The sequence below is a fragment of the Melanostigma gelatinosum genome (genome assembly GCF_949748355.1).
Source record: "Melanostigma gelatinosum genome assembly, chromosome: 3".
NCBI lineage: Eukaryota > Metazoa > Chordata > Actinopteri > Perciformes > Zoarcidae > Melanostigma > Melanostigma gelatinosum.
In genome coordinates this window covers 10,130,463-10,274,641 of record NC_136636.1, presented here as the reverse complement: position 1 = coordinate 10,274,641, position 144,179 = coordinate 10,130,463, and the positions used below count along the sequence as shown (strand labels likewise).

At 43.4% G+C, this 144,179-nt stretch overlaps 7 protein-coding genes across 12 annotated transcripts; 6 read left to right on the top strand and 1 right to left on the bottom strand.

Moving 5' to 3' along the window:
- Positions 1-16,407: 16,407 nt before the first annotated feature.
- Positions 16,408-34,114, top strand: dlgap4b (discs, large homolog-associated protein 4b; the record flags this gene model as incomplete). The annotated part of the gene is made up of 12 exons (XM_079266453.1): positions 16,408-17,613; positions 17,774-17,991; positions 19,005-19,106; positions 19,906-20,056; positions 21,489-21,744; positions 22,115-22,267; positions 27,207-27,637; positions 28,165-28,253; positions 29,130-29,617; positions 30,630-30,721; positions 32,823-32,993; positions 33,872-34,114. The coding sequence occupies 12 exons, from the start codon at positions 16,408-16,410 to the stop codon at positions 34,112-34,114; spliced, it is 3,600 nt and encodes a 1,199-aa protein (XP_079122579.1).
- Positions 34,115-39,159: 5,045 nt separating this feature from the next.
- On the top strand, positions 39,160-43,771 carry tgif2 (TGFB-induced factor homeobox 2; the record flags this gene model as incomplete). The annotated part of the gene is made up of 4 exons (XM_079266052.1): positions 39,160-39,263; positions 41,178-41,419; positions 42,378-43,265; positions 43,421-43,771. Exons 1-4 carry the CDS (start codon positions 39,245-39,247, stop codon positions 43,769-43,771), a joined length of 1,500 nt encoding a protein of 499 aa, XP_079122178.1. The 5' UTR covers positions 39,160-39,244.
- Positions 43,772-45,617: 1,846 nt separating this feature from the next.
- On the bottom strand, positions 45,618-51,459 carry myl9b (myosin, light chain 9b, regulatory). The gene is made up of 4 exons (XM_079265748.1): positions 51,356-51,459; positions 48,500-48,703; positions 47,788-47,949; positions 45,618-47,689 (listed from the first exon to the last, which is right to left on the bottom strand). Exons 2-4 carry the CDS (start codon positions 48,681-48,683, stop codon positions 47,514-47,516), a joined length of 522 nt encoding a protein of 173 aa, XP_079121874.1. The 5' UTR covers positions 48,684-48,703; positions 51,356-51,459; the 3' UTR covers positions 45,618-47,513.
- A 2,943-nt stretch (positions 51,460-54,402) lies between these two features.
- LOC306775429 (phosphatidate phosphatase LPIN2) lies at positions 54,403-67,349 on the top strand. Of its 3 annotated transcripts, none has more exons than XM_079265858.1 (20): positions 54,403-54,444; positions 58,648-58,848; positions 58,948-59,043; positions 59,153-59,412; positions 59,513-59,623; positions 59,778-59,889; positions 60,090-60,801; positions 60,885-60,978; positions 61,215-61,402; positions 61,513-61,606; positions 61,774-61,843; positions 62,072-62,164; positions 62,296-62,354; positions 63,154-63,304; positions 63,413-63,561; positions 63,733-63,819; positions 64,319-64,471; positions 64,736-64,850; positions 65,288-65,391; positions 65,963-67,349. In XM_079265858.1, the coding sequence occupies exons 2-20, from the start codon at positions 58,657-58,659 to the stop codon at positions 66,111-66,113; spliced, it is 2,991 nt and encodes a 996-aa protein (XP_079121984.1). In that variant the 5' UTR covers positions 54,403-54,444; positions 58,648-58,656; the 3' UTR covers positions 66,114-67,349. The 3 variants fall into 3 exon arrangements, with proteins under 3 accessions (XP_079121984.1, XP_079121985.1, XP_079121986.1); XM_079265859.1 differs by lacking the exon at positions 54,403-54,444 and adding an exon at positions 54,676-55,057; XM_079265860.1 differs by lacking the exon at positions 54,403-54,444 and having other exon boundaries at positions 58,728-58,822.
- Positions 67,350-67,577: 228 nt separating this feature from the next.
- trim107 (tripartite motif containing 107) lies at positions 67,578-70,864 on the top strand. Its single transcript, XM_079297043.1, has 2 exons — positions 67,578-67,679; positions 68,970-70,864. Exon 2 carries the CDS (start codon positions 68,981-68,983, stop codon positions 70,553-70,555), a length of 1,575 nt encoding a protein of 524 aa, XP_079153169.1. The 5' UTR covers positions 67,578-67,679; positions 68,970-68,980; the 3' UTR covers positions 70,556-70,864.
- A 377-nt stretch (positions 70,865-71,241) lies between these two features.
- tpra1 (transmembrane protein, adipocyte asscociated 1) lies at positions 71,242-76,806 on the top strand. The gene is made up of 11 exons (XM_079266259.1): positions 71,242-71,377; positions 72,142-72,325; positions 72,451-72,583; positions 72,890-72,976; positions 73,158-73,230; positions 73,420-73,499; positions 73,589-73,699; positions 73,781-73,841; positions 74,034-74,136; positions 74,574-74,654; positions 74,752-76,806. The coding sequence occupies exons 2-11, from the start codon at positions 72,153-72,155 to the stop codon at positions 75,020-75,022; spliced, it is 1,173 nt and encodes a 390-aa protein (XP_079122385.1). The 5' UTR covers positions 71,242-71,377; positions 72,142-72,152; the 3' UTR covers positions 75,023-76,806.
- Positions 76,807-77,103: 297 nt separating this feature from the next.
- On the top strand, positions 77,104-125,939 carry chchd6b (coiled-coil-helix-coiled-coil-helix domain containing 6b). Of its 4 annotated transcripts, XM_079265238.1 has the most exons (10): positions 77,104-77,316; positions 77,888-77,998; positions 78,096-78,162; positions 78,429-78,483; positions 79,446-79,602; positions 92,445-92,465; positions 94,929-95,012; positions 101,044-101,114; positions 109,952-110,087; positions 125,638-125,939. In XM_079265238.1, the coding sequence occupies exons 1-10, from the start codon at positions 77,233-77,235 to the stop codon at positions 125,659-125,661; spliced, it is 810 nt and encodes a 269-aa protein (XP_079121364.1). In that variant the 5' UTR covers positions 77,104-77,232; the 3' UTR covers positions 125,662-125,939. The 4 variants fall into 4 exon arrangements, with proteins under 4 accessions (XP_079121364.1, XP_079121366.1, XP_079121365.1 ...); XM_079265240.1 differs by lacking the exon at positions 77,888-77,998; XM_079265239.1 differs by lacking the exon at positions 92,445-92,465.
- The last annotated feature ends 18,240 nt before the right edge of the window (positions 125,940-144,179 follow it).

Sequence of the window (144,179 nt, the reverse complement as noted above, 5' to 3'; positions counted from 1 at the left end):
TTTGAACATTGCGCTGCTACATGATCCAACATAGCAGGTGCGCTTGGAGATGCCCCCACAGTCAGGGCAACCTACTGCTACATGCACTTGTAGTTGCACTGTTAAAATAGGGCCCAAAGGGTAAATGAGATTGTGTTTAATGGTGATATTCTGACATTCAGAGCATTCGTATAGCAGCAAACAACTATTTACTATGTAAAGATATAGTGGAGTACTGTCTACCCGGGCAGAGAATGAAGGCTACTGGCGAGCTAATCGGCGCCGCTCTGCACACCGCGGTTATACAGCGGGTACTGTCGATAACGCTGTCCTGACCCATGGCGTCGCCGTGGCCCTTTCTAAAGCTGCCTCACTGGTTGCAAACCAATGTTGCTAAAACTGTCTTTATTTCAAGATCAAAGGGATTGATACATATTATTATTTTAATTATTTATGACATTAATAATTGAACATAATGTTGCCATTATTTTGTTTTTATATACCCTCACACCTCTCGCTCTCACACACACGCACTCACTCTCCACTTCCATTATTGCAGTGACCACATTGACATGTAATCCAGTTGCCATATCCGCTGCCAGCTTCTGAGTCATTAGCATAATTATAACATGCAGAGATATTTGGAATGAGCTTGTGATTCTTTCCAAAAGCGTTGTCACACTGCCTCACTCAATATGACGTCTTCAACATTTATGTAACTGTGTGCACGATTTACTTCTGGCAGTTAGATCCCTTGAATGATCAATGTTTTGCTTGATGATGCACCTGTACACTGACCTTTTGGTCCTGCAGTAATTGGATTTCATGGCTGAGAAGTGACGATGAAGGATTTGTTTGATTTAGAGCCTATTACTTCCACAACTTTGGCTCTCATCCCTGCATTTTGGAAAATGTCCAGAACAGATATTACAATGATACTTTGAGGAATGTTACATAAGTATCATGTTGTGTGGGCAGAATAGCCCAAACCTGCTTAATTTACATTTTTATTTTATAAGAAGTACAAGTAGAAGGAAAGCTAGTCATTACTTATTGAGTAAGAGTATTGTACCTAGTGAAAGGTTTACTTAGGAACTTAAGCCAAGCAGGTTGGGGGGGTTCAGGTGTAACCCAACATACGTATATATCAGGACGGTGCGCCTCAGACAATGTGTTCGTTTTGATCAACCACACAATGATAACCTGGTCGCTCACGGTGCCCAAGTTTAGTGTCCAATCAACTGCAGACCAAGATTTGAAAAGACAAATGACTGAGAGAAACTCGATAACACTTCCATCTTCCAGACTGTTACGCTGACAAACACTTAACCAGATGTGTTTCACAAGATCAGTAACACATTGAAAACGTGAATCGGTGGTGCTGCGATTTAAACACTTTCAGATCGTTTCACCGGTGAATAGACCTGGGAGTGATCGACTTGGACACAGGATAGTTCAAAACTTTGGCACACTCTTCATACATATATTTCATATATCGGACTGTGTACAAGCAATAACAAGCACATGAGAGAAATGAGGAGTTGCTCAATATGTTGATGTGATATCCAGGCCTCAATCTTGAGTCTACAGTCTTGATTGGATGTGGTCAACTTATACCGGAGAGCCAAAAGCAGTACACCTTCAGGTTCTTTAACGTTTGAGAATAAAACCAATGGGGCATGCTCTGAACAGAATATTGAATTACAAGAATAAAAATAAAGTATTAAAAAGACTTCGCTTGCTATGTGCTTGAGTATACTGCTTAAAATGACTCTTACAGGTAAAGGCAAAAGGTTAAATGGACTGCATTAAATACATGGATCCTAGTAAAGGTAACTTGTTACAGCGTAACTCTGGTAACATTTTTTATCTTATCTAACAAACCACCGCTATGAAATATTCTTCAACCACTGCAAATCTGAACAGATCTCCCTGGTATAACAGCATCACAGCATCCCTGCACAGAGCATATTGACCTCAAAGAGCTCTCAATAAGTAATACATAGCATATAATTAGCAGCTTAGCAATGTGAAAATAAGAATTCCCATAATATGTATCCCCAATCTTTATTGAAGTTTGAAATATAATGCTGCAGAACTGTTTTCTGTTGTTGCTTTTTTAATTTTAAACTATGTTTGTCTGAGGGTTGTCTGCTGCGAGACATCTGCTGTCATAAAACATAATCCTCAATTTAGCCGCAAAATCCGAACCATCTAATCTTATGTAATTGTTTCTCAGTTGAGGCCAATTTCCATGAGTGAGCGCGATTTTCCCGAGCAACTGAATAGACATTTATGATGCATTCCCAAAATGAAGAGCCCAAAATCAGCAGATCCCTCTGGCCCGATGCCTCAATCTGTTTCCCAATCTCATTTCTAATTCATCTCACTCTGCCCGAACAAACCCCGGTGCCGTGACGTGCAGTTTGACGTTAATCCTTCGAATCTGCAGTGGGCGATGAAGCGATAGAAGAAGGGTTTGGCATGAATCCCATTCCCAGTTCAATCCCCAGAACTGTATAAAGTGCCCTTCATTTGTCTTCAAATCAACGTCATCTGTGTTTTGTGAATGAATCTAAAAGTGTGCCAAAGTAATCAATGTGATTCACACTTAAGTGTGAATCACTTAACTACACTTAAGAGGTGTGTTTGCGTGCAGTTTTTTCATTTTAGTGCAAAAGGTTACAGCACTCTTGAGTTTTGTGTGTGTTGATTCTGTCCCGAAAACCAAAGCTAACCATGGTGGTTGAACTGTTGGTTGTGAATGTTCAGGCTGTGGTGTGTCAAGGCCATTCTGAATGGTCTGCCTGAAGAACATGACATGCTGCACTGCTTTCCCCTCTGAATCTGGTTGAAAGGCATCATGTATTTTTAAGCCAACCAGAGGGACAGCTTGACATTATCAAGCCATCACACTCTCCCGGTTTCATTTTAGGTTCATCTTGCCTTTCTGTGTTCCATGTTCTTAGTCAGTCTGGTTAAACTTAGTTCATGTTTTTCCTTCATGTTTTTTCCTTTTGCCTTAATGGCTGCTCTTTTCAACCGTCCCATCAGCAATTCAAAACCTGGTAACGAGGATGGAACGTCGAGGGGCACCACTAACATCTTATGACAAGTCAAGACTTTTGAGTTACAGCAATGTAGCTGGCTCAGTTCATCGTGGAGAAATGTGTATCCAAACATTTGACGATATCACAGATTACCTGTGCACATGTGAATAGTGAAGATAAAGACACCAAAAGGATGTTCTTATAAATCCTCCTCTCAAAACCACAGTTCTGAATGTTCGAGGCTGTACACACAAAAACTGATGGTGTTGATCCTTTGTTCAAACAGTTAAAACAAACAGATTTCAGTGAACAATGACTGTTCTCACTCAGATTCAAATGTGGAAGTAGTGCAATGCTGCAACACCACAAGACTTCTGAGGGAGGAAGTAAGGCTGGAGGATTGAGTCAAAAACAGTGTGACTTGGAAAGCTCTTTGCATCTTCTCTTCTATCAAATACCAATTTCTGTTTGATGATGATCTTTCCTATCCGAACACTTGAATGTTCGGGTCAAGCCCTACCAAATAAAAGATGCTATGTTTTTCTTTGACACTAAGTCATCCATGCAGGCATTTCACTAGTGTACTGTGACCTAACTGTCCCCAACCCCCCCCTCCCCCCCCCCACTAATCCCGCCACCCCCTGGTGATCTGATCGCCTATCGACAATTACGAGTCACCCAATTTGACAATATGAAAGGACAAACAATTGCCCAATTCTAAATGTGTGTTTTTAATATGCCATCTACTCTCCTCAGTATGTTTGTATGTTTGCCACCATCAAAGATTACAACTAGATGAATGACCAAAGAGAATATCCAACGGTCTTCATGCTGTGAGTTGGATATGTGCAAAGGAATAAACCAGTGGCATGAAACACTGAACGCAGCAGTATTTCAATATTAACATCAAGGTTATACCCTTCTACACACTGTATATCTGAGGGCTTGCAAGACTGATGAACAAAGGTGTGTTCTTACAGAATTTTCAAGGAAGAGAGGAATCCATAATGCAAAATAAGAGCGCTGGGATGCAGTTTGATGTCGGACCTCAGAGGGTCTTTCTCCTGCAGAATTAAGATGGCACCTGTCAAAGTATGAGCCTTTTGTCGTTGGTGCTGAGAATCTTGAAGTCATTCTTTGGCGCTGGAAATGATAAAAAGAAAATAGAGACAGCGTTTATGTGTTGACAAGGATGTGATGCACACTTAACACAGGCATCAAGAAATGAATATAATAAACTCAAGCACACACACACACGTACCGTAGATGTCCAAAGGCACACCACCACACACACAATCTTGAGTCTGAGCACTGATTTAACTCTGAGCACTGGTTTACTAAACTATAGTGGAATCAGACAGGATGCACGGAGAGTGTACTCCTGCAGAGAAGAGCCCTGGTCCAACATTGTCATAGCTTCTGCAACGCTGCAGGCGTTATGAAAGCGACTGGAATATGGATGAGTGGGAGAGTGCCGTGATTGAAATGTGCTAAAGCGAGTCGGCGCCTCTGTACTACCCTCCAAGGCGTGGGAGAGGAGGAAGAGAGAGAGAGAGAGAGAGAAAGTAGGGCAGAAAAAGAGTAGAGTAAGGTGGAGCTGCTCGCTGATACTTTGCTGGCCTAAAGCTGAACCCAAGTTGCCCTCGAGCACTGGTTCTCAATCAGATGATTTTAACCCAATTCGCAATACTGCATGGCAAAGCCTCAGGTGTGTGTGTGTGTGTGTGTGTGTGTGTGTCTGTAGCAAAAGATGCTTAGGTTGTGTTGTCGGTTAACAGGTAAAGCATGACGCGGTTGCATGGGTTCATAACACACATAAACACTGACACAGTTTTCCTCGTATCTCTTTCAGGAAACCTCCTCCTGCTCAGATCGAGGCTTCTGAGAAATGAGCTGCCAATGTAAGTCCGTTGCCTGACCTCAGCACTCAACTGGTAATGCTGCTTTTAAATCAATTAAGCCGACTGAAAATTCAAATTGAGTACACAAACACTCGCGCATGCACAGCCGTAGCCTCGGACCCCTAACCTTTTAACTCCCTGCTCCTCGCTAAACATCAGGAACAGCGTTTACCACCGAGTCCATTTAGAAGCTAATTGCTATTCCCTGCAAACACACTGATGGGACATCAAAGGATGACTCACTGCAGGACAAGCTAGTGAAATTCAAATTTCAAACACAACCCTTGCTTAATTCTATGAAGTTGCCACTTCTGGTTTTAGTTTGTCAGCCGTAGCACAACGAAGGCTTGAGGCGCTAACGGACGAGGATGTGAGACCTTTCCAGCGAGTTTACAAACTCCACTATCAGGTGGCATTCAGTGGGATTATTAGACCTTTTATATTCCAGTGCAGAAAGAATATTTCGGCTTTTTTTAATGTGAATGCTTCCTTGTTTCAGGTATTTTCTAATCAAGTTAAATTTTTCTTTATGCTTGTGCATCAACCTGCCTCTCGTATCTACAAAAACTCTTGAAACAAGTTGTTTTGTACAGTATAGGAAACAGGTTTCAATACTCTTCCGTCACTGGCGTCACTTATTTCAAGAAAATAAGATTCAGGACTCAATTATCACAGAGATACCTTGAGATTGTGAAGCTTTGTAGTCCTGCTCTGGTGTAATTGTGCATTGCAATGCAGTAATTACAATGTGAAAGTAGGGGGAACGTGACTGTAATATTTCACAGATCGTTGCACATTGTGTCTGCAGGATTGTGCTGTTTGTTATGGAAGGAGTTTTTTTTTAGGGTCTCGCTAAATATCATTGAGCACAAGTTGCACAAATCCCACAAATTCCTTGAGTGGGCTTACACATGGCTTCTTCTCCATTTGGTCATCTGAATGAAAATGTGAAACAGTGTTCATGCAACTGCAGCACATTCAATTTAAAGCCACAAACATGACCACTTCTCACATATCCAATGTCATGCCCTTCATCCCTTCACACAGCTACACACACGTCGTCGTGTCTTTGTAGTTTCTCTCAGATATTTACATCGGCATCATACATCACACGCACACAGGCATTTTCATTGAAATTTCGTCCTTGACATTCACACACACACACACACACACACACACACACACACAGGCAGATGTACACGTGTGCACACACATTGCCAGTTTTCTGCAGAAACAGGGGTCCTGCCAGCTGTGTTGCTGTGGTTAGGAGATAACAGGATGCTCCAATCAAAGGCCTCCTCTCAATCCTGCCCATAAGGCCCCTGATGGAAGTCTCCCTCAGGTGGAGGATGAGAAGGTGTTGCTGACATCACACTTACAATAGGCCATGCTAGAGGTGTTAGAATTGGATCCGGAGGGTGCATTTGACACTGGATTTTGTACAGTAAACGTGCACAGAAGGTGCACCGGTCCGTGGCTTGATAACAAATAAATCGTACTTTTCCCGAAGGCGGTTTAATTTCTGCTTTCCTTTTTAGGTCAAAGTGAGCGCACATAGCATTTGCCAGGGGATAATCAGATCAACGATAGCTTCTCAGCGGAAAAAGTGAAAGGATGCAACCACAATATTGAAACACTGATCAAAGCTGAGCGCACTCTGTGAATGAGAATGCAAGTATGAGAGCAGTGGCTGCAAAGGACGGCTGTGATTGATGCATTACTCTTTCCTGGCTGTCTGCACACATAGAGAGGGAGACTGTTGCAATTTCCCTGAATTACAGTGTACAACTACTTTTGTCTCTTGACTCTTTCCCTCCTCTCTCGTCTCTTTACGCACTTGCATTATAAAGTGCTCATCCTGTGCTATGAAAAGGCCTCTCATGTGTGCAGGCAGTAAGTAAGACACTTTTTAGTCTGACTGATTTTTCTACCTTTTTTGTTATTGATGATGCCTAAAAATCAAAGATGAATCATTTTCGTTCCCATAGATGAGATGTCACCTCTGAATTCGGTGTATTTCTAGATGGGTCACAGCCGTGAAAACATTAATTTAATGGATATGTTCCAATACACCGGGGCAAAACTCACAGCCCACTCACACACTGTGGATAGAACGTGTCAAAAGAAATACATTTCACTCTGTTACTATGTCAAGGTAAAAATCTCCTCTGGCTCAGAAGTCCTATCAGTGAAGAAAATCCACATTACCGGTTTCAGTGCCGTTTAAAAGGGTAATGAGTCTCAGCGGTGATATTCAACCCTCAGTGGGAAGGAAACCTCGTGGGAGCCAGATGATTAAGAAGACTTATAATGTGGTGAAACAGACTCCAATTTATGAATCACACCTTGGAACAACACAACAGAACAATGTCAATTGATGTAATTAATAACAGCTGGTATATACAGTACATCAACATCAAGTTTTAGTCTAAAATCCATTTATTGTTGAGTTGGGTAAAATCTCAGCCCTTGGGCATTGTGTTAAATCAGCAATTCCAGCATAAAATAAGGATTTCTTTACATAATGGGAGAAGACATTTTTCTGGTTCTTTGTGAGCTGAAAGTATGATTTTGAGACACCATGCAATGAATGTGAATATAGACACAGACTCGGAATCCAGGTTTACAACCAATGGTGCTACAAGTCAGATTTAACAATCAGGTGCTCTGCTTCATTTCAAAGAAACATTCAAATAAAGCAAGCATTCACGGGGATTAAGTCACAAATAACTCTAAAGCTCATTTAATATTATATACATAACATAGATGCTGAGGAGAAGATATTTATAGGCTTGAAACTACCGGTATATAAATGGTCCTGAACCAAATAACATCAAACACAGTATTTGATGTCATCTGAAGGCTGTTTGGAGAACGCTCAGCTCCAGCCACAACAATACTGCTGCTGAACCACAGACTCTGGATTCTTATTGTGCCAAAATCCACAAAGGCAACTTTATCCTTATATTTCTGTTTTGCACTTGTTTATCTGTTAACCTTAAACATAACTGTACATTTGAGGGCTGTAGTTCACATCTCCTAAATGTCAGAGCTCTGTGTGGAATAAAACCGCACATACGCTCCATCTCTGCTGGTCCTGCTGGCTTTATCAGCATTGTCATGGCAACGGCTCATCCTTGTGCCATTGATAGGCTGACAGACGGCCATTAGGGTGTTATTGTGACATCAAGTGGGGATTGTGAAAAATGGATTCAGGGGTTGACCCACTTGGCATCCAGCGGCGACCCCTGTCTCCCCCCCCCCATCACACGATCACTCCTCACATCTCGACAGGAAGTGACTTTTCACCTTTTCCTTTCACAGCAGGAAGGCTCATTGCGCTGCTGCTTCCTCTGTAAAGGGTGGGTGGGGGAGGTTTAAGGCTTACCCTGGTGGGATTTAAAGCTGTGCTGTGGTTGTACTGGCTGTGGGTGACTACTCATAGCTCATACGCATGCAATGCAGCAGCTCACTGACAGCACAGGACGTCACTGAGCTGAAGCTTATCGGAGTAAGATTTGAGTTTTCATTAAAGCGTTCAGGAATTATCAAAGTATCAAAACTCATCTTAGTAATCAAATAGTAATGCTCCTTGATGTTATCTATGTTGTTTGACATGGCAAACACTAATTAGAGAGAGACTGTTCTAGATAGGAACAGCTGAGGTTTATGGTTAAAGCTTTACAGCAGGAGGTGCCTTCAGTATATCAGGATCTTCGAGTCTTTGAAGTGGATCTTTACTGTGCGTGGGTTATGGTGTTTGTCTCTGCGTGAGAGCGTTGTGTGTTTTGAATGGTGTCTGTGAAAGCATAAAAAGATGCTAATGTCTGGGGTGCGTGCGTGCATTTGTGCACATCTCTACGTCTGTTTGCATTAGTCCTCGTGATTCGCCCTGAGTCTAGAGACAGAGGCCACAGCTGCAGCCCACAACCCTCTCCTCCCACTGTGCTTCACTGTGTGCAGGACCCAGCGAGAGACACCCATCTCTGTGTCATTCCTAAATATAAAAATACACCTCGAATGAAGTAGTGCCAGGCCGTGTCTGGTCACCATGTCCCCAGCTTGAAATTGGGCACTAGTTATATTATGAGGTTCGTATTTGAGCCTTTCCAACGGGGTGCTAATTCAAGAAGCTAACCCCACTGCTTGTGCTTCCTGCAGATTAAATACTGAAATAAAGTTGCACACTGTTTATTCAACTCAAGTCAATCCCGATACAATACTAACATGCCCATATGCACATGGGAAGAGTTATTAATTGCTGGATTCAATCCTCCTGTTCATACCAACCTTGAACATTTTCAAGGTAAAATATCAAATCCACATTCTTCATTTTGTGCAAAAATGCACGACCGCTGAATGCCAATGTGAGGTTTCAAGGGTCTGAATTTGCCAAATGATGTATTCAAGTCTTTTTAGTATGACATTCCCGCTTTGTGTCACTACCTCTTGTCTGTCTCACAGTCCGTGGGGAAACACAAAGAGGGAACTTCGTGCTCCACAGACATTGACTTTGTAAGATACCCACTTCATTTGTCTGTCAACGGCTGATCAAGCCTCGTGTTAGCTTCTACTGAAATGTATTTTCGGATTTTGTCTCCCATCTCTAACATTGGACTCACACTGTTAAGGAGTCATTTTATGGCCAGTATGAAAAGAAGAAAATAAGAAAAATGCGTTGAGTCTACAGAAGTGTATTTGAGTCTTGTATTAACATATGTTCATTAGTATGTAAATCTTTCTTTTAAAGTTCTACTGCTTTTAAAATGACTGAATAAGCTCATTTAAAATGGCAGCTATTGAATAGCCATGACTGAAGTCGTTGAATAGCATCGTATTCTCAAGTACATCTAAATTAGTTTGAACTCTGCCCGGTGATATAAGTGGTGGTGTTGACACACAGTTGCCTTCACACCTCCAGGTAGACCGACCCAACAGATCTACAGAGGCACATCGACAGGATAGCAATTATAAAACGGTGCTTACAATTCAGTGCTTTAGACGTCGTCAGAGACGAAAGATGCTTGTCAATATACAGCCTTGAAGTCTCTTTGACTGCGAACATATTGTGAAAAATCAGGACCGGAAATTCATAAATACTCTGTAAACTGCAAGGAAGAGCTGCTTTCTTTATTTTAAAGCACTCGCGAGATCTACCAGGCGGCACGTTCAGCTTCTAAATGTATGCAGTGCTTTTTCATACTCTGCTTTCCTCATCTTGGAAAAACTCCATACTCTGTTTAATGCACAAACAGGAATAGTTTTGAACATGGAGAGTTCCATCGCCATCCTAATCAGTGAAGTGGTGCCGCTGTCTCTCACTGACTTCCTTTCTGGCTCACAGTCTTCAGAGATGGGCTAAAATGAGTGGGTCATCTATCACAGCAGAGGGGAGAGAGTGGTAAATTTATAGCTGTGGAAATGGGTCAGAGCACAGCGCTGATGGAATAGATGGAGTGTAATTAGGACAAGGTTAGCCTGCCTCACACACAGGCACGCGTGCGCACGCATGCACACGATTTATTATCAATTGCGTGACACACATACATTCAAGGGAGCGTTTGTGTGTCTTCGCTCGCAAACGCTCAGAGGCCTTCGGTCAGTGGCAAATGATTGAATCGCCTCTCCTCTTTCATAACTTAAAAACAAAGCGAAGAGAAAATTCAAATCTCTCAAGCAGTCGCGGTCAATTATTATATTGCACATGCATATGCCTGACATATTCACACTCATTCACACCCTTTCTGGGATAAACACATGCATTGAAGACTCTGCTAGCCGACACACATCTCCTCCTCCAGTATCGTCTGATTACCGCTCTTCAGCTGAAAGCTTCCAGTACATGCAAAAAAAGAAAGCTGAACGCTCTTGACATTAACCGCTCTCGCTCTTCCTCCTTCATGCTGTTTCTCCCCACTTTGCTGAATTTCTGTCTCTCGTCTTTATATTTCTTCACCTTCTCCCCAATGAACAGTTTACAACTCATACTCATTTTCACACCGTCTCAGTGCTTTCATTTCCACTTCCGTCAAAACCCCACAGCTTTCTCCCCCTCATCTTTCTGTCCATCCCTCCTCACCAGCAGCCTGCAAGCATTCGACCCTCTTGTTCCATGTAACACACACTGCCTTTAGACACAGCACACACACACACACACACACACACACACAGAGCGCTGCCCCCTGTCGTCCAGGGCAGTGCTGTAAGCCTGTGGAGCAGATGGGCTCAGGGCTGACTGACTGAGCTGTGCTCTGACAAACTGTCTCTCTGTACAGTGTTGCTCAGATGACGGGATGATGTCCTTTGCACGGGCGCTAATCTAAATCCGGCCGCCCACAGACTTGCCAATGTAGAAGCTGGCAACCGGTCGGAAAAATCTGGCATCTCATGCGCTTCAGCACAGACAACCCAGAGACGTTTTGAGACAGTATAGCCATCAGTTTCACTGTTTCCAGGATGGCAGAGCTTCTCTCTCTTAATGAAAATATTGGATGGAAGAATTCTCACCCTGTCTTGGCAGTCCATTTGTTTGGGGAACTATTTCATGGCAGGAAATGTGTTTGCTCATATTGTTGGAATTGAAAATGATGAAATCTTCATTCAGTGAGTTTTTTTTAACAGTTAAATATTAAGACAGGTCCTTTACGGAAGGCAAAAAGAGGGACGTGTGACTGTTTAAAGACTGACAGGATGATGAAGTTCTATATGTTAGATGTGACAGTCCCCATTAGAGTTCAACCAATTTTGCTTTTTGAGAATCAAAAATTGACCCCAGTACTTTATATTTCTTCTTCCTATTTAACGTCTTTTGTTTAATTCCTTTAAACCCTCCCAAACAAAGCACGTGTCCCTCTGCACCAGCACCAATTAGCAGTGGTGGACAGAAGCTATGTGCTGTATTTAAAGCTACTGCAGAGAACTCTCCTTTTGTGTTGATTTTGGAGCTCCCTGTGAACGGAGGTGGTAGTGTTTCCGAGCACCAGATTCCCTTTCCCAGCAGTAAACCTCTCATGTTACTGCAGCAGGGTCTGACAGTCTGCTCCGCTCAGTCAACCTGGTGAACCTGTATGATATAATCTGATGGCCAGTGGCACCGATGACAAGCATTAGGCAATGACGAAATAGAAATAGCCAATCTATTCGCTGGTGGTCTCATTTACTTATGTAGGTCACGCAGAGTCATCAGTATTGAAATTGAGGTTTCATGACCAGTTTAAAGTTCCTCACAATAACTTTAAGTATGCACTTTACTTAATAGTTGTACTTCACTTGAGTATTTCTATTTCATGCGACTACTTTACTTCTACTCCACGTTTCAGAGGGAAATATTGTACTTTTTACTTCACTACATGTATTTGATAGCAGCAGGAAGTAGTTACTTTTCCAATTAGGACTTTGCATTAAATATATATGTACACAATAGGCTTATGCAATACAATAAAGCTAAGTGTATTTTTCATTCATGTGACAAAAAATCACATTTAGGAAAAATCTCAGGCTGGAAATATGTTGTCACTCTCTGATTCATGAGCATCATGAAGAACAAAATTGGCAACATAGTTTCAGGTATGGTTCTGGGAAACATTACTTGACATCCAGACAGACCTTTTCATCACATCTCCAACGCTTCCTGTCAGACTCTGGGACTGACAAATAAATCCTCGCAACATCCCCACACGCTGTGTGAAAACGTCAGAGAGCGATGCAACGCTTGTATTGCGTGTTATCGCCCTCTTCTGGTCAGCAGCGTGAACTGCCTATGGTCTCTGAGGTAGAGGCGGCTGAGAGAACGAGTAAGGTCATGAATTGGAGACGGTGCCAAACACCCCTTTTTCCCACTTGAAGAGCAGATGGCAGCTCCCCCAGTGCACAAGGCAGGGAGATGCTACCACCAGACGCTCTAAGCAGGGTGTAAAACACACCCAAACACAGACACATTAACATCCTTCTTTGCACTGTTCTCTATGAGCACTGTACACACAGGCTGAGATTGTCTCTCCAGGCTAATGAATGCAGAGGCTTGACCTGAATTACTTGAAGCTTCACGTATGGGTCAAAATATCTCTTGACCTCTGTTATTAAAACTTTGCAGTGATACTGTGGTAGGTTGGTGTCAAATCTAGTCAAATTAGTGGTGATAAAAGACCCATAAATATATGCTGGCAGGCATAATGAAAACTGTATTACCTGCAACAACTGGGACCACACCCATCTTTGAACTTGGCCTTCATTTTGAGCTCAACTACACAGCTGGAAAGTTTAACTGCATCTTGCACGGTTGGGATGCTATCACGGTGAACAAATCAGTCCACTGACAGACAGACATCAACACCTGGCAAAGTACTCAAAACCACCTCTGTGGTGGTTCCCGCTGCGGTAGGTTTCTCCAGGACCACATTTTGTATGTTCAATGATAACCTCGCTGAGTGTGCCGTTAATGACCTATGGCTAAGCATCTTAATGAGCTCATAATCAGTGCTTTATTAAAGCCTATGCACTGGAAAGGTCAACCACTTAATCATATAGAAAATGTCAACTATAAGACAAGTCTGCTATATATTTTTCTGCTACAAATCTGTAATTAGAGGGATTGAGATCCAGGCCATTTCTAGGTCATGGTCTTCAATATACAAAACAGACATATTTCTCATTTCTCTTTTACTTGTATCTTACTTGTGTTTAGTGTAGTTACCTACAATTATTGAGCATTTACCAAAAAACCCTAATATTTTGTGAATGTGCTAAAGTGTTCAAAACTTTTGACTGGCAGCGTGCAGTTTACAATCCCGCCTGCATTAATAATGCATCTATCACTGTCATTTCGAGGCGTGCTGGTTGACACATTGAGGAGGGTACGCTGAGCTCAGCTGAGTGGCGTGTCGCAGCGGGATATGAGGCAGTTAGTTAATGTGGCGTAAAAGGATTTAGAGGATTTGACCCTATCAGCAGAGATGGCACTCAGAGAGGCTCTGTTAATGACACTAAATGAGTCTGTGCCTGCAGCATGCTAATAATGGTGGCATGAAAGCCAGGCTTATAATTTATATGGAGGTTTTTTTTTTTTTTTTTGCTCGAAGAGTTTTAAAGTAATGTGTGTGCACATTAGGGGTGTAATACTACGCGTATTCGTATTGAACCGTTCGGTACGAGGCTCCCGGTTCGGTACGCATGACGAACCGAATAAGTTTGAAAAAAAAAAAAATTTTAAAACCTTTATTTAACCAGGTAGTCCCATTGCGATTAAAAATCTCTTTTGCAAGATGTAAGTAACAATACAAGATGTAAGCAAGATGTAAGTAAAAATACTGCATAACATTCAGGAGCAGTTTTTGTTTTTTATGCTTATGTGTTGCTAAGAACACACCCCAGAATATGGGTCACTCAGGTATAGTTCCATCATTGTTCAAAGTCAAAGAATAACTTTATGATGTTAGTTGTAATGAATAAATATGTTTTAAAATAAAGTATGTTTCTCTGGCATTTATAGTTTTCTACTGTACCGAAACGTACCGAACCGTGGCTCCACTGTATCGTACTGAACCCAACCGTGCATTTTGTGAACCGTTACACCCCTAGTGCACATACAGTATTATGTAAAGGCAAGGTAACACAATTCATTTCAGTGCCTTCACTGAAACAATCACAACAACTCACATTGTGCTTTTAATCTTTCTGGTATTGTTGCAATAAGAGTCCATACAATAAGAGCACTTGGCCAGCGTCAAGGCGGTGAAGTCGTGGTTCGACTGCCGGCCGACGGGACACCTCACGGCAAACGGTGCAAGTCTGCAGTTGTGCGAAGCAGCTGAAAAATGATTGAATTCAAGATGTCGTTGGCCAGCCTGGGTGACTTCCTCGAGATAAATTAAGAATAAATGTACCGTGCTGAGGATGAAATTGAGTTTTGAACCACTCTATTAGTTTTCTTCACGTTTGCTGGAACTCTGCAGGGGCTCTAATGACGAGATGCATCGTTCATCTTTCAATCTAAATCTAACATCCTCCATGCTATGTCGCTATACACACTATAAACTACTATTTATCGATCTTGGAGCGGAATTTGATGGGATGGCAAGGAATGATTTGAATATTCGATATTTTGAGTTATAAGGGCTGATTGAGGCATTCAGCTGCAGCTGCCAATACTAAATGACAAATGGATTTGGGAAAGTCTTGGTTTTTCAAACCTGTAGACCCGAAGCAGAACAATAATCTTTTATGAACTGCATTCACTGAACTACACCAACAGAGATACGAAAGGAGCATCCATCCTGTTTTCAATAATGGTATCTGCCTCGACATGCAGGGCTCCTTTAGTCCAGAATGATTTCAAAAAAATATTGCTATACTTCATTTATTCATATTAAGGAATAGTGATATTTTTGCTCAAAATGTAAGTATAAGACCAACTCTGTTTGAATGCTCCCCGACATTAGTTTTTCTGTTGGTGATTATTCCACACTGGATAAGGAGCCACTCATAAATATACCTGTCAATGCATGAACACCATAATAATCTCTATCACATTCGCTTTCGTTTTCAATGCATGACGGACCATCATTGCCGCCTTGCCAGGCAGGGCATTGGCACGGCTTGACTGATGGGACAAAGAGGTGCAGCTGCCAACTCCTGCAACTCAAATCCTCTTTACTGGTTTCACTATGACAGTCTGCCCCGCTGTCTGCATTGGCATTGGCCAGTCTGCATTGGCTCGCCATGCAAAGATAGGACGGGAGCTCAGTGACCAGTGCCAGGGATACCCACTAGAGGTGGGAGGAAGAGAGAGATAAACAGATGGAATAATGGGCAGGGAAAGAGCTACACGCTGAAAGAAAGGGTTCTCCCAGAGATTAGGTTGTTCTGTATCACAGCTAACCTGTAGGATGTGCTGAGCGGCAGCAGGTCTGGTATTGAGGCTTTCTTAAAGGGCAAACGGTTCAATATCCAATGCTAGACCAACACAACGTTTCATTTTTGATTCATCTACATGAATGGAAATGTTTGTGCTGTGTGGATTCTTTTTCTGAATGTGATTAGACCGAAAAGAGCAGATATTTGTTTACTGACTGCTGGCATACACTGTAGCCCTACATAGCTGCGGAGGTGTCTGGAGTTGCAGATGACTGCCAGCAATTGTTCTTTTTCTCATAATGTATGCCCTAGCCCACTGGCTATTGCTCGTTATTGTTCCACACGTTGTTTTTCCATTCACTTCCAGCATTTTAGCAGTGCTGTTCTCTGTGGGAGGCAATGGAAAGCTGGCTCATTCGCTGCACAGTATTTCCCTTACAGCTAGCACATACGTGGGCGTGTTTGTGAGTCTGAATCTGAATGTCTGTGTCCTGTATTACCCAGCTCTACATTAAACCTCTTCCGTCTCTCGTGTGTCTTTCTGCCCTCTAGGAATCGCCTTCAAGGTAATCAGTCATCTCTATTTGGCCTGGGGGTCTTCTAGAAGGTCGGACCTCCTCGCCACCATGAAAGGGTTGGGTACCAACCGTAACAGACATCTGTCTGAGTCCTGTGAACCTTCCTCCGGCCGTCCAGAGGCCCTCTACTCTCAGAAGACCAGCACGCTCCCACGCAGCCAATACCTGCTGAGCACGACAATGGACCCCTATGGCACCATGGACCCCCATCTCTATCCTTCAGCCCACCCAGGCTCCCTTCCACCAGACTGCATGCTGCCCCTCAACAACCAGCTGTCCAACAGCAGCACCTTCCCCAGGATTCACTACAACTCCTACGACCAGTCTGACTTCGCCCCACCTGGAGACAGCATCGGGGGGATAAGTACAGGGACCATGGGAACGTCCATGTCCATGGGCATGGGCATGGGAACAGGTATGGGCATGGGCATGGCAGGGCATGGCAGGGCACCTATGATTACGAGTGGCTCAGCAACTATATCACATCATATGACCAAGAACCAGGCACCATCCAGTCTGCTGGAGTTTGATAAGCAGCTACCTGGAGGCCGTGACGGGTTCAGCACGTTGCAGTTTCATCGAACGTCTGCTGTTGCTGCTGTAAAGCAGCACACAGACAGTCCTGGCCGGATCCGTTACATGCTGCATTCAGTGCAGAAACTCTTTGCAAAGTCCCAGTCACTGGAAAGCCAAAACATGAAGGGAAACTTCAATGGACGCTCCACTGGCAGTGGTGGAGGCTCGTCTGGCACTGAAGATGGAGGAAAGCAGAAACGCAGATCCAAAAGTAAAGATCGGGGTACAAAATCAGAGACGACTGCCAAGCGACGACCACGCTCCAACATGTCAGGCTATTGGAGCTCAGACGATTTGGACAGCAGCGATTTGAGTAGCTACCATAACACCATGGCCATGATGACTCTGGGGCATCCAACTGGCCATGACAGTCAGGGGGCGCAGACCAGATACATCCAAAGTGGCTACAACACTATCAGCTCCTCCAAAAGCAGCAATGACATGAAGTATCAGGCACTTACTGGGCCTGTGGGTGGAGGAGGTCGTGGACTAGGTGTAGCGGGAAGAATGGTGATAAATGATAATGACTATATGAAAGGAGGGTCCTGGTCCACACTGACCATGGGCCAGCCGAGACCGGTGATCCAGAAGAGCTCAGCTACTCTGGACAGATCCATGCTCAAGTCCAAATCCTGCCAGCCCGAACTAACTTGCAACTACCTGCAGGTTGGACGAAGGGTGAGTAGGCCTAAAGTGAATGTAGTGCTTGATAAAAGTTGAATTTACGTGTAGGTTGACAAATATCAAACGATGCAAACTATCAAGAGCTATAATACAGTGATAAAGGGCTGACATTGATTGTTAAAGACACATTTTATCCACTCGATGCTGTCTGTAGGGTGATGATTGGAGTAGCACATTAGACCGCAGCGGAGGTGCCAATGAAATCCCATGTCGGCGGATGCGCAGTGGTAGCTACGTGAAGGCCATGGGAGACATGGAAGACAGCGACGACTCGGAGGGAAGCCCCAAACCCTCGCCAAAATCCGCCGCTCGTCGCCAGAGCTACCTCAGGGCTACGCAGCAGTCTCTGAGCGACCAGCTACCCCCACGCAAGTAAGACAACAGGCCGAGACACAGAGCTGTGCTTTATTAATGCAGTACATATTCAAATTCAAAACACCAGATTGGAACCCGCTATCAGCAGGGTACATGTCTGTTAAGAAAAAAGACGAACATGAGACAGTCGTGAATCGGACCTGTTCATGTTATCTGATGCCATTAAAAGTCTTTTTACCGTACTCAATTTTGAAATAAAAACTTTAAATATGCAAATGCTTAATTGTTTGATGTATATCTTAAAGGCCTTATATCTTGTTTGAGATGTACTGTGGAGGAACAATCACGACGCCCTGAAGTTACACAAAGGTTTTGTCAGCAGTTCCATCTGCTGTCGAATAGAAATTGTTTCTATTTGAAATAACTGTCTGCAGGGGTTTGCTGAAGACATTTAAGGAATGTTTATCAAGATAAGATGTAAAATAAAACCTTTTTAAAACGTATTATTCAATACATTGTTGTCTAGTGCCATAGATTGTCATGCTTTGGCATACTCAACAATATTCTGGATATGTTTTTAGATTTATTTCTTGTATAGTCGGCATAAGTGAATTGAGGTATGCTTTCAATTTTTATCAGCACTCCAGAGATTGAAAACTTCAAGACAATATCTTTGTGACAATACCTTCTAGAAAGCAGCTCTTGCTTTTGTTTTCAGTGTGGTCCTCAAGTTTGGAGGTTGCAGTGTCAAAATATCAGTGCCGCACTATATGCAAACACTTTAACAGCGGGCGCATTTCTGGTTGGATCAGAGGAGTATTGATGTAAGATTTCATTCACCCCAAACAAGAAGGCATCATCCTGAGAAACCCAGCCACAGGCCGACCTGACATCCTCACCTCCACTTACATAAAAGGAGTTCAAGTCCGTTTAAAGTCTATGTTTAGAGAATGAAGAATTTATTCTTCCCTAAAGCGTGCTTGAATGACTAACCCTACTCCCCCTGCCGATCCCTGACCACCCAACCCCCACTCTCTTTCGCTCTGCTCCACCCTGATTGGCTTGAGCAGCAGAACCCTGGATTACACCTCTTTGCAGGGGGAGCTGGATGCCCTGTGGTCTCCCCTCCACAGTGTGTCCTCTCTGCACCAGCTGGGCAGGTCAATGAGCAGGTCAGTGATAGGTCTGTAAGCCACGTCTCAGGAGCGTGGTGCAAAACGCTTTTGTCTCATTGGATCATTTACAACCAATGGCTTTGCACTGCCCCCCTCAGATGGCTGTAAAGTCAGTGGCAACTCCAAATGCCAATTCATGCCCTGCTGCTAACAACTGCCAACCTCCCTTAAGCTTGTAAATACCATCTGCCCGGTGCTTTTAGCAGAAAAGTAGCTGAGTGTGACTCTATTCCAATGGGGGAATGAGGGGACATCAGTGTCCATGCACCATGTCATGGCAGCTTACTGTCACGTTACTATCACTGTGTGCCAACAAGGAATATGAAAATAAAGTGACTTTAGAGCTGCAGTTTGATTCAACTTAAAACCTGTTCTTTGTCTTTGGCACCATGATGGCACAGAGGGCTGTACACATACGTCGCCTGAAAATCCCTGGCTTTGCATGCCCAGAGGCTACAATGACGGATGCCAAAATGAGATGAAATTGAAACAGATTTAGGATTTGGATTCACGATGACTCATAAATGAAAGTGGGAATGAAAGGGGGTAACTTGAATGACAACCTTATCCTCCTTTTATCTCTCTTTCAACTTTTGGTTTTGCTGATCATTCATTTTCTCCCCCGATCCGTGTTTCCCTTCTGCCTCCCTGTCACCGTATATTAACAACAACTGTCTTTTCCCTGAACGTGTCCTCATGCACTCCTGACATCGCGTTTCATTTTCCTCCTAATGTTTCAAATCCGTAACGCATCTCCTTTGTCTTGTCTTACCTCTCACCTTACCCCTCTTCCTAGCTGTCTTCCACCCCTAAGAGAGCTCTCCAATAATCGCAGCCTGGACAACCTAGACTGCATCGAGGGTACCGTCTCATCTTCGCCACACTGGGATGACGATGACTTCAGCCAGGCCTGCAGCACCTTGGGCAGACGTAGCTGCTTGGGACAGGTCAGTGCTTGCCTGGACAGGACAGACAGGGGTTGCATTAGATGTGAGCTGTCAAGAGGCTAAATACTGAATCTGTTTCTCTCTGTCTGTTTGTGCCTCTCTTTTACTCTCATTAGTTCAGCAGATATGTTTCTAATGAGTTGAGAATAGATTTGTACTTGCTCGAAATGTGCATGTCTTGGCTCCAAGCAAACTCTCTACTTTCAAATCAACAGTCAGTTTCAAAGACCCCTTTGTCTGCCTTGAGCTACGAACACGTATTTCCGTATTATAATTTGCATTTTCACAGATAAAACTTGAATGACAGTAATCAAATGGGCTTCCTCTGAACACAGAATCCCTATTTTCCAAATATATCTCATACAAATTAATGAAATTGGTTGTTTTAAGTCTAATTTATCCACTCGCATCAGAGCTATTAGCCTCCCACTGACAAGGTCACTAAGATGATGAACAACTACGCGGAGTGGCTCTGATATTTTTCAATGAACTAGTCAAATCAGGCAGTGCAGGCTATTAGTGTGGGATTTACATCCAATCTCTTGAAAGGCCACCACATTACAACAAATGTGTCCAATATAGGAATGCATTGTTTGGATTTGCATGCACAGCAGCATGCCGAAACAATTTAATATGCATGATAATTTAGATTGGTTGAGGTCAAGTTGTATAAATTGGAACGTTTTCCAAAACAACACTGAATTCAGAACAGGGAGCTAAATCGGAACAAGTGGAAATCACCCAAACCCAAAATGTAACATCACTCCAAAATGTGTGTACCGTATGTGTATTTTCTCTGCTTCATTTTCTTTTGCGCTGCCTCTCCTTCACCCTTATATGCCTCTGTTACCAGTCAGTGAACCATCATAATAACTTTGCTTTTAACTCCTACTCGGGCTCTTTCTGTCAATAAACAGAATATGAAACCCATCATCTGCAGGGCTGGTTCTTACTCTTCAAAAGAAGTCTCAGAAAGAGCATGCAGTTGAATAACACTTTTCAAAGTGATGCCTCTGCCTTGGCATTTCTTTTGTATTCTGTAAATTGACAGGTCTTACACAGCTGGCCATGCAAGAAATGTCAAAGAAATGAAAATGCATTTCACAGATGAAATGACTGCTCATCCAGAAACCCAGCATGTGGAGGAGTAACACTCGTTTCACAGGGGTTGAACTGCACTGTCCTCTGCACTACCACTAATTGTACCTCATTGTACCACACACTTAAACTTTCACTCTTGGCTCCATTTCATTTCATCCCATCAGATGCGTCTCACAAATGAAGAATGCCCTTTACAGAAACAGTCAGCTGGGCAGTTTGGTCACCTCCAGTGCTGGGAAATGGCTCAAAATCACCCAACTCATGCACGGCTGTTCTCCTTGCCACACTGCTGCTGCTGTCTGTGCTCATCTTGCCCTTTGCTTTCATCCAGCTACGGGACCTGGAAATGAGTCATCAGTATGAGGACCGCAGCTCCGAGTCCACATTCAGAGATTCCCGTTCCCACTCTCGGGACAACCCAGAGCCTCTAGACTTGCCCATGCCGACATGCTTCCGATCCCGCAGCCACAGCTACCTGAGAGCCATCCAGGCTGGCTGTTCCCAAGATGACGACACAGCATCCATAGACTCAGGCTGCTCACCGCCTCCTATTGACACCACTGTTCGCACCTACAGCACCAGCACTGGTGAGTCACTGGCTGAAAAAACAAATGATACATTTGCTGCAAATTTATTGATTTTAATTCATAAACCATATGAAGTGGTTTCCTGGAGTTCTTACCATGATGCAGTGATATGTGTTACCAAACTGTGATCTAAATGCCTTCTTTGTTACAATATGTATAGTGCAAATCTGTTTTGGTTATTTATTTGGTTTAAGCTTTAATGATTTTTTTTTTCAGAGGGGCACATGGGCCAAATTATTGGCTTCATTTGTATTTCCCATAACATTACTTTGACTGCTCTTCATAGCCTTGATCCTGGGTGGGACACTAGTCCTCCAACAGGCACGCCCCAGCATATTAGCTCAAATGCAGCCTCTTTTGCCCATGCTAGACGACCTTTCTACACAGTGGAAGACATGGAAAGAGCAGTTTGGCTCTTACCTGATAGCCACTGGCTTGAACAAAGCCCCAAAGGAGAAACAGCTTGCAATTTTTCTTCAGCGTTTTGGGACAGACAGACAACGCATCGTACCCCCACACACAGGTAATAAATGCTAACCAGCTCATCTGCCCTAATTCTTCTTTTTTTTAAATCAATGTACGACTTCAAGGACTACACAAGAAAAAGCAACAATTCGAACTCACTATCAAGACAAACTTCATCAATAAAGAGACGCTCGTGGAGCTTTGGTTGTCATTGAAATTGATTACAGGACTTAGCAGTACAAGAAAGCACTGTGCAATCTGATTTTGACTTTGATGTTGAATTTGCTGTAGCAAAGGAATAGTGACTGTGTCAATGCTATTAGGGGCTGGATGGCAGAAGATTGTTTACGACTCACGACGGAGGTTGTGGTTATTGCACCAGATGAAGTTGTCCCTAAGATCAAGCATAGTATTGGTCCATTCTCACATCACCCCCATACTCAGATCTCTTCACTGGCTCCCTGTAGCATGTAGGATCCACTTTAAAATGTTCACTCTGACTTACAGAGCACTACACGGTCAGACTCCTGCATATGTGGCTGAACTACTTCCCTATTTACCAGCCCGCGCTCTCAGATCAGACTTGTTACATTTTCTGTCCGTCCCACGCGCTCGCCTTAAGGCCCGGGGTGGTGACCCAGCTTTTGATGTCGTAGCACCAAAGCCGTGGAACGCTCTGCCTGCACCCCTACGGTTTGCTGATCCAGTGAATTCGTTTAAAAATCGGCTCAAGACTCACCTGTTTAGACTTGCGTTTGGGTAAAATTCATGCTCTAGGTCTGCTTTTAATCTACGTTTTTATTGTGTATTTCACTGTTTATTGTGCCTTCTTAAATACATTTCATGTTTTAAAAACGGCCCTTGGTTTTTAATTCTTGGCCCCTGTATGGTCACATTATGTTATTTATGTTTGTGACCTTTTTCTATTAATACATTTTACTTACTTACTTACTTATTACTGACTGCTCCCCATGTTCATAAAATAACGTGAATATATGAGCATCTGCTTGGTTGAGTATTACCACAGCCTCCACCACGTGGCGCTCTTCCCCATAGTCAAATAGACTTTAGAGTATATGCTGCCTTCAGGATAGTAGAACGTTTCAGTTTCCATTCTGATATTGCTGGAGATCTACAGGATAGTCTGAATTGTTGTTCTGTGTGGTGTAGTACATTTAATTATTCGTCCTGTGCAAGAATAACAGTGCATGTTGTTGGTTCTTTGTGATTCATCAAAGAGCTTAGAACCTTTTTTGCAACATATAGTGAAACTGCGTCCCCATGAAAAACAACTATACAACGTGGATACTACAGTACCTGCAGTATCCACGTTGTTATTCAATTGCCTCATCAAAAGTGCATCAAAAGCACCTTAATGTGCACCATACTCACTTTCAGGTAAAATAGTCAAACTGTTGAGCTTGAATGTCCAAGGCGGCCCTGGAGGCATCAGTAGACACGCGACCACGCCTCCCTCGGGCTCAGTGACGCAAACAAAGGCAACGAAAGCCGGCGTTTCAACTCCACCGCCTGGACAAGAGGCAGTGGATGTCAGCTCCGGTTACAGTCTCCTGGTAAATAATTAGTCTTCACTCAAGACGCCGCTGTGCTGTAAACTTGTTACTGTGCCTGATAGCAGGGTAAGTACTTTTTAACCGTTATTGTTGTAGAGTTTAACGCTAATTGTGTTGTGCACAGTGTGTTTTCCGTTACAAAACGACAACTAGACTAACTAGATGCACATTTCGACCATTAAGCAACGCTAAAAAAAACAAAGTGTGCAGGACATGAGGAGAGTCATCTATCATCAGGTTGATATCTGCAAGCTCTGAGAATAATATCTGTCTGTGCGTCTCCACCACTGCCTCCATCGTTGAAATGTTTTTATCATCTCTCATACTTCCAGTGCTGCTATATGATGCACTCTTTACTTTATTTATCATTGAGTGTCTCATGTGTTCAGTACAAAGTGCTGTGTTGCTGATGCAAGTAAAAAAGCATGTACCCACAATGTGTGCACTCTCAGCTGGGATGCTACACCATGGGAGTCAGATAAGTGGGGCGCTGTTAAAACTGTGTGAGGATGTTATAGTATTGTTGTTATTATTATTATTATTACTACAGTCGATTACTACACAAAAGCTGCTTCTTTTTGGTTGCTGAAATGGAAAATTGGTTTTCACGGGGGATTATTTGAGGGCTGCCCCACTTTGGTCCCACACCGTGTCCTGTGTTTTGCAACATGGATTAAAGTCCCATTTTGAGGTCACATTTGATATAAAGAGTGTACGGATCTATAGCTGTGTTGTTGTTGAAAGCATTTGAATGTGATAATTCATTTGGAATAATAATGGCTTCGCTCATAAGGGAGCCCGGATAGTTTCAGGCAAGGTTATCTGTGTCTTGTGACTGTTTAATTGATTAAACAATACAGATGGGTCGATTGGCGGGCAGCAGCCGGCTTTGGCAAGCAGTACTAAACCGTTAAATAGAGCATCACAAGCCACCCTTTGTCTTTTGTTGTCCCTGGTTCTTGTTCAGCTCCAACTGACCACAAAGCAGCGTCCCCTAAACCAATCGGCTTAAAATGTAGATTGTTGCTGTTGAATAGTTCACCAGGCTTTATAACATTAGAGAAAGCAAGACCAAAACTGTCATCCTGAGTCTCATCTGCCCCGCAACGTTTGAGATGTTGGACTGTATTACACAATGAAGAAGAGGGGAAGAGATTGGATCAGGGCTCGTCAGTGAAATGATGCATTCTGTAACGTGACCAATGAGGGAAAGAAGCCATTCACATGAACAAAGATAAACATTTCAGACCCAAGTTTGCTCACTGAATTATGGCTAAAAGCCCGAAATGCTTTCATTTCATCTATGTTAATAAGAACAATCTTACCACATGTTGCCACTTTGCAACATTCCTGACAATTTGCCGTAGTCATTCTGTAACAATTAGGCTAAATATTTTAAAACCTGATCTTGAATTTCAGGGTCTAAAAAGATGTTGCGCTACCAACAACGATGTCATAGCGGGCAGTGTGGTTGGTTAATGACCTTTCCACAGCAAACGTGGTACATGCTATTAACAGGGAGGAGATCACTGTGTGGGTTGTAGCTCATAGAGGGTTGACTGAAGTGTGTGAGTATTAAGCCAAGATATAATCTGTTGTTAGTGTGCAGACAGTTGGTTACACTGGTGAGAGGAAAGCAGTCCCGGGGTTGTTGGGAACAGTTTTTAGCGGCTGTAGCTTCATGCAGCGAGCCTACAGTTGTTTTCCGGCCTTTGAAAATCCCGTCTTGAACCAGGACTCGCTGTGGACAGCAAAACCACTGTCCAAATGGCATGAAGACAGCAGTGCTCAGTGCCCACTCAAGATTCCACTCCAACATTTTGGCACAAAGCATCTGCTTGTCTCTGTTGTTAAATTCCCTTCTGTACAGCAACCATTAGTTCTACTTAGCAGCTCCTGCAGACAGTGGCTCTAAGCTATGATCTCTTGGCTTCACTTTAAGTTCTGTTTGTACCTTCATTTTTTAGTTTTGGACATTATTCAATGACTATTTACTCACCAGTTTCACAGCTGAGATCTGGGATGTGGCATAGCCAGTAGAAGAAGAAACATTCCTTTATTAGTCCCACAGTGGGGAAATTATTGTCTGCATTTGACCCATCCCTGTGGCAGCAGTGCTACTGCTAATGTTTAGCATGTTCGATCTTAAGTAACATTTCCTAATTGGCATTAAACACAAAGTACAGCTGAGGATGGTTGGATTGTCTAGGTGTCTTAAGTCATACACTAAAGTATTGGTACATTTTAAACCGATGACAAAGGTATATAGGAAGTCCGGGGATAACCAAAGTTGTTACAAATGATCCTGACGGGGGCATGAATGTCTGTACCAAATCCCATGGCAATCCATTGTGGGGAAGCTACTGTATGCGATGACTACACCGTTTCCAAAATAAAGTACATCATCTGTGGCATTCCTGTACTGCAGCTGCTTGTTACTTATTGGCCGACATATGTGGCATTTGTCATGAGCTAAAGTCGGCTGAAAACATTTGCCCGGCCCATTTATTGTGTCCGGCTCTACTACTTTATCTCCTGTCTAATCTCAGAGGCAGCTGTCAGTTATGATTTTAGGGCTTGTTTTGGTGAGCCAAGCAGATTCTGTGGTATTAAGACTTAAGGGTGAATTCTGTTCAGAATGACGAAAGCGTGATGTGACACTTGGAGAACTGCAGGGCACGCACACACACACACACACACACACATCTCTGCCCTCTCACACCCAGTTAGTGAAAATGACAGACTGGGATGCAGGTGTGCCGCATCAGCAACAATCTTATTCTGCCCAACATCCATTTCTGTTAGGAGAGGAAACATGGACAGTGAAAAAAGCTGCCTCAGCAGGTTTTCCTCAGGCAAAGATGGTGGTCAGAGGCCAGTGGATAATCCATGGCTATAGGCGCATGTAGGCTACTGCTTAGCGATGGTGGATGCTAAACTGCAGGTCTCCTAAAATAGCTTTGTGAGACTGGATTTCAGCCTTTCAACAAGATGTGTTCCGATATGATGACTGCTCTGGATATCAGTAAGATGCTGTGGTTGACACATCTATTTATCTATCGTGTGGATGTCGGGGACCGCAGATCTGACTTTCAGACTGGGTTCCATCTTTAAAATGGGGAGCTGAAGGTGTGTTCCAACAATTTAAATCATCACAGTGAGCGTTGGGGCATTAGGGAGTGGTGCACATAAATGTCCTCGTCCTTTTCTTTCTCATGTCATTAAATCATTGACAGAATGGGACTAAACATCTGCATCAGACAGGTGTTTTCTCTTTCTATGTACCTACCTTTCTATTATCTCTTTTACAGCTGGAGGGTATATGTGGTCTGGCATTAGGGAGTGGTGCACATAAATGTCCTCGTCCTTTTCTTTCTCATGTCTTTTTCTTCTTGTTTCCCCTTCCCCTCTTCTCTACTTCAGTCTCCACCTGCATCACCACCTCTAAGAAGGCCGCTCCTCCGCCGGTGCCGCCCCGTACGACCTCCAAGCCCTACATCTCTGTGACGGTGCAGAGCAGCACAGAGTCGGCCCAGGACAACTACCTGGACCAGCAGGACCGCAGGTCGGAGGTCAACAGCCAGTCCAGCCACGCTCACAGCAACTCCTCTGACAGCCTTGACAGCACCCGCGCCAACAGCCTGGCCCGGGGTATCACCCGCCCTCCACACATCATCCCCACGCCCATCGCCATCCAGAGAGAGCCAATCGCACCCACCACCTCCAATGCTTCCACTGAGACGAGTGACTCAGTGGTGCAGCATGAATCCCTGAAATCAGGATTAAACAAAGTGGCAGAGGAACTCCAACTGGTACCAGTACCCAGACGGAAACTGTCCTCCATTGGCATACAGGTAGGCAATGGGACTGTTGCACTATCCAGGGCTAGGGTTTGAATCCAGGAAACACATTTTTTAGCAGTAATGTCTGTGGTGGCGCCATCTGAGTGTGTCACCTCAAGCCAAAACATGTGCTTGCAAGCTAAAAGGTCTCATTAGGGTGAACGTCCCGCTATCATTCGAGCTTGCTGTACTTTTTTACAAAATTCCTGTTTGTGATCCTCCGAAAGCACAACTCTTCTGTTCTGTATGTACTGAAATAACAGAACCTCTTCTCCATTTTTGCAGACCCTGCACATTAACAGAACTCAGGCAGGGTAACCATTGATCGTGACACTTTTTAATTGAAAACCAAGCACAAAATGATACCAATTTTCCCCAAATTGTTCTTCTGGTGATTTGGTTTGTCACCTGGAAAATGAAAAACCCGGCGCAACTGTACTTACACTAGCTGGAATTAAAGGCCTGTGAAATCATTCGTGCCAAGAATTCCGAGTCGGTGATTATGTTTTTTTAACATTCCACTCTTTACTTGTTCTCAGGTTGACTGTGTTCAGGAAGTTCCACGAGAGGAGACCCCGCCATTGGCCAAATTTCAGTCAATTGGAGTACAGGTGGAGGACGGGTGGCAGTAAGTCCTCTTCCTGTCCTTGTAACAACGTGAGGAATTTACATTATAGCCACACACACTGGTCTGACTATTCCTTCCCTCTCCAGAAGCTGTATGTGAAAACCATGTGAATGTGGTTTTATCTGTGTGTTGTATTGGCGGTGTTAAGATGGATTCCTGGCATGAGTTGTTACTGTTTAAACTTGTCTCTGCTTACTGTATATTTGAGGTGCGTTTCTAAGTTGCTGCCGTCTTGTTTGCATTCTGTGATTTTGACGATTTGAATGCCAGGAAGTTCCTCTGGCCTCCTCCTGTATTTATTGGTTTTGCATGCTGCATTTAGTGTCTGGTATCTAGCAGCTGTTCTGAGTCCTGACAGATATTGTATCAACACAACCAGCTAAACAAGAGTTCCTCTGTGATGTGTTTTTTCTTCCTTGTGCTTCTATCAATGTTGTGCACACATTTTGTTCTGTGACATTCCCTCAGCTGCTTTTCCAGTCCTCCGCTGATATTTCTTTAAAATCCTTCAGTCGGGCCCTCATACTATTTCATCTTCTGAGTTAATTGTAACTTCTCAGCATTTGCAGACAAGAAATGGAAGTAATGTTCGGCGTGTTCTTTCCTGACGAGAGATCATTGAAACCAGTCTGAGCGCGCTATTATCAAAGGCCAGCCTCTGATCGATCCTGTTTATTTATATCTGTATTGACCAGCAGAAGTCGATAATAAGTATTGTGTGTTTGTTCGTATTTCAGATATTCTTCTTGAACAATTTATTGCTTTCTTTGTCTGCCGTTTTGGATGTAACAGTGGACAAAAAACAACAACTAAATTGGCAAAAGTGTTTAAATTGAAAGGCCCGTGTGTAACAGTGGGTCTCACTCTTTGTTTCAGGCTCAGTCGCTCCAGTAGCATGGCCTCAAAACAAGAAACAGACTCAGACACACAAGACTTCCCTGTCATCTCTTATACCAATAATGCCAAACAATTTGAGAAGAAAGTCATGGTCAACAGTGCCAGCCAAGCCATGAGCTCCCCTCCCGGACATGACTATCTAGACAACGGAGACGCTGCCGGTGACATCGCTTCACCTCCGCCGCCCAGGCAGTTCCTCAATCGCTCTACCACGCGAAGTAGCTCCTCCTCCTTCTCAGAAAGTCTCGACCCGGCGCTGGACCCCTCGTCTCTACCGCCTCCGGACCCTTGGCTGGAGAGTGGGAACGGGAGTAACAGCAGCGTTCCCCAGAGCGGAGGCGGGGGAACGCTGTGTCGGAGAGACGGCCACTGGTTCCTGAAGCTGCTGCAGGCCGAGACGGGACGCATGGAAGGCTGGTGCCAGCAGATGGAGCAGGAGACCAAAGACAACCAGCTCTCAGAGGAGGGTAAGGCTGGCCGGGTACTCTTCACCAAACCCAGGTGTTTTTGTCGTACTGCCTCCACGCCAGGCGAGGGTGTACTGTGAGGCAGTGAATGAAACAAGTTGTTCTGGGTAGCTTCATTGCACTATCCAATCCTTTTTTTGTTCCCATACCAAAACATGCAATATTTAGCTGCTAGACATGCAAAACTGTTACGGGTATGATCCGTATCTAACTGATAATATTCTTGAGGTGTCCTCTTGGGCTAGCGTAATTAATGTCCATCTACTTTTTAATTTAAATAGTTATTTGGCCCAGGAACAACCCAGAACAAAGCCAAATGTACAGTCAAAGCAGTGCTGAAGTCAAACATGTGCAGGCCCTCTGGATGAACCCTGCGTCTTGAGCCTCCTTCCAGAGGTCTGCTGCTGTCTGACCTCGCCATGTGCTTTATCGGGCTCTGCCTCAGTCACAATCGCTCTATCAGACGTACTCGGCATGGAGGGGATGAGGCGGTAATACCTCGGGTTACCACACACAAACAGGCCTGTAATCCCCAGAATTACACAAATCTACTCTGGAACTGATTAAACCTCCAGATTAGATCAGTGCTCCAACATCAGCAAGTGAGCACACACACGCACAAATACACACTGTACACATGAACAAAGAAACAAACAAACCGTAGGAAGGCTTTGGATGCTCAGTTCATATCAGAAGCGTGTGTGTGTGTGTGTCCTTTTTACTGTAAAGTAGTCTGTATTAAAATATGATGCAAATCTGTGCTCCAGAGCTGCGTCCCACCACACAATCACATTGCCATAAATTTACAATCCAGTGATCAGCGGTCCTAATTTAGTCCGGGCTGGTCTTGGTGTGTGCTCCACTACAGCAGAAAAGACTGGGTTTCTCTGTCATCCACAGCTTGATGAACAGGATGCTTCTGAGATGAACAATTATTGCAATAATTGTCACACATGCATGTGTTTTGAAGTTGAAACAAATTAATTTGTGTTGCTTTCTGTTCTCTCTTCAGTGCTGGGGAAGGTTCGCAGTGCAGTCGGAAGTGCCCAGCTCCTAATGGCCCAGAAGTTCCAGCAGTTTCGGGGACTGTGTGACCAAAACGTGGTATGTCTCTAGCCTTCCTGGGACCTTCCACTCTACAGGTCTGCAGGGGCATGAAACAGAGACCCACGCTTTTTTTTTTTTTTTTAAACAAACCTAACGTCATATTTTTGTTATTCTGTCCTCTTCAAGACGTGCTTGCCACGATACACGTACAAGTGTTCTCACAAATATAAAAACTGACTAATCTGGGAACAGCCATAATCACAAGATATTAGGCATGGTGGCCCACCAGCACAAAAGACAAGGCGCTTATAATAAGCCAATAATCCATTCCCCTCTGTTGACGTGTTTTATTGGCAATGACTTCATACACCGTAGCATTTCAAATAAATAAACAATTTGTTAAATAACTGTTGGTTCATATGAAGTTCAACTTCCCAAATATTGGCCAGATGATCATGGCTGGAACATTTCTTTCATTATGTCATCGTGGTCTTCAGACGCTGCCATCATGACGAAAGACAGAAACATTTCTAAATAGATCTGCAACCATAGGTAACAGAACGACCTAATGCAGACATGTACCCTGTCAATGTGTCAGGGCTCGGCTAATTAAATGTCTTCTATTAATATTTTGCACAGGGGAAATTGGGTAGCTGTCCAGAGAAGCTGCTCGGCAGATCTTCTGCTCACAGAATCGTGAGCAATCATTTATTTTCTGTTTCCGGAACTTCACCGGTCCTTTTAACATGATAGCAACACAGCAAGTGTGTTTTGCCTAAAATGTCTGGACATCCCAGCAGTGAATGCAGCATCGTGAACATGAAGAATAGTGTGGAGCCCGCACAAGCAAAAGCCAGTCTGCCTGGAGCATTACAAACTCTAACTGTGTCAGGGGAATAGAAGTAGGAACAGGATATCCTTCATACGTTTGCCAATCTGCGCTTTGTGCAAACGATAAACAGCAGCTGTTTGTCAGCAAGCGAGGGGTTTGATCTCGTGTTACTTTTTAATCTTAATGCGACGCTGGATCATTTCTTTTTGTTGACATTATCATAAATGTAATGCCCCCTTTTTTGTATTACTCCGGCTCAACGTGTAGGCTTATTTTACTTGTCTATGTTGAAACATTTTTTTGTATTTTATCTTGCTAAAAGAGACTAAGCTCAGTTGTGATCTTTTCATTTTGTCTTGAGATCAACTTTTCAAAAGAATTTAGTTGTGAAATGGCTCCCTCTAGTGATGAATATGCAAAGAGCACCACTTGATGACGAGCGGTGTGTTTCGTGATGCAGAGGTGGAGTACAGTAGCGAGCTGCACCCTGATGGTCTGGGGATGTGACGCCCCGACCAGGAAACGCAACTTCCCTGGTTGTGTTGCATGTCGTTCTCTATCGCTCTCTCGCAACGCGTTTCCTGTCATCTAACTTCTGTCAACTACCAGATGTTTGGCCTCTCTGTCTGTAGTGGCACCTAACTCTTCATATAGCATCAGCTGCTTAAGTTGCATTAGCAGAATGGATGTGAAGATGTGTAATAACGCATCTATTATATTTTATAACCGGGACCACCATGAGCTTGGATGGGTGGTTTTGTCGATCGTGACCCCAAAAAAGCTCACCCGCAGGTACCCCACCCACAGACCAGTATTTTTAGGAGAAGAGCCTAGTTTTTACTTGCCAAATCTTCTTAAACATAGTTGAGTAGACTTTATTTTTGATATTTTTTTTGACTTGATCCATCTCTACCGCTGATCACAGTGGATGCATTGAAAGTAGACGCAGTCGTGTCTTTGTTTTGTTTGCTTCTTCAAGGCCAAACATCCATTTAAACGCTGACTTGTCAGAAGCTATAGCCTGTGAGTTTAAATGGCCTTTTCACAGCAGTTCAGTATGCACACTGAAAGAGGAGCAACATGAGGTAGCCCATAAAATAGACATGTAGTGGGGTAATGGGCTCTGACTAGTTTATTCATAGCTAAATAAAAAGGATGACTTCCAACAAATGGAAAGAGCTGACTACAACTCCATGGGCATTTTTACATTTCAGTTCCAAAGATAAGGCATCATACATTCCACCCTCCAACATTGACTGTGTCCTCCCTCCTCATCATTCATTGTTTGTGCTTTCATTTTCCCTCCCGTCTCCCTCTCTCGGTCAGAATGTGAATGCCAACCCGCGGCCCACAGCCCAGGACCTGGCAGGTTTCTGGGACCTGCTGCAGCTCTCCATCGAGGACATCAGCCTCAAGTTTGATGAGCTCTACCATCTCAAGTCCAATGACTGGCAGCCCGTGCCGTCTGCGGCTGCCCAGTCGCCCCCTGAGTGGAAGGTACTTCCCACCCCTGCTGCCCAGTGCCCTGGCTGGGGTAGGAAAGCCGCCGAAACCGGCCTCTCTCCTCCCACCACCACCACCATTTCTCCCACTCTTTTTTTTTTTCTCTTCTTTTTTCCCTGCGTGGGATGAACTCTTAACAGAGCCTCCCTGTCCAATACAAAGGGGTCAGAGGGATCCCTTTAGGCATGCATGGAAGAAAAATCATCTCAAAGAGGGCTGTCGTTGGTGTGTTTTTAAATGTAAAGCCCTGCTTTGAGCATGCATGCGTCACTTACTGCGCTGCTGGTTGCAGTGGAGCATGGCTAAGATGCCTCATGTGACAGAATGCAGTCTTGCTTTTGCTACCGCTCGGTTTAGATGTCTTTGCTTGTGTAAGCGTGTCTGTCATTGTTTCTCTCTCTCTCTCTGTCTTTCTGGTCTGTGGTTTGTCTGTATATATTTGTGTGTGTGTGTGTTTTAAGTTTATGGTTCTGTGGCTGAGGTGCTCTTGCTTTATGTTGCTTTGCAGACTGTCTTGTGATCCCTTTCTTGTCCTTTAAGTTCTTGTCCTTTAAGTTAGCTCCAATGTGGCCATCAATTCATGTTACCATTTCATGTCTACAAGAATTGTCGTATAAATGTTTGCCTGTTGTTACCAGTTGTCTACCTGTCAGTGTTTGTCTGTTTAACACCTAAAGCCACGAAATGTTGTTTCAAGCTTTAACGAATACAATCAGCATTGTCAAAATGTCTTTGTCAAAGTCCTGTCTGGCAAACCTGTCTAAAGGACCAAAACCTCCTGCAGACAGTTTCCATCGTACATTCTCTCACTGTCCTGTATCTGTCCTTTCTCCTCCTTCCTGTCTGTCATGTTTCACCGCTGCACACTACAGGACGAGGAGAAGGAGGCCGCTCCGGCTTCAAAGAAGCCCGGTAAGGGACGGCCATCGCTGGGCCGCGAGAAGAGCGCCGACTCCTCGTCCAGCTCCTCTTCGGCCTCAGCAGAGAAGCAGAGACACGAGGCTCGCAAGCGTCTACTGGCTGCTAAGAAGGCCGCCTCGTTTCGCCAGAACTCCGCCACGGAGAGCGCGGACAGCATCGAAATCTATGTCCCCGAGGCCCAGACCCGCCTCTGAGACAGTGAGAAGGAAGGAACTAGGGTCGGATCAAAGGACAGATAAGTGTCGCTGAAATACCTGGAGAAAGGAGTGGAAGTCTTTTGCAATGCAAATGAGCTACTCTGAGTAAAGATGGCTGGAAGTTGGGGGGGATCAGATTCCGTAAGATTGGGGTGGGGGGGGGGAATAGGGCATTTTTCACACACTCTTTCACATATAGTTATGGGCTGGTACTGGTGGCATCACATACTCGTCTAAAAAAATAAATTAAAAATGTTACTTTTGAGGACTCGACAGATGATGAAGCAGGAGACTCCTCATTTGAGGCTGCCATTGAAAACCTCAGCTGACGAACTTTTGTCATTTCTTGTAACTACTCTTGACATCATAAAATGAATGAAGCTTTCGTTATTATGACAAATATATCTTAAATAATCTATATGAAGACTGTTCTAAACGTTGCTCTGTCTTGGCTGTAATCTATTAAGTGGACAGAAGGCAAACATTACTGCTCTTCTGTCTCCCATCGTCCTCTCTTTCCAGATCATTGGCCATCTTGTAGCTTTACACAACACCACCCTGTGGCCATCACGCACACTGCATCCACTGCACTCACACACACATGACAAACTCACACACTATGTATGTTCCTTGTATTTATTAGTTTACTTTGCTCATCCTTTTGTTTTGTATAAATCCATTTGGATGTGGTTGTTATGGATATTTTTGGTATGATGAAGTTGGATGTCCGATTTGAAGGGGTGTTTGTATGGTTCCTAACAATGAACTCTTGTGTGTTTCCGTCCAAATGTTCTTGTGTCAAAGATTCAAACAGCGGTGAGAATCTGTAAAGTTTAGTTTCTTAAAGTTTTTTTTAATGAAAGCACATCCCGATATTAACGGAGACCGAGCATGACGATCTCCAGTTCAGTCAGAATGTCAGTGGCCACAATATTATTAGAAATGATTATTTTTCTTTCTTTTTTCCCAATCTCTCTGTCCCATTAACTTTGGTTTTCATGTATGTGCTCTAACTGCAGATTCAGGAATATTTCAGTCAGGATTTGTGTTCCATCTGTTTTAATGCTTCTTTAAGTGTTTTTAATAACCTCACTTAGCGTTCAACTCAAACAATCTCAAATGAATTTAGGGCTTTTATTGAAATAATGCAGCAGGGTAATGTGCTGTTGTTTGTGGGGACACACAATCGGACATGTGTCTTGCTGTTGTTTTTATACTAAGATTCCAAAAAGCATTTGATTTATTTTTGCCTCCCATCACTCAACAAATTCAATCTTCAATTTGTTGCCGTTATTGTTTCCCCGCATTGAACATCAGCCAAAGTACCTGCACTTTTTTTATTCAAAGAAACTAATATTTAATTAAAACATTACGTCCATTAGTCTTGTGTTTTCATCACAATGCGATTTGCCTTTTTTTAATAAATGGAAGACTGCATAAGCCAAAGATGAATTCACGTTTCACATTCAACTGACCGTATTGAAACGTCAGCAGCAGGGAGCTCAGCAGTAACGGTGCTTACTGTTGAAACAGAGTGGAGTGCAGCCACAGCACTGCATTTATTTCAGTTTTTAACATTAACATATGCACATTCCCAAAAGCTCAACTAGAAATGCCCAACACTACAACAACAGAAGTATTGCCCCTCCCCCTCCCCCTACCCAGACAGGAAACTGACATCTTGAAATGTCTCATTTCTGACTCTAGAGGACAAAAGTGGTGAATCAAATACACAGTAGGTTGTAGTAGACTGTACTGTATGCATTCACATCATGGGGCGACATTGAGCCCTGCACTGTTCTGCTAGAAGGGGACACATTGTGTGCATTACACATATTTACAGACTCTTGTTCATTTGAAGCAGTTTCCCAAAACAAAGAGGCCTCTTGGTTTTTGAGTCATTCACATCGACAAACTTCTGGATTTCACTAAGAAGTAAAACATCCGACCACAAAGTCGGAACCCACAGTTGTTTGTCATGACCTCCACTCACATTTGGTTTCTTCCAAATGCTAAGCAAACATCACTTCCCCTCCCTAATTAGTTATGTTAAACCGTGAGAATGGCACTGCTTCGGCTGCTGCTATGCCTCATTCTCACCTACTCTGACACAAAAATGCAGCCGGAGGCTTTGAATTGGAAAAGTCAGATGACAACTGTTATCACTCTATCTCGGCAAGAGCTTTCTCCTGATGGCAGGCCTTTTGTTTGCCTTGTTGTGTTTGACTCCCAGCAAGGAAAATGGCTCAGGGGTGTCAATACTCTGTTCCCTGGGTGCTGTCAATGCCCCCCCCCCCCTCTCTCTCTCTCTCTCAGTGGGGTGGAGAGCATCGTTAGGCCTTTTGTGTGACTTGAACTCAGTCGTTGGCTTGATTTGATTTGAGAGCGCCAGGAAAAAGTTGTCTGACAAGTTGTTTTTCTGAAATAAGCTGTTTTGTTACACAGTTCTCCATAAACAAATGATTGACACATTTTGATGATCTTAATGTCATGGGTATTTAATAGTCAGTCTTAGGAATTAATGTGTTGCATAGCATAGCTTGAGGGCAATATATTGCAACAACTACATTTCAAATTTCTTTCTCATATGCAAACCACTGCCAGAATATTTTTAACATTTAAAACCGTTTCATAACAACATATTTCCTTTTTTCTTCCCATTTGCCACATTTTGGGGCCCAAACCCCTGCTGTCTGTCACCCTTCTTCACACAAAACCGCAGGTCTGCCTGACATCAAACTAAATTGTGGCATCCCAAGTATAAGAGGGAGGGGAGGGCTGGAACGCAGAGAACGTTGTGCTACGATCTAACCGGCACAAACTGAAAAGCAATGCTTTTCCAGACGTTGGACATCTAAAAATGCCAAGAGGTGTCAGTGACGTACTTAAAGAGAGACAAGAGAGCTCATGCATTTAAACGAGGCTTCCCTCCAATACACGCAGATATCACTGGGACACACCTCGGTGGGGTTATCCACGATCCAAACAGCTGCGGTGTGGCGTTGCTGCTGTAAAGCCATTGATTTGAGGGTGATGACGGTCCCCCATATTGGTTTGATGGGTTGGGCCTTTTAAAGTCAAAACCTGTTTTGGTAAAGCTTCATTTTGACCAGTGAACTGGATTTTCACTGCTTCTAATCAGCTGCACTCCTTCAATCGCAATAGTGAAGTTGTTATCATTCATAAATGCAAGCAGAAAAAAAGTTTAGCAAAATTGTTTATGATGTAGCTATGCTCCAAATTGTACCCTGTCTTCTGTGATCCCAATGTATGTTTTTCCTCTAAAAATGGGTCTGACGTCACACCTTATATAAAGTTTAGCTACCCTTTGTTTTGTTTCTGCATTCCAGGACTGAGAAAATAGTTTTATCAGTACAGGCGAAGAGGGAGAGTTTAATCCCAGTGAGCGCATACCTCAACTGGGATAGCACCAGTGAATCCACTCCCATACAGTGGTCCAAAGGCCTGCTTGCAAAAAAAAAACAAGTTCATTAGCATCTGTGCTTTGTTCCTCCGAGTGGGGCATAAAACTGGGGAAGGGGTGAGGGGCAGAGCTCCTACCACAAGGGATGATATCGCAAAGAGTGTCTGTAAAAAATACAAGAAGATATATTTTATGAAGCGAGCACTTATTTTAAAGAATAGGATGTGTTCTGCATTATACTCTGTGGGCTGTATGGCAGGGTTTGTGGGGTTGAGTATAAAAGGGTTGTATAGTTTGAGACAAAGTTGTGAGTGAGAGGGTGTGTTCATAAAATGAGATTTCTTGTCACTATACTCTGGTAAAAATGTAAGGTATAAGTGCAATACTGAGTAAAAGGGTTCTTTGATATTAAAATGAAACTAATAATCTTGCATTTCTCCCCCTGTGCTTCTTAAAGTTGTCTTCTGTAAATAGACCAGACTGAAAATTGTCATATTTTACAATGCCGTAGATCTATTTATACCATTTCAAGGTTGTTCAAATGTATAACGGAGAGACGTAACATTCAATAAAATGCACACGATACTTTTCTCAAAAAGTTCATCACGGTTGTGTGTCTGTGCTTACTGTTTTGAACGGACAAGATGTTTACATTTGTGGCTGTCATTTTTCTTTTGACTATTTTTAGAGATGCAGGACTTTATATTGCCTGTTTTTAACCCTGCTAAATTTCAATTATAGCTTTAAATCTGTGTCAATATGTACTTTTTAGCTATTTCCTCTTTTCAGACTCAGTGACAGAAAGCATATTTTATCACAACACAGGTCGGTTACAACAGGTAGATTGAAGTTTTGTATTATTTCTTTTAATCTGAGCTCACTCCCGCTCCTTTGGCCTGGGGAATCAAATCACCACAACACATATTACAACTGTAAAGCTGATGTCTAACTATCAGATCTGAAATGACTCCGGGCAGTGTGAGTCCAAATAACTTTGGTTAATTGTGTTATGAGCTGGTCCAATGCGGTCACCGATCCACGCTTTCGACGTTTCTGATTTATGTAACCAGAATATTTTTGCTCAACGTTACGTAAAGCCAATGTAGCCGTCTCCCGCACACCGGGATAGAAACGACCACGGTGCTTACAAACGAGCTCTCCGGTTCTCTTCATATTCAGGCTCGTGTCAACGTAACCGTAGGATTTGAACCACGTCGAGAAAATAACATTGTTTGAATTGACTGCGCTGTACTTTGAATGAAATGGTTCTCCCCGTCAGTCACAATTACACGGAGCCCGTCTGCTGTCTGGCGGAGCGCGGTGATTGGCGGAGGAGGCGCAATGAAGGTCTGTGATTGGCTGACAGCTGTCGATGAGGCGGGATCATTTCAGCTGCGACTGTCAAGATTGGTAAAAGAAAAAAAAGCTGGCGCTGCTGCGTGCAGGTAAAAAGGAACAAGCGACACAAAACAGAAAACATTTGTCTTGGCAGAAAGCGAGGGCTGCGATGGAGACGGAGAAACATTTTCGTGCGACGGAACCCCAAAAGCGAGGCGTTTAAGTCGGTGAAAAAAGGCGCAACACCTTCGGCTTTCTTGGAAGAAAGTGCCGTTGTGTCAACCATCGCTCGGGCTCCCGGGGCACGCTTTGTACAGCGAGCAACTTGGACAGCTGCGTGTTTTCAAGCAAGCCATCAACAAAGAATGAAAGCATTCAAACGAGGTGAGCAGGCTCTCGCATCGTGTTGTTTTTTCTTCCTTCAATCACTGCCATGCACGTTTATAACCCACCAAGTATCCCGTCTGCGAGCACACTGTCTCCCCGCTGTTGGTTTTGGCTGGTATGCGGGCTTTTTTTTTGTTGCGAGCAAATGCAGCGTGTGTGTTGTGTGCTCCCGTTTGGAGGGACAGCTAGCCAGCTAGTTATCTCTGGAGGCGGGCATGGTGTCCATCTGGCGACGTGACATGCGGGAGGCTGCGCTTTCCTGCCTGCCTCCTTTGTGCGCTCCAGATGGCTAATTTACCGAGTCGCTCGCTTTATATCTTTTTATGAATGTAACATTGAGCATTATATTCCAACGGCTGTTTTTTTTTGGCGTATCTTTAGTTTCACTCTTGAGCGTGACGTTAACACGCAACGAGACAAAGCGAGCGGGTCTCCAAAGTTGATGTTTGGTGTGTAACGTTACTAACGGTCAGATTCAAATCCTCACCTCGGCAGTGTGTTGTGAAGTTTGGTTCACTGTTGAGAGCTTTGGCCTCGTTTTTATATTCATATACAGAATGCTAGCAGCACTTTCCACATGACCAACTGTGTCCGTAACGTTAGAGGAGACTATTGGTAAACAAAAAGTCGTGTTTGACTGCCTGTGAGATGTTCCATGTGGCTGTTGCTGATGTGACACAATGTACTCTAAGCTAACGTCAGTTTAAAATCGTTTGTTTTCTGAACCGAGTCTCGCATTGAATGAGTGCACATATGATACATCTGTATATGTATACCCAGTGATATAGTGGCGTGGAGGGAATGCTACTTTGTTGTGGGCCACATAGTTTCTCTCAATGTTATTATCAGTAGGTTAACGTGAGATGTCTGTCAAGCATGAATGGGAGACTCGTTTTACAGACTACAGTACTTTCATACGAAATTAACTTTAATTTAACTCAGACATTATTCAAAGTTTACTCTATTCATTCCAGAGGTTTTAAGAAAGATTTGTATTTATTTGTGTTTTTTTTTCCATGTGTATGCAAAACTCGCATGTTTAAGTGCAATGAGCAATACATCATATCGGACAAGACACTTGATAAACAAATGTTTCAGCAAGTGTCTTTTTGTGTGTAAATGATCATTAATTGAAGCTACAAAATGTCATCCCAAATGATAAATCAGTCCTTAAATCTTGAGCTCAACTAAAACATTTAAATCAACAGCTCTGGCGTATTATTTTTAGGTGCTAGGGGGAAGCTCATTTACAGAAATTGGGGGTAAATACACTGAGTTTGTATGTTGTGTTTTAAATTTGACCCCCACTAACTTGGTTGTAGCACCCTCGTTGTCGAGGAATGCCGAATTCAAAAGATTTAGTCAACTTCTCCTGCAGTACTGAGCCGAAGTGGCATGAGGTGAAAACGGCCTGCTTTGCATGGTCAATAGGCTCCTGGGCCACTGGCCACTGTGATGTTGATATGCACACAATCTTCTTTGTGAAGACAGGCGCTGCCCGGGGGTCAGGTTTCACCCCAGCCCCACAGAAAGACATTCACTGCATTTTGTGGCCCACCCCTGGGATCAGGCATGCTCCATTTTGAGGGGAGATTCTCTCCAGTGGCCAACTGGAGACCGACCAAAAAAAAAACCCACAACAAAGTCCAGACCCCGAAGCCATTGTTTGAATTTATTCAGACCACAAATCTTACTTTTTAAATTGGGTTAAATCGAGAGGTTAAAAGCAACCGATGAGGATTGTGCACTTGTTCACAAATCAGTGAAAAAAAACTCTAGAGTTTGCAAAACAGCCACTCGTACAACATGTTACGAGCTATCTGACACCTCGTTTACAACGAGGACCTGTGATGAGCAGCACCGAGGACTCTGACTCTTTTATCCCAAATTATTTCCCCTTTTTTCCCTCAGCTCTGGAAGAAGAGCTTCGCCCGGAGCAGGAGCACTCCTCGGCCGTGTCGGACAGCGATGACGGCTCCCCGCTCGACCTGTCGGGACGGGGTCTATTTGGGAAACGCCGTCGCCGCGGCAACCTGCCCAAGGAGGCGGTACAGATTCTGCGGAGCTGGCTGTACGAGCACCGCTTCAACGCCTACCCGTCGGAGCAGGAGAAGCTCAGTCTGTCCGGCCAGACCAACCTCTCTGTGCTGCAGGTGAGGATTTATTTCATCTTGTTTTTCCCCACAAGCACTCTGCACTTACCAGAGGAAATGACACTTGTGGTCTTCACCGTTTCTGCTTTCTGCTGGATTTATCCCCCTCTGAAGTAGAGCTGATTTTTACAGGTTCCACTGGATTTAAATGCGTTATGTGTGAATATTATTTTTGCGATTTGTAAGGCACATACGCAGGTGGTAAATTATTACTTGTCTTGTAGCCCAAAAGGCAGATCATGATCTGCACATCGGACGAAATTTAGTAATGTTTTATCACTATAAAGTTTGATGCCGCACTAAGAAAGGGGTTGAAACTATAGTCGTAACACCGTTTTACATGCTTCTCCCGCTTCCCTTTCTGTGATACTAAATTTTACCAACACGGTGAACACTAACAATCTCGTGGTATTTCCACACTGCTGCTGAGAATGAGCTTTTCCCAGCCCTCCCTTTTCACTTCATTACATCAGAAGAAGACATTTCCTCTTTGCCTCTCAACACTCGCAGGCATGCACGAACAGGCGGGCAGCATTAAAGACTGCATTACAGATTAGCATGAGGCAGCAGCAGCAGAGTTTCTTGTTGTGTAGTCAGTTCCCTGGAATGCCTTTGGCTGGCTTCTCTGTGGCTCAGCATATTTGAGCTCAGACCTTCATTATTGCCAGCTGTCTGAGGGCTCTCATCTTCCGTCTGTCTCCCTCTCTTTCTTCCTTCCTTGTGTGGGAGGCCGTACCACTAGAGGGGGTAAGTAAGGCCCGTGTAAAGAAAACGTGTAGGTGGTTATTAAAATCACAGGCCTCAGATCATTTTTGGACCGTGGAGGCCCCCAAAGCAAAATGTAAAAGTACATCTTTGTGACTGAAAAGCCTTTCTTTCCTGGAGACTTTCATGGAGTAAAACATGTAAGCAGCCAGTGTCAGTTATGTTTATGCAGAATTTCTTCCTCTTTTCCCAGATATGTAACTGGTTCATCAACGCACGTCGCCGCCTCCTCCCTGACCTGCTTCGCAAGGACGGCAAAGATCCCACAAAGTTCACCATTTCCCGCAAGGTCGGTGTTAAAAGTGAAGTCCACTCGGCTAATGGAGGCAGAGCCAGCTCTCCGGAAAGCAACTTCTCCACCGGCTCGTCTCAACAGCGGCCATCCGTCATCCGCTCCGCCCCTACGCTGGACCTCAGTCTTCTCGGGAACACGGCGACGGCCATTCTGACCGGAGCGGGCTACCCGGGCAAGGAAGGGTCCGTCCAGGCGCTGATGAAGCTGGACACCCAAAGTCTGCTGAGGGAAGCGGAGGAACAGGGGGCCAATATGGTTTGTCTCACCAGCACAACAATGGCAGCTAGCCCCAGCAGTGGCCTCTTCAACACGCCGCCCCCGACTCCTCCCGAGCTGTTCCCCACCCAGGACTTCAGCGACTTGAGGCTCCTGGTCGACGCGGCTCTGCAAAGGGCGGCGGAGCAGGAGAACCTGAAGAGGCTCCAAGAGAGCCAGAACGGACCCGCAGAGGCTGTAAAGACTGAACGAGTGGAGGCAAAGTGTAGCGCTTACAGCAGTGACACGGGGCCCACACCGCCGCCAGAGGACAGCCAACAAGTCATGGATCCTTCCAGGGTGCAGAGTCTGATGGAGAAGGCTATGGCTGTTCCAGTGTCAACTGTGACTTCAGGAAAGGATGCAGCGCCTCTGTCTTTAACAGCCTCTGTGCCAGTCGCAGCTCCAGTCTTGGTCTCCGCCTCGAGGCTATCTCCTCTCCTGATGGATAAAGTAATCTGGAGCCCCTTTGACAAGGACACTGCCTCCAGCCCAAACCAGCCTCTGCTCATCACAGCCCATCTGCCTACTGTAGTGCCAGTGTCTGCCTCAGTTTTAGAACAGCCGAATTCCCAGAAACCAGCCTCTGCTTCAGCCTCAAGCTCAGTTCCAGCTCCACTGCCCGTCTCTTTGCCATCGGCAGTCCTAGTCCCGGCCACAAGTCCCGCCTCTGTGACGTCTCCTAGCCAGGCTTCTTCCCAGACTGTAGCGCTTGTTCCAGCTGCTCCACCTCCAGCCGGCACCTCTTTCACAGACCCCAGAAGACTCCCGCTTTGCCTGCCGTTCCACATGTCCCCACTAATCCCAGTCAGTGTTTGGACTGGACCGCGTCTGTCACCCGCTTCGACCGCAGAGTCGTCTCCGGCCTCCGTTCACAACCCAGTCTTTGCTTCTACGCAAACTCCAACTCCTCTGTCCGCCTCAGCACAAATATCCTCCTCTACGCCAACGATGGCGCCTCTTCTGGGCCTGGCTTCCCCCCTCGCTGCTCCGCTCCAGCCTTCCTCCACTACCACCACCAGCAGCAGCATCAGTAGCAGGAGTTCAGCAGCGGTGCCCAGTGTTTGGAGCATGGTCCATGCTGACACCAGGCAACCCAGTTCTCTTCAAGGGGTAAAGACCCCCATCACCACGGTGTGGGGCCCGCAGCACAGCCTGCACTCAGTGAGTGAAGCTGTTAACTAGGAGCCGGGAGTTGGTCCCCTTTTCTTTCTTTTTTTTAATATATACATACATATATATATCTGGGAGGAGAGAAGCCAAACATTCCTGTTGGCTGGACAACACTGTATATCGGAGAATGTATCTTCATCACAAGTCCCCTTTAGTCATTAACGCCTGTGCCTGCAGAACACAGGGAATGAGATCAGCTGTATGAACTGGGACAAAGTGACGCAACAAACGAGAGGCGTTATAGAGACTTGCTGTTTCAAGCAACTTTTTATTGTTTAAATATGCTGTTCTTGACGGAGGCACCTGCTGCTGAGTCATTGTATTGTACAGTTTTTGATGCCATTTGTCTTTCCACGTTACAATTTATAAACGAGGCGGAAATATCCCATAATTGTACAAAATGTCGAACGGTGTCATTTTCAGGACCAGCAGTTTGCCTCTTCAGTAGCAGTACTGGACTTTATTGAATGTACTAAAAGACATAGATATCATTGGCTCGGCTGCCTGTCATCCATTCCCCTCCGGGATAAAAAGGACATGAATAGTCTGAATAGTCACGCTCAGCAACAACACCATAGACCTCTGAAGAATTTAGTCTGTTTTTTACTCTTTACAGTTCCCCCTTTTTTCCTCTGAAATGACCAGAAAGGGAAATTGATTGTACTGCAGCGAGCCTGATTGAATGACTCGATGCATCTGTCACCCCCCCACCCCCCTTTCCTCCTGCCTTTTTATAGCTAAGGAGCTTCATCATTGTCATCTCAACCTTTCAACGCATGCTCTCCAGCGCCACATGTTCCTTTGTTTGCCGTTTCCAATTTATAAATAGGAGCCGTGTTTTTGCTGGAGGTGAAGCGGTTCTGTCCGTTACTTTGTGCATCCTTGATTGGTTGTGTACGATTTTCAGGGATTGTTGAGGAGGAGGCGACGGGCTGTGGATGAAGGGGAGAGGGTCACATTGGATCTGTTACGGAAATCAATTTCAGTGGAGAGGCGATGACATCAAGCTCTTGCAGCTCCTGGACGGAAACGTTTCACTTGCTGTGAGACTCTGTGCCTTTTTATCTTTTGTGGCTCAAAACACTTTATTAAACATTGGATCCTCTTATTTGGGGAATAGATAAATCATCCAGGGCCTTATGATTCTGTTTAAGGTATTTCAAACCTGTCTTACGAGTGGAAAGATGAATTGATGCGTATAGAGTCTTGGCAAAGCAAATGTAGCAGATGTACTGAAATAGCTGACATTTTAAAGTTTGTTTGTTTTTCCGAGGGGGGGAGCGACAGCGTACAAGTATAATATTCCTCATTCGTGCGTTCCACCTGTGTTTAGAAATGGTTTCTTTTAGAGTTTCTACTCATTCACAGAGCTGTAGTTTCCATGAAACTGTCGTAGCATAAACCACAATATATATCGGGCATCTCTTAACTGTAGCATCATGTGGGAAAAGGTCCTGTGTGAATAATACTATAGCAGGATTGTGCATCACATCTTCAATACTGTCATGTTTACCAGCGTCATTGAGCTGTGCTCGGTTCAAACGGTCACATTTTACTTGTGCAAGGAGCTGGGGAAGACAAAAGGAGAAAGTCGGGTGTTAGGCCAGAGTGCTGCTGAGTGCTGACGCCATCAAAATCATTCTTGCTCAACTCTCTTATTCCCACTTCTGTGTTGTTTTGTATGTCCCTCCTCACTGCCGGTGATGCTCTGTGGATGTCGATGGAAATGTTTTGCTTGTTTTCTTTTGTTACAGGTACTCACTAGACTGATGTGCATTTATACCTCAATTTACACAGGTTATGTCAGGCTTGGGGCATATGTAGAAGTATTAAATTAATATTTTTATTGTTCATATACTACATCGTGCCACTGTGACAACACCTTTAATCAGTTGAGATATACTGGAAATGGCTGGCTAAAGATTAGGCAGGCAGGTTTTTTATTTTAGCGATGTTTGTATGTGATTTTTAGATTTCACTCTACTCCGATCAGACAATGTGATGATGCATGTAAATATTTTCAGTCGTGTTTTTTTTTTTCTTTTTTGTTTGTATTGGCATGGACTTTATCTCGAACTCTGTAGTTTCTTTACAGCCAAATGCATTGAAAATGGTTTTCCAGTTCATGTTGTGAATTGTGACCGACCGTTGGCAGTATGACTGGCTGCTGTGCCTTAAACCTACGACTGAGGGACCAATGTTCCTTTTTATATAAACTTCTCAATAGTCTGTGCAATATATGCCTTAAACTTTAAATGTGTTTTGTATAAGCATTTCAAAGAAATAAAAGTTAAATTTTTCATAATTGCCATTTCAGTGTTTTGCCTATTAACGCTAGAGTTTATTTCAATTTCATTTTGTGAGATGAACTATATTGCAGCATATTTGCGCAATTACGTTCTACACTAGGTTGCTGGTATGGTGCATGCTGACTCATTGTCATGGCTTACTGAGTAACTTGGGTGGAGGAGTGGCATGGTTAATTAATCAAAAATTGTTAAAGGGCAGTGCAATTAAGTTCTTACAAGTCAAAATGTCACATCTTCCAAACTTAATTTTTTTTATTTAGTAAATACTTCCATATTTCTGTATTTTCTCCTGGGATCAATTGAAAAAATAAAGGTGATGTCACATGTGCACCACTCAGGATTGATCAAATATTTGAATCTGACATTTGTTGGGTTGTTCATCCACCTTCAATCAAATGTAATCGAACTACACCAAACAGTCCTGATAAAGCAAATGTGTCGGAGTATCACTACTTGCAGTAGCGGAACATTTAATGACCAACATTGAAAAGTTAAAATTAAATTTCCAAGTTAGTGCATTCATGGTCATGTATACAGCTCAAACTAGGTTTTGTTGGTAACTGGTCGTAGTACAAAGTGCTAAAACTAAAAGCACTGAAACCGTGTGAGTAAGTAGCAGACTCACTTGAACAACATGGTACAGACACTGTTCTTCCGATCAACATGAATAAACTATTTGCCTGAGCAACGGTTCAAGCCTGAATTCCTCAACAACAAACTTTCCTGATCCTTCAAGTACACGCAACCAGCTGATGGGGAAAACAATTCAGTATAAAAGCACGACTAATTATTTTCTTAAGCAGAAGCGCTGCACTTTCAATGAACGCAATCAGTGATCAGATTTCTTTTTATCCATTTTTAACAGGAATACAAATATTACAGGTATGGAGACTTGTTGCAGTGCGGTAGCTAATTGGCAGGTAAGAGGTAAACATTGCTGGTACTGTATGTGGCACCGAATCTTACAGTCCAAAAGCACCCCGCACACACACACACACACACACGTGATGTGTTGATGCATCCAACCAGCAGTCAATGAAGCCGCAGCAGACTTGTAGCTACGAGATGCAAATACACCTCGTCATGGTAATCATCAATGATATATATATTTCTGTGGATCCCAAATGAATCCCAAGCTCCTACCTTTAATACACGTTTAAATCTAAATAACTTCAACACAATCGACACTTGATGTGTCTTTCAGTTTCTCTAAAACCTACAAGGTCCATAAAAAGGTAGGAACTAAGGGTTGATTTGTGGTACAGTATGTGTGCGGGGGGGAAGTCTGCGTCTCCCTCTACTCGTCGTCCTTGTCTTTGGCACCGTGTTTGAGGATGCGCGTGAACTCTGCGTAGTTGAAGTTGCCCTTCTTGTCAATGGGCGCCTCGCGGAACAGCTCGTCCACATCTTCGTCCGTGAAGCGGTCGCCCATGGTGGTCAGCAGCTCCCTCAGATGGTCCTCGTGGATCACACCTTGGGACACAGGTAAGACCCATTGAGCTCCAAAAACACCGACAGTGGAAAAAGTGCCGTGAACTTTTGTGACCAGTGTTGCGTTTCTGCTGACTCACCAGATCCCTCCTCGTCAAAGCAGGCGAAAGCATTGCGAATGACGTCCTCGGGGTCCGTTCCGTTGAGCCTCTCTCCAAACATGGTGAGGAACATGGTGAAGTTGATGGGCCCCGGTGCTTCGCTCATCATCCCCTCCAGGTATTCATCAGACGGGTTCTTACCTGAGGACGAACAACACGGTTACATGCATCGTCTTTATCTTGGGACTCCAAAAAAAAGGTGTTTCCTTGCGCTTCTAGAAGAACCCTGCTGCTATAAACAGTGGTCAACTTATTTAGTTGTGCAGAACTAATTAAGAACGCAATCCAGCAGTTTTAAAAAGGAACCTTTCATAGGCACATAAATTCAGTTTTTTTTTTCATTTCATCTACATGAAAATTAAGATATTGTGACCTTTAGCGCCATTAACAGTGAATCCGTACATTTCCCATAGTGCAGTTCTTTAGCATCTTTTGTTACACACCTAATAAATGCCCACGTCTTTCAAACGCCTCACTTCTGTTTTGTAATGAAGCCTTTTCTGTTAGAAATGTGTAGTTTCCAAGTGTACTGTTCACATGTTGAGTGCTACTCCTCATGACGAGCAAACTAAACCTCATATGTAAAAATTTGTGTTAGGAGTGGCCCTTTAAAAGCAGAGCAATATTTATGGTTTTAAACCTGCACTTGTAGCCATGAAAACTACAGTGTCGTGAGAAGATGCCAGTTTACCCAGAGAGGCCAGCATGTCATGCAGATCCTCCTTGTCGATGAAACCGTCTCTGTTCTGGTCGATCATGTTGAACGCCTCTTTGAACTCCTGGATCTGAGACTGGTCGAACATGGCGAAGACGTTGGAGGTGGCCCTCTGAGGACGCTTCTTGGTGGTCTTCCCCTTGGCACGCTTGCTCGACATGGTGGCGGCTGGATCTGGGCCTGTGCACGTTCAAAAAGGCACGACTCATGGATTAGATTGCAATAATGCTGCACCATCAGGAACAGCATGGCTTTAGGTATATTGCCTGTACAGCTCGACATGAATACCGATTTCAGCATCCACTTGAAAAGAAGAGTTGCATTGTGTGCATATTTTGCCCTTCTGAAAGCTGGGATGCAGCCATGTGGCTCTTTTATACGTTCTCTTCTGTTTGCCGCAAGCAGGAGAATCTTCTTCTCTGGCTTCCTCTAGAGAGAGAATCACACTCTCCCTAAATGTCAGGTACAGTGATGGGTGTGAAAATGACAGGTCTCCACTGTGCACACTGCAGCTAACTTCAGATCCTTCCGGAATTAGACCTGTCACTCATGTTCAGGTCTGCAAGGATTTGTCCTGCGTGTGTGTGTGTGTGTGTGTGTGTGTGTGTGTGTGTGTTCTGTGATTGTGTCGTACCCAGTGGGAAATAGACAGAAGACGGACGGACAGGCTGGACAGGCAGGAGGGAGCAGGTGAATGTGGCTGATTAGTCGCATACGAGGTATGACGTGATGCCTTGAGAGGCGCCGAGGTGAAGATAATTTATTCAGTGTGAGCTTGCACACACTTTCCTGAAATGCAAGGTTTTGTTTCCAGTCTTTAATATACACACCTTGAAAATTACATAATTAAGCCTGCGCTTAGACCTTTACCGGAAAGCTACGGCAATCCCCAAAGTGTGCATCATGTCACTTCCTCTCAAATATTAGGTGGCAAGAGAAAAATCCCTCAGATAAACACACACTTTGTTAAGGATAAGACAGAGGGATGTAATGTCGTAAAATAAAAATAAGTGTTGATCTTCAGTGGGCTCAGGTTATTAAAATGTGATGTTACAATAGGTAGGCTTCATTTTCAATAATTTAAATCAAACAATTGATATAACATGCCATCCAGTGTCTGTCTCAGAATAAACTAGATCACATATTTACTACAAATTCTTCTGGTTACCAAGATTTGAACACATTTCTGTATTTTAAGAGTAAAATACTTCTACATCCATGTATTTTATAGCACATTACAGTGAAGGCAACACTGTAGTGTGATCCACCACTTATAAATAGCTCTTTCCTGTCCTACATTCACCAAATCTGTCTCCAAAGTCATCATTTTTAATAGGCTGGAGTAGTCCTATACGCCTCCGTCACAGCTGTCATGATTGCACTCAGAAGTTAGTGAAGGCAGCTTTGAATATCAATTCATCTTGAATCTATCGAGACGTTTCTTTCTCAGTTGGTCTCTATACAAATGAATGCTACTGTATCACTACAGGGCAGAATTATAACGTTTATTGTCGATGCAAATTCGTGTGACCAGCCGGTTCTGTCCAGAGTTTATAATCTTGATGAATAACTGGATTGTCCACAGTAACATTTGCATGAAACACATTAAATCCAAAAATGGATCTGTGCGTTTGGCTTCTCAGTATTAAAAAGGTTACAGGAAGCAAATTCATGTACTTGCTCACAATACCAAACACACCCACAGTTTTTATCAGCGGGGATTCCACTCTCTATTGTCTCACACTTGCAGACACATGTTGGATCAGTCTCTCCTTTCATTCCACTACCGTTTGGCTCCTTGTGTGCCGTCATGTGCCAGAAAATAGAAGAAATCTGGAAGGTGTGTGCTTTTGGCCCACAGCCCTTCCATTCTCCATTTAACAGTTGTAGAGGAAGCTGGAAACAAAACAGCGTCTAGCTCCAATTTAAGGTTCCTGGGAAGAGAGGAATTCCACGGACTCATTCTTGTTTGGCTCCTCTGATACAGTCCAGTAGGGCACTGTTTCCTGCAGAGGCTGGTCGTCCTTTTCAAGCAATCAATAAGATAAGATTATTTGACTTGTGTGATTATTAAAACAACCTGATGTCCAGGTGCCGTAGCGACCGCTGAAATCGACTGCACAGAATCAACGAGGATTCTCAAAGAGGCGGAGAACAAATAGTTTTGGGACTTCAGCATTTGGCTGACATGCCTCAATTGCATTTGTTCTCTGTCCAACACAAGTCCTCTGTGAACCCTTTCATCCAGTGGGATGACAAAGCTTCTCTGTCCCTTCTCACACACACACACACACACACACACACACACACAGAGAGAGGTCACCACTACTCATGTGAAGACTGAAACGCCACCGGTCAGGAATTCCCAAAACAAACAGAGAGTACAGTGGAAGTTAATCTCTCATCGCCTATTAAAAGAAAACATCAGAGGCGCGTATGTGTGTGTGTGTGTATGAGATATACATGGGTCACCTGCATTCAGAAATTCCTCTGTCTAATGTGCCGTAATGATGAGATGGAAGTCGACGAGAGTAGATACCATGACCATTTACACTGCCTACACAAACAAATACACAGATCTAAAGGTAAATTACAAGTCTCTGTTCATGTTGATCTAAATATGAAAAAAGCAATATTGGAACTTGATCAAAGATCCTCTGTAACTGTATCCTCTCCCTCACTCTCAGCCCTGATAGCAGAGCATTGTACCACTGAGCGCTTACACATTCTGTCCTTTCCAAATAAAATACAAACACATCAAATATGAGCTTTTTAACACTTTGTATGCATGATAATGTGCAGCCCAGTGATAAAATCAGCTTTCTTTCTCACCTTGGCTTCAGGTAAGAAATGTCTGGAAGTCCCTCAATCTCCTTTAGTCTGCGTCCAACACAGCAGTGCGAAAGGGGAGCAGGCAGTCCTCCTGAAAAGTTTGTTTAAAGAATCAGACTCCCGGTGGGTCCCTCCCCTTTCGGCCCCGGCCAATGGAGAGGACGGCATGTGCCATACAAAGACATCTCAGGCCAGACCGTTTCTCCATACAAGGCAAAAGAATGCACGGGCTGCAGCTTGCTGCTGCCACAGACGCTGCTCGGGATGTTTGGGGGAAAAGGCAGAAATGACAGGAACTACGATAAGGCTGCCTTATTTAGAGAAAAGGGCCCAAACATGTGGAGACGCCTTTGTGTGCTGAAGAGTTGTGAGCAGATGCAGAGCAGTTTAGAAAGCTCAGTGTGTTTCTGTTGCAGGGCCGTGGCTCTCCTTAAATAGGCAGTTTGGCTGGCCATCGCTGGGGCCTGAACGTGAAGGGAACACCTTAAGTTGTGTCATTGAGTGAACGTACAAAGCTACAGTTGACAAGTATTCAATGTGAGAACATATGCACTGCTGCAGCTTTAGGTGTTGTCATTTTGTAATGTTAAAATGTTAAGATGTTGATGCTTACTGTCTTGATGGAATAAATTCATGTGTAAAATATGTATCTACTTAATTGGGCAGTGCATAATGTAAGCACAAGAGTAGCATATGTTTTTATTTTAATTGCAAATAATATACATGTTTTTTTTGCAACCCCATAGACATTTTTTTATTCTGTGTCCATTTTAAAGGTATAACACATCAAAAATGTGTTTTTATTTAATTGTTAAATTACCATTTAATCATTTCAGTGTTGCTTCAGTGATGGTCATGATAACGTTATTTGATACAAGTACTCAGCCTTCTGCGCATTGAAACTTTGATTTGCAATTTACAACATAGTTCTATGCTCGTGTCTTTCATCTCTCTTTCATTAGACCGAGTGTGCATTCTAAGAATATATGTATAAAATATATTCATCTTGTTTTTTTATCAATAAAGCAGAAAATCATCTGTTTTGTTTAAGCAATGCAGCATTCCCACATTTTCGTAAAAATGTAGAGATAAAGTATTGTTGTTTTATTGAGTTGAAATTATGGAAAAATAGATACAGACCATGCGTTCGGTCAAAGAAAGGAGGCGTCTGAGGCTGTGTTCAGGTGCAGTGATGCCCTCTGCTGGACCACTAGTTATCATTTCTGAAATACTGAAAACCTGTGAATGGATGATGATGAGAATTAAAATAACGTGGAAAGGCTGTGAAACTGTACACATGAAGTTGTGACGCACACATATGATGCATATGCAAATACAGTTCATTATATGCTCATACAGAAACAAATATCTCACAGCTGGTAGTGTCTCGGAAATTGGAAAAAAATAGTTTTACAGTTATCTCTTGCTGGCTGTAATTTATTCAGTTAGTTGCTGACACGTATATTGATGTCAATCCACAGTTAATGCAGTGCAACTTACATAAAGTAGCATGCTTTATGAACCATAAATCATCATGTGACAGATATTTATATACATAGCTTTACACCATGCCCATCTTTGAACCTGCATGTGTCTTCTTTTTGGCACTATTGCACCAGGAGCTCCTGTATAACAGCAGTCTTTGCCACTCGCTTAGTTTAAAGATGTCTTTAGCAGGGTGACACCTGTGGATTCACTGGCTAGAGAAGCTTCCACCCAGAGACTAAATTTAGCTCAACAACATCATCTGAATCTGCTAAGAACAGAGCAGACACTGTTGGGTCTGCTGTTTGATCAAGCTGTTGTATGGCAGCCCATAGCCTACCGTAACCGCCCATTTATTTTACTGTCCTCTGATATGTAACATACACTTAATGATGTAATGTGAAGACATGTTGAATGTAAGAGTAAATACAGATCCATGCATCTCAAATATATTATGTATTGCATCACCGGCGATGAGTCTTTCATCAAAAAGCAGAATTTGTCAGGTGACTTTCTAACTCATTTGTTTGAGGCTCTGTTTTCAGAAATAGTGCAGCCAAAATTAACATTTGCCAGATACAAGTATGTTGATGTTATTTTTATGTATTTTATAATTGTAAAACATCATTATTACTTGTTTATTTCTTATCTTATATTAGGATGACAATTTAAACACCTAAAGCAGGGGTCTCAAACTCCCGGCCCGTGGGCCGAATCCGGCCCGCCACGTCATTTTATGTGGCCCGCGAATCCGCCAGCACAAAAAAAAGAGTTTTAAGTTAGACTTGATAATAAAAATATCCCCACAGTCGAAATTATGAGATAGAAAGTCGAAGTTATGAGATAGAAAGTCATAACTATGATAGAAAGTCATAATTCCGAGATAGAAAGTCAAAACTATGATAGAAAGACATAATGATGAGATACTTAAACACAGAAGCAGCTCTTTGGCTGGTTACTGTACATTTGAAATGGAAATGTATTGCGAGTACATTGAAGACTACTTTAAACGTGTCTTTACAACACATGAAATACTTCATATCGGATTGTGCAAACGCACCCTTGAAAGGATTTTAAGCATTGAACAAAGTTATTGTAATAACTTGTTTGATATTTGTCTTTGCTATTTTCTTTAATAGTTTGATCGTTGATCGAGTAATGTGGGTTTCTTAACCCTAATTTAAAAGCATTTAAGTTATAATAACAGAAATGTGCTAAAATATATGTTTACATTTATATAACTACATGTACAATATTTTTACACTTGAATAAACAATAATCAAATGCAGAGAGAGTTATTTACCAATATGTTAGGAGGTGTTACATTTACACAGTCTTACATTTACAACCGGCCCTTTGAAGCGACCGTGATGCTGATGTGGCCCGCAGTGAAAATGAGTTTGACACCCCTGCCCTAAAGAATATGCAGGTCTGCATCTTTGAACGCATTGTTTACAAATTAACGTTAGAGGCGGGTCATGTTTCTTTTCCACTCTGCCCATTGGCTGTTGGAGGGTTTGACTTGTGTTCCGCGCATGCTCAGTAGACTAGGAAGCGTCCGAGAATGGCTGTTATTCTCTCACTCTGAAAAGCTGACCCGAAAGGTAATCTGCTCTCTCTCTCTCATCGAAAGAACAAACTGTCTGTCGCGTATTTAACAGTCGTGGAAAGATGTTAACTAGCCAGGGTTGTGTCCATTTTAAAGACTATTTTTTTAACTTGTTACACCTCGTTCAAGACAAGTCGGTTCACGATGTTTCACCACTGCGTTCCTGTCAAACAAAGCGAGTTCTCCCTGAAGTTGTGAAGGGTGAATACGTGGCTCTAGCTGGGTCGTGAAGAGGACGCGTCTCTAGTTCTTAAAACATTTTTGAATTAACGGGAGAGGACGTGTGTTTCTTTGCTGCTGTTGCTGAGTTTCAGTTGCAAACACAGGATTGCACCATACGGTGACACATAAAAGCCGTTGCGGAAGTTGTTTGTGGTTTAACGTTAGTTGTATTTTACGGTTCAAAGCTGAATATATCTGTCTTTCAAATCTTATTTCAACTTTTTGGTAAAATTGCCGTCTTTCACCGAGTTCTTCACAAGACTTCCACCAATTGAGGGACCGAGTCTTTCAGCGATGGTGACAGAAATGACGACGTATGCGGAAATGTCTTGAAGTGGAGCAGTGCGCGAGAGAAGAAGAAGGCTGATGTGATTAACCACATTGAAGTGAGGGAACCTCTGTGTGTCTGTGGGCAAAGGTCGTTAAAAGCCAAGACTGCTCTCTACACACACTTGGCTTTTTATTGACATTTGGAAATAGTGTGTGAATGAATGATGACATTTAATGTGTCAACCAGTGCTGAAATGATTTCATAGTTGGTTAAGCGTTAAAGGTATTTGATAAAGCAAAACAAAGTCATACTTTTGCTTTATCACCATTCACAACTTCATTTAGAAAATGAACATCTTTCCGTTTGTAGGTCAGACAAAACAAGACATTTGAAAATGTCCGATTTTCCCCCCACTATTTTTTGACATTTCATAGCCAAAAAGAGGAATCAGTTAATTAAAAAAGAGACTCTACACATTAATACATGGTGAAAACAATGATTGTGCAGCCCTAGTATCATCGTCATCAGTTTGGATTGTGAAGCTTTGAGTTATGCCAGGTTGCACATGAGGGATAACTCGCTCTGTGTTTAATACATTAGAGGTGACATTCTGCTGCAGATGGAAGCGTTTGATCCTTTTACATCAGTGGATAAGATAAGATAAGATAAGATAATCCTTTATTAGTCCCTCAGTGGGGAAATTGCAGGATTACAGCAGCATTGCTCACAGTAAATAAAAGATAAAAATCAAGTAATATAACTAAACTAAACAGTAAACAGTAAAACAGTAATAAAATAGGACAGTAAAGAAGAGTATTAAATATAAAATATACCAGCATATACAGAATATACAGACGGAATAAAAAATATAAGAGAATACTTAAACGTATTGGATATTGCACCAGGTGAATGAATTAAAGTGATTAAAGTGTTCAAGTGTTCAGTGTGTTAGTGGTCCACCGAGAGCAGTTTGTTGTGCAGCCTGACAGCAGCGGGGAGAAAGGACTTGCGGTACCTCTCCCTCAGACACCGGGGTGAATCAGCCGGTGACTGAAGGAGCTGTGCAGAGCTGCCAGAGTGTCCTGCATGGGGTGGGAGGCGTGGCTCATCAGGGATGAGAGCTTCGCCATCATCCTCCTGTCTCCCACCACCTCCACAGTATCCAGTGGACACCCCAGCACGCTGCTGGCCTTCCTCACCAGTTTGTCCAGTCTCCTCCTGTCAGCTGCCGCGATGCTGCTGCTCCAGAAGACCACTCCATAGAAGATGGCTGATGCCACCACGGAGTCGAAGAAGGTCTTCAGGAGTGCTCCCTGCACCCCAAAAGACCTCAGTCTCCTCAGCAGAAAGAGTCTGCTCTGTCCTTTTTTATAAAGAGCGTGAGCGTGGTCAGTCTCGTCCAGTTCATTGTTCAAGTGAACACCCAGGTACTTATACGACTTCACAACCTCAATGTCCAGTCCCTGGATGCTCACCGGTGTCGGAGGAGGGCGTTTGCCGTGGCGGAAGTCCACCACCAGCTCCTTGGTCTTGCTGGAGTTGATGTGGAGGCGGTTCTGCTGGCACCATCCTAAAAAGTCCTGGTTTAGTTCCCTGTATTCTCTGTCATCATCGGCGGAGATGGGGGAGGGGTGGATGGCTGGTCAAATCTGTTAAAAAATAAGTTCAGCTCATTCACCCACTTTTGGTCCCCCTCAGGCTGTTGGTTGGGCCCCTTGAACCCAGAAATCGCCTTGAGGCCCTTCCAGACCCCGACGGTGTTATTCTGCTGCAGCTGGTCCTCCATCTTCATCCTGTAGACATCTTTCTTTGATGACCCCCTCGTCTTTCCCCCTCTGTCATCCGTCTACTGCCCTACATTTCGTCGTCACTCACTGCCATTGTCTGCCGACGGCCTTTTGTTCCTCCTACTTTCTAATTACAGCTGACCTGGCAGTTTCAGTCAAGCTTCACAATCCAAATCGAATTTTCGGATAGAGAGGCCCGACTGGGTACAGAAAGAGGTAATTCACATCAGAAGGCCGTGATGAGCTCCACTCATATTTTACATGCAGCGATAGGCCAGAGTGTTTGCCGATGAGCTACATCAACGCCCACGACATCTCCTTTTGTTCGACATTGTTTTATAACGTAGGCCTACCCTTCTGTTGTGCCCTCCTCCACCGGCAGTGATGTCAATCACAACCTGCAAGTTATTTGCTTGCGCTCCTCCCAAGTCCTCTTCGCCGATGAAGGATTTCCCCGCGTTGGTAGAGCACGGCTGCTGGAGAGTCGCCTCGGCGTCGATGGCCCAGAGAGCTGTGGTCAAGCCCAGAAACTCTGTGGCCGATCGGTTTGTGTGTGTGCGTGCGTTTGAATAGCCTTTCAGAAAGTGCTGGTCTGGCTGTCACGTGCAGTGGGGCAAGTGGGGAAGTATGAATTCGGTGTGACAGGAGAGGGGATGTATGTGCTTGTGAAATTGCGTGAGATAGAGGAAGCATCGGTGTGTGTGACTGAATATACTTGGACTCTCTCATAGATGTGCTATATTTTGCGTCCCGAGCTCAGGACAGATATTTTCTCGACTGTACGATCTTTTGTAGCTACATCAAAGCTAACAAAATGTTAGCATTACATCTACGCACAGATGTGGGGGGGTGTTAAGCGGCCTTATCCTTGAGAGTTCAGCCGAGCATTCTGGGGGATGGAGTTGACCGGTTCCTGTGGTGGAAATGGGCGTAAAGTTTCGTGAGTTCCAGTGGTGGGGAAAGCCTTTATAGTGGTGCAGGAGTATAGAGTATGGCAGGAGGGAGGTCAAGGGAACATCTGCATCCTTCACTGTCTGTGGGTAAGACGTGAGACTGGTAATGTGGACTCTAGACGGATGATGCTGTAGACGCGCGTGTGTGTGTGTGTGTTAAGTCACTCTTTATGGTTTCTGGACTAAATTGGGTTGTTGGTTGGGTTGTTAGGAGCATATTGTGAGGCTCAGTTGAGTCTGACAGATCCTGACAAGTCTTGTCTCTTGGGATCAGTTTGCTAAACATTATAAGCGTCACAGAGGTATTTACTGCCAAGTTATGGTTAATTTTTCAACCTAACTGATAAACTAACTTTGGTAAGTTATCTAGCCTGTGTGTCCTTTTGCTCCTGGTCTGGCGTTAGTCATGTATGGTGTGTAGTGAACCCTTTTCTCATAATCCTCATGCCAGGCCAAGATAATGTCTTCTTCAGTTCCTGTTGTCTCATAGTGACAAACACCTTGGTGAGTGTCACCTTCCCTCCCGGCTGTCGACCTTTAGCCCATGAATCATGGCCGAGATCCGATTCCAAAGGTCTGTACGGTTTAGTCAAAACATTGGAAATGCCTCCTTCGCAGTCCTTCAGGTTGAACAGGTTTGAACTAAAACTCTGTTTGCTGACAGGGAAATGTCCTAAATTTAGCATTTTAACACTAAATGTAGTACATGCTGAATGTGTTGTCTTGAATGTCACCTGCTTTTTAGTTTGCTCGATTGGAAGTTATAATTCTTTTGATGGCGGCTTCTATGTTAACTATTGACGTGTGTTGTTGTCGAGTGCTGCCGACAGACGTTGTGAGAAAAGGATGAAACCGCAGACGACGGAGAACACTGAATGCAGACACTTGTGGCTCCTCTGTCACCATGACCCCTCGGCCTCTCTGTTCTCACTTCTTGGTTTTTTTTTTCTTCTTTTTCTTTCCAGTCCCAAACCATGAATATCGTGGGCCAGATTGCGGAGACGGTGTTCGTGACGGTGAAGGAGCTGTACCGGGGCCTGAACCCCGCCACTCTCACCGGAGGCATCGACGTCATTGTGGTGCGACAGCCGGAAGGATCGTTGCAGTGTTCTCCCTTTCACGTCCGCTTCGGCAAGCTGGGTGTGCTGCGCTCCAAGGAGAAAGTTGTCAGTGCTTTCTCTGTCTTCATCTCATTCCCTTTAACGACAGTTCGACTGCAGTTCTGTCTTTGACACATGCATACATATGCATGCCTGTGATTTTAGGTGGACATTGAGATAAATGGAGAATCGGTTGACCTGCACATGAAGCTGGGGGACAACGGAGAAGCTTTTTTCGTGGGGGAAATTGAAAACAAGGAGGTAAGATGACCAACATTTCCTCAATTCTTTGGCAACTTTGCATCAGTTTTGGCCGGTTTGTTTGTCTTTAACCCATCATTGTAAACTTCTCTTTCTTTATCGCCCTCAGTCCCAGGTCCCAGCCCATCTGTGCACCTCGCCGATTCCTCTCGAGAACCCCGAGGAGATCGAGGAGACCCCTGAGGGATCCTCCGTCGCCCGCAGGAAGAAACGCCGTCGCAAGCGCATGCGCTCTGATACTCACCTGAGAGAAGAGGCCAGCTCCTCGTCGGATGAGAGAGAACGAGAGAAGGAGTGGGAGAGGGAGAGCGATCCGGCCGGCCAGGAGAGTCCCGCCAAAGAAGAGTCCGTCACGGCGCTGCACATGAGGTCAGTGATCATAGAAGAGGAACGAGGGAGTCGTGGTTCAGTCTTCACACCGTCAAAGTTAACCCAGTAGCTCAACAATATCTTCTTGCTTGTGTTAAAGTAAATCGGTGTACTACTCGCTGTCCGAGGAGCCCAATGAGGTGCTGGGGGCCTCACAGACCAGAGATACTCGTCACCCTCACTCAGACGGAGAGCAGTCACCCTCGGAGAGGTGAGGAAGGTTCATATTGAAGAGGAATTCATTGATTGATGCGTTTGTTTGCATTGAGCAGCTTCACTGTGTCTGAGAAACTGCGTCAGTCGAAATCCCGATTAGTTTAGTTTATTGATCTTTTTGCTCTTTATCTTATCTTTCTCCTTCACAGCAGTGTGTTCAACAGCCGGCCATCCTCTCCGAAGAGCGACTCAGAGCTTCTGGTCAAACCCCAAGAGTCCTCTGGGCCTCAGATGCAGTGGAACTGGGGAGGGTTTCCCATGGTATGGTAACACACACACACACACACACACACATATATATATATATATATATATATATATATATATATATATATATATATATATATATATATATATATATATATATATATATGTGCTTTTACTGCCTTCCCATGCTGTGGTAATGCTGTAGTAGTTGAGATCATCGTGCTGACACACTGTCTTAAATTGCTCCCGAACAGCTGCGTCAATCTGAGAGGACACCAGTGGAGTTGCAGCACGTCTCCCGTTCCGGCGCTTCTCACTTCTGCACCATTGAGAGACAGGACTCCTTTGACATGGGCTATGAGCCTGTGATCAGCTGTGGCAGAGCGAGCAGCGTAACAGTGGTCAGGCCACAGCCCAGGACTCAGTCCCTAGGCCTATGTAGCCACACAATGCAAACCTCCCCCTTATCTGGGGAGGAAAACCCTCACATTGCACATTCCTCCCCCAGTGACCTCTCCAAGTCTTGTGCATCACCAGCGAAGACCGATGTGACAGAGGCACTAGAATCCACGTCACAGGAAGAGGAGAACAGAGACTCATCTGCTAATCTAATGAACGGCGCAATCGGTGTTGAGCACATTAGCACCGCGACTGACTGTGTGACCGAACCAGACAATGCACACATACAACTCATGAAAGAGAGCGAAGACCGCACGGTCACTGCAACAAGTAGTACAGAGTTGTCTAATCCACAACAGCAGGGCGCCTCGGCAGAACAAAGCGAACAGGGTACCACGAGCAGTGTCCCCGTCAGCGAGGGGGACAGCGGGATAGATCCCTGTGCTGAGGGAGGGGAGGAGGACGGTGGACCTGGAGGGCCCGAAGGGTCGCTGACCCACAAAACCGAGGAGTCGGCGAACTCCTCCGAGGCATCCTCCAAAGTGGAACAACAGGACAAGAAGAAAGGTGGCACATTTTTTCTGAGCTCTCTCATTTATGTTGCTCACATTTTGTTAAGTTGTTGTTGTTGTCGTGTCCTTTTGTTGCAGGCAAACGCAATCACCATCTAGGACCAACTGGTATTTACTTGGATGATCTGACCACGTTGGAACCCAAGGTGGCTGCGCTCTACTTCCCCAAGAGGTAAACAAAGAGACAGAGCAGCACAACCTTAATGATGTATGCAATCCCCATCTACAAATGAAGAAACAAAAATGTTTGCAATTATAAACATAAAAAAATCACTTACAGATCAATGAACTGAAAGGCAGTGATGACATTAATTCCCACAGCGTGAAACAACTCAGCGCAGCATGATCATTGGGTTACCATCGATGAAATGTTTCTCTTCATTGGGGTAAAATGGAGTGTCTTTGCAGTGAAGCGGAGGGAGCGTCTCCGCAAGGGGCCGAGCAGGGCTCCTGCTCCGGGAGCCTGTCGCCTCAGTCGGTGGGCAGCGGGGCCATGGACAGCGGTACGGAGTACCTGTCAGATTCCACCTCCTACAACATGGACATCAGCATGTCCCTCTGCGGACAAGAGGGGGACACCAGCCACATCACCAAAGGCAAGTGAGAGTGAGTGAGTGTGTGTGCTGGTGGTCTGTGTGCAAAGGAACGGACAGCTTCTCCGAGTGCAGTGACGTCAGTTGTCATGTTGCTTTTGTCGTCGATCCAGAAAAGTTCATGGCGCACATTGTGACGTACCAGGATTTTGCCAACAATCCAGGAATCATCGAGGATCCAAGTCTTGTGATCTGCATCAACTCAAAGTGAGATTAGATATTTATTTGTTCACTTATTACACTTTGCATTATAACATGAGTTGGCTCTGTGTTTATGTATTTATGTATGAGGATGTGTTCTTGTATGGTCATTTTTAAACAAGTTCTTGGCCGTGATTGTCCATCAGCTGCCTTTCATTCATGTCATCCCACAGCTATTATAACTGGGCGGTGGCTGCTCCAATGGTCTTGTCAATGACAACGTTCCAGAAAAGCCTCCCCAAGGTATTTCACTGTTTCTACACTGGACCGCAATCATTTTCATTGTTAAGGCTTCCTTTATTCCCAGTTACAAACATCAGTGAGCAACTTACGACTGAGTTATTACGTTGATTCTCAAGTTAACGGCACGAGACGGATAAGACCGTAGTTACCTGGTGAATATGATGACAGTAGTCGTATAAGCATTGCCTTGTGTTTGTGTGTGTTTGTGTGTGTTTGTGCGTCTTATAGGGCGCGATAGATCGGCTGGTGAAGGACAAGATGCCCAAAAAGTCTGGACGCTGGTGGTTCTCCTGGAGGAAACGAGACATGGACAATAACCAGGTACATTCTTAGGAGTTCCTGCTGATGGTCATTCATTGATCAGTGATGGTGTGTAGTAGGTCTGGACCGTTGCCACTGGACATTGTTGTTGATGAGCATGTACTTGATGCTGTTATCTCCTTGTTTTTCAGCAAAAGATCTCCAAAGAGGGACAGGAGGATTTGCTGGCAGGTGATCTCTCCGCAGTAAAGTAAGTGAGCTCACGAAGACGTTTTCCAGCACGAGTTAATAACCTTTACACATGCTGTGTTTCAGTCGCAATCTGGTCCCGCTGATCCACAGATGTTCTCTCGTGTTTGAGTGCACTTCAGGACAGGCAAACTTATTGCTGGAAGGATTAATACAATGACTGCCGGGATTTATTTGGTTTATTTGTTTGTCATAATGCACAAAATGGAACAATTCTGGAAATATGCCAAAGCCTTGGCCTAAAATAATGGCATTTATTTTGTAGCTCACTGAATTACTTAAAATGTCTAAGGATTGTCTGTGGACACAATAGAATAAAACACAAAGCAGCACAGGGAGACCAGTCACAGTTGTTGCACTCTGCAAACTTTTCATAGCTTGTATTTGCTACTTGCTTGTACTTTAGATAGATTGTATGCTCCAAAACACAAAAAGTGGTGAACTGCAGCAAACATAATTGGCATCATTAGATTTTAAAAAAAGACATATTTTGCGTATCAAGTCAAACTCATCATGTCGTTTCTTTGCACTGCCAGAGTGTGACAAAGCTGTGTCCATATGTTACATTACTCAATACATATTTTTTTTAAACAATTGCCATGACACTCTATGAGTCAGTGTTTGATCAATTTAAGTTCAACATATCTGACAACCTTGAATGATGCAGATCACAATGTTCTCTTATTTTCTTGTACAAGTCACCAAATATTTTTTTTTGTGAGTAATCAATTATCATAAGTGTAACGGAGAACTATAACTCTGATACAAGGTGTTTAATAGGATTTGTGTTGTTCCTCCAGAGCCACACTGGATGACATTGACAGCGATGAGGTGGCGGGCCTCGGCCGCAAAGCCATGATTCCTTCCAACCTTTCTACAGAGACCCTGAACGCCACTCAGTGTATCACCCAGATATACCGCAAATCACTGCGTCTGACCTCTGAACAGATAGTAAGACACACGCACACACATATGGAAGATATATCGAACTATGCTGTCTAATGCGTGGAGAGGATGTCCACTCAGCGCCGAGCTTACTCTCTCCTTTCTCTGAACCAGGAGCACTTGAACCTGCGTGAAGGAGCCAACAAAGTGGTTTTCAGTGTGACCACGCAGTACCAAGGCACCTGTCGCTGTGAGGCTGCTATCTACCTGTGGAACTGGGACGATCACGTCATCATATCGGACATCGACGGCACCATCACCAAGTAAAAGCAACTGCCTTTCCTCGCACGCTATGGTGTACAGATGGCCCAGTAGCCCATCGGACACAAAGCGATTCATAGAACCGGATCACTATGAAAGATGAACTGTAGAACATTGTTTGAAGCTACAGTGTGACATTGTTGTGAGTGCTCTTCACCGTCTGTCTCCTGCAGGTCGGATGCTCTGGGTCATATTCTACCTCAGTTTGGAAAAGACTGGACACACAAAGGCATCGCCAAACTCTACCACAAAATACACCAGTATGTGAAGTTGATCATTTGGAAAATGAAATCAGAAATCAAAGAGTAAAAAAACAACATTCTTTTCCTTTTTTAACAGTGTCTTACTGAACCTCCACAGGCATTACTCCCACCACAACGAGCAACAACAGATGAAATGTATCCGCTGATGATGATTTCATCCTGATGTCATTCTAGTTGCAGCAGAGTGTCTAATCTGCATTGCCAGATGTTTCCCCGTTTTCAGATGCCTTATGTTCGGCTTTTAAAACGATCTCAGCTGTGGAGTTAATTGAAAAAAAAGATTGAATTCTGTCTTCTCGGCTTTTGTTGCACATATCCGAGGAAACGGGATGCAGCGCAACTGTGTACTGTGAACGTATTGATGAAAGTGTTCCGGAGCTTAATGCTGTGTAGATTATCTCAATTACAAGCAGAAGTGGAAAACACTGTTTTTACTTGGGTTTATTTGGTTTTATTCAAGTAAAATGCTAACAGATGGTTGCTCCGTGCCTTGCAGAAATGGCTATAAGTTCCTGTATTGTTCGGCGCGGGCCATAGGTATGGCTGCCATCACTAAGGACTACCTTCAGTGGGTCAATGACGAAGGCATTGTCCTCCCTCAGGGCCCTGTGCTGTTGGCCCCCAGCAGCCTCTTCTCAGCACTACACAGGTAACCAATGAATCCTACTACTACTAAAAACGCTGTAGCGTCAATGAATTGAGTTAATAGGATGTAGCATATGACTGAAATGTTTCACAGCTCTCTGAGAAAATGAATGTAATTTCCTGCTGACCTCTAGTGGCCACTCCTCGACATAAGCGAGAGCGACTCTGCTCCTCTAATAAATCCACTGCATGAACGACTTAACTGTATGCAAGAAGACTTAAACAGATGTCAATGTTGACTGTGTACCGTCTCTCCCGACTTGTGCAGAGAGGTTATTGAGAAGAAGCCGGAGGTGTTTAAAATTGCCTGTCTCAGCGACATCAAGGACCTGTTCAACCCGCAGAGAAAGCCCTTCTACGCGGCATTCGGCAACAGGACTAACGTAAGCAACGCTGCAGACGGACTCTTTAAACTTCAGCAACGAGTGTATTGTCAGTCGAGGTTCTCCAGGTGCTCGCTTCCATTGTTTGGCAGTGAGAAAATAAGCCTCTGGCACAAACCTCTGTGTACATAATCACAAGAGACCATGCCTGTTATAAGGACAAACCCATGTGTTTGTAGATGTTGTTACATAATATTACTGTTAACACGCACTTCCTCTAACGTACTCTAGCAGGTAGAAATGAAGTGTGAGAGATGTGGAAGTGAAGTCTGGGGTTTGCTTGTTGCATATAAACACTGGCTAGTGATCTCTGATTATGGATGAGTGCTATAACAGCCAAGCAATCTTTTTAGTGCACGTAGATACTGCAAAGGTCAAAGTCACACTGAAGCTAGTCCGTGTAACTGTATCGGTTTGCTGCCTTTCCATTTTTGCAGGATGCTTTCGCCTATAAGCAGGTCGGGGTGCCCGATACCAGGTTATTTACCGTCAACCCGAAAGGAGAGCTCATCCAGGAGAGGACTAAAGTCAGCAAGTCCTCGTAAGTGTGCAACAGAACACGGAAAGGAAATTCCTTTCCACCTTTTTTTTTTTGGCTTTGAAAAAGTCTGAGAAAGAGACACTGTGACTTACATCAATGCATCAGAAGGAATGGGCTGACAGACACATGATGAGAGCTGGTGGAATTCTCTAAAAGCTAAGGAAAAGGTGTTCCGATGCTTCCTTTCGTATCTCCTTTACAATAGGAAACACTGCAGCATCCTTTACGAAAGGGACACGTCAACGATTACATGGCCTCGTGTTAGTGCAGTCGAATTCTCTCAGCACAGCCGTTTGCTTTTCCTAAGTCCTGATGACTTCTCCTCATGATGATTTGCATCATGAAAAGTGGTTAGGAAAAGAAATAGGACGTATTGTTTTGACTATTCGACCGCAGCCTAACCTGCACTCATTTTCACTGGGATTGCAAGCACCAAAATAATACCACAGAGTTAAAGATGATACAGTTGCATGAGAACTGTGCACATACAATATGAACATCCAGACACTTTTGAACTTCCACATGTTTATTACCAGAAGCCTGAGTCCTTTTCTCTGTGTGTGTTTTGCAGGTATAGCCACCTCAGTGAGCTGGTGGAACATTTCTTCCCCATGCTCTCTGTCGGGGGCAGCACGTCCTCTGCGTTGGACTGTCCTGACTACAGCAGCTTCTCCTACTGGAAGGAGCCTCTGCCAGAACTTGACCTGGATGCACTACTGTAGACACACACACACACACACACACACACACACACACACACACATCTACCAAAAGCCACACACACGTTTGAAAGCAAGCACATATACTCTCTTTGTTTTTTTTCCTTTTCCAGAAAGGCATTTTGAAAGGATTATTCCCACCATGCCTGAATATTGCCTTTGAATAAACTGGAAACATAAATTATGTAAATTATGTCATAATATGCATGGACTCGACATTTCAAAAATATGTGTATTAATCATGCAGTCCTTAGTCTCTGTGCTTGTTCACAGATTATGGCTGTTGACACAATATTTAGCTGACTGTAAAATCCAACATTGAACACGACACAACTGGACAAATACGTCTTTGGACAGTTTTTCGTGGTTGTGTGTACCCGTACCATGGTCATTCCACAATAATGAATTTAAACCGTATTACCACGGTCTTCATTTCAGCTCTCTACACGAACCAAAAACACATTTGAGATGCCTAAATGCTGCACATGCCAAAGCTATTGCCTGTTTTCTGTGGCTGATCTGGACATTTTCAGTTCACTCCTGGGAGCTCGTGCCCAAAGCTCAAACAGACCCGGGCACGCGCTGCTATAAAACCAACATGGGTGTGTAGTTGGAAAAGGAGCGCCGAGGGGATGATTTTTTACAGCTACATGTACCGATCAACAAATGTGGTGTGAGAGTGTATTTACATTTATTTTGATTGTTTTAGAGTTTGTAGTAAGTATGAGTAAACTGGGGTTTAGCCCAGAGCAATATTTAGCATTATTCTGTTTTTGTGTTTTCTAACTGCCTTTGAGCTATAAGTAATCAGAGCTTTGGATAGGAAGCTAGATTTTAGGTGCTAAGTGCTGAATCAATCTGAAGCATTATTCTTTTCTTAATACCTGAGGATTTCAAGTTGATCTGAGCATATGATTAATGTGAAACTACAGCATGCACATTTCACATTATCTTCCTTTCAGGTGCCTCACTACCAAGTTTAGAGACGTTCGTACATGAATGCAGAGGTGAGTCAGACTGACCATGACTTTTATTCCAGAGAAGTGTCAACAGCCCTCGGAGGGGAACATAGTGGTTTAGCCTGGCACTGTGCCTTTGCCCTTTGTACTATCATGACTGTTATATTTATTATGTTTGCATATCTCTCGTTATCCAATTGTGTGGAGATGCATTCGAGCTGAGGATTTTGCCTTTACTTTTTTCAACCAGATGTATATAAATATAAATAAATGAAAATGAAGTGAACTAATTTGCATTCATTCTTTTTGTTTTTGTCGCACTTCATTACAAGAGCTCACAGCTTCAATTTCCAATGGCTGTTTGTTTTGCATTCTTACAAATATTCAGTATATTGTGCAATGTAGAACAACAACGTGACATTTACCATATTAGACAGTAGGGGGTAAAGGTTTGGCACACCTGAAACATGCTGAAGATTGATGACCTCATTGAGCTCCAATGGGACATGGAGTGTTGCTGAAAGGCGGGTTTGACGGCTGATCACCGCGTTAGTGCGTGTTAGTGACTTCTCTGAACAGGAAGCCCCCACGCGACACGGTACAGTAATAGGTAAGCCTTTTACACTTGCTTTTTACTTTTAGCGACGAATAATCCATATTTTAGGATAGTTATTCGTTCAGAATTAGCTTGAGCGTATTAATAATTATATCGACCGAATTATTTCGTGAGGAAGCAGAGCCAAATGAATTGGAATCAAAGATATATATATATATACCCTGCAGCGGAATAAGTCAGCCAGTGTACAGTAAGTGTGATTAAACATGGAGGAGTCAAAGCTTGAGAGTGATTTTCACGCATGGAGATCCTGCTCGCAGGAAATCGAAACTAACCCAACGAGTTACTCTCGCATTGCCAGAACACCCAAAGTTAAACAGCCGACAGTGTGATCTACATTACATCTCCTTATTAAACCCCTTATGAAACATTCATGGCCAATCGACTCATTTAGACGTTCCTCGATGAAAGCTTGGTCCAGCTTGTGTCCAGGTTGGTGTGATTATACTTGCATGCGTAGACTGGGTTGCTTGTGCTGTGCTGAGTCACGCTGGGGACGCATCGGTAACTTCCTTCGTGTTTTCTTTACACTAGAAAGATAAGTTATGTTCTCAGTATTTTTTTGTGGGAATTTGTGGTTTATAGCGGTTTATATTCAGTGAAAACGTAATACTTGGTGAATACTTTATACACTCATTTATGCACATACACATATATTTTATGACTCATTTTTTTTTTTTTATATCCTTGTTTCGGTATAAAATTTACATAACAGAACTGAACAGTTGGCACAATATATATGAAAGCAAGATGATCAAATTGAATATATTTGGTGAGAGGGGGACTCATTCCTAAACTGGCTATGACCCAGATATGTTTATACTTTTTAAAATTTATTTTTTTTACCTTAAATCATTTTCAAATGGTAAATACATACTTTCTTTAAAAATGAGAAAGTAAGACATTATTGACAGTTTTTCAAATGTGAAACATAATAAGATTCTCAGAAAAAATGAATAAAACCAACAAAATAGCAAGTAGTTTCCTTCCATTAAATGTAACACTTACAGATTGACTTGCAGCTTATACATTCTCATAATTATACGGTGCAAAAATAAAAAGAATTTCAAAGTATCAGCTGTTCAGCAGGATTCTAAAAAGCACTTTCTTATCTACTGGTAATCTGAACTTCCTTCCTTTTTGAACCTTGAATCAACTTTCTACGTATCAACTCGATACGTAGAAAGTTCACACTGAAACAAAGTTAAATAATTCAGCCAAGTTCATCTTATAAACTATACTTTCTCTGAGGTCTTACTCTGAGTTATCTGTTTGTTTTTCTAGGGCCTGTCACCATGTCTGTGAGTGAGACTGATGCAACGTTTTCAAAAATGGATCATCCAGAAGCTTCAGCTTTAGAGCTCACGTGCCCCATCTGCCTGCAGCTCTTCTCTGAGCCAGCTTCTCTTCCGTGTGGTCACATCTATTGCTTTGCCTGCCTTCACACCATGGGAGAAGGCCTTGACCAACACAGCTGCCCTGAGTGCCAGGCAGAGTACCAGGGCACCAAAGCCCTTGTGAAAAGCCTCAAAATGTGCAGCATCATAGAGACATACAAAGCCACTGCTGGTAAAGTCAATTCCACTGGCAACCTTCCTGATGTGGGCCATGTAACGATCAAGAGTGCCGACAGCTCCGTGACAGAAGAGTCAAACGCAAAACATCACCAACACACAGCAACAGCTGGACCGAGCCGAGAGGAGAGCTCGTTGCGTACGGGAAAGCACGGCGGTCAAACTGGGTCTGGATCCACAGAGCAGTCCTTTTCTTTGGTTCAAGAACGAGGCAGCGGCAAAGGCAAGCTGGAAATGGATGAACCTAAATTTAGAATGGCATCTCAAGTCACAGAGTTGAGCCTCAAGTTGGAGATGGCAGAGAGTGTGCTGAGTAAGGAGAAGGAACGGGAGTTGGAGGTGACCACTGCGAACGGTCAGCTGAGAGAGAAAGCGCGCAGACTTTTAGGGCAGATAACCGAGTTGTCGCAGAGCTACACCGCGCAGGTGATGCAGCTTATTGAGGAAGAGCTCGGTCCAGGCGAGGCCAGCGTGGGCGGTCGAATCGGTCAAGCGTCTGAGCTGACAAAGCAGCTGAGGCAAGCCATGCTCAGAGCGGAGTCCCTTCTGACTGAGGACGACGAGGCTGCGTTCAGTGACGAGCTTCGGACTCTACAACCACACATCGTGGAGTTAATGGCCAGGCACGTGGGCGAAGAGGACGACCACGTCGTATCAAAAGTCAACTCTGCGCGCGCCTGTCCCAAGCTGGAGGAAATGAACGCTGCGTTCAGGGAAAGATCTGGAGAGATTCAGCGCTCCCTTCGAAACACCCTCAACCCTTCAGAGGTGACCTTTGACCCAGAAACGGCCCACCCCAACCTCGTCCTCTCAGGGGACTTGAAGACGGTGACGTTCAGCACTGCCAAACAGCCCTATCCATCCTCTCCTCAGAGGTTCACCAACTTCCTCCAGGTCCTCAGCACCCAGAGCTTCCATGAAGGCGATCATTGCTGGGATGTGGCGCTCGATGGTTCTCCGTGGATCTTTGGTGTGTGCTACAGCGGGAAGCTAGCACGCAGCGGGTTGCCCTCCGCTCTGGAAAGCAGCCGATACTCCTGGTGTCTGATGTGGTTCAACAACTTGCTGACAGCCTTCGAGCGGGGTCACGATGTGCCGCTGAAGAGGACCACCGTGTCACGCAGGCTGGAGGTCAGACTGAGTTTCAAGACCCACAGGCTGAGCTTCTACAACGTGAGCCCCAGCAGCGGAAAGACTCATGTGTACACATTTAAGGCTAACCTGACTGAACCAGTGCACCTGGCCTACAGGATGATGTCAGGGGACCCTAAAGGCCGTGTCACTGTTTATTCATAATCGTAACTGTATTTCTATGAACTATATATCATTAGCAAATGTGATGCAGACAGAGAGAAGATATTTTTGAGACTTTGTATGATCATTTAACGTCTTTCGTTGTGTCTTGATAGAAGACCCTGATCACCCACTTACTTCTGTCTATTATTTTGGATGCTTTGTGTGGTAATATATGACTGCTTCTCAAGTCTACATAGGAATAATAAACACAAATGTGACTGAATTACTTGTTGCAGTGTGCCTGAAACGTAGTTTTGAAAATGATGTGCCAGATTATTGTGTTTTCTGTTTTTCTATTTCTATCTCATAAACTCTTTACACACTGGGCATTTTTCACAGCAGACTTAAATGCATAGGTTTGCCGAAATGAAGGCAGCTAAATGGAATTCAGCCATCATTCATTTCATTATTTGCACTTGCACTTTTCCTACTGTGACATGTCCAAATGTCCTCAATAAAAAAACCCTATTCTATTCCAAGATTAATCATGTAATTCATCATATTCATATTATTACATCCGAAGCAGATGACAATCTCTAGTCAGGTGTATTTTACTTGCCTTAACTTGAAAAATAGAAGAAGAAAAAAAGCAATAAACTACGTCACAATGTGATCTCGCGAGACTTGCCCTGCTTGTTTGGTGAGAGTGTCAGCTGACCTCACTGGGGAGATTTTTGTTAAGGAAACTATCCCCAGTACAGCTATGTCCCGTATCGGTGATCAATTTATTGATCGATTGCAGCGTGTATGACTGCGTGTAACGCATCTACTGAAGTCATATTATTTCTAAAAACATTTTACAGCACTTGTACCACTGAATCGGTAAGATATTTTGTTTTTAACCAGTTGAAGCTGTCGTTACGTTGGGTCGGCGTCATCGCACTTGCACTAATCACGTTTGTTTTTATGCTAACGTTAGCCTTTATAAACAGTGATATCTTTCCACACAAGTACTGTCATCTTTACTGTATTTGTCTGTTACTGAAGCTCGGAGAGGTATTTGTTTTAATTCACAAAACAACCCATCGTCTGACAGCAGTTAGCGTTAGCAAGGTTAGCGTTAGCCAACGTCTGAAATCCCCTTCGCTAACTGAAAGTATTCTGATAAACTATACGACTTGATGGTTCGATAGGTGAGGCTATGTTATGATTAACGAGCTTAACGTAACCCGTTACCACCACAAACTAACTCCATGTTATGTTGTTTACTATAGCCAAGTTAGGTAACGTTAGTTTCATGTTAATTCTCCTATTGTTGATGCTAACAGGATTAGCAAGTTTTCTCTGTCGTTTCAAACTTTAAATGTAACACCACACATATATGGCTGACAATACAGTCGATCTAATTCACTAACTATCTACATAATGTGTGTCTTGAAGTGTAGAAAGCTGCGACAGTTGTACACCTCCCAACAATCCTAACCATATGTAACGCTAGCAGAAGCAACATACGTTTGAATTTCTCAAGTGTTTTACTAACTCTTGCTCATATTTAACTATGATATGGCCTAAGATGATTCAACATCCTTGTATGTAGCCAGAGGATCTTCCCGTAACTAAGACCTTTTTATTTGTTCCTCCTTTAGGGTCCGACACCATGCTAGCCACAGTGACTGCTGTGGTTAGGTTTGCGCTATACAATGGCAGTATTTCACCTGCACCATTGGAGAACACGTCAATATTCCCAACATGGCAACCCGATGCTGAGGCCAACATCTCAAAGCCTCACAAATGTCTACAGGTTTTGTACGAGGACGTTGGAGACTCCAGGTGAAGTTGAAACCTTTTAAAGTGTGGCATTGCAATCAATACAAAATGGACTACTGAACTTGAAACAACATTTTATTTCAGAAAGTTCTGTATTCATCCCCCTCATGTTCATCTCTCCGTCTCAGGGTGCGCTTCTGGGACATCTTACTGCTCGTGCCGAATGTGGCCTTCTTCGCGTTCCTCATGTGGAAGCTGCCCTCAGCCCGGGCAAAGATTAGACTCACCTCCAGCCCCATCTTCGTCACCTTTTACTTGCTGGTATGATACAAGCTACAGAAACACCACTTGTCATCATAGTTGTTATTTTGAGCTTGACATTGTGCCACACTGTGAACTCTATTAATAAGAGTGTTTCAGCCCATAATGTCAGGCTGCAGTGTTGAATTGATACCCCAAAAGTCTGAAGGGACAGTGCACTAGTTGATACCTTGCATTGTTGCTATAGGCTATTCTTTCCCTCTAATTCTACTCCAGGACATGTTTTTATTGGCCTGAGAAGACAGATTATTTTATATAATCTAACATATATATATATATGTATTTTTTATAAACTATATTTGTCAGGTGTTCGTTGTAGCGGCGGTTGGAATCACGCGGGCCGTCGTGTCCATGACTGTCAGTACGTCCAGTGCTGCTACCATCATCGACAAAGTAAGGAAGCAAATTAAACATAAATACAAAATGTTACAATGTGGGCAGGATGTAAACAGTACATCCTGCACTGTTGAAGAAAGACATACACATGATGTTATATTGTGACCTGACGTATGCTTCAGGTCAGCACGTGTTGCTCTGCCACAGTGGATCCTCATTATGCCTGTTGTCTCTTCAGGTGCTGTGGGAAATCACCCGCTTCTTCCTGCTGGGGATTGAGCTCAGTGTCGTCATCCTGGGACTGGCTTTCGGTTTGTTCGCGCTGCTGGTTTCAGTTCTCATTTACTGTATATTTGACCCAGTGTGGTGTTTCTGTCTCTTTTCACATGATCGATCTATTTCAAACGTTTAGTTAATAATACCCCCTTTTCAGACCTGAATCTAAATATGAATTTAACTGAATGCCTGTGTATAAGCCTGTTTCTTTATTCATTTATCAGGTCACCTGGAGAGCAATTCTAGTATAAAGCGAGTGCTGGCTATCACTGCTGTGCTGGCTCTGGGCTACTCCGTCACACAGGTAATGACGGATGATGGGAGGAGGCAGGACCTTTTTGGTAAGTTGTCATTCTGAATTCAATGGACAATAAATGCTATATATTGTTCTAGGGCACACTAGAGATCCTGTATCCAGACAGTCACCTGTCTGCTGAGGACTTCAACATCTACGGTCACGGAGGACGCCACTTCTGGTTGGCCAGCTCCTGCTTCTTCTTCCTGGTCAGTAACCTGTAACATTGTAAAATAAAACTCATAACTGATGTCTAAGTATAGATTGATGATGTAATCCTTTTTTCATAGGTATACTCTTTGATCGTGATCTTGCCTAAAACTCCAGTGAGGGAGAGGATATCTCTTCCATGTAAGTTACGCATTTCGATGCAGCAGAGATGAGAAATTAGGTTGAAAGATTTGCATCATGTAACCCATGTAAATATACGAGGATGTTCTGCACTTTTAGTAGTGATCTTTTTTACCACTGCATGATGACATCTAATTGAAAGACTTTGTCCTCTGTTGCCCATTCATCTTTTGTTTTACTCCCTTTGTCCAGCTAAGAGGAGTTTCTATGTGTACGCTGCCATCCTGTCTTTGCTGAACCTGGTGCAGGGCCTGGGCAGTGCTCTGCTATGTGCTGGAATCATAGAGGGACTCTGGTCAGTACCATCCTCTTTAGTATTCTACCAACAAATCCACATGTGGGAGTATTTTAGGAAGACAAAGATAAGTTGAATCGATGGCTATAAAGGGTGGGATTTATGCGGCATGTGCTTTTTAGAAAAATGTGGCTATGGAGCTGAGTGATTGTTTCTAAACCTTCTTATAGTTGAGTTTGTTGTCTGAGAAGTAACAGGGGGGATGATGGACTGTTTTGCTGAGTCCTGTGCGGTTCAGTGAAGTTTGGGGGGGGGGGGGGTGTATGAGAACATAACAGATGTTTTGCTTTTGGATTGAACTTTCCTTCTGACAGAAACCTTTTGGTTGAGCTTTCTGTATCTACTGAAGCTGATCGTGTCCTTATGTCTTTTAGCTTTTAATGAGCTTGTTCGCACCGTGTGAAACCCGTCTCTATTTTTGTGTCTTCCTGAAACAGCTGCGTGGATGTCACCACCTTCCTGTACTTCTCCGCCTTTGCGCCGCTCATTTATGTCACATTCCTCAAGGGCTTCTTTGGGTTTGTACAAGGAATCGTGTCGCATAACAGACTAATTCAGAGTTGACAGTTGCCCTTGTGTCTTCCTTATTTCACCACTTTCTTCCTTTTTCCACAGGTCAGAGCCCAAGATCCTGTTCTCTTACAAGTCGCAGGTGGACGAGCCGGACGAGAGTGACGTCCACCTTCCCCCGACCGTCGCCACGTCTCTTGGTCGCAAGGAGCTGACCGACCAGGGCCTGTTCTACTCCTCCACCCAGATCGACGGCTCTGGTCCCAGCAGCACCCGTATAGTCGGAGCGGACCTAGATGACATAGCCTCCGGACCCTATGGGTCCAGCAGCATTAACAGCATGGAAGCGGACCGCTGGAGACCTATCAACGCATGAAGAGGAGAACCAAGGAACAGAGGTGGTCATACAGCTGGACTCAGATGTTTGTGTAATGCAGGCTGGCCAAAAAAAAAAAAAAAATGCAGAGCAAAGTAGTCGGGACACCAAGAACGGGTAATCTTGGTCTTGCTTTAACGCCGGGATAAGTTAACGAGTGGACACTTAAAGGAGATAGCTTTTTCGAGCATATGATCTGGAGGACTGTGGTTTACTGCTTTTGTAACACTGTTGCCAGAGTGCACTGCTGCTGTAGCGCCACACTAGAGGAGTCCTGTCCCTGATTGTGGCACTGTGTGGATTCTGTTCAACGCGCCCTTGAATGTGTGGAGCTCACTGACTGCACATTTTCTGTCATTCCAGACTTCGAGCGTCGGCTGCTCAATCCCCCAATAATTAAGTTTTAACCCCATTTTAAGTACCCGAGTCTTTAAAATCTAACATTCTTTTGTTGGCAACTCAACATCTGTACATTCCAACTCGAAGCTTTGAGTAGCGGCATCTAAACTCACTTTGTCTGCTGCCTTCTGTTAGATTTGTGACTCAACTGGCTACAGCTGGTTCCTTTTGATTGGTGTACCGTCTTATGAAATAGGAAGGAAAGTGTTAAGTGTGACGTGTCACTGCAATATGATAAGATCATTAATACCCAAATACAAGCAGGGCATTGACTCATATCACAAACCATCTGTAACGCTGTCTACCAGGAATCATCTGTAATTTCTCTCTTTAATTCATTCTGGACTTTCTGCTTTCATGTCTTATACCAGATTAATAATTCCTACTACTGAAGGCACATTTGTTAGCTTCACACTCATTTAGAAGGACTTATTACATGTGTGATTTGAACAACAGACCTTAGACATGCCCTCATTCCATATCGGCAGATCTGGTTCATCTCTGCTTGCTGATACAAAGCTTTTAGTTTTATGCCAATATCTATTGCTCCTGTGGTTGTATTTTCCAGACTGTTTATTAGAAGTGCTCAAATTAGACCATAAACAATATTGATAAATTTGATGGTATCAAATGATGGTATTGATGCAGTGTAATCCTATAGATCTTAACTACATATTGAGAGAGGCTCAGGCCACCGGTATGTTTGATACGGGTCATTATAAGACGACGTCAAGAGAAAACTACTGGACTGTGGCACAACAAATTATCCACATATTGCAAATATGCTTCTTTGTTCAGCCCATTAAATAAGTTATTTCACATCTCTTGGTATTACTACAATATCATACTTTAGTCTTTATAAACCACCACACATCACATTTACTTATTCCTACCAAGGAAGTTTGATGTTTGAGTTTCCCCCTAAAAATGCTATATGTTTGTTAAGAATGGACTACTGTATTTAAGCTAGCAGTATTCATGGATAGTGGGGACCTGGATGCAGAAAACACAGATGCATTTATTTTTTTCCATCATTTTAAAAGCAGCAATGCTGTAAAGAAGTGGCGTATAACCAAGAAATTACAGTACTTGCCTTGACTCTTAGAAATATTATATATTCCAATTTGAGTGCCGGTGATTACTGCTGTGTGTAACTTAAGAGTTAGAGTTGTGTTTCGGGAATCGGTTCGCTGATTCGTGACATGAGTTGGAAAGGTGCAATTATTACAGAGGTCCTCTCTCTTGGTTGATTTTTGGTGTTTAAATCATTTTGCAAATGATCTGTAAATTTTGCCTTTTTAAGTGCATTGATTGTATAATATTCAGCCCTTATTAATGCAATGTATTGAGCATTCCGTGACCTACAGAATAAACCATGGACTCTCGTTTTGTTTGTTTGGATTGAACAAGACACCACTCACTGGCTGCTTTTTGGTAATTCAATACTTTCATTTTCAGGACTCTTGACTCCTACTGTGTGTGATTTTGTTCTGTTTCCTTGGTGGACTGTAGTTTCCTGATGTGTTTCTCTTTAAACGTCTCACATAAATCCGACTTCTTCAACTACGCTTCCCATCGACCCTTTTAAATCACGTGACTCTTGAGTCATTTGTCCGAATTATTTTATCCGACCAATGAGACAAGAGGATACTGTAGCGCCAGTTTGACCTTTATTGGTTTATTTCAACCAGCCGGTCGCTGTGGCGGCGATTCCAGCCGCTCTCGCGCTCTCACTTATGTCTCCGTCCCATCACTCGGCAAGGTTTTTATTATTTTTCATCAACCAGGTGTCAGCGGACCGCTGGTGAAAAATGGGAGGTAACGGCAGCACGTCGAGGAAAGTGTCGTTCGGACTGGACGAGAACGAGAAGGTCACAGTAATTGAAGGAGTGAAGGTAGATGTAATGGAACGTTTTCCTCTTATTGGTAAAATCCAGAGCCAAAGTTTGAGTTGGTTATGATATCGGGCATGTCGGGTAATGGCGGCTAGATAGTAACGCACGGGTAACGGTCTGAGGTCCACTGGCAGGTCCCATGTCCTCACATGAACCCGGTCATACCCTCTGTCCGTTATGCTGCGATAGCGTCACCGTTACTCACTGCTTTAGTTAGCTAAGTTACCTTTATAACAGCTTGAGTTACGACGTGTGTAGCTTGTAGTAAAATATCATTAAAGTAGACATTAACGCAGCTATGACGCAGTGCAACTTTAGCTTGCTGACATATCTTCATGAGCGTCAGCTAACGCTAGATTAGCTAATTGACGTCAACGTTCACAAGAGTAGCGTAGATTTACAGTTACGTTATTGAACTGTAACCTTACGTTACATGTAGAGATTTAAGCATAGTTTGCAATTGTATTTCGCTGGTGAACCTTCAAATTGTAACGTTACAGTAGGATTAAATGAATATTGTGTTCATCATATGTACGTTAGGCAGTTCGCTACTCGCTGTCTCATTATTCAGGAGGGTCAGAGAGAGGAGAGCCCCAGCTGGACAGAAGCACATCTGGAGCATATCAAGCAAGCAAGTGCAATTCAAGGGCATTTGAGCAGGCTAGATGGTGGACTCCTAAAGGTGTGAGCCTTTAATATGATTCTTTCAAAGACACCAAAGGGGCTTGTGTGTGGGTGTATTTATGTCTACATTTGTTAATTCTCACATTCCTGTCCAGCTCTCAGAGGATGTGCTCCGGCGGATGAGGGAGTCTCAGGGGTCTGACGGCACCAAACCACTACCAAGTAAGTCCCAGTCCAAGACCGTTACCTCTCTCACAGAGCGCCCACTGGGAGGCCCACTGTGTCAGCAAACCTCACACAGTGACTGACGAATACAGAACAGCGTCAATAAAGGTCAATTTTATGGCTGTGTGACTTCATACAGTAAACCTAAACTGTGTGATTTAGTAACTGACATATATTTAGGTATTTACACTTGGTTTCAGAGAGTCTGCGTTTGGAGCTGTCCCACTGTGTTGCTCAAACAACTGTTACCGTTTTATTTTCAGGTCTAAAACCAACAGGGCCCTCCACTACAGAAGTCCAGGAGAAAATCCGCAAAAAGTAGGTTCTCGTAATGTCACGGTCGCTGTCCCTTTTTGTTGTCCCGCCATATTTGGGGAAAGACCTGCTATAACTCTGCATGGAACTTATACATTGGTATTGGCTAACTTGGAATTAGATGCCCCCCTTCAGATGCCAATTGATTGTTGCAAACTTTTGCACAGTATTTGATCATATCCCATAATACATTTCGGGCCCTCTCTGTTGACACAGGCAGCTAAGGACCAATGGAGGTGACGGATGTGTGAAATAGCAACACTTGAAGCTAACGTACAATGTTTATGGAGAACACATGCATGCCGAGTGAGCTGTCAACAACACTGCCTGTGCTAAATGACTCTGTGTGTACAGCGGGCGTGTGGTTATGCTGCTGGAATGCTCATATACTATCCTGCACCTCTATAGATTTACTTGTTAGCAAGTCTAACAACTCTTAGCCTCTGTCACTGTAATGCTGCTTCCAATGACAGTATATTATCATATTTTGATCAGTGCTTTATGCCAAACCTCAATGATGTGATCCGTTCTTACTGATGTAGTTAAAGAAAATTAGAGAGTTCCAGAAGTGGACACTTGGTCAAGATACCGGTTGTTTCAGGTACTGTAGAAGAAGTATTTTAAGAAACCCAATACAATATCCCTACACTAGGTTTTTGTGCAGCTGGTATTTGTTCTCACGTGTATTTGTAGTGTGACTCAACACTACACTATGTTTCACGACAAACCCTTACCTAATTTGATATTAATGTTATACATTAATCCACCCAACAATTCCTGAATGCTATGATTTTATGTTTTATTGTTTTTTTTACCAAAATGTTGGTATCTGTTGATCAACAGAAGCTAATATCTCGTGCTACCTCGCTAAGTAGCTCTTTGTGTGAACAACAATATGCATGTTTAGCAGACTTTCACTGGATGAATGAAGGTTAAAAAAACTTGCTTATCTTCCCCTCACTCAGCTTCGAGCGTCAGCAAGCTCTGGTGCAGGAGCAGTTAGCCAGACTGGCCCAAAAGGAGAGAGAGACGGCAGCACCCAAGGGCCCGGACGAGCTGAACCCCGCCCTCCTCATGGAGAAAGGAAAAGCCCACGAAGAGCAAGAAAGGGCAGAGATACTGGTTAGTGCTGCTTTCTGGGTCTATAGCGTGAGTCAGCTGCACCACGTCCAAACCGCAGACCATCTGTGTGTGCCTTACCTTTATTCTATCCATTTTATCTAGACAGCTATTATTATTATTTACAAACCGCTTAGTAAAATAATGCTGCATTTTTCCGCTAAAACCGCATTGCGTCAATTTAATTTGTGTTATAGAATATTTGTATTGTTAACTTGTCTGATGCATAATTTTGTGTTTTTTGGGCTTCAGGCAGGTTGAGTCCTGAACTAAACTTAAGGCGTGAAATATGCAAATATTTATATATTTTAAATATAGAAATGTACAAACGCATATCTCAGGGTGACACTTTTAATATTCAAATTTCATAAAATATATGTATAAATACCAAATTGTGTCTGTTAAGGCAAAGACGCACTGTTTTAAATTCAGAATATGACTTAATTACACATTTATCCACAATCATTATTGAGCAGCAGCCGTACGTTTCCTCCAGAAAGCCTTTGTAGAACTCAACAGCACCCTCTACTGTTGAGACTGTTAATGGCATCTCTGGACTGAGTCACTGGTGAATTATTGAATTATGAGGATATGATTATTACTATAACCCTGGTTTCTATATTGCAGAAACAAACACATTTTTGCAAAAGCAGTCTATCAAACATTCGAGAAAAAGTGCTTTAAGTACTTTAGTTTCCGACTACCCTCGAAGAATCCCTGCACTGAAGAGGTTAATGTGTGTGGTGTGGGAGCAATATAAATAAGAGAGGTACTAGTATCTGTTTAGTTTATTTGCACAATTTAGAAAATACACAAACATAACAGAGATAAATAATACGACAGTGCAGGAAACCCACTGGGCTTATTGGAAGCCTCCACCTAAATAATGTTAAACTGTCATTATATTATAGAGAACACAAACTTAATATATGACTGTGTACTATTGATGACAAAGTATTTTAACAAAAATATAGGATATATAACAATACTTTATCATCAACAAAAACCTATACTTTCTCAGAGCAGGGACATGTGATGGGCCTTGTAGCCTGTTGGGTAAAACTATGATCATCCATTTCAACAATCTATATATTAACAATGACAGTATTCACTATAGGATGATGAACGATGACTTCTGCTATGAATGTTAACACTTATACCCGTCACAGTCACATGGTTCAGATGCATTTCTGTCATCTGATTCCCCCCCCCCCCCCCCCTCTCTGGATATTCTTCAACTCTGTCTCTCCTCTCTAATTAATTCGTCCTGCAACATCTTTTTTGTTGTGCCGGCGAGCTGCACTGAATACTGACTGAAGCCGCTGGCTTACCTCACACTGATACGGGCTCAATTTAATGATGTTTCATCATTAAACTGAAACTGAACACTCTTAACTCACAGCTTTGTTTTCTACTTTTTCCTGACTTGACAAGTCAATACATCCAGTCAGCGTGTGTGCAGATGTGTGTGTGTGTGTGTGTGTGTGGGGGGGGGGGGGTTATTGGTTGTACAGAGTAGAGAATAAGTAGTGACCCAACCCTGTCCTTGGTGATGGTTGTGTTTGACAGGTGGGAGCTAGGGCTGGGCGATATGGCCTAAAAATAAAATCTCCGATTTTTTTACAAAAAATCCGATTCACGATTTAAATCGATTTTTTCCCCCACAAATTTTTGCAGATGACAGAAGCTGTTGAAAACAATTTTTTATTTTATTTTGTGATGATTTTCCCTCGTAGGTTGATAAAAATAAAGTGCAAACAAAACCTGAACATTGTAGAAAGGTGCCTGTAGTATACAAAAAGTATTTGGTCACTCTTTTGTTTGCCTGAATCATTTAAATATAAAATTAAATTAAAGATAACATTAAATGGCATTAAATAGTAGCCTTCCATTGTAAACAACTGTGCAAATGTAACTTTTGACAGTAAGCTTTTCTAACTGAATACACTGATACAAACACAGCATGAAATAAAATGTATGTGACCCTTTACCATTCACATTTTCAAAAGTCCAACATCTGATCTAACATCAACATAACATATTGTGCACAGTAAATAAGTGCATGTAAACAAAATCAAGTGCATTCACAACATAACCAACAGTATTAAACAGTAGTGCATGTTTTTTCTAAATATTTTTTGCCAGGAAGACAGCGTCGCTTGTGCTCCCGCGGTCCTGCTCCCTCCTCAGGGCGCAACACTTCTCCCACTCGGCGGCATGCCTCTGTTTGAGGCTGTTTGTTCTGTGTCAGATGACACGAACCCGAACCATTTCCAGACCACCGAAGACACATTCTTCCCTCTCTTAAGAACGAGAGCTTCACTGCTGGCCGCCATTGTTTTCGTTTGTAAACAATGCGCGCGCACTCAACTACGGGAACCCAACGGGGGGAGGGGTGGGGGCGATTTTCTCGATTTTCAATAAAACACATCGCCTTAAAGCACACATTCGAATTAATCGATTAAATCGATTTATCGCCCAGCCCTAGTGGGAGCATCTTTTTGTTGACCCTGTTCATATCTTCTATTAGCATGTGTTAGTAGTGCATCAGTCCACCATAGACTGAGTGACCATTTGTGATTGGATCTCACTTCATTGTTTCCTTGATGTCCTCGCAGTCTAAACTGTGACAAATACTTAATGAATGTATGAATGAATGAAAAAAATAAAAATAATAAAAAATAAAATAAAAATTTAAAACATATTTTAAGAGCAGGTCTAGGACATGGGTTTTTACTCAAACGCCAGCCTAAAAAGGTGGGTTTTGAGCTGTTTTTTAAAAGTATTCACAGTAAAAGGTGCTTTATACAGCCCTCAATATGGGCCAAGCCGGCGGGCTCGCAGCTAACAGTGCGAACGGCGCTAACAGTGCAGACTATGGCAAAAGTGCTGACGTGACGGAGCTGTTTTCCTCAGGGGTACCCAGAGGGTGGGCGCTACGCTTCAGCGACGACGCAGTCGATCGGGATGGCGCTATCAGCTGTAACCACCGAATAAATGCAGTGCTGAGCGGCGGCTGTGAGCTTTATTAGGGCGTGCTCACATGCACGAAATATACATTGTATTATTCCACTATATCTTTACATATTAGGAAATGGTTGTTTTCTGCTAAATTATTGCGCTGAATCCCATATATATTGCACCTTTAACCACCCAGAAACCAGACGTTATTCACTCCCAAGATTAAAAAGGAAAATGATTTATATTTTTGTTGCATTGCATCTTTTGAGTAGGTTGACACTATCGCGGAATCTGTTTTCAAAGCTCCGGCACGATCACATCTCTCTGCTCAGCGGGTGGGCTTCCCTCACCTCTGCATTTTCCATCGACCTTGCATCCACTGGCAACAACACAGCTGGATACCTAAAAGAAGCCCCCCCCATCCCCATTTCACGATAAACACGCTTCACTTTGAGTAGTTTGGGGACCGCCTTATTAGAAGGCAGACACACAGTCATGCATTGCCACACGTACTGCACTCACGCCATCGCAACACACAAAGACATATATAGCGAGAAACCCCCCCCCCCAGCCTATTTCCCCCAGCAGGCAGGCTGTGCGTTAGTGTTGAGTTGAGGGTACAAGGTGTCAGAGAGCAGATCTGCTCCCCACACTGCCTCAGGCTGCCTGTCACAAACACTCACATTAGCCATTTACTCCTGTCTCAGTGCCACCCGCCACCGCTGGGACTATTTATGTGTATGTATACATCTGCGTCTGTATCTGTGCATACCTGTGCAATAAACAGGGTGTGTGGGTGTGTGTGTGTGTGTTGGGGATATCTACTTGCCAGGTTCATCCACAGTTCAGTCAATACTAAATCATTTTAGCGTATTGCGTGTTATATTTTTAAGTTTCTTTTGTACTGTGCTATTTACATTTTTGTTTGGTACAAAATGTATTTTCCTGTCGTAGCATCTGATGGCATTAAGTCCTTCCTTCGATGCCACATTTTTTCTCGTAGTGTATGAACACCTACTTGTGCCAATATGTACCATTACTCTAAGATGTTGTTCATAAAGTCTAAAAGCGGTGAAAAACCTCCTTTTTTGATGCTCCACAGTGATTGGTCAAGGCTGACCACGTCCACTAATCCTCTCGAATACCTTTTAGTTTTTACTGCCGGTCCAAAAATAATCTCTGTCCATAATACCACACCTGAAAACGCACATCATATGACCATTTACTGGGCATGCGCTAGCAGAGTTACACAAAGTACAAAAGAGTAATAAACGGCCTTTTTGGTAACTGAAGATCTTCCTCCGTCTTTGTGACACACGCACTCAAGCAGAGACAAAGCAGTTAGAATGCTGCTGCTGAAGCCTAACTTAGGTCTCGCTGGATCCCTCTCTCACATACAACACGTTTATTTTAACAGTTAAAAGTCAAAGTTTTACGAGATTCCGTCAAGAAATTTGGTGAACACACGTCTCACTGGGTTCCCCTCTCGGTTCCGCTGTTCTCCGCTCTCACACTTGTAGCTCTGCCGTGTGGCTGGAGGTCGCTGCTGTCTAGAGAGCCACCAAAGTGCTGTTAAAAAGTGTTCACGACTCGGCTTCTTCCACATGTAATCTTACGCTGTTTTGAGACTACAGTCAGGCCTTCCACAGTTACACCTTGAGTGAAGACACGTTCCAGTAACACCTCGTCTCTTCACCTCTCCTTTCTTTCATTAGCACCTCCTGTGTTTGTGTGTGTGTCCCCCCCCACCCCCACCGACTATTCTCTCCGCCTCAGAGGTGTCATTCGTGCTGCAAACAAAATGCTATTACCGGTAGTATGCGCAGGCATTCAGTGCTGAGCATCTCACACGCAAGCATCTGCTTTAAGCTGTTGAATTCCAGAAGCTTCCGAGGTGGGTGAGAAGAATAGACTTTACTCTTGGAGGGGGGGGGGGGGGGCATGCTTATAACCCGTCTGTTCACTCGCTCTCATTCCTGTTTATAAGAAATGTAAAACCAGCGATGGACGACAACATTAGAGGGTACAGTTGACTTCAGACCAGTTTAGTAGTCAGTCCCATGTGTTGAAATGTAAATGGCAAAATTAAAAAGTTAACCTTAAAAAGACACAGATTCTTATAAACGCATCAGATATTTACAAAAGAGTGAAGCAGAACAAATAACTACAGTCACAGTTGATCGTTTTGCAGATTTATGCAGCGGTCCTTCACACAGCTGACAGTTACAAATCTTGTTAATGTGTTTCGTAGTCTAGTCGACGTGCGTGCATGCTTCAGTATTCTATTCATATTTGGGTTTTGACTGTCTCTGCATCAGCGGAAGTCACCTTAATTCCCCTCACCTCGATTCCGTTCTACTCGGCCCAGACGTTTATTAACTATGGAGGCAATCTTCATATTCATTTGAGTGTAGGAAAAAGGTTCCTCTTCACACCGCCTTGTCTTTGTTCCCTCGTCTCCTCCGGTCCATTCAAACCCAGGAGGGACATTTCCTCGACTCCTTGACACAAACTCACATTATTACATATGATCCCCATGATTCTAATTTCCCATAATGCAACTGTGGCAAAAAGCCAAATCAGTTTAGCTAAGATTTGATTGTAATGAAGCCAATTTCTGTTTTAAAAAAAGGAATTGAAATCCTCTATTTAACTGTAAAGAGTGATCTCTTGATGTGAGAAGTTTGAGCTGAAATGTGTGGTCTCCCCCAGTGTTCCTGTTTTCTCACACCAGCTCTTTCCTTGAACAAACTATTGTTGAGTAGGCAGCTGAACAGCAAATCGGGTTGTTTTTTTTCATATTATTTATATATTGGTAAACATCACTGTCAGGCTGTGCTTATTTAGTAGGAATTTGAAGGAGTATGGTGTGATTTGTTGAGGTGTTTTAGTGCCTTTCAAGTTGGACCCACCTTGTTCCCTTTCTCATTTGACCACATATTACCTGTGGCTGCATATTCTGAGCTATTGGTGGGTGTGTCCTGTGCTTGAATGGGGGAGGTGTTGACTGTGTGACGAGGACACAGGATGTAACCCTGTAAATAGTCACTAGATGGCATTGTTGAAGCATGTGTGGGTTTTCCAGGAGATTAAAAACGCTGGATGGATGCATGCTCTTTGCTCTGCACAGCAACATGTGCTCCCAGCATTCATTCCTTCTCCTCTGTCTCATTTTTATATCTTTCTCTCTTCAACTCCTCAGTCCCTGTCCTTAGTGTGTGTGTGTGTGTGTGTGTGTCGGTGTGTGCTTGTGCGTGTGCGTGTGAATGATGACTTGGAACGAAGCATTTGGCATTGTCCAAAAGAAAGATGATGGAAAGCAGGGTGAAAAGCCCAGCATTCATTGAAGTCAGACCTGAGATGGCAAAATGACCGCAGCAGCTGATTCCACATGTCAACAGTGTTGGCTCGCTGCTGCTGCTGCTGCTGCTGCTGCTGCTGCTGCGGCGTAGAAACACAAGGAAAAGACACTCGACGGAAGGGCGGAAATGTGTAGTTTTGCTCTGAATATTCAGCCTTTCAATGACAAGATGTTCTCGCTAACCAGAAGGCCCTCCTTGCTTTGTAAATGGTGAAATATAACTCTGCTTTAAAACCTGAATGCTGCCGTTTCATCTAATACCCTAACTTTTAAAGATTGATTTAAACATGTTTATTTTTAATTGAGTGTTTCTTTTATTTCCATTATTACATATGATTTAATCTGTGGCACGTTTAAAGACTTGATCACACATAATAAATAAAGCGTTTCTACCCACCATCTCCTCTGTCCTCACTAAACTATCAGTCTGTCACTTCACATCACATCAGCTGCTGTGCGCCTTCTCTTTCTAGCACCAGATGGACATGTTGCATTAACTCTATTCAGCACAGTGACAATAATCTCTGGACGGGTTTTTTTTGTTTTCCCGCCGCTTGACCCCAAGATGACGACGTGAAACTAAAATGAGAACTATGAATCCGTTGTGTTTCTGCAGATGATAGCACATCATTGTACAAATCACACAGTAGCAAACGTAACAATAAGACGCCCCGCTGTGCATCTGTTCAGCGTCTGTCCATCAACCGGCAGTTATTTAAGCAAAGCAGAGACTCTGAGTGTGGTTTCGTAATATATTCAGATGTCTGACTCCGACAGCCAGCCGGCTAGATGGCTAACGCTGCTTGTTAGCCAAAGACTTGGTGGGAGAGGGAGAAGCGAACGGGTGCAAGGATCCAGAGAAGAGGAGAAAGCTGGATCATTAAATAGAGAAAGCGATGGCAGTGGAGTGAGGGAAAGATTTATGTTGACGCCAAGTGGGTCTTTACCATAACGATGGCTTTTTGAGTGTGACACACTGTGAAGGTAAGTATATGTGCGCACACACACTCGGATATAAACTCACGGGTATAATTTATTTTCTCATAGATGTAAAATACAACAGCAATTCAGACACACATTCACACACAGCTAAACCACTTGTTATCAGCGAGTGTAATCACAGACTTGACATCTTTTCTGCATGTTAAAGCAGCTAAGCCCTTTGTGCACTCACTCACACACACACACATGCACACCCGCACAGGACTCCTCCATCGTCTCGAGCGACGGTAATTGCTGACGAGCAGAGCGTTCACCAACTGAGGAGATTTTGATCGGTGTAGAGCAGCGAGTGAGGGGGGGAGATGGGGAGGGGAGGGGGAGCACAAATCCTGTCGGTTCAAAGGACAAATGAGTCGGAATGGAATACCTCCTCCCATCAGAGAGCAGTCGGGAGCGTACGTTTTTACGATTATACATTCTGAACATTTATACATTTATATATATATATTTATATATATATATATATATATATTTATATATATAGATTTATATATTTATATATATAGATTTATATATTTATATATATAGATTTATATATCTATATATATATATATATATATATATATATATATATATATATATATACTGGTATATATATACTGGTATATATGTATGTATATATAACTTGTGTTTTACTGTTGGTACACGGAGGACTCAAACATGTTCATTAATGAGACTGTTTCTGCTGGTTGGAGCGGTGCGTTAAAATAATCGCTGCAATCTTTCTCGATATTGTTTTGTTGGGGAAAAAAATGTTGTATTCTTTCAATTGGAAGATTTCAAGATTTCTAGAAAAAACCAGTCCATAAAAGAAAATCCAATGCCAAGGACAGCTGGAGCGAAACTGTACAGGTGGTCAAGATGAGAACATGTTCTCTCTCTCTCTCTCTCTCTCTCTCTCTCTCTCTCTCTCTCTCTCTCTCTCTCTCTCTCTCTCTCTCTCTCTCTCTCTCTCTCTCTCTCTCTCTCTCTCTCTCTCTCTCTCTCTCTCTCTCTCTCCCTCCCCCCCATTCTCTATCTGTCTGGTGTGAAAGCGGGCTGATGATGAAGTGTTAATTCATTTAACCTCCCCCGATGCGACAAGAACACACATTTAATGAGCAAACAGCTAGAGTAACCACTCCGTGCCTCTGGTATCTCCACTGTACCGTGTGCACGCTCATGTGTGTGTGTTTCGTGGGTGCATGCAGGTGTGCATATCAAGCACAGGTGTGATGAGTCGTGGATGTGTATTTGGACCGCTGTCATGCTCTGACGGAGGCTGTGCAGTTTGACTTCATGTGCCGAAAAGTTGACTGCCAGGCTTTCTCCCGCTAAGATTGTTCAGTACACTCTGCTCGCATGCTGCTGGTGATGGCCGGTCCTGTACATCCCGACTTCCTGTCTCCGACACTCCCTGTACGTACTGAACTGCTACCCATATACACAAATATAATACAAATACTGCAGATACCACTGCCAAGTTTGTTTGTGACATGTATGTCATATATATACATTTATATTTGTCAGTTGAAACGCCGTAAGCCAAAATAAGTTGTCACGGTATGGTAGCACAGATTTGCTGAAATGTAAATGTAAAAATGTGTGGCTTTTGTTTGGAGTTGTTTATGTTCATTAAAGATGAGCAACAATGAACAACATAAGTAGTTGGTCACCTATATATGGTGAATACGTATTCTGTGGATATAATTTGAGGGCCTTTTGAGGGCAAATCCACAGAACCACTCTGGAGGTTTACTATGGATCAGCATGGACCAAACTAGAGCTGCAGTGAAAGCACTCTGTCATCACACGTGATGAATGTGCTTACCGTGCGTATTTCCACAGAGATATGACAGGAAGAGACCTGTCAGTGATTTAGCTCTTATTTTCTTCTCTTTGTCTGTATCTCTGCCTTTCTCTCTTTCTTCCTAATTAAAAAGCCAAATCAGGAGTGTGACTGCACAAGCTGTCTGCCAGTGACATTCTCACTCTCACTCTCTCTCCACTCCTGACTCCAAGTAGAAAACCACACCAAAATCTTTTCCTTCCAAACACACAGATTTATTCAAATGCACTATTTGCATAATTCAGTATTTACATAATTGATTTCCAAGGAAGCGTATCTCACCATGTGAGATGGTGTTAAGAGACCAAAAGGTCTCATCGTGTCACAGCTCTGTCACTTTTTGCGTTTCACCCCCGCACTGCACACACTACACACACTACACACGTACACACTCACACACACTGTTGGCAGACCGTTGGGGTTTGGAGTCTAAATCAAGCATGAAGCGTTGTGAAGCTGGTGCATCTGGTGACCCCTGTGGTACAACCACAGGAAACATGATTCAGGTGAGCGTAGGTAATAAAATGTTTTGAGATCCATTAAATAAAATGAGTGCTGGGCAAGTTAACGCGTTAATTTCGCGTTAATGCATTCATCAATTAACGCCGACAATTATTTTATCGCGCGTTAACCCATTTTTTCAAAATTTAATTTTTTTTAAACTGAAAACAAGAGACAATACATATACATAACAACAAGAGGATGACAAGAACAGTGGGATAACAACAGCAAACATCCTACAGTCAGACTGTCTGTAGACTGTCTGTCAGACTGTTTGTATTGGAGATATGATGTCCCTTCAGGGTTGCCGTAGAGAAAAGGCGACTTCCGCTGCTCTCCTTGGAGACTACTGGACATCGCTGCGATAAAGTCAGCAGACACTCAGATCTCCGTGGTCAACTCAGCAGACACTTACATGTTATTGCACCTATATGCTGAAATTCACAGTAAACGCATTTAAACGGCACAGATCGGGAGCGAGCGAAGGACTTTGAAAGTTAGTGGAAAGATTAACGTGAGACAACATCCGGTTTCTTCAGACGAACATCCGGTTTTCAGAATAAGATGCCAACAAAGTATGAATTATCTTCACATTAAGTATGAAACATGCTGCCTGCATCTCGTGAACCAAATGTTATTGCCCTTTTGTTCATATAGCAGTACTTTTAAAATAAAAGTGCGCAATACACTACTTTTGAATTCATCATTGAACTTTGCGATAACAATGCGATTAATCGCGATTAATCGCAAAAATTCCATGCGATTAATCGCGATTTTATATATATATATAGTGGCGCATATCTTCAACAGTATTTCTTGGACGGAGTTCACAGAGTCACAATCAGTTGTTCACATTGGTGATTTTAAATAATGAAGAAAAATAAGCGCTTTAGAGCGAAGTTCAAACCTTGGCTCCTTTCTTATCTCTTTACGGCTGACTCATCACGGCAGGAAGTGAGCGTCGATGTCTGTTTCGTTTAGTTACAGAAATGTTCTAGTTGGAGGGAAGAGTGGTAATTGTGACGATTGTTATTGTCAACATAAATTAATGATATATATATATATAATATATAGTATTCAGCTGGGTCCACTATCCATGTGAGTTTCACAGCAGTATAATACATCCACGGCATGTGACAGCTACAAGCCACTTAGTCTGTGGTCTTATTTATGTTTACTGAAGGATCACAATTAACTTGGTTTAATAATGCATCAACGCTCCATGTTTGAGCTTTATCTTGGTAGAAATACTGGGGAATATATCGGCCTCGGCCTATTTGGAGAACTTTCCTGGTGGTGTTTTGCTGGCTCAGTTGATCCAGACTTTTAATGTGCAGACTGAGGCTGCTGACTGGTAATCACTAGAGAGCCCAGAGCTGCAAAAAAAAACAATGAGTGGATGTACCTGTTATGTGAGTGGATCCGTTATGGCCCATGGACCGCACCAAACTACGTGTTTGTCTGCATCCGTAACACAACAAGCGCCTTCACCTCCTTTCAGAAGTCTATCATCTATGGAAATGGGACCGCCACACTCCTGTGAGCACTCTGTGGGGTTCCACATACACGCTCTCTCTCACACACACACACACGCACACGCACACATTCAGTTTAGGGCCTGCCACCTAAGAGCATGGAGGTTAAACAGATGGCATCGGTTGTATCCGTTACGCAGATTACCCAACGCGCACGCACGCACGCACGCACACACACACACACACACACGCGTGCACACACACATTCTGCAGCAACCGGCTTTGTGAGTTCACCTCATTTAACTGAATGGTGTTTTTATGAGGCATGGCAACATTAGAGCCACCCACCGCTCTAATCTATCCCTTTCTGTTCTGTTTCTAATGCCGGACTGGGAGCACTTGGTTTGAGTGGGCAAGGGCCAGACACACCCAAATACAGTGTGCTGTTTGTCTGCGGTATCTACTTGAACTCAACATGAGTTTGGTCACACACAACCAAAGTGTTGGAACATGTAGTCTAATTTAAATGAATAATAACGTGCACATACTTTACCTCAACTTTCTCAGAAAATCTGAATTGATGATAATTCTGCTTATGGGAATACCCCACAGTGTGGTGAAATCAGATTTAACCGTTTGTTATTTGTGTGCATGCATGTAAACATAGACAGTGTAAGGCTGGAAATATGAACTCACTTTTATCTCTGTAATTTCATTTGATACTAAAGGTCTTATTAAATGAGAAAATACCTTTTATTTGTTTGTTTAAAGTATTTAATTCACACAGGAGTAAAGAATGTGGTTATTTCATATATACTATTTATTTATTGAATTACCAGAAAACATGCTATGTCATGATATATATGTAACATTATTGAGATATGAGGAAAAAAGGTACATATCTTATTTATATACATTATATCATCGTTATCATCATCATGCATTTAAGACTGGTACACAAACAGCAGGGCTGTCAATTATCATAAAAACGGTTGCTTTCTGACTGGCCTACTAAGAGCCGTTGTAATAGTCAATAAAGCCACATATTTATGACATAATTGCCTTTTAAACATTAATGATTGACTACAATATATAATTATTGGGTTTTCATTGCGTGTCTGGATTTTTATGAACGCAATACTTTCATTTGATGTTTTTGACATACAAGCGTTAACTGTCGTGAGACTTATGAGTTGTATATCCTGAAACGGCAATAATAATAACAGGTAATCGCTCTGTGATTTTTTTCATCAGTAGATTTTCAGCCAATTGGACAATGCATAAATTGTACAAGCAACCAATGCTGGTTCTATCGGTTACTCATTTAAAAGCTGCGTTTAAAGATTTCCCTGCCTGTGCCGCCAGGATGCCCAACGTAATGATGAATGAGGAGAATTCCATGTGTTGTTTCATTCCCTTAGAGAAGTTACTTGGTTACAGTATGATTTGCACATAATGGTGTTGATTAGTCTTTGACGGCTGTATTAACCACGTTCCCTTCATCACATATTTCTACTGTTGCCTCTTTCTCTCTGACGCACGTTCTCTCATTATCCGCCTTATTCCCGACTGTTTCTAATTATATCTTTACTTCACTTTCCTCCTCATACCTGCCTTTTATCCTTTCCGCTCGTTGTCTCCATGATCTGGTCTAACCCTGTGCCCCTCTCACGCCGTCCACCGTCTTACTAACCCCTGATCCTTCTCTCCCTCCTAGCCAGCAGATTTGGATGCCTGGGTAAGCAACACTGACATTGCTGGTGCCTCCTTTTTTTTACCTTGTTTTTTACCTTTCTTTCTCTCTTTCACTCTCTCTCTCGCTTCTCTATTCAAATGTCATGTTTTTATTGCGCATTAAAGCGAGGCTGTGAGTGTGCCGCCGCCGCCGCCGCCACCATTCCACACAACAACACTTTGGGAGGTATTCAGCTAGAAAATTACACATCATCTGTGCTGCTAGCAGAGGTGATTTTACACACTCACACACTCTCTCTCACACACACACACACACACACACACACACACACACACACACACAGCCCTTAAGCATCAAACAGCCGGCTGCAGAAAGAAAACGTGCAGTGAGCCTAGTATAAGGATTTGCAGATGTGCTCTTTGTGAATGCATGTGCCTGTTAAGTTCAGATAAGATGAGATTGGAACACCATGAATGTAATGTAAGTCCGTGCGTAACTGTGCGAGTCTGCACTCCTGTATTCCCCATAGCAGCAGAGAGCACAGAAGCTGAGTAGATCATCCAGAGAAGAAGAAGGCGTTGCTCCATCTGATCTATATCACACTCACTAATGCACAACTCGGGTGTAGTAATCTGTCAGCATTACACCATGGCATAACTCAGCATACTATATGTGTGTGTGTGTGTCTGTGTGTGTAATACACACTATTTCCATCCTACATAAATCTCCGCCCCCTTGCTGCCTTTTTCTGCCTCACTCTCGGCCCGCTTCATTCTGTTGGTGCACATTTCGTGTTCACACTGCTGCAGCCCTGTTTCCCTCATCACCCTTATTCAGAAGCAGCATGTGGTCACTATTGATGATCCTTTCAGGAGAGATAATTCAACCTTCCTGTGTACACCATGCACATGTGGACTATCCTTTTGTGCATTTGGCCCCCGTATGTGATTCCCATTGTACAGCTGTTGAACCGCTGCATACTCTCCACAGCATGACCAAACTTCCGACGCATGCACGAAGATCCAATACCAAGCCGCAGGGAATTTTGTGCATCAGTTCAATTCAGTTTTGAGTGAGTCGATTTGGATATACAGTATGTGGTATGTCTTTAGAAAATAGATTTGATATTATGTTTTCACGTAAAGACACTGCCTCATATCCCCATCACTCTGTGACTGACCATGCAAAATGTATGAGCATTACTTTTATGTTCCAAGAGGAAAGTTATATTCAGATTGAATAATCTGGAAAGAGATGGAGATCATAGCTCCAGATGTTCTGATACATAAACTTGCGTATCGGGCCGATACTGAATACCTTTCAGGTACCATTGCGGTACAAACACCTCGCCTTTTTACTGGTGGGATTTGTATTGTGTAAAATATTGCCAAAATGCTGATATTTTCATAGCTCTGGCTAACGTTACACTTTCCCCGAGCACCTGCCTGATTAGTGTCTACAAAGGTGAGAAAGAAGCAGATTCATCATCAATTTCTGACTCACTTCTCACTTCTTTGTCTTCTCTGTTGAGAGTGAACATGTGCAATACCGTACATACGATCACGCCCATCTCCTTTGACTATATCTGTGTTATTTTCTTTTTATCAGAACGAGTGATCGATGATATTGACACACTGTGAAGCCTCGTGTCGTTAAAACAAGGTGTCCACTCATGTTACTTCCTCAAAAAAATGAATCTTTCAATGCAAATTGTAAACACTTGCTGGCAACTTGTCTTCACAGTGCATCTTTTTGACGTCTGCCTCCTATCTTCCTCTGCTTGCATGCTGCTGCTCCACGGCTGTGGTTCTTCCTACAGCAAGTCTGCCATCTTGCTGCCATTCAAAGCTTGGCTCAGCGGGCATGTTAAAGCCTTTCGCCTCATCCTAACACCGGCATCGCCATGTCAGTCACACGCCACCTGATTAGTTTTGTAAGTTCTGGACCTGCTACTGAACAGACATTTTCATTGTGTTGTACTTTGTGGTGCAGGTGTGTTGTACTTAACATATTATTATATATTTCCATCGAGCATCATAGATATGTGATATATCCAGAGAGCAGTGGGCTCTCTGGATTTCTGGTAGTTTATAGGTGGGATGTGTATTCAACCGATTTTCCTCATTTCTCATGTTTTCTCAGTCTGTTGTGTAGTGAGAGCAACAGGTTGCGTCATTTCTTCTCCCTTCAGCATTTACCTCCGCTGGTGCCTCATGTGTGTGTCATGCTCGTAAGCTAAGAAGTGAATGTGATGTTGTGGGCCATTCCTTTCACTAACTCTAGCCACTTAGCTACTGTATGTAAAATGTTTTTTTGAATTACTACCTGGATTGATTTTTCCTTTCTGACCTTTTTTTGCCCGGCAGTCAGAATTTCATATTTGCACACAGGCCTAAACAATTCATATTAGTGCAGTAAAGTGTCATGTGTCAATATAAACAACCTCTACAACAGCTGTTTTTTTTATTTATCTCCTCTTCTTCTATTCTCTTCTCCCTTTCTCAGGCAAAACAGCTGAGGAGCAAAGAGAAGGAACTGGCCAGCATATCCAGCTTCTATAAAGAGCAGCTGGAAATACTGGAGAAAAAGGTAAGAATATCTCATAAACACGTATATTACTAAAAGGAAATAGCCAGAACTCATCGGAAAGGCTTTTTCTTGTGTGTCCATTAGTTGCATTGCATTCATTGCCTTCCAAGGCGTTTGATCAAATCATTATTTTTCTTGTCGGGGGGGTTCAGAGAGCATGATGCGAGCCCTTTTAGCCCTCATGTTGACGTGCTTAACAGGAGACCTCCCAAACCAGATACTGTAGGCTCTCACTGAAAAGAAGTCTTCACACATCGGGAATATCACAACTCGTCTTGACGCGACGTATTGCTCACTCTCCTTGGGGAGTAAAATCATGTTGAGAAACAAGACACTCTTGGAAATGTGGAGCCCGCATACCAATGTCGAAATGTAAATGAATTGAAAGTTTCAGCGGGCAGACTCACTGTTGTGAGCACTCGAGAGGTTTCACAGCGTTGTCTAATCTAATGTACTGTGCTTTTCTCATCACTGTGTCCTTTAGCCAGGAACCCTGTTGTCTCTTTTTTTTTTTTTTTTTGAAATGTTTGTTGGGTGCTTTTAAGAAATTATGACCTGTGTTCCTTCCATTTAAGCGCTAATGTGTGGTTGATATTTTTGCGCCCTGTAAAAAGCCACAAGCACAGCGGTTTGATAAATGTGGCTTGACTTTGAGAGAAGCGAGGTTGGTATTGGTGTGTGATTTTTAGGACAGGAAAAAGTGCGTTATGCTTTTAGGAGTGGACGGAAAGGACAAGAGGCGGGAGAGGGAGAGGGAAATTACAGAGTGAAGTGCAAGTGAAGTAAAGAAAGGAATGAAACTCTCAGATTAACACCAAATGACCAAAGAAAGTAAGATGTAATAGATGTTATTAAGGATACATAATAACTGAAAAAAGCAGATGCAGGAAGGCAAACAGGAGGAAATGTACACACACACACGTACACTCTCCTTCCTCCCTCATCCTTCAATCCCCATCCTGTGTCTCTCTCCCTCCAGTATTCAGTAGACACTCTTTGGGACTTGACTCCCCCCCCCCCCCCCCCCCCATCCCTCTCCCCTGTCTCGCCCTCCATCCGGCGGGGCCCCATCAGGCAGACGGGGGGGACCTTATCTAGTCCCTGGCACTCGCCTCCTTTAGGCCTCTGAGAAAACCTTTTACATGCCGAGTTAAATGGAAGGGCCCCTGCACACCGTGCAGCGAGCAGCGCGCGCTGCAATGCTTGACGGAAGAGACTGATTGGCAGACGAGTGGAGGATGCTCTATCTTTCTCTGCCGCAGTCGCCTTTTTCTATCGCCTTTTTTTTTTTTCTCCACCCCTCACTTGCTCGCAGCTGACCTGCATGCGGATGAGGGAGTGAGAAAGAGAGGGACTGAGAGCGATAGATAAAGAGGCTATATGGACTGTGCATTAAACAGTCTATCCTGAGCCGGCGTCCATCTCCCTCCTTCTCTTCCTTCATTTTCCAATCTCGCACTCCATTCATCCAGGCCTCCTTTCATGCCATCTTTTTTCCTTTACCCCGGCCTATTTTTCCTTTCCTTTCACTCCCTCATACCTGTGGCAAATACTAGTTTGGGCTGAAATAAATGGCCACTTAAACGTTGCATTGTGTTTCACATTTATATATATGACCTGTGTCAGTCACAACTTGAAACAGTAATATGTCTCACCTTTCACATACATTATGATCCAAGCATGTGAAAGACTGCTCTGTGTTCCAATATTGCATGCCAAAAGATTTAACGGTGTTGAACGCCGTTGTCTGCATTTGAATATCAGTCTGCGCTTTTATTCTCGGAGAATCTCGCAGGTCAGAGCTCGTTCCTACCGCTCTGTTGTTTTGGCACATAAAAGCACACGTGCACAAGCAGACACTCATCCGCATGCAGTTGTGTTGATGATCTGAGGCAGAGATTTAAGCCAAAGGCAATAGCAGCGAGATTAGAAGGAGAATCCACTGGTAATTGCTGTGTGATCGTCCCCTGAATCAACATTTTACTTGGGCTTAGCAGCAGCCTCTTCTAACAGGCTAATAGAGAGAGAGAGAGAGAGAGAGAGAGAGAGAGAGAGAGAGAGAGTGTGTGTATGTGTGTGTGTGTGTGTGGTTAATTACCTGTATGAAAACACACACAAATACGCTCTGGTGTCCAGTTTGCTTAAGGGCTGAATGACGATAACAGACTGTTGTGTTTGTCCAAAGGCTGTGGACGTTGTTAGAATCCACTACTGACACAAATGCGTGTGTGTGTGTGTGTGTGTGTGTGTGTGTGTGTTTATTGTGACAGCTTTGTGTGTATGCTGTCACTTCAGAAGTAATTGTGATCGAGAGGCCAATCCACAGCACAACTTTGCATTTCCCCTCTCCCACACATATGCAGGTTCGCACACTAAAAGACTCAAACACCCCCCCCCCCTCCCCCCAAACATACCAGCGCATTCTCAACTTCCCCTCACTCCCAATCCTTTCCACCCTATTTATTTGTGGATGCCTCCCTAATCTCTTCCCAGTGTACAGGTGGAGTATATCCGTCTCCCTGTGGCAACATATCCTGTGACTCTGTAAAGAAGTCTCAGTTTAAAATTCACCACTTTTTAATCCCCCGTCCCCCTAGTCGACTGCTGCCTCCGAAAGAAAAAAGGAAGAAATTAATCCGCCTTCGTCCAAGCGCGGAGCGTAAAAACCACCCCTCCCTCAAAATCCTGACATCAGCCCATCTCAATCCACACCTGCTGGAAGAGTGTGCATACAAGGATCATCTGAACACGAGCATTCATATACAAACACAGATTTAGTCACACACCTGCATGTATGCAAGCTTACACACACCCGCAGGATGCATGCACCCGCACTAATCCCCGTCATGAGTCTTTTCCAACACCCCCCAAAAACCTTGCTTCCCCCCCTCATTGAGGGTTATCACCCCTCTCTTTCTGTCTCTCCACATCGGGCTTTTGTCCCCATGGGTGCGAAACGACTGGGAAGAGCTCAGAGCATGCGTGCCAGTGATAGTGCTGCCACTTCTCCGGCTTCATGAGAGCTGAGCTGGGGCTCTTGCTCTGGGCCTATTCTGTCAACAGACACAAAAACAACAACACCCCCCCCAACCATCCAAACACTACATTTACAACTCATGTCTCCTCATTTTACCCATATTACAACGTTGTAATGCCAAGACCAGAGACGATGTAGTTGTATCACTAACTTCTGCCACAACATCCCTCCCATAACGATCCAACTGACCACGGATAAAAGAATAGAGTTGTTTGACTATAAGTGTGCGTTTGTATGTTTGTTTGAGAGGAGACACGATTGGTTCCCATTTAGAAGAGATTCCTGAGAATCTCTCCAGAACACATGATTTACAAGCTTGCTTTCTAATGGTGGACTCGGCTCATGGCACAGACAATATTTACCGATATCTGGACATGTTTTACCAAACCAGGTGAGGAGGGGAACATTTTATATTTGCAAAGCACTGATTTCAAGCAGTCGTGGCAATTTTCCCAGTTAAACATTTAGTTACCAATGCATTGGATTACATCACAGGAATTCTATGATTTTTATGGTTTATTATGGATGAGAGCTGCATAAACATAGAGGATGGTGTAGTGCATCCGTTACCTAAGGTATGAGCATATATATGAATCAATACATGTGTATTTTCCAATTTCATCTGTTTTAGGCATTTTTTTTATACTTAAGCTGCGATTTGTGCTGTTAAAACCAGATGTTCTTATTTAACATAAGTGCATTAGTCGTTGTTTTTTAAAGATTTTTACACTTTAAATCACCCAATTCTCCGTTTACTACATTCCGTCCTCTAGCTAGCGCTCTCTTGGCCTTGGAAGTAAAAAACGTAAAAGAGAAGATTCCTCATTGGCTTCCCACCATGCTAACGTTGCTAAATGTTTATCCTCTAGTGGGAGGCACTACGTTAGCTCCTGCCTGACCCCACCAAACCCACAACATGGAGCCGTGGTCTCACCAGGGAGAAGTTCACTTTACCTTTAAACCATCTTCTTGCTGGTGCCCTGCTCTCTGTGTCCTGCATAATCTCAGGCACTCATGGGTTTACGCCCCTGTGGAGACTTTGCGCCAACACTGGATGTCCCACAAGGCAAACAGACTTTCAAGTTTCAGCGCAGCTTTCCTCTGTTGAGTGTACCCACTGAGCCCTCGACCTGAGGCTAAAGGCTAAGACGCTAAAATGTGGCTAACTTCTTACTCCAAACTCCCAGGGAGTCCGTCCTGTATTAACTCTTCTTCAGCATGAAGTGAGACCTACTTTCTCTTTAATGTCTATAAATCCACGACTTGATTTCAAGGTATTTTTCTTTGTCTAATGCTTAGATTAGTAGATTAAAGAAACCAGCGGCGCAGGGGCTCTGAGGCCTGGAACTGTCTTTCATTCCAAAGGTACACGATGATTGGATGAAGTGTGCTTCATCTCTTCGGAGCTGCAGTCAAGGTGTGGTGTTTAAACCTCGACCACATTTCTGCAATTGGGAGACTTAACAGCAAGAAGAGTGAAATCCTGAGTCCTGTCCTGGAAAATCCACTATAACACAGCTGGCAGGGATACAAATCTCATACCTAGCGATGGAATTGTGAATTATCACGACAACCAAAACGGGACACAAATTCAGAAGACATAAGACATTTTAACTGTAGTTGGACACATTTAGTTCTTTCTTTTCTAATCGACTGGTTTCAGATGGCTGAATTTATTTTCAGTGATTCTAATAGGTGCTAAAATGTCTGTTTCCGAACCAGTCAGAACATTTTAGGCAGTAAATGGTGATGTCATTTTTCTTTTACCAAAGCCACAAACATGGCAAAGTATGGATGAGTTTTTCTAAGTCCTCTCACAGAAGCAACTCTTCATTTTGCCGTATTTCTTCAGTCGACTGCAGCGGTTTCTGGGATGACTGTAATTGAACTGAACTGGGCGGATACCGCAGCGCTGATTGGGTTTCCTTCATACCAGAGTCATGACTTATACTTCACTGTCTTCTCTTTAAAGAAGAGGAAAGGAAAGGATCGAGGCGCAGATAATTACATTGTAGTGCATCGTAGCAGATAGGATTAAGGAAGAAGACGGCTACGACACTACTTGAGTCTTTTCCAACACCAGACAGGAGAAGCATGTCTGCGGATCAGCGTGAAATAATGAGATATGAAAATGACTCGGGGGCACTGGAGGAGTAGAGGGGCCAGGGATTGTGGAGGAGGGTTTGTGTTTGATCCCATCTCTTTCCCTGCTCAGTCACTTCAATTATCTTCCTCTCCTATCACCTCATCTGTTGGGAATATAGGGAATAATTTAGTAAAAGCGAGAGCGCTGTGGTTATTGGTTTAAAATGGTGATTACTGCGCAGTGAGTGTGTAAGAGAGAGAGAGAGCGATTCGCCTGGTGTTTGGGGGCATTTCAGACGACTGATACTCTTGATATCTTCCTAGTCAGTGCAGCTCTGTGCTTCCTGGTCGATGCAGGATAGTTAACCCCGTGACCACTGATTACTGTTGTAGAGGTGTGCGTTATGTGACCTTGCCCTCTGGCCACCTGTGCAGCGATTGCTTGTTTAAACGCCAGCGTTTCTTGAATGAAATAAAACGTTATGGAGTACCAACATGCTATCAGTGTTCAAATTTGTACGCAGCGCTGTAACACTCAAAGGTCACTATTTTAACAAATGTGACATTTGTCGTGGTGCTTTATGCTTTATTTCTCATCGTCGTTGGCTTGTTGGAGCTTGAATTGAAGCTGTAACAGTGTGGTGATGTCAACTAGATGATGCAGGTCGTTGAGCTCTAATTCACGGGACTTGATTTAAGCACTTAGACAATCGTGTTTTTGTATGTTTTGCAATGATGTGATGTAAAAAGTTGACAATGTTAAAGCCCTAATCAAAAGCAACACTTGGCTGAGCAACTTGATGTTATCAATGTAAAGTGAAGTGCAACTTCTTCAGAGCTTCAATACCACTGAATGGATTTTCACCTTTGTCTCTTTGTCTCTTTGTATCTTTGTCTCTTTGCCTCCAGAACCGTGACAACTACAAGCAGACGGCAGAGCAGTACAACGAGGCAGCGACTAAAGCGGAGGCCCACATCCGGTAAATACTGTGAATTACTTTGCAACACCATTTTCTGTGGAATGAACCGTTCAGTGTCCTCATTACGTTGTTGCTGCTTACTGCCTCAGAATGCTTTTTACGAGCCTATCATAGGCTTAAGCAGTTGAATGATTGAATGTGCCTGTAAGTAACATATTAGTGCTAACCGTGCACATCTAAATTCAAGGCAGACATTGTATGACAAATTAGGAGAGAAAAAAGCACCGCAAACCTCGGCACAGTGGAGGACAGAGAGAGACCGACCCTGACGAGCAGGATGTCCACACAATTATCACTTCTCGACTCTCGTGTAATATTATTGGAACACATTTCTCACATCATTGTATCAGGGCTCACTAGACAAGTTAAATACTTCTGACATCCGTCACTGCTCACTTTTAATACTTGAGAAAATGTAGGATTTAGATTTATTGATTCAAGTATTTCAAACAATGTGATGAACATATTTTTAAGTTTTCATCATGTGATTTTGTCATAACATGCATATTATAACAAAACGACCTAGATATTCAGGCGATAAGTATTTATTCATAGTACTTTCATCTATTTCACTTGCTTCTGTTCGGTGGTCTCTCCAAGTACAACAATTATCTTCTCAGATAATAGAAGATATTGGATTGATTTTGACCCATATTAACATGGGTTCTTTTTGCATCATTTCTGAGACTGGCACTATAATAGCCTAATGGATAAAACAGAGCATTAACAATGGCTGCTTATGTTAGTTCTGTTCAGTCTTCTGCTTTCTTTATCTATTTTATGCTTTTTAAATTAGACCCGGCAAAGAGAACTGAAATATACCAGAGTATCATTGTCTTGGTTGTTTCATTGTATTCTCTCTAGTGCTCAAACAGACGACTTGAGTTGTGTGAAGTCGATTCGCTGCTTTGGAATATGCGTCCTGTGTTGTAATGAGCGCAGTATTTACATGTGTATAGACTGTGGTGGCATGTTGGGTATCTCGCCCCACTCTCCAACGTGTATTATGATTATTAACATCCCCGCCTTTCTTATTATTTTCGACAATGATGCGTGTCAATATTCTCATGTGTCCTGTCGCCACCAGCAGCTTGGTCATCATGGCGATAGATTATGGACGACTTGGCCTTTTTAAATGGCAGGAGTGCTCCTCTTCAGACTTCACCTGCCTGCTGTCAAAAAGCGTGTCAGAGTCCCTCTTTAACAGCCATTCTTACCTCTTTTTAGGAAGGAGAGAGAGCAGAGGAGGCTCTGTGAATCCAATTTAGTCAGAAAGCCATTCATGTTCCCTCTTGACAATGATTATTGCAAAAATGATGAAAGATGGCTGATTAATTCAGATCTATCTCTTTTTTCATGTGATACTCATTTGCTCATTCCTCACCTTTTAGTTCCCATTAACACATAAAGCCTTTGTTTGCTTTTTTTACCCTACCGCTAACTTCAGTTCAGAAACCTGTAAAAGTTGCACATAGTTATTGTAGTTAGCTATTTCCCCCTCTGCTGCCAGCAGCGTAGTATGTATCCAAGTCTAATGAGATTCACCAGGAACATAAAAAACACGACAGGAAAGTGAACAATCTCCCTGCTCAACAGTAATAATTTCATATTGGGGTTAATTAGAAAGTTTTGCATTGATATTTTAATAGCAATATCTGAAACGATAGCAGCACAGAGGCCGGAATTCATTCTCAACAAACTCTCTGTACACACGGTGGGAAATGAAAGAAAGTCAGCAGTATAGTGTCACTTCATAGTAGTGCAACACGAGTTTGTTACTTTGCATTATTAGGCTTTGTTAAGGCGCTGTACCTAGTCGCATGGCATCCCTCACTTTATTATTTAAACTCGCATGCAAAGGAAGTATACCAAACAAAGCTGTCCGAGAAGTAAATGTGTGAATGTTACTAGTACGTCAGTATTGTACTGTAGCAGCGCGCAGACTCGTGCTTTCCTGGAAGCAGCCAGAGGAAACAGCAGACGCTTGGTGCTTTTTGCTCGCTTTGCATTGTATGATGGGCAGTGACCTCATCCCGCCGTCTCCTTCCACCTGGTCCGTTGAATTTAACAGCATGCAATTCAAGTCCCAAATTTTGTCCAAATTATTACATTCGCTGGAATTTTGCTATTGTCCATCTCTGCATGGAAGAGGTTAGAAGATCAGTTCTGCACGAGATTGCCAAAAGAAGCACATTTTGTCCTGCCACAATGTGTCGCTGATTATTTTTGTGCTCGCACAACACTTCTCTCCCCTTTTTTCCGTTTTTCTATCTCTGCCACACACGCAGGCACACTTTGTATTCAAGCAGCCACGTGCTCGTCATGTTCTGTCAGCATTTGGGCAGCGTTTCATTGTGCCGTGGTCACGCTGTCATTTCACACTACACTGACCACTCCGTAATTATTCTATTTACCCACTGCTGGAGGGGGGGAGAACACAGTCCAACAGACTATGTCTTTTTCTTCTGTCTTTGTATTCCTCTCTGTCCCAACTTATGAATCGCTCTCTTATCGTCTCATTTTCTTAATTATACAATATTTTTTCGATCTCACTCATAGTTTTACCATGTTTTTACTATGTACTGGCTCTGTGGCACTCTGAGATAAAAAAAAAAAAAATGAAAAGTGCGTTACAAATAAAATACATTATTATTATTATTATAGTTGTTCTTCCTCTGCCCACGCTTGTAATTTTGTCTTTTATTTATTGTCCTCAGCATCTTTTTCTAGGAGCTTCGATCCTCTTCTGTCTTCATGTCTTCTGTAGGTATGAGAATGAAGAGTAGTGATTTCAAAGGCAGGTGACTCGTGATTCTTCCCTCTTCTTCTTCTGTATAGTTTGGTGGAATTAATGACGGCAGCAGAATGATGGGTACCTAAATAAGGAGTGAAAAAGTCAGGACTCTATAATCCTGTAATTATGAAGAGATCATTTAAGAGTGAATTGCTGAAAGAAAGAAATAGAATATGCATATTTTAAGGAATGAAATGGAATAGATTGTTTTAAAGATCAGACTCAGCCACAGCACATTATTCAGTGGTGGAGGAGGGGATGGGGGGTTTCTGTGTGCAGTGGTTAAGGCCAGCAGATTCACCAGGAGGAAAAGCAGAGGAAGACATTTATTCATTCATTTAATGTTTCTTTGATAGGGACACATATATAATACACAGAGTTGCACAACAATTATTCAATGCGATGTATCGCAGCATTTATAGCTGCTGCTAATTCACAGCTTCCCTAGAAGCGTCTTTCAGGTACAGCGCTTTTCACCGTCACAAACTCCTTCTCGTCATTTCATTGTTTATTGACAGTTGTGGTGGTCCCACTTTGGCCGCTAATTCCTAGCTGTGATTCCGAACCTCTTCCGAATAGTTTGAGTGCAAAAGTTGAAGCTAAAAGCTGCCTCTCACACCTGAGGAGGGCACTGTGTTGATTGCAGGGTGGAAGGAAGCCTCTCAGGTTATTGCCTCCCTTTTCCTACCCTGGACAGGTCACACTCTCTCGAACATTATCCTCGAGTGGGGACACGCTGAGCAGTAAAATGTTATTTCGTGCTGTTTTCTACTTTCCTTGCCCAACTGCATGGGGCCTTTTAGAAAAGTGTATCCATTAGCCTTGCCTCGGGGTATCAGACTACCCAGATTCCACAAAAACACCTCGCCCAAGAGACCCACAACATTACAGCTTAGCTTACCTTAGAATCTAAAAAATACATTAATCCTCTTAAAAAAAACTTGTTACCCTCAAAGTGTTAGCAAAGACAGAACCTAAGGGAACCTCAGGTGGATGTGTCTGTGAGGATTCACCGTGAAGTAACTGCTGACAGTTTGTGGTTAAAAGCCTTCTTTCATGTGGGTTTGTTATATCTACTTTATTCTGTGTGTGTGTGTGCGTGTGTGTGTGTGCGTGTGTGCGTGCGCGTGTGTGTGTAGCGTGTCCAATTAGTGAAACAGACAGGTAGCGAACTGTAAGGATCTCTGTGGCCCACAAGGTAGAAGACTCCGAGTCATTACAAAGATTTACCATCAAGACAGAAGGCTGCAGTCACTTTTCTATATATATATATATATATATATATATATATATATATATAGAAACACCTACACACAAACAATCCTGCAAAATAACCACAGACAGTTCAGAGTTGGTCTGTGCAGTTACAGTAGATATATGTGAGAAGACAAGCACGTGTAAATTCACGTTACAATTTTTCACTGCTGCATCAATTAACAGATTTTCATCCCGTCACAGTTTAGAGACATGAAGCATGGGAATCAAACTGTGGACATTGCGTTCATACCACCTTTTAAGATGCTAAATGCTAATTTTAGAGCATTAGAATAGCAGAAACAACTATTTGTGATGTAAGGATCTGGGGTAATGGAGTATCAATGTAATAATAGATACATATTGGCACAGAGGACAAGAATAACAGGACCTCTCATATATACAGTAACACAAAGGGACAGCACATTTGAAATACAGTAGAATACCTAACACTCACTGAGGCGAGCAGTGTGACATGCAGCAGGTTGTACGTAATGCAGTTTCCCTCGATGAGAGCCAGAGTAACAGATTACTAATAACTGAAGTTGTTATTAAAAGAAAAGGGCCTTCAAAATAAAAGACACAAAACCGGAGTTGAACTAGTTGATGATAGAAAAGGCTAGCGATGGAAGGTGGTGGCAGCGAAACGCTCCAGAGAGCGCGTCTCACCCCACATCGCCCGCAACTGGAGTGATTCGTCCAACCGCGAGGTCTGCTGATTGAAAAGCTATCAGCGGTGAGATGTAACACACGTGCACATGTGCCCCTTATCTTGTTCCCGCGTGTCACCTGTTTTAATGGAACACTGTCCTTATCCCCTCCCATCGCTCCCTCCCTATACTCCCGCAAAGTGAGTTTGGTGGGGATCAATCAGCTGGGCTAACGGAGAGACTATACGTTCCTACGTTCCTATCTCCCTTCAGCACTCCAGCTGTCAGCAGATACGCACAGAGTTCTGTCTGTCGTCAGCTCGCGGCTGGTAGTTGTTTTTGATTGCTGTTCCTATTTCAGACGTACGCGTTTTGGTGGACTTAAGATTTCCCTTTGTGAGGGTCTTTTAGGGTGTATGATAAGTGATTATTAGGACGACCAAAATAATCTTCTGAGGTCCGTCAGTCCTCAGACGGACCTTTTAACGGTCTTTATGATCCGTCTGTAGTTCTCATTGGATGTGATTGTGACAGTAAGAGTTCTGCCGGTTGAAATGTGATGTTATGGTATGGATGTTATGGTATGGATGGTAGCATCATAAAAGCTTTACAAAGCCTCTAACAATATCCGATGCATGCTCTGTTATTCTTCTTGATCTCACCCCGGCAGTGACATGGAATCCAAAAGTACAATGCCATGGCTGCTGCTTTAAAAGGACCCAAATCCTTGTCATCATGCATTAATAACTGTTCACACACACACACACACACACACACACACACACACACACACTAAGACACAGAGGGAATAATAAAATGCTACGCCCGTACGATTTCTCCTTTTCCTTCTATATTGCTTTATTCCCTAATGTCACGCTTTGCAGCAACTCACAACTTGAGCTCTCGTCATGAAAACCACACACTGCCAAGGTGAGACCAAAAAAAAGTAATGAAATACAATTTGAACCTAATCTTTCTGCCCCTACTCGCACACGTATTTATGCAAAGCGTCACAGGCGGAAAGAAATGACAGCGTTGTTTTTTGCTTCTTCTCCCTGCAAAAGTTGGCTATCAAACTAGCTGGGGCGGCAAATGTTTTTTCTAATAAGAGCTCACCTTTAATTCCAGTCAAACGAAGCAGTTGGTGGAGATTAGCGGAGGCAATTTTCTGCTTCAGATTCCATTATTAAAACACCATCAGAAAGTTTCTATTGTTGAATTGAGAATCTTTTTTTTCTTTCCTATTTGAGCTGGAGTTAATACCTTTGGGCTATTGTTGTGGTTATCTCCTACTCTTAGTGAGTGGTTCAGAATGCCGACCAGCTGTCACGGTGCAGTCAAACATCAGCCGGTCGTGGAATTGTAATCATGTGATTGAAACTCTTGCCGACGGATTTTAAAGTGACCAACACAACAACTCCCATCTCCATTTTTTTTTGTGCAACAATACAAATTATTTGTTCTCAAGAGCTGACTGTGGCAAATCCTCTGTTTTCAAACTCGCATTTCTCATAATAATGAAGTATTTTAATGATACCAACACACCTCAGAAGTGTCCAGCTTGCGTTAATGTTTGTTGCTCTTATTAACATCAGCGAGTGATTTATACAGACCACGATAACACCTCGCCAGAGTCCCAGCTACATGATCTGTTGGCCAAACGTTACGCAATGTGCACCAATATTCAACTGTCCTCCTGAGCACAGAGGGGCGGGGCAACGGTAAAATGCAGATTGTGATGGTTGCCATGGGTTACTGTTTGTCTACGCTTATTTATCATTCAATAAGTCGCTGTCTCTCTCTCTCTCAGGTTGCATTCACTTCTCTATTCATGAATATTCTCTCTGCCAGTGATTTATTTAATCCTGTCGCTCTACCCTTCACTGCACACACACAACACACACATTCGGACTACACCATACACATACCACTGCGGAGGAATTTCTCCCCCCAGTCCTCCGTGTGTAGTTAATCTCACACACGTGCAGCGTATTTACGAGGCACAGTTCAAACGCACGCACACAAATTGATTGTGTGCGTTTGTCAGTGAAGGCAGAGACTACTGAGCTCAATCGAATGTGCATGATTCTGGAATTGCTTTGAGGGATGTCATGAGGGCAGTGTGTGTGTGCGTGTGTTTTTGTTGTGTGTGTGTGTGTGTGCGCATGATTGCGTATGTGAATGTCAGGTGGTCAGCTGCCCAAAATAAATCGGCATGCCCCATCATGTTAAAGGAAGCCACGCCTCTCCTCGTCACATTGAACTCTAGTTCTCCCTCTTTCCCTCTTTTTCAGTCTTGTCTAGTGTTGCACATAGCGTGCACACAGAGGGAGAGGACCTCTATTCTATTCTAGTTGAGGTGAAGTTCATTATTGACCTCGGTAACAGCAGCTGACAAAACAATCTCAACTTAATCAAAGTTGTAACGAATGAGAATTCATTTAGATGTTCTATAATTCCATGAAAGTTGAGTAAAAGCAAAAAAGACCATGTATGATTTATGATCTACTTAATGGGCTCACCGTGTTCGGTTCAATTCTATTTTGTTCAGTTATATCCAGTTTTTTCTATTCTATCCTGTTGCGTTGTATTCTGTTTTGTGCTATTATATTCTGATCTATTCTGTTATATTATCTTCTATTTTGTTATGTTCCATATACTGTATTCTGTTCTACTGTGTTCTATTCTGTTTTGTTCTGTTCTGTTCTATTGCTAGTGGACTGAGTGTGCATATGAGAGGTTGTACAAAATGCAGTACTGTGAATGACAAGGTGTCTCTGTGCGTGCACGTGTACATATCCATATCCCAATCCTTCCCGTTACGAGTTCTGTCACAACAGCAGGTAAATTACTACATGCAACAGAGCACTCAAGGATTACCCTCATGTAGGATTAGCATTCACTACCTGTGTGTGTGTGTGTGCGTGTACTGATTGTGTGCTTTTGTCTGCACCCACATGTACTGTATGTGTTAGTCAGATAAAAAGAAAAGAGAAAGTTTGACTTTGACTCGTAAGCTGCTTTGTCGATGCATAATTCATCTTTCTCCACAGGCTGCACCTTGAAGCCTTTGAAACTATCTTAGCCTCTCCAACTGTGACGAAAACAAACCGTAAACACTCTAGTATTCTTATTTTGTTTTGCTCTTCATGAGATTTAATGACATCACACAGACGGTGCTGCTCATACTGTGGTGGACTAGGTAACGTTAAGTCACGCGGACCTATTTTCTGACATTTGTTATTTGCACAAACTTAAATTTTAATTTGGCAATTACAGTAAAATATATTGACTTATTTAGTGTTGGTAGTAATTGTTTTTTTAATGTATTTTCTCAAAGAAACAATGACCCCCACTGTATGTTTTCATCAGTATCAGAGTCTGAAGTTAGGTTTATACTGTACTGCAGCTTAGCTAATGTTATCTTAGCATAGTGGTTGACATATGTTACTGCTTTACAGTGCTTTGACTGAACATTAAGGGATACTTCTATTTATTTATTTTTTACAACCTAGATCTTAGTTTCATGGCTGTTTATAATCTGTCTGATCATGTCACTTTTACGCTCCTATCATGGCCACGTCTGATCTCAGCTCGACGTTTATTGAGAATTAAAGTTAAAGCTATGACAGTGAGAAGAAGAAGCAGGTTCATATCAGGAAGAGGAGTTTACTGCTCCAGCTATCGAATGTGATGAGCTTTAAAGAGAACAGAATTCAGAACAGATTGATGGAGAATTTCCTTCATGCTGTTTTCTTTTATTAAAAAGGTATAATGTGTCACTCTTACTTCCAAAAGAAGTCATATAGCATTAATCTGAAATGCTATGTTAAAAGGAAGATGAAACATAAGAATTACTTGAAATGTGATTCTTACAAGCAAGCATGTGATTCAGCTCTACTGAATCACATGCTTACAAACAGCCGTGCTCAATATCTGACAATAAGTAAACTGTGGATAATACGAATCAATCAGTGATCTTTGTGGATGTTTTTTGTCAACACTGAGCAATTTTATGCAATCCAATCAACCGTCAGAGATAACATGTTAATTGTAGCCAGGAGGTTTGAGCGCACACAGTGACTGAAGACGTTGTCGGCGTTCTCGTCCCACTGACTCTCCTCCCTGTTTCCTCGTAGCCCTCGGCAGACTGCGTCTGTGTGCGGTGAGCTGCAGGCCCGGGTGCTCCAGTGCTACAGAGACAATCCGCAGCAGACCCTGCGCTGCTCCATCCTGGCCAGACAGTACATGACCTGTGTCCAGCAATGCAAGAAGGTGGGCGAGGGCTACACACTGTATGTGGGTGTGGGAGAGCGTTGGTGTACTAGTCTGCTGTATACATGTGTATGTGTGTGACGGGTAACTCCACACATCTCTACTTTCAATCAATTTCCCATTCCCATTGTTTAGTTATTACCATAATCACTCCTTCCACATTCCCTTTGAGTAACACACTTGGCCAGAGTACTTGGAGGAGCTCCTTTTCCCTTTCAGATCATATTTTTTTAATTAGTTTCCCTTTCTAAAAAAAATAAGAGGATATCAGGTAATTAGTGAGACCTGGAAGGAGCTTGGCAGTGACAGTGACGGTGGAACAAAAAGGTGAAGGGACCAATAATCCTTTCAGTCCTGATACGGGATCAGTTCATTTCTGAGAGCTGTAATCTGCATGTTGGGTTACTTCCACACTTCAGATAGGACGCTAAATCAATGACACATGCTTATTGAGCGGATTTATAAGTCACCCGGCGTGCGCCGTGTTTTGGAACTTTCTGATAGGAAGATTACACCGTTATTAGTGTATTCAAAATCAGTTTGGGCAGTCAGCTCTTTGAAATGCATTCTGCTTTCTGCTGATACTTTCGCGAATACTGTTCAGACCCGACGCTTATCTACTAAGTGCTTATTTTACCCAATTTCTCCATCAAAAAAAACAATAATGACTGGATGCAATTTGCACGTTATTATCGCACAAAACGCACTGATACTGCTCCAAAGTAGATAAAAGGAACAAAAACAACAATTGGTGAAGTTGGCAGTTTAAACGGTCGATAAAAGCGAAGCAAAGGCTCACAATACAAGCAATCAGACTTTTTTAAACTGGTTCAAAAGATCCATTTGCTAGTGGGATGGTGCTCTTTGAGGGGAAAACTGTGTATTTGTACGTGGGTTTTGTGAGCATGTGTTGTATAAATTTAGATTGTAAGTGTCAGAGTAAAGTGCAGAGTAAAGTGCAGAGTAAAGGCAAGCTGTTTTTCTTTTGAGGCACTTGTTTAATACAGATTCAATCAGGCATATCCTTGACAGAGTGAGTGTGAAGAGAAAACAAATGGAGTGAGAAGAGACAGAGAGCGAGAGTAAAAGGTCAAACGAATGAAAAGGAAAAGCTTCAGTGTGTATCGAACGCATCAACGTCTGTGAGGGAAAGTGTTGTGGCCTGAAAGCCAGAGCGAGCTGGCCTTCCACATCCTCTGAAGAGCAACTTCTACTCGAGAGGCAGAAGGTGGATCTGACTGACGTTGGTAAATGAGGTCTAGTCCTTTCCAGGCAGTGGTTTAGAAGCCAAACATTACAGTGCTCTCTGGAACACTTGTGTTTTTAGATCTCTGTTTGTGCTAAAGTGTTGACTGACGGAACGGTATTCTCACGTTCGGTCACCTTAAAGCCAGACAATTCTAAAATTCCCCGCGATTGCTGTCTCACTTTGAAAGGAACAGTCTCGATCCAAAACATTTTATCGCTGACATCTTCTCCGTCTAACCTTTCGTTTTGGTGGATAATCTAACAGATGAAATCTCGCTCTTCTGAAGACGGTTGGATTTTCAGGTTGACCTTTAAGACTTCAGACGAGTGCTCCATCCCGTGCCCAAACTTAAACATATAAATGATTCAAGATATAGATGTGGAAACATCGAAGAAGTCACATTGAAGTGTCCGATTGAACTGCACATCCTATAATATATCCTTTACATCTGTCACACATCTGGAGTATTATCTGCAATTCCGTGGGTCTTTCATGCTGCTGTCATTGTTGATCCATCTCTTTAGCACCAGTTCCCATCCTCCATTCGTCCCCCTTCCTAAGTGAACGCCTATTTCTCTGCTCTTCACGGCACACTTTGTCACATTAGCCAGCGCATTAGCTCCAGATGCTGTAGCCACGGAGCTCTGGAGGGTCCTCGTAGGTTTGGCACCATCTAACTATAGTTTGTTGTTTAAAGTCTTTGCCGCAAAAATTGTTTGCATCCTTATTATACATTTAGACAGTGTGCGAAATACCCGGTGGCCAAACACACACACACACACACACACACACACACACAAAACGCAACAACTACACCCTGCAACAGAATACACACTTGCCTCTCGCACTAACCGGGCACACAGACCTTGGCTTGGCTTCTTCTCTTTGCCGTCAATGTCCTGCTTTAATCCAGGTTCTCGCGAAAGTCACTGGATCCGATTTGTCCAAAGGGGGTCCGCTTAGGTCAGGGGTCAGCAACCTTTACTGTCCAAAGAGCCATTTTGCTCTATTTTCCACCAAATAAAATTTGTCTGGAGCCGCAAAAGCTATTCGATATCACAGCTTATATACGTTTTATATGTAGTTATATTACATATACAAAAACTATAGTTCGTTGTATTTATGAAATAATAGAACAAGAATAAAGACAATTATTGACATTTTATTGCTATTTTAACTTTCATGAAGAGGAGAAAAAAAATACACTGGCATGTGTAGGATTGAGGACATTGAGGTCACAGAACTAAACACAGAACTATGCAGGCCTTGAGTCCTCCCCATAGTTGTGGGAAATAACTTAGAAATACATATAACATATAGCTGCAGAAGTGAATCAAACATGGAACAAGTCAAGTCTATTTGGGTCCTCTTCCCATGTTTGTGGAAAAAATATATACTTTGCTTACTTTGAAATGAATATAACATATAGCTGCAGCCTAATATCTTAAAATGAGTGAAGATAAAAATAGGCAGTTTGTATTTAAGTAAGACTAAAGTCCATTTCAGTGTGATGTCATCCTCTTCTTTCCTCAGACACGTACAGCCATCAACCGTCGCGCCTGAACATAAAAACACAACTACATCAGTTCAGGATCTAAAATAAATATTTTTCTCCAAGATAATAGCCTATTAAATGATAGTGTTCTCACCTGTTTAATGTGACTTTTGTTTCTGAACATCGCTGCAGAGTTTCTCTGTGTCAGGGCTGTAAGATGTGACTTTGAGCTTCAAACAGGACTACAGGCTGTCATCTGTGAGGCGGGAGCGATATTTGGTGCATCTCCAGCTTGATATTTTTCAGCACATGCTGTGTGTTTGGTCTGAAAGTGTCTTTCAACATTCGATTTTTTTGTTGTTTGCAAATTTCTCGCCACATATTAAGCATACAGGTAGGCCAGCGTTGTTGGCAGTGAACGCAAATAAATACGCAGAATTAAATTCTCTATTTTCTATTTTCTTCCAGGAGTTTTCTTTTTTTTGGATTTATCCATTGATAACCTTACCGGGTCTGCAATCACGACGAGCCACCTGCAGGGGAAGGCGCTTGACGGCGACGTAATAGGATGTGACGCACATTTTAGTTGACTAAATATTAAAACGTTTTTTATTTTCCGTAACACAGTATCACCTCAAACTCCAAGATATGAGGTGTTCCCTTTGAAAGATTGTCCACTGACAAAAAAACATTAAAATAAATTAAAAAATATATATATTTTTTTATTTATTTATTTATTTATTTTTTGCACAAAGACTCATACATGCATGAATCGCTAGTATTATTTCTTGTTTATTAGTATTATTTACTTGTTTAGGATGTGTTTTTGTTTTTCTTTGCAACAAAAAAAACCTTAATAAAATATTGAAGTATAAAAAAATTAGTAAGCTTTTTTTTTAAAGACATTTTAAGTGACAACTGCAAGTGCCAAATAATTGTCCTTATGATTCAAGACCCCCGAAATGTTGCTATTGAGGCTTTTGGGGTCTCTGAAGTGTCACCACGTGTTGATCTGGTCCGGAGGTTTTCAAATGTTGAGAAACGGGTGAGTTGAAGGGGGGGGGGGGGGACGTGGGGGGAGAGATGTGAGGAAAAGACATTGTGGGAGGCGAAGGGGACAGACGCATGGCGGTGTTCTGAAAACAATGGGAAGATAATTGTGGTACTTTGACACACTTATCAACACGGTCAGCAGTTACAGCAGCAGTGGCTGCGACACACGTAAACGACGCTCGTTTCAGCAAATTGAATTGGAACTTGTCACTGTAATATATATATTACACAGATAAAAACATTTTAAGACTTCTGTCGATAAAACAGGTTCCGTTTTCGAGCTTACGACTTTCTTAGTTTCTCATGGAAGTAATTAGCAATGCCGGGTTAATGGTGAATACTCAGATAGCACTTTGGAGTGATACCCAAAGGGCTGAGATTGGGTCAAATAGAGAGGGGGCAGACGACGAGTGGAGCTGCCGCTGGAGGCTCCCCCTTATTCAGCCTTAATGAAAAGAAATGAGTGGGCGGTCCTAAGACCCCTCCGGACGCACAGGCAGCTGTCCAGTCTGCCTGTCTATAAATGGATGTGACAGAGCCGGCAGCTTGGCAGTGCAGAGCACTTGGACGAGAGTTTTACAAGGTAAAGTTTCAGTGTGGCTGCAGGTAGTAAAGGGTCAACAGGGAGCAATAAGCACTGCAGATTTAGTAATGAGAGAGCGCACTGGATCATATTTCATGATGAAATGTGATATTCTATAGAAAACGTCTATAGGAAACGTTTTGTTAAGGGTGAGACTGTGAGTAATGGATGTTTTGCCTTTGCCTGAATGAGTTGCCTGTGTGTTCGTTCCGAAAGGGGAACAGAAAGTTTTTAGGTAATTACATCGAGTACTGCGAGTGACGATGTGAAAGATTACGAGGCAAAATGTCACGTTTTGGAAACTATTGATTTGTCGCATTCAGGAAGTCTTTGAAAAACATCTGATTGTGTCATCAGAAAACCAAGAATTTAACAACCGAATGTCCGAACATGATGTCAGATTTTGTAACGTTATCGTATTATCCACTAATCTGCTGCGCTGAAGGACGACAATAAGACACCAACATAGAGGCAGTTTATTTAAACTAACAAGCCAAATAAACTGGCTTTTTATGGGTCGATAAAATAGCTGGTGAGTTAGAAAAGACACACAATGTAATTGGATGCAGCCCGCTTTGTGCCACAATAACATGACTGCTCAACAGACAGCAAAGCTTCGAGCCGGCTGAAACCTCGCGATAGCTTAAAAGCTCTGTTCTTTTGTTCTCTGTTTGTGCTTTTAAGGATTTTTCTCAAGCAGATGCATTCTTCCCTGTGATTAAAAGGAAGAATGCTGTATTTCTCTCCCCAAAATTAATCGTTTTAGTTCTCTTCCTCTCTTTTGTGTCTTTCTGCACATGAATGAACACCTATCTAATACCATCCGTCTGCCTGAAACCTAATGTTTCCCACATAGGCATCTGGTATTTTCTGTATCATGAAGTCATGTCAGCATGTCATGTCATGTTTGTGTTCATGAGTCACAGCAGCAGCAGGTCCATTCTGTCTGTCGCCCAGCTAACACTGACCTGTATCATTTCCCGATAGTTTATTCATATGGGCTCTACTGTATATATCTACCGTCCTGTATATATATATCTGTTCCTCCTTGTCAGCCTATCTGTTTGTCAATCAATCTGCGTATGAAGCCCGTGGGCTGCTTCTCTCTCCACTCTGTCTTGATCTGAACATCACGAGAGTATCTATCTCACTCTTTCTGTCTCCCGCTTGAAGTCCACCCAACTCACTATCTACAGTGGCACAGCCTTCCTTATATGTCACTCAAAAGTTCTTTTATGTTTTATGATTCATGCATGCACACACATACACACACACATTCTGCCCTCTGCCATCCATTAAAGACGGCTGCTTCAGGATATGGCCTGGCACGCACACACACACACACAAACACACACACCCCTGTCCCTCTCCTGTCTCTGGTTGGGCCATTGTCATGCATATGTCACCTTAAGAGTGTGTGTGTGTGTGTGTGTGTGTGTGTTAAGGATGCAGGGTAAATGTCAGCTCACCAAGGCCCTGCGTTCCATGAAGCTTTGTGGGTTTTGTCTCTGTTTGCTTTTGACGTTATCTTATATTTCATCAGTATATGGTCATTGTGAAAGGACAGTGTGTGTTAGTGGGCTTGCATTTGTGCGTTTGCGTGAGTGTAAGCCCACGAGAGACTTTGTGAGTTCACCCTTTACCATCATCTTTCCTCTCTTTCAACCTCCTCCTCAGCGAAACAAAACACACCCGTCCTCAAAGTTACGTTCAAGCACAAACCGACACTGACTGTAAGTGTCAACCCCCCCCCCCCCCCCCTCTCTCAATACTCAAAGGCTCCAGCTCCATTTAATACCATGAGCAGCGGCCAACGGCATTGACGCAACGCTTGCTAATGTATCCCACACACTTGACCCACTTGAACGTGTCGGCCTCCTGAACACAGTGTTCGTCTACCCGGATCTGTGAGCGTGTGCTGCAGCCAACCTGTTTGGTGAAGTGCCGCTCTAGTTCTGCCTTGATTGCTGAGGCAGAACCAGAGCGTTGCTGAAGCTAAACAGTAAGTGGAACGGATGCTTTTTGTACTTGGGGATATCTTTTAAAGGTAATCAGCGATCTGTTTATTCTCAGTTGTTGCTTTCTAAATAGTGCAGATTGAAAAAGGTAGAAAATATACTTGGGGGATGTTGAGGGCCCTGGCGGGGGGCTGATAATATGCAAATGTGATTACACGGTTGGGTTCATACCCAAGTTTAGGAGTAGCATTTCGGTGAAAATCCGATACATGAGGAAGAACAAAACAAATTATGCATGAGGTTGTTTTATTTTCATTTATTTTGAACAGACAGTAGAGCAAGTGTCAAACAACCAAAATCCTCTTGCTGGGGACTGAGGTAGCGTTTTGCTGACTGGTGACTTTGGTAAACTGTGCATTATAGAAATAAGGAACATTTCAATCCCATATGTATTACACTGTACGGATCACATGAAAGCAGTAGCTTGCACACCTTTATTGTGTGACACCAATCAGGAGGGTGGGAGGAGCTTGGTTCTGTCTCAGCGTGCAAGCCTGTTGGTCCAAAGCTAGGAAGTGATACATCATCAAATGAGGAAAAAAGAAAGTTTGTGAAGTTTGTGTTGCACTTTTTAAAACTTACGTTTTACACGGCCAGGACATTTTGGTGTTTCCTTTTTCACGGAGCTGTTGGAAGACTTGGGCTGGATTTAAGAATTTGGTTCATGTACACATGACTCAATTCATCAATATTTAGATTGACAGAAAAATCTCCTTTCTGGGCTCACCTTGGGCTCTGGGAACTTGTGTTGGGTATTTTCTTTTTACAATTTTTCCCACAATGTTTATGCAAAATGATTAACAGAAGAAATAAACAGTGACTTGATTAATCAATTGTGTAAATAATTGTTAGCTGTAACCCCAGTATACTTTGAAGTTAGGTATGCAGCTATGAAGGGCAACAATACTCATCTTGAGTTCCTCAGAGCTTTAGTGACAAACGACAAAGAAAAACAAAAAATGTGGTTGTGTGTTTGTGTGTGATCGCCAGTTTATAGTGCATGGGTTTGCAGATGGATCCTGCCGCGTTTAAGTGCTACTCTCTTAATGTCACCTCCATCAGTCGTGCCGTTAGAGTGTGTGTGTGTGTGTGTGTGTGTGTGTGTGTGTGTGTGTGTGTGTGTGTCAGGATCTGTGCATCTTCTGTGTCTACGTAAACTCGAGCTATCTCCCGTTCTTCAAAACATTTAAGTTGACATTTTCCACACCAGACACTTTAAACTACAAACTGACTCAACAAGGTTTTCTTAAGGAGCCGTCCTTTTCTAAATGTAGTGCCAGCAGCATCTTAAGCACCTCTCAGACAGCATTCAGTCCAAAGTAATGGTTAAACCTTACTGAATGTCTTTAGTCATGGCAGACTATTCCTCTGTCTTCCTGCCACAGCAAATCCCAGCAACAAAAGAAATCAAGACGTCTCCATTCAAACCTGTTTGGTGTGTCCAGGTGGAGAAATTGATTGAAAGGAAGAGTAATTTTGCCATTTCCAGCTAAAGGGAGGGGAGACGAATAGAAGGTTCCTGTCAATGGGGGATGGATGGAGACCCATGAAAGAGAGGAAAAGTAGGGGAGGTAGAGGCTTAAGGGTGCCTGTCAGTGAAGAAGGGTTAGTAGAAAACTGTAAAAGAGAGATACAGTAGGAATGAGGAGACGATGGGAGGAATGTAGAGGAGAGGAGAGGTTTATGTCAGCGGAGGGGATGAGGGGATGACAGAAAGTATGGAAGGAAGAAGAAAGAGGAGAGGATGATCTATCAATCACCACTGTGGGATAGAAAGGAGAGACTGAGACAAAACAAAAGATAAATAAAGTTCATGTATGGCTATCTGTAGTTGCAGGTGGTGAGCCCCACTGTGAGCCTTGGCTGGCCTGCTAACTCAGATCTGATAACAGAGCCACTCTATTCAGCAGTAATCTGGTCCTGCACACACACACACACACACACACACAGACGTTCTGTATATGGTAATAGCCGCATTATAAAATACAAGCATACACTGATTATAGCTTTTGTGTGATTGCTACTTGCTGTACGTCTGTACCAATACCAACACGATGTACTGTGTGCCTTTTTGCTCTCCATAAATAAACTACAGTATTATTATTGAGATGACCTACCGCTTAGTTTTATGCCTCCACAGTTTATGACAGCAGCGGCCAGAGGCATTATGTTTTACGTTTGGTGAATGCAGTGTCTTAGGAATGCCTGGAGGAACTTTCTTTAAAAGAGTAGCGATCAATGGAATAGGATGCAACTTTTTGGGCTCTTGCAATAACCTCAAAAATCCTTCTCTAGGCACAAAGGTTTTGCGTTTTCTTGTTGTAAGTTTTACCCAACACGTCCGACTTCTTGCTGACCAGGGCTGTCACTTATGACTCATTTTCTGGTGATTAATCTATTGACTATTTTACAGATTATTCGAGTCATCTAAACCAATAATCTTCTTCCAAAAAAATCGAATTGACCATTTCATCAAGTTCATTTCAGTTTATTTTATTTGGCAAACTGTAGACTGTCATTGTATAATGCAACACACAACGAAATACGCTAACCCCTGAAATCTTAAATACAGATATCGTAATCAAAATATGCTCCCCGTATTCTTACAGTACATTTCTCCCTGTTTGTAATCAAAATGAACAATGTTTGATAAGGCAGCATAAATAGTCATAACACACCGGCTCATGCAGGCTGCATGCAGATGAACGTCTCCCTGAATTCACTGCATGTATCCCCAGCACACAGTCCAGTGTGAGTGCTTTGGAGAATACCACAAGTTAAATGGAAACCATGCTTTCCACCTGCAGAGACGACATCGCCACTCTGTTCATGAAACGCTCCTAAACTTGAGAAAGAGCCTTTTTCCGGAACCTGCTGAGAATATTGATATTCTCCCCTTAATATTGATATTCTCCCCTGCACAATATTGATATTCTGTGGTGATTCAGAGCTCAACTACAAATCAAAGTCGGAGAGACGGGGGTCATCTGTGTCTTTCCTGATTACACCGCGAAGACGACTCCCGCCCCGAGGCGCCTTCAGTGACATCCGGCGGCAGCTCTGTGAGATACCAGGGGTACAATTTGACCTGCTTTTCCCTTCGTGTTATGCATAACGGCGCAGAGAGGGAGTTTCAATCACAAGAAGATGCCATTCAAATACCTAGCAAGTGATACGATGTTGAGGTGGATTTGTTCATTTGTGCCTCATTGCCTGAAAGAAAGAAACAAAAAGAAAGGACTGCAACCATCAAGCAATTAGATGTTGTAGCTCTCACTTCCTTACTTGCCAGTCGACATCATACTATAATAACAATCTCTGTCCCCTGACTGACTCATTTCGTTTTGCTTTAGTTAGTTTGAACATTGATTAGTATGATTACATCTTTAACATGCAGACAGTATGGCTTGTTTTTCTTTTGATTACATCATTATGATTCATGTTTCCACTTTTGGACTGTGATTGTCATTGTTAAACTGCCATTTCTTTCTCTTGCCGTGCACTATATTCATTAATAGAAATATTAAACAGAAAAAAGGATTAACACGGTGACTTCATAAAACACATTTTTGGCCATAACTCAAGAATTGTTTTGCTAATTACAACAATTTCACACACATGATAAAATGATGAAGTGATGACATTTTTGGACCGGCATTGATGTAAAGTGCAACTTCACAGGTTGGTGAAGGTTCATTTCTTTCCTTTGTAGGTCTTTGGCAACACGTTTATAAAGAAACATTGACGCATGTGTTGTGATATATACCCGTACATATTGCCCTCGCAAACACACTCACACCTACTAGTTCACATATTTATATCTCTTTACATCTCTCTCTCTCTCTCTCCCTCCTTCCATCCCACCTCTCCTTCACATCCATAATCTCCATGGCGACTGCCCTGTAAATGCACAGGGCACATAAAGACTCGCTCTCTCACGCCCCTCCCCTCCTTCCTCCATCAGTCCTCTGTCGCTCTTCCTCTCTTAAATCTATACGACGCTCCATCAGCATCCAGCTAAACTTCTCGTCCGTGCTGCTACGATCCACTGATCGCCATCTCTGTAACATGTGATCGACTCTTAAATTGTGACAGAGGGACTCACTATGTGCAGACGGAGGTGTTGTCATTATCATCTTCACTGGCCTATTGTTATTGATATCCAAGCTGCTCAGTCTCACTGACATTTTGTCGTTTGGTCTTTTTACAGATCGCCTTTCTTAAAGGAAAATCATGTTTCCCGCTCACCCAGAGTGAGACTATTTCATATCTGTATGTCGTGCAAACTAGTCAATGACAAGTGTGATACATTTGGTTGGCGAGCACTATTACCGTGGCAAAGACATTATTTTGATAGGAAGGGATCACTGAAAATTAGAAATGTGACTGAATCTATTTTAGATCAGTCTGACAGCACCACAGGAAAGAATAAATATGTGCTGGGATGCGTCCCCAGCGCCAGTCTTTGCATGAAAAGTCTTCAGGATTCATCCTCTGGGCACCTTTAATTGTCGACATGTTTTGGCATACTGCCCAATAATTGTCGAGATATTTCAGTCTGGTCCAAAGTGGTGGACCGACCGCCACCGTGGCTTTAAAAGATCCAAAAGTTGGGTGAAATTTAAGTTTGCCTCTTGGTTGAACCCATTGGGGAAATCTACCCTTAAATTATCTGATCACCTTTGAAAAACGTCTTCATATCAAACCTAGCTTTAAGATGACTTTTCATCAAATTACATCAGTTACTTAATACATTGAATCAACAAGTATCTTCATCATTTGATGGCTGAAGGTTTACAGACAGACTGAGCAACTCAATGCTTCTCTGCAGCAACTTCACTGATTGACTAAACCACTATCTGACTGAATGAATGGTGGTTTCTGCATTCATGCACTGAAGCTGTAGACAACGGGAGAAAAGTCTGGTATCAGAAGCGTTCTGGTTTCCATTTGCAGTCAGAGTAGTATTGACTCATCGTGTTCGAGCAGGCTTTGGTTAAATGCAGGTTTACAGGCGATGATTTCGCTTATTGTGAAACAATCTGATCGTTAATGTCATCTCTGAAATCCAACTCCGGTCTCGCATCTCAATTTGCGAATCTGAGTGTAAACAACAAGTCTTGGCCCGGATATCCCCTGGCTAGAACGCTAATACACCCCCAAGCCCCCAAAAGCTTTGTCGTCATCACAGCGTCAACATACAGACTTGAGTGAATCAACAGTTACGATGGATCTGCGCGTGTAACCAACTAGCTGTCTGACTGATTAAGAGGCTTCCTCAGAGGACTGACTGATTGACTGTTTGGCTGTCTTTCTGACCGTGTAATCAGTGAAAGTTGTGTCTTTATTACGCAGCCAAAGTCACGGCCATTCTGCCAGTGTCTGATTGACATCCCTGCCTGGCAACTCTCTCCGTTCTTCCAGAGAGAGGGAGAGAACTGAGTGCTGTTAGCACTGAGCAGAGAAGACACTTATTGATTTTCTACTTGTCTATTATTTTTGTTTTTCGCAGAGAAAAGACTGGTGTGTGTGTGAGAGTGAGCGTCTCCCTACATTTGATGCAGATGTGTTTACATGTGGGTCTGCTGTCAGTATACAGTTGCTTCTACGATTCCTGGCCAACAAACACAATGATCTATCTGCTCCTCACGCTGCTCACTAATTGGATGAAAGCTGGCAGGTGGAAGAAAACATGTGTTAGTGTGTCCATATGCTGTGTATCACTGTTTGCGTGTGTGTGTTTTAAATCTAACCTCAACGGACCCTTTTCCATCTCGGCAAGAGTCGGTGATAATGAAGGGAAATAGTTGGTTTCGACTTTACACTTTTTGAACCAACACAGTGTAAGAATTGGTTCCAACTCATGTGAATAGGTTACGAAAGCGTGAATGAATTATTCCTGGAACTTACTCATTCCCTCTGATAGCAACATGAAAGATAGCCAAATGAGAGTACCGTTAACATTACAGCCACATCCACCTGGTTGATGTAAACCATTGCAACTGATATCCTCATATGGTGCCATCGGAGCGTCCTCTCAGCCAAGGACCTGGCACCCAGCACGGAGGGAGGGTAACTTCTAGGTGGCTGCATCTGTTATAAAGCCTTGGAGGGCAGAAGTGGATGAGCCAGGTTTAAAGAGTTAACCACCTGTCAGGGACAATCTAGTAAACCGAACCGACCCGCAACAAAGCAGGGATCATTTCATTGGTCAACACTGCAGCTGGCATTCCATTGGTTGGCGAATTTTGACTGGGTTATTGCACAGAAGAGCGGAGGGGAAATCTGGGATCAGACGTTTCACCAGCACACAGAGGCAGCCTGAGTATGAGGAGAAGGTGGAGCACAGGAAATCTATGCAAGCAACAATATATCTGCAATATCCACATGTCAACCGCAAGCGAGGGCTATTTGAGTGTGACGACTGGGTTTTGAGGGAAAGCATTACAAAATCTGAACGTGAAATCGATAAGTCGTGCTCTCAGATTGAAAGACGACGCTCTTGAATGAGAGGAAAAAGCTCCATACAAAATTCGTCTGGGAACCGGAAGGTCAACGGTTCGATCCCCGACTGGGACGTGTCACGTGTCGAAGTGTACCTGAGCAATACACTGAACCCCCGGCTCCCCGGGCGCCTGTCATTGGCAGCCCACTGCTCCCTGTATACAGGGATGGGTCAAATGCAGAGAAAAATGTCCCCCTTAAAGGGATAAAGATAGTATGAATTCTGTTCTATTCTACAATAAAATTGGAAGTAGCTCTCAGTATAACAGCCCCACAAACTGCATCCTCTGGAATCAGCACCTCTTTAAAACTGTTTCAACATTTTACCTTGATGAAGGAAGGATTTATTGTTGGATTCGACTGCATTAGCTTTCGTTCGGTGTACCTAATAAACCGGCAACTGAGTGTACATCTAAAATCCGCCACAGACCTTGAGCTTGAATATTTGGCTGCCCTCCCTGCCCAAGTTGCCGTGCATAAAAAGTTTTTCCTGTCTTTAAATGATCCAAGTGTGGATGGCGGCAGTCCAAATCTGGACCCGGGAACCAAATTAAACCGTGTGTTCCGTTGGAGGGGCCAGGGGGGTCAGTTTGAAATTCAGGGCCTACTTCATACACTATGCATGAGGCATCATCTCCCATCACACTGTTGTATACGAGTGTGGCAATACCTACGCGCACTGCCGCCACGCACTCGCACATGCATACACCTGCACACGCGCTAACGCGTGCACAAACTACGGCACAGACACAGTCAGAGCCACTTTCATGCACATATGCAGATACACACTGTCCCCCCCTTTAATGTCTCGGGACATGGGCGGAGCGGTAAAGCTAAATCCCCTTGTCACATTTGCCGCTCATCTCCAATTCAATGGCACCGGCTGCGATGCCCTCGGATGCACTTGGCAAGTGAACAGCTAACCTGCCCGCCAGCATATCTGCCTGCCAGCCAGCCGGCCGAGCGCCGAGGTCGTTAGCATGCCAACTAGCCCACCCAGCAGCCACACGCTAATGCTCCACTAACCCTGGGTTGCCCTGTGTCTTTCTCTGTGGCTTTGTGTTTGTATGCGTGTTGACGCAAGAGGTGTTTAGTTGTCAATCAGTGTTTCGTACACTCCACCAGCACAAGTAGACGATTCCAAAGGCATTTCCATCCACCCATTGTCTTCCAGTCACGGTTAATACACTTGTTTCATTTTAATACACCTCTCTGGATTCTTTAGCACTGTGTTTTTATATTCTGAGCCCAGTGTAAGTACCCTGCTTAAGTTTCAGTTTATTTAACCGTCGGCCACTCTCACTCGCGTGTCCACAGCTGTCTTCCAGCAACAGATCACATGACACATTAACAGACCGGATCAAGTGAAAGGTAAAGAAAAGCCTTTTTATTTCTTTGTAGGCTCCTTTCTATCATGTTGTCAGATACTTATGATAACAATCTGCCGGTGGCAGAAACAAATACTTTAAGTGGATGTACAATGACTGTGCGGAACTGCCCTGAGCGATGACATTGGAGTCTGTTTAGCATCTGCCGTCTGCAGCGTTCTCCCTCAATATTGGACCAATTTTTAAAACAAATTCACTGAGACACATAAACATTGGAAAATACCAAAGTTACTCTTTAATTTCTTGCAGAGGCAATTTATTTGCATCAGCTAAAACAAGGCAAGGAAACAGCAGTATAGAGTTTACATTGCGGCACACAGAATGCAAACTTCACATGCTCACAACAGTAACAACAAAGGCTTATTCATGTGACAGCTATCCGGATAAGGGATTGATGGATGTTCATCAATTATTTTTGGCTGATGGTAATAAATGAGGCAAGAGGGAGAAATGAAATGATAAAATATAAATATCACATACATTTAGAAGTATAGAGTTAAATGATACAGTTCCAATGAGTAGATGACATACTGACCAGAGGTGGATTATCGTGGACATTTTCAAACCAGACTGGATAAATTATTCGTAGCCCAGTTGTCTCATTTCAGTCGGCATATATAGCTCTATAGCACTACCTATTGCTCCAACCACTGATGCAGGTACACACCCCACACACACACACACACGTTACCACCTCCTGCTCCAAATGTTGCCTGATAAATTAAAAAACACTTTTCCAACTGCAGCCCCTTTCTCCCTCGTCCACCGTCGTCTTCATGAGCAGTCTGCTGCCTCGTCTGGTGCTGTCACTTCAGCGCTAAGCGTTGGTGCTATGGCAACAGTACAGAGCCACGATAAGCAAGCAAAAGGCAGCTACAAGCTTTTAGATTTTAAGGTGGAGTAAAGAGCGCTGGTCTTTTGCAATTCTTGCTGTTGCACAAAAACAAAACACACACACCAAAATATCTCTCTGCTGTTGGCTTATTGTACTAATAAACCACTGCAGACTTTCCCTGCAGCTCCTGTGAGTCACTGGGTTAGAACTCACATCTACTGCTGCAGGCCAAACACTTCCAGGGCAGCACGTGCATCACGCTACAACTCCTGGGAACGCAGTACATCAGTACACAGTACACAGTAGTGTATATATCTCTTACTCTCAAGGCTGAAACATTTTTTTGGATCCCAGTCATGTAAATTTGTAATTTGATGGTTTCTCTTTTCTTGTCTCCCCCCCCCCCCTGTTGTTGTTTTCTTTAGAGCTCGCTGACGAATCATGGCTGAGAATCCCAAAGAAAGCAGGAGGAGAAGAAGTCAAGAAGGACAGAGCATCAACTCTTCTCCTTCTCCGATCCATCCATCCATTTATTTATTCACCATCACTGAATAACCCCCCTCCCCCCCTCTCCTCCTTCCCACTCTCCGTCCTCCTTTGGGTTTTGAGTGTATTATCTTGACATGTCACTCCAGAGTGTATGATGTGTTGATTTATTGTCATGTTGCGGCGGCACACCCCTGCCGTCGCTGAAATAAATCCCGGTGGTCCGGTGATGATGAGACTGCAGGTTGTGTGTCTTGTGTGTGTGTGTGTGTGTGTGTTGTGAGGATGGCTGCCTCTTGTCACGGCACGCTAATAATGCTTCCACTGCTGAAAATGGGGTCGTGTGCATCCTTATGACAATGCTGTGCCACACTGGTGGTTTCATTCAGCGAGAGAAGGGAATGAGGGATAAATGAAGTGCAGAACAGATTCATATGTGTGCCTGCATCTGTCTTTTTTTACCCGTTTTCCCACTACAGTGAACACATGCATACATACGCGTCGTCGTGTACAGGTGCCCGTGCCAATGCGTGCTCGTGAGCAACACACCGGACGGGCCACATGTTGTCCCTGCCAGCTGTGTTTCCATGGTGACTGCACGGGTTGGTGCTAGCAGCAAGGTGCGGAGGAACCTTCCAGATAACCCCGGAGGTCAGCTCACAGAGCGGCAGCTCATAGCACGAGTCTGTACTCACACACTTAACCCTCTTTCTGTGTGTGTGTGTGTGTGTGTGTGTGTGTGAGAGAGAGAGAGAGCGAGAGATACTCAGTTAAGATGCATTTCCACTTATATATGGACATGGTTGGCCACCCTCAGAATGACAGAGGCTTGTTATCGCGCACCACAAACACACATACGTACTGCACACAGCAGACACTGGCAGAATATTAATGGACTCGCAATATGTCCTCACGGTTTGTTCCTGTATGAAAGTACACATTCACACACAAGTGGTAATCAATGTGAATGTCGTAGAGTGTATTTGTTAACGATAGCAGCGAGAAGTGATCGATTGATCACAGGTTGACTCTCACTCGCCATCATGGCATCGATCACGTCGTACCACTCACAGCGTCATTGACCAATCCATACAGTGTATGCTCTATTATAGAAATCTAGTAAAGTGAAATACTCAGGCCAATGAAATGGATTTAGGAGTGTGTGTGTGTGTGTGTGTGTGTGTGTGTGTGTGTGTGTGTGTGTGTGTGTGTGTGTGTGTGTGTGTGTGTGTGTGTGTGTGTGTGTGTGTGTGTCAGTGTGTGTGTCATTTCTTTTCAGTCCAGTGGTTGTGTGTGTGTGAGCCAGCGAACACCTCCAACCACAAACTCCTCTTCCTCACCAGGGATTAGGCGGCTCTAACCCAACAGACATGATGCACATATAATAAAGCCAGCCTCATATTAGAGGTTTCAGTCAGTGACTCTCATATCCCTCCTCTCTCCCTGACATTTCTTTACAAATACCAGACTCTATTCACTCTGTTATTGCCTTCCTCCCATTCAGCAATTCTCTGATTAAACAAACTGGTGAAAAGCCCGGGCACCGCTATCTGCCATTTGGCTTTTATTAGAAACCCACCCCCCTTTTAATTAAAGTGGCTGAATTGCAGAAATATCGTGGATATTTCACCAATATATGGGATAAGAGAGCACAATGGGTGAAAAAAAAAAATGAAAACGGAAGACTGGGCTTTATGAGATGTTCTGAATGTGGTTTTGTGGTGAAATGAGATCAACACGATCTTGATGGTTGTTTGTGTGTTCCATCTGAAGGCTGAAACCCTCACCGCCGGTAATTTAGTCTTATTTTTTTGACGGAGCATCTTGACTCTCAACCCCTGCACCTATACAGTGCGGAGCCTTGTCTTTTCCCGCCTTATTACTGCGAAAGATTGGGGATTGAGGTTGCCGCGGTAACCGGCTTAGAAGATGGCTGCTCACGCCTCACAATGTGCCGCTATTCATTTCTAGTCCTCGACGGTTACCGGGCAGAGGGGCCGGTTGGGGCTCCTGTCATGCTCACTCTGCATTCAACATACATTTCTTTGCTTCCCCCCCCCCCCCCCCCCACACACACACACCCTCTTAAGTGCAGGTGTTTATCTGACATGAATATTCTTTGAGTTTGACTTAAACCTCTCAGACGTCCTGTAGCTTGAGCATAATGGACGTGTTTTAGCAGCCCTGCGCCGTACACTTAGCTCAGCTCTTGAAACGCTGTTCTTTCTTATCCAGCTGAAAGGGTTTCAGCAAATGAGAGGCGTGTCAGACTTTGACAAACCGTTGCCCTTTGTATGCACTTAATGGGGATCAATTCAAGTAAAGTTAGACACCTGTAGAATGCACGTGCTGTCAGACACACCTGGAGTTCTGCTGGGGATCTTCTACCCTACACTTTTCTCTCTCCCTCGCTGCTTCTCCTCTTTTCTTCTCTTCACCCTCAGCCAACTTGGCGTTGCATATGTGAGAAGTCGACAGTGAGCCTAATTAGAGTGTGCGGCTCCATCAATGACAGTCGCCGCTCTGTTTCTGCACGCAGCACACGCTCACATGGGGCTCTGCAGCTAATTGAATCGTCTTTTATTAAACTGTGGTAATGTGAACTGGAACTGGCTGCCGGTGAATTGAATTAGACCCCCCCCCCCCCGCCGGCAATCACCAAGCCTACACATAAACATACGCAGCTCAGTGAAGCAGTTGGATGGATGGAACCTCAGCATTGGAGGGAGGGAGGAAGAGGAGGAGAGTGTGAGAGGTGAGTGTTTCGGTACATTCATTGTAGTGTTTGTAATTTAGAAGAACTGTGTTCAGTGTGTGAAAAGGTTTATGGGCCGTCGTATCGCAGCAGAATTGGGGTAAAGTTAAGTCAGTGTGGATGTGTGCAGTTTGGGGAGCCGAAGTTAAAGGGCCAGTTCACCCAAATCCAGTGTTAAGACATGTTCCTTGAAAAATACAAGGAATTACTCATTACATATTCAAAGAAGTCATTACAATACTTTATTAAACAGTTGTATTACTCCTCAGCAGAAGTACTCGCTTACATCAACAGCTAATCAAACTCCTAGTAAGACATCAAACAACCCAACCCCCAAAGTTACAGTGACGGAGCATTTCTAGGAGCAGTCACTGTAATGGTTTACACGACTCACAACAGGTCTGCCCTATCTGTGAAGGCCTAACTGCCCCACACCGCCGAAATAATCACTAAAAAGACGCTGACATCTCAAAACCTGGGGAAATCAAACCAGAACTATGGGCGTGGTCAGATAGGAAATAACGTTTTAGCTTAAGCTAATTTGCATCTGCAGTCCCTTGGCAGGTCAAACGAGGACAAGACAATAACGCAGTAAAAGCAAAATACATAATACAGAGATATACCACAAAAACATACAAAACACCCAATACAACGCTGCACACAAATAGCACATCAAAAATGTGTGTTTGTCCAATTATTATTTGGGTGAACGAACCCTTTAAGTTGCATATCAAGTAGCTGGCACCTACATCCTAAAGACTTGATCAGTGAGCTTTGACAGCAGAAGGTAGACGTTCAGATTCACATACTTATACGAAACACTTTGCTGCAAAAACATCATCAAGGACATCATGGGATGTATGTTTGGACAGTTAACTACTCAATTACATTTTATTTGTATATCACAAATGACAAATTTGCGGCGAAAGGGGAGGTATCCCTCCTCCAATATATTTATCGTGTGTATATATATATATATATATATATATATATATATATATATATAATTAATAAATATCTGCTGCCAAACCAGAGCGGGCCTGGAACAGCAATCTGGAATAATTTACAGTATTAAAATGTTTCTGTGTAGGTTTCCTTTGATCATGCATCGTGAAATGACTCCTCATCATTGAAAAGTAACTGCACCGGTTGTGCCATCTCCAGTTGACCCCCGGGGAGACCCACTTTCTATTCCATCCAGCATCCACAGACAAAGACAGAGTGACAGGATACAAAGGATGGTGTTACTTTAGAGGGAATGTAGAGATAACCAGAGGGGCCCGGAGCAGCAGGGGACCTGACCCATGTGTGTGGAGTGAAACTCGGGCTGACAAAGGGTGGAGCGTTTCACATCCCCTACACTGTCATGGCTGACACTGGAGAAGGAGAGGAGCCTTAGAAGAAAGGGAACAAAAGGGAAATCAGAAGGCCGAACTAACCCAATACGCCAGTGAGGACAAGAGAGTAAGGAAAGGAAAAGAGGTCACGGTCATTCAGGACAGAGTTTACCATCGGGGTGCAGAGAGAGAGAGAGAGAGAGAGAGAGGTTAAGAAGGGAGGGAATGCAGAAGGATACGGAGAGACAGTCCACCGAGGCCTGTGGAGGCAGCTCGAAGGCGATAGCTCCCTCCCTTCTGCTTTATTCTATTACGCTGGTGGATAAAAAGAATCCGACATCCTCTAAAGTCATTACAGCCCAGTAAGACTGGCTCAGAGGGCAGCGCAGCTCCTTAACCCCGCTCAGCACATGGCTGGATGTGTGTGTGTGTGTGTGTGTGTGTGTGTGTGTGTGTGTGTGTGTGTCTCAGAGGGGGATTGAAAGGGTGTGTGTGTGCATGACTGAAACACTGAGCAGGCCTGTTTGTTTATTTGTGTGTACACACACCCTCACCAAACTAAAGTGGCACATCACTTAATCCTTCCCTAACTAGGATAAGCCACCAGTCTTATCTTTCCTCTTCCCCCTCGTTCTTTTCCTCAGAAAACTATTGTCCCTTATCCCAACACACACACACACACACACACCCCTCCCTCTTTCATGCGTATTATTATTACCCTCCTCAGCCCCAGACTTTAATGACTCATTATTCTGTATTTAGGGTCTGGAATCTTCTCCGGGGCTGGCAGTAGGGGCTAACATGGATTCTGCATTGCTTTGGTTCTTTATTGTCAGGCTGTGTGCTGCAGGATTTGAGAGCAGCTTTTCCAGGAGCAGAAGGATTTTGCTGCCATCGATAATCATGCTGCCGGCTCCATGGCAAGTTGCGATATTTTGATATCGTGCCAGGAAGTGTCGCTACATCTGCCCGTGGGAATGGAGCAACAGGTTTAGGGAGTATCTGAGGTTGCTGTGATTCGTAGGTGCAGTAAATGTTGTGAAAGCAACCAGCGGTTTGCATCAGTGTAAGGTGTCAATTTCAAATCAAACCAACTTTGCCTGCAACAGAAAAGAAAATCATCCGGGTGACTTGCTTTAAATGTTTTTAGAGCAATTCTGACAAACTTGCTGTTAGATTTAATTTAATTACAAAGTTGTTCACCAATACCAACTCGTACATGGGCCAACTATACAAAATAACCTTGATAACATCATAGAAATACTGTACTTTACTTTAAGATGACTGAGTATGGCACATGTTTGTAGGATGGACTCGTGCCTCCACAGTTACTTTCCTCTCTTAAACTGGACTCATGGCAGCTGTAAGAACCAGGTCATGCTGCCGGGGTATGCTTTAATAAAGAAACTAGTTTCTCCAAAGTGTCAGCCGCCCAAAAGGCAAAGGTGTTTATAACTGTTCTTGGTCTGCACTTGAAGCCGGGGGGGGGACTAGCCTGCCATCATTTTAAGGGTCAAGATGTGGCGAACAGTACAAACGTGAATAACAACCCACTTTCTGACCGTCTCTCTTCAGGTGTATTCATGGCATCGCACTCTTTTCTGTGCATGAAAAGTGGCAAAAGCACCGAGGCAGGCAATTTGTTCAAAGCATACCGTCACCTTAAAGGTGTCGATGGTTTACTCCAACCATAGACACCTTTATTTATTTAACACACACTCATTTTTCCTTCTTCATACTCAGTCACTCACGCACTCACACACAAGTGCAGTGTCAATAATGACAGGGGGCTGTTTGTATAATGATCCATCTTCCCAGATTGACAGGGTGCGATCACAAAGAGAGGAGAGGCAGTGTGAGTACAAGTGGATCACCCCTCCACACACACACACACACACACACCTAACTCTTCTGTCATGGCGTCCTCCCATAGACTCCCTGTGTCAACAGAAGCTGTGATTAACCAGGGACAGGGACTAGCCTTTGTGTCGCGTGGACAAAAGCAGAGTTACATGGTGAGTTCCTATTGAAGGCGCCACGCTGCAAGTTGTGTCGGCGAAATTATGTGGGACAAATTGGAACAGCATGAAAGTTGAAAAAAGAAAATTTGATTTCAATACATCAACTCGTTTTTTTTCCTTTCAACCCTGCTGCTTTCATTCTCCGCTCCTTGTTTTTTGATTAATACTCAGAATAGCGTCCGGTGTGCTGTCTCTCATCTGGTCATTTCAGCCAGGAATCATCTGGGGAACATGAATTAAACAGACAATTTCCCTCCCCACTGACAGTGTGATTTTTACATTCAACTTCCAATCAGCTGCCTTCACTTTGGCTATCCATCACTCTCCAGAACCCACCACATAATGTACATACATCAGCCACACTCTGATCAATTGAACTCTGATTATAGGCATGCGGGCTGTATCCATCAAACCCGGCTGTTTATGACAGCAAATGGAAATTAATATTTAGCTGCTTTCAGTGCACAACTTTGAGGAGGACGCTGTGTGTGCACTAGCATTCCTCTGAAGATAGGAAGTGTGTGTGTGTGTGTGTGTGTGTGTGTGTACCAGCAGATAAGTGACAGGGTTTAGGACCTCGGAATGATGCCCTCTGCCTCTTTACCTGCTGGCAAGGTGTCTGCCAGGTGAGACGCTGGCCAGTGCCAACAGGGCAACTGAATGCCAATCAGCAGTGGCCTGCAGGTCATGTGTGGTCCGCTTCCGTTAGATGAGTGGAGTGTGGACGTTGTAATGTTTTAATGAGCTATATGTGGGAGTGTAACTGCGTATTAGGCGAGTGGGACGTAGTTGACGTTGGAGTGTTTGTTGTCTGCCGGGGAGTTAATGAAAGCTGAGTTCTACCCATAGATGGCAGCATTACTCTCAGAGTCCTCCCCCAGTGTCACACCCCTCTTATAAGGGTTTCATTGCAGCACAACAAAGATTTTCTCTGTGGCACTGTTGATCCCTAAAGGGAAATTTGCTTTTCACATCATACGGAGGTCAACGTGTGTTCTAAGTGTCCTCGAACTGCTTGAGGTCTCAGTTTCCTGCTCAAGGACACAAAGGCATGCCAGGTTCCCCGCTGTCATCGGCCTGCTTGGTGAACTAGAGGTCAGATTTCGGTAGATTTGAAATGCATGTACAGTAACTTTATTGCACTGTTAGTATTTCATAGTGGTAATTACAACATTCTCTTTTCCAGAGAAAAATCCTGGAATTCTGTCTACTAGACCCTTAAAAAGACCTGAGAAAAACTCTCTACCTACCAATATATATATATATATATATATATATATATATACACCCTAACGCAGGGGTATATTCAGCTTGGACTACACCTTTAAACCAGAGGACTAACTGACAGGCACACAGCATAAACTGGGTCACACAATCTGTTGTGCAGATGCCTCTACAGTGTTTATTATCGTGACCCATGAAATTGATTCTTTTTATCTGTGTGTTGGTGAGCGTTTTCATGATGTGAAACAGGTTGCTCTCCCTCTTTTCCCTCCATGCCCTCGCCATACAGTACCTGGTATGTCTGTGTTGTGTGCGATTTACTCATTTCATGGTTCATTTGTTGCTTCACGAGCTCCGTTAATAAACGAGACCCTTTGTAGCCTGTGTCTCTCTGACACCTCCCCGTGTGTCGGCTGTCGGGACGACTTGTCTCCAGCTCTGGTGTGGGATTAGGTGAGGCGTCGTGCTCATCAGCATCCTGCTGTTGTATCGATAGTGCGGAAAGAATACTGTTAAACTTCACCATCACCCCATAGGGATGACAACTCCAACCAACAAATCAGTACATCTTATTGATCTCGGATTGTATGTCAATGGATCTTTTAATTGAAAAATTATGCTTTTTTTCTTACTATTTTCTTCCTGCCTGTTCATGTGTCCGTCTATATGTATCTGTGGGGTAAAACTAAATATGACATGAGAATTGCACAACGGCAGGGTTTATCTCCAATCGGACCAGAATGCACCTGTGATGAGAGAGAGCAGCTCTCAGCGTGCACAAAGGAAGGTGCACTCCTAGTTATTTACATATTTTAAGAGAACTCTGCCAGGCGGACACGGTCTGAAATATATTTTCTTTCACAGCCAGCTTGTGACAAACTTTGAGGAAGATGTACAAAAGAACAATAGGCGTAAATATGACTATAATAATAGCCATGATGGTTCTCAGAGTAGTGTAGTTTTTAAAATGAGTTTATTACGATGAAGAGGATATCACAGTGATTCGTATTATTTTCACTTCATGCCACACTCTCTATTATAAAGCAGTTTCCTTGGAGCCTAACGTTGAATATTGTATTTATTGTTTCCTCTCAGACAGCATGAAGGAGTGTTTATATGTTGTGTTATTAAAAGGGAGAGAGCTGAGACAGTGACTGATCTATTTCCTTTCAAACACAGCAGCCAGTAATCACTGTTCTATGGCGCTGCTCACTCATCCATCCATAATGTTATCAAGACACATTATCTGTCTGTGTGTGTGTGTGTGTGTGTGTGTGTGTGTGTGTGTGTGTGTGTGTGTGTGTGTGTGTGTGTGTGTGTGTGTGTGTGTGTGTGTGTGTGTGTTTATTAGCGCTTGTGTGTGTCCATGCGCTTGTGTGACTTTCAGGGGCTTTGAAAGTAGGTGTTGGAAATGCTCGTGTTGGCATTGTGGTGTGTGCGAGAGTGCACTTTTCTTTTTCTCACAAGTTGAAAACTGCGTGTGCTTTAATGATGTCAGAGCTGCATCCGCCCTGCAGATCCAAATGCAACACATCCTCCATGCAGCCTGTGGCTCGATCTCACATTGTCAACCAGCGGAGGTCATTCTCTAATGTGTGAACATCGGCCGCTCTGCCTGGTCCTGAAAGGCAGATGAAGCTTTCTGCTCGGACAAGGCCACAAAGACACGTCTCCCAGCTGTTCTTTTTAACAAGGTCTGGCTTACTGTGCTGCCTCCAAGGCAAGGCTTTGGATATTGTACATTTGGTGAAATCAATATTCGTGCACATACAGGTGAAGCAGTCGTGGTTTGGATTGAAGGCTGCATTGCTGTCGTGGTCAGTATCTCATCTAGTTCGTCGGGTTAGATGGTTGAGTAAAGGCAGCTGATGCAGAGCTGGAGGAAAACGCACACCAACGCTGGTGGTGAGGTGCTGGCTTTCACGTATAGCTGGTACCTAGAATGCCGACATATTGACACTAGAGGCCTTTTTGGACATGAATGGTCTCTTTATGGACTCTATATTCATGCAAATATATTCAAAAAGATTGCATTCCCCACTTTTGTGAAAAGAGGAACCACCATTTTCAGTGTGGGAAGATGGCGTGTCGTGGTGGGGCAGTGATCCTCGTGAGCGTGTCAGGACCTCGAGCTCTGCGTGGCCCAGCTCTGTTTTACTGCCCGTCAGCCTGCCAGCACCTGCACCTGTCGTCACCCGTTAGATAGTATGGCAAACAACGCCACAGGAGGTATTCTCTATTTGACCTCTCTTTATGTGTACATGATGTACAGCACAGAGTAAACCTCTCCCCTTAATCATGTTCTATAATCTATTCCATACAGCAGAGGGCTGAAGCTAACATCGGAGTAATCCAAATAGTCCAAATGGCAATGTGATAGAAAACACAGAAAAGAAGCTGGTGACACTTTATAATGCAGCATGCTATTACAGCGTAATTACCAACCTGAACCTACTGGTACTTAAATGTAGATACAGAGGAAGAAGACACGACTATGGGACTGGGAACATTGTGAGTACATAGTACGCAAAAAAACACTGAACCACAAAGACACTGAAAGGACGAACATCGATTTTCAAAATTGTCTGCGGTTTATTGCAGTCACTGTAGTTGAATTGACGAATCAGCACTAATTACATACATGCATATCAATTTAATTAATAGAGTATCAGTCGAACCCAACAATAAAGCTATACATGGTGTTTCAAACAGAAGGTCACAGCAGGCCGGTCTCAGGTAAGGTGGGGAAATATTTGGGTCATGCACTGGTTCTCCTGCAGCTCCTCTCTTTATATTGGAAAGCAGCCTGTGCTCCTTGACTCATTCCCCTCTCTCTGGGGAGTCTTTCTGTCAGACTGCAGGGGAAAATGACCTGTGAGTAAAGCGGGCATTTTGGGGAATGGTTATTTATTGAACTGAGAGGAGACTTTATGAATCGCTGACAGGTTCAGCAACAAACACACACACACACCAGATGCACACAAATACAAAAGCTCTCCTTGCACTTTTTTGACCGGAGTACCAGGATAACTTCAACCGGCAAATGTAGCAAAGATCTTTTTTTCACTCCGCAGTCGAGAGCGTTTTCTTTTCTTCACCCTTTCCTTCCTCTCATCCCACGTTTATTCTCTGACTCTTAAAGGAGCTTTCTGTTGGTACGGTCTAGTCGGTATAACTGTTACTGAGGTGTCTGTCATATGTTTTCACCAGCCCTTGTTTTATTGAACTTTATCTTGTTGCCATGCGATGAAAACTGAATCAGAATCAGGGAAGTTGCACACCGTAAAAAAAAAAAAACAATTAGCTGAGAGACGCTAAAATGCACAGAGGAACTGCAGAGTTGGTTGATAATTACCTGTGTGTCACTACAAGTGACCTCTTCAACGTTAAACAGGGTTATTTGATCCAATCTTGATATAAATAATACTGTTTAAATCAGCTTTAAAAGGTTTAGATATTTAAATAATCACATATTTAGACATCTATAGTTCATTATTTGGAAATTGTAAGTAACATGTAGACATCTATGGGGGTCACAGATGTGTTTAACATCAAAACAGATGTCTCAAGATGACAGAAATTGAAAAAATGTATCCTGAGTGTCTTTTTTTCATTCTTGCTCTCCAGGGTTCAACCACCCAAACTGAACCCAATAAACAAAGAAACAGTGAAATGCCTCGAGAGCATTTCATGATACCATTCATTGAGAAACACAAACGCAACCCCACCCAGGCCAGCGGCCCAGCTGATCTGATGCTTAGCGACATGACCTTCATGTCTTGCACAGCACCATGGAAAGCCCCCCGGGTGCGCTCTCTCTCTCTCTCTCTCTCTCTCTCTCTCTCTCTCTCTCTCTCTCTCTCTCTCTCTCTCTCTCTCACCTTCCCCCACCATGCAGTTTGGGGCTCTTCCTGCTCTTTTGTAGTACCTACTCTGTCACTTGCTATTCGGAGACAACATAGGCACGGCTACCCCACAACACACAGGTGCAGCCGAGCATGATTAAGACGCGCCAAAATCATATCAACCATGCACACAAATGACAAAATACGGATAATAAAACACACATACATGTAAATATCTAGGACACAGGTTGGAGGAGGGTGCAGAAGAATGTGTTGTTGGCTGGTTGGTATTTATTGAGTGACGAGTCAAAGTTCTGTGAAGAGACAGTGTTGTCCAAGATGGAATATTTCAGTTCGGCTTGTAGTGATGTTAATGTTGTGATCATCTGTTCTCTTTAAACGTACTGTTGCTGATGTGATGTAAATCACCAGGACATGAGGAGTTGGAGGCACTGCAGGACCTGCCACACCCTGATTTCCAGTTTGTGGTCATGATCATTGTATGTGTGTGTGTGCGGGTGTGTGTGTGGGTGTGTGAGTGTGTGCGGGTGTGTGTGTGTGTGTGTGTGTGTGTGCGTGCGGTAACAGGCAGGATTGTAATTCTGTCCCGACATGAACTAGCCACTTACGATCCTGAAGACACGCTCCTTCTGACAGCTTACATTATAATTCATGAGGTGGATGCTAGTCTCCTCCACACACACACACACACACACACACACACACACACACCATATTTAACCTTTGGTGCTCGTCGACACAGCAGTGAGATTTCTACTCCCTTCATCTCACAGTCACACAGCTACAAAGAAAGCCCCTGCAGCCTTCCTGCGTTATTGCCGCAGATAGTTTCCCTTACCGCGTCAACAACATAATAAGTTGATCTGCTCTGTTGGTGATGTAAAAGACTCCAGTTGTATCTCTAGAGTGGTCTATCAACGTTTGACCGGGTAAATTGCGTCCTGTTTTCTGCCGTGGTAATGATTCTCATAGCAAAACACTGAGTTGATGTGTGAGATTGCTAGCTAACGCTAATCTTGAATTGCTATAATCATAAAATGATCTCAAACCTGCAAGGTACCTTCTAGCCATGCTAGCTAGCGGCGTGGCTCTAAGGATGACAATGCCATTTGGTCTGAAATATGGATTACCATGAAACATTCATGTTCGAAGTCAGCAAATGTGAACATGTTAAACTAAGAAACATCAGCATGTTAGCATTGTTAGCATGCTGACGTTAGCATTGACCTCAAAGCCCGGCAGCCTCACTGAGGTGATAGCATGGCTACAGACTAGTTGTGTTGCCATGAATCTCTCAAGAGAAAGGTTGCATTGCTGGAGGTCTTTTACTGTGAAAGCAGCTTGCGACATATGCAGATGTGTACGTGTCGGCCCGGAATGCTAACATATGCTTTACTTTATATGTTTAATATCTTTCAGTAGGTCTAGTTGTTTGTCGTCCATCTAGAACAGAATATTTGTCAGTGCATGCTGAACATGATAAATGATTTTAATACAGCCCAGTAAGCTGAAAATAAGTTGAAAGTTACTTTTTTTTATAAATAGCAAACACAAACTAAAGCTGCCTTTACACAAGAGCCAAGTATCTGACTTTTCCACCTTTGTAGCAGTCGTGACTGTGAATAGGGAAAAGTTATACACCATGATGTTGCTCTTCAATGTAGTCAGCCACGAGAGCATCAGATATAGACAAGGGCTATAAAAATAATCAGAAATTCTGTCAGTATAAATAGACGGAGCCTCTAATGTAGCAGCCATCACTGGTATGTGAGGTTGACAACAGGACAGGGACACAAACATAGCACGTCAACTGTGACAAGAAAAAACCAACGCCCACCAAACAACCGTAGAACATTTCTGTTCGTTTGGTCGTCATCTGCTTCTTTTCTCTCTCCCCTTTGCCGCCCGTGTTTCCTTTATTGACTGCGTATGAGAAACTGCAATGTTACATTGCCTGAAAGGAGAAGCCTGTGTTTCAGAGGGTTGTGTTTGTGTGTGTGTGTGTGTGTGTGTGTGTATTGGCCTCTCAGGGTGTGTAAGTTAGAAATGCACTTTGGTCCACAAGCTTATTAATGCATGTATCACCCCGTGACAGGACCTAACCCTAACCCTAACCCTAACCCTAACCCTAACCCTAACCCCTTAACCTTAACTCCTTAACCTTAACTCCTTAACCTTAAACCTAACCCTAACCCTAACCCTAACCCTAACCCTAACCCTAAAGTGTTCTTGTCCGTGTCCATAGTCGCAATGACGTACTGGCTCATATGGACCTCCTTATATACACATAAGACAGCCCACAAAAGATAGAATCAAGCGTTTTTATTAGTTACACCTTTTGTTTCACACCCAAGATTATTACAAGGTTTGGTCATACTGGTTTCCTGTTGCTCATCCGCAGTCTTTTTATCTTCCTCCCAGTTATATGGCCTAACAATGCAGACAGGTATTATCTTCTGAATTGTTTGATCTGGTTCAACAATTATAGTAGTATCAGAGTCAGTACCTTCGATATCCGTTTCATCAGAATCAGTAGAAGATACGACTCTTGGTAGGGTTGGACCTGCTGCCGCTTCCTCCCTTGCTTGGATAAGTATTGGTGGTTCTTCATCAGAGCTGAGGTCAGTCTCATAAGCCACGAGGTCTGCATATGTAATGGTATTCCCTGAAGTGTTCATGTCCGTGTCCATAGTCTCAATGACTTACTGGCTCATATGGACCTCCTTATATACACATAAGACAGCCCACAAAAGATAGAATCAAGCGTTTTTATTAGTTACACCTTTTGTTTCACTTACGCTTTGATTAAAGTACCCAAAGTGCATACCAATAGCACAGCAATAGTAATGTGTGGGGCCCCGCCCAACACAGCCTACGTCCATGGGGCGGAGCCCTGCAAGCTGCAAAACAAAGATAAGGGCTAGCCTTATGTTACCTTATGGTCAGCTACAGAAGTAGCAAGGTGCACAGTCAGAGTGTAGCCCGGCATATGTAAACAACATGTGCAACAGGTGGCTATTTACATATTCCTGAGATCAGATATTCTTGAGATCAGATAATAAAAAGTAGTCTACTTATGCTTTGATTAAAGTACCCAAAGTGCATACCAATAGCACAGCAATAGTAATGTGTGGGGCCCCGCCCAACACAGCCTACGTCCATGGGGCGGAGCCCTGCAAGCTGCAAAACAAAGATAAGGGCTAGCCTTCTATCTTGGGTGTGAAACAAAAGGTGTAACTAATAAAAACGCTTGATTCTATCTTTTCGATTGACAGCCAAGTTACCTGCATTCGAGACGAAGATATCTGCCTTTTCCTGCAGAAATGTAACAGAGGAATACCTGCATCTCGTGCGGGGAGACAGGTGCACTCATCTTCAAGACATTTCCCTCTCTAATATCTACATCTGAATCTCTTTCTACCCTGCCTCCCTCCTTGAGGCTCCAGTCTCTCTCTCTCTCTCTGCAGTGTTCAGGTGGGATGGTGACACATCGGCTCAAGCAGGCGTCTTATTATCCGAGCACTAACAGGCGGCCCGTGTTCCCGTGGGGGGCTGAATGCTGCTGAGTCATCCGGTACAAGCTGAACAGTACGAGTGTTCTGCCTGACACACACACACACACACACAGGCAGCTGATATACACTCATGCACATACACATAAACGTCTGATTTGCTGGATTCCAATGAGAGTTTTACTGTGTAGGTGCATCAGGTTCTGTGTGTGTGTGTGTGTGTGTGTGTGTGTGTGTGTGTGTGTGTGTGTGTGTGTGTGTGTGTGTGTGTGTGTGTGTGTGTGTGTGTGTGTGTGTGTGTGTGTGTGTGTGTGTGTGTGTGTGTGTGTGTGTGTGTGTGAGAGCCACACGAAGAAGGAGGATTTGTAACTGCTGCAGCCAAACTCCAGCTCTCTTTCTGTCCGTCACCCGTGCAGCTCATTGAAACGGCAGCATGAGACCAGAGTCGTCAACAGATCTTCTCTCCACCCTATCAGCCTCTTCTTTCGTCTCCATTACCTGATTACATAACACTGAGTTTGAAACATTCTGTAACAGCGGTGGATCGCTGTGGTGAAAGACCAATCACTGTCGTAATCAATCACAACCTCCTGTTTCTGAGTCATTCTAGGAATTGTTCGTTTTTACCAAGCAACCGCACGTGTATTTCGAAGGAACAACATTGGACATTTTTATTACGTGTAAATTAGTTTTACACCTTTTAAAACTGAAGTCTGAAGCTGAAATAAGTTGCAAGTTGAAGGCACTTCCACATTGGCTTCCACTCTTGTGTTTTGAGTTTTTGAAAGACTATAAACTTTAAACTCTTTGTATATCCAATGCACACCACTTTGGCATGTCGAGAAACACATAAATAACTTGACAGGCCTCCCGTGCTGAGTTAGGGTTGGACAATTGCTGTTCGGGGAAGGGGTTTAGTGTGTGGTCAAATTGTACATTATTTAGTTTTTTACAATGAGACAAGAGGTTGCATCTTTGCCAGCTAGAGACATTCTCAGTGTTAACAAGGTTGGCCGCTCTGCTGAGTTGATTTCTGATGTTCTCACACTTTCTCTCTGACAAATATATACTGCCAATTTCCCCCTATATACCGAGAAACGAGCTTGTTTCCTCAGCTGACAGAACACTTACTTTACACTGTTTGTCTTGGGTTTGTGCACACTGGGTTCAGTCCATGAACTTATCCGAAAAACATCCATCAATATCCCCTCTCCACCTTTATGAATGTTTTTATCCATTTCCAAACATACATGACGCCGTGTGTGGTGGTGGAGGAATAAAGAAAGGTTGTGTGGGGTCAAGCGCTGTTGCGTTAAAATGCGTGAGAGACAAGAGGCGAGGCGAAGGAGGGATAGCCGGACAGAGGGAGTAAAATAAAGAACGAAAGAGCGAGTGAGAGTAACAGTAAACAGTCGAATGATCGATGTGACGTGACTCAGCTCTCTGTTGCCGGCCAGCATTTCCATGACTGGCGAGCCGCCTGCACGACGAAGACAAACGACCCGGCAATGAAGGAAAATGAGGATTTTATCACCCATTTCCCTTTCACACCGTTGTTGGCCCACGTTACCCAGATTGTGTGTGTGTGTGTGTGTGTGTGTGTGTGTGTGTGTGTGTATTCTATGCTGAGAAGTCAACCAAATGTGTGTCCCGTGTTCCTGAAAGGCTGGCTTATGGTCGTACGCTGGCCCAAGGGTGCAGTTTAGAGACATCACTCACTCATTTGGAGACTTGTGGAGAAATGCCCACAGTCTGGAACATCTGTACGTTACCTGGGATCCTGTGTGTGTGTGTGTGTGTATGCAAGGGGGTGTGTTTAAAAGGACATTTATCTCATCCCAGATATAATTACACTGCCCCGGGGTAGAGGTTATACAGCTCTCTCTCTCTCTCTCTCTCTCAAACCCCTCTATCCCTCTCCTTCACCCTCCCTCTTTCTCTCTTACCTTCTCTTTATGATCCAAGCTGAGAAAGACGATCCGACTCTGCCGTCTTCGGAAGTCATTATGGGATTAACTCATTCCCAGAGTATGGATCTCTTCGCTTGGAGCCCATGAAAGGGGGGCTCCCCTGTTCTTTTGCCTCCCCAGACACGGCTCACTCTCGCTGGGGCAATCAACCATCAGCACTCCTTTCCTCCAGCCTGGAGCTCCACCTCGGGGGGGAAATCACTTCTCGCTTCGCCTCACTTCATCCAAAATATGAATCCTCAAAAGATAGAATTAATGATATAAAAATCTTCTGGAGAAGGGTTATTACAGTGGAAGGAAGGTTATGACAAACGTTGGTGTTTTTGTTTTAATATTCACCGTGTAAAGTAATAGCCGACGAGCAAGCGAACGCTTTTGGAATGATAATAACAGCGTTCCCGCAGACCTGACAGGAATCCGTAGCCTGGGGGGGGGGGGTGTAATATCACCACTTCCTGTTTGTGAATCCCACCCCCCCATGGGCTGTTGCCAACACGCCAACAACTCTCACTTACTCTGAGGGCAAGATTAACAGTTGAAAGCAAAGCAGTTTGTTCTGGAGGGGAGAGGTTGATTGAACAGGCTTCGGAGGGTTTATAATGCTCCTCAACTCACATGAGCTTTATCGCACAACAAACACACATGCAACGCGCTCAACGACGGACACACCGCTGCGCTGTACAGTGATGAATGTCACATCGTAGACGAACTGAATCTCTTTAGGATTATCCTCAAACATAGCAGTGAATACGGTATTAAAAGTTATGAATCGGTTGTGTCACACAATGTCTCTGTTGATGGAATAATTCAAGAATTTCTCAGGCCACTGGGCAGCGTTTTACGAGCGTGCGGTACAGAGAAACCATGTTCAGTCGGCCCTTTCCATTCTCTACTGTCTTCACAACTGTGCAGCTGTCTTCAGCCTTGCTCGGGGGCATAACAACGATGTGTTGGTGCCACACACACACACACACACACACACATACACTCATGCACTCCCATACACACAGTGTTATCTTCAGAGTCACAAGTTAGTGTTTTTACAACTTGGGCCATGTGGCAGCCTCCTGTTACAAAGAAGCCACACATATTTTGGCGCAGGCTGGGCATTTATCTCGCATAATGTGATTGTGGTGACGTGCCCTCGCTCTCAGTGGCGGCGGGTCAGGGTGGGCCACATGGTTTGGGGTCGGCCCCTCCCCTGGGCCTTGTTTTACTCACAGCGGTGCTCGCTCTTATTTGTTTCACATGTCGTCCGTCAGGAGAGCCAGACGGATCACAAGTGACGACTCCTGGTTCTAAGCGCTGCTACTTCTGCTTTCTGCTTTCCTCTTTGTTTTTGTCCTCATCACCGCCTGTAGTTTATCACAAAATCAGATGCTACTACTTTTAAAGCCACTATTTACATTCGCATTGTTCAAATGAGTCTGAGGTCATACAGTTTTGTTTGTAGGAAAATGTTAAAATGACTGGTGGAAATGGATGCAGTGTGCAGTGTCCTGAATTGGATCAAATGCAGGGAGGTTTGACTGCCTCAGTGACTGCCCGCTGTCAAAGTCAGAAATGGTTCAATTCTGCTATTTTGTACTTTTCTTTGCCAATCCGCAGTGGAAACGAATTTAAAACTAAATCCTGACATAACATCACCTTTTAAGTCGATAAGGCAAACTTGTGAAGTGAATAGCGTTGTCTCACATAGCCAGATTTATCTCCACAGTGCTGTGTCAGCGCTAAAGAACGGTCTGGCTCCACACGTTATCGTTCCACTGGCTTGTTTGTATCTCTTAAAACCAATC

Excerpts from the sequence above, each read along its gene's own strand:
- trim107 (XM_079297043.1), top strand. The coding sequence starts at position 68,981 with ATGTCTGTGAGTGAGACTGATGCAACGTTTTCAAAAATGGATCATCCA.
- LOC306775429 (XM_079265858.1), top strand. The coding sequence starts at position 58,657 with ATGAATATCGTGGGCCAGATTGCGGAGACGGTGTTCGTGACGGTGAAG. Across the intron at positions 59,044-59,152 it reads GGGAAATTGAAAACAAGGAG|TCCCAGGTCCCAGCCCATCT; the intron begins GTAAGATGACCA and ends TATCGCCCTCAG. Across the intron at positions 59,413-59,512 it reads GTCACGGCGCTGCACATGAG|TAAATCGGTGTACTACTCGC; the intron begins GTCAGTGATCAT and ends CTTGTGTTAAAG.
- chchd6b (XM_079265238.1), top strand. The coding sequence starts at position 77,233 with ATGGGAGGTAACGGCAGCACGTCGAGGAAAGTGTCGTTCGGACTGGAC. Across the intron at positions 78,484-79,445 it reads CAGGAGAAAATCCGCAAAAA|CTTCGAGCGTCAGCAAGCTC; the intron begins GTAGGTTCTCGT and ends CCCCTCACTCAG. Across the intron at positions 79,603-92,444 it reads AAGAAAGGGCAGAGATACTG|CCAGCAGATTTGGATGCCTG; the intron begins GTTAGTGCTGCT and ends TCTCCCTCCTAG.
- myl9b (XM_079265748.1), bottom strand. The coding sequence starts at position 48,683 with ATGTCGAGCAAGCGTGCCAAGGGGAAGACCACCAAGAAGCGTCCTCAG. Across the intron at positions 47,950-48,499 it reads TGACATGCTGGCCTCTCTGG|GTAAGAACCCGTCTGATGAA; the intron begins GTAAACTGGCAT and ends GTTCGTCCTCAG. Across the intron at positions 47,690-47,787 it reads CTTTGACGAGGAGGGATCTG|GTGTGATCCACGAGGACCAT; the intron begins GTGAGTCAGCAG and ends CTGTGTCCCAAG.
- tpra1 (XM_079266259.1), top strand. The coding sequence starts at position 72,153 with ATGCTAGCCACAGTGACTGCTGTGGTTAGGTTTGCGCTATACAATGGC. Across the intron at positions 72,326-72,450 it reads GAGGACGTTGGAGACTCCAG|GGTGCGCTTCTGGGACATCT; the intron begins GTGAAGTTGAAA and ends TCTCCGTCTCAG. Across the intron at positions 73,842-74,033 it reads GGAGAGGATATCTCTTCCAT|CTAAGAGGAGTTTCTATGTG; the intron begins GTAAGTTACGCA and ends CCCTTTGTCCAG.